Source organism: Pezoporus wallicus, unplaced genomic scaffold (genome assembly GCF_028554395.1).
Source record: "Pezoporus wallicus isolate ANWC-B61680 ecotype Strahan unplaced genomic scaffold, APGP_CSIRO_Pwel_v1 contig_1739, whole genome shotgun sequence".
In the NCBI taxonomy this organism is placed as follows: Eukaryota; Metazoa; Chordata; class Aves; order Psittaciformes; family Psittacidae; genus Pezoporus; species Pezoporus wallicus.
Window position 1 is genome coordinate 828,225 of NW_026637351.1, and position 144,179 is coordinate 972,403.

The 144,179-nt window shown below is 42.3% G+C and overlaps 3 protein-coding genes across 6 annotated transcripts in view; 2 read left to right on the plus strand and 1 right to left on the minus strand.

Annotated features, from left to right (window-relative positions):
- Positions 1 to 36,510: 36,510 nt before the first annotated feature.
- Positions 36,511 to 67,167, minus strand: HSF2BP (heat shock transcription factor 2 binding protein). 4 transcript variants are annotated; one of them, XM_057405031.1, is made up of 8 exons: positions 67,031 to 67,159; positions 64,374 to 64,524; positions 62,718 to 62,821; positions 58,268 to 58,417; positions 54,114 to 54,252; positions 52,622 to 52,739; positions 45,710 to 45,813; positions 36,511 to 37,204 (listed from the first exon to the last, which is right to left on the minus strand). In XM_057405031.1, the coding sequence occupies exons 1-8, from the start codon at positions 67,103 to 67,105 to the stop codon at positions 36,996 to 36,998; spliced, it is 1,050 nt and encodes a 349-aa protein (XP_057261014.1). In that variant the 5' UTR covers positions 67,106 to 67,159; the 3' UTR covers positions 36,511 to 36,995. The 4 variants fall into 4 exon arrangements, with proteins under 4 accessions (XP_057261014.1, XP_057261015.1, XP_057261016.1 ...); XM_057405032.1 differs by having other exon boundaries at positions 64,374 to 64,521; positions 67,031 to 67,138; XM_057405033.1 differs by lacking the exon at positions 58,268 to 58,417 and having other exon boundaries at positions 67,031 to 67,167.
- A 1,134-nt stretch (positions 67,168 to 68,301) lies between these two features.
- RRP1B (ribosomal RNA processing 1B) lies at positions 68,302 to 87,893 on the plus strand. Its single transcript, XM_057405036.1, has 16 exons — positions 68,302 to 68,468; positions 70,487 to 70,569; positions 71,503 to 71,560; positions 72,277 to 72,362; positions 73,849 to 73,910; positions 75,504 to 75,633; positions 77,075 to 77,139; positions 77,672 to 77,835; positions 78,406 to 78,500; positions 79,314 to 79,411; positions 79,912 to 79,931; positions 80,321 to 80,446; positions 81,258 to 82,000; positions 82,506 to 82,652; positions 83,368 to 83,434; positions 84,539 to 87,893. Exons 1-16 carry the CDS (start codon positions 68,336 to 68,338, stop codon positions 84,727 to 84,729), a joined length of 2,268 nt encoding a protein of 755 aa, XP_057261019.1. The 5' UTR covers positions 68,302 to 68,335; the 3' UTR covers positions 84,730 to 87,893.
- A 12,347-nt stretch (positions 87,894 to 100,240) lies between these two features.
- PDXK (pyridoxal kinase) overlaps positions 100,241 to 144,179 on the plus strand; it is a 55,373-nt gene continuing 11,434 nt past the window's right edge. Inside the window, exons 1-4 of the mRNA XM_057405037.1 lie at positions 100,241 to 100,424; positions 126,163 to 126,217; positions 139,670 to 139,774; positions 142,761 to 142,844. Of these exons, the coding sequence (XP_057261020.1) occupies positions 100,332 to 100,424; positions 126,163 to 126,217; positions 139,670 to 139,774; positions 142,761 to 142,844 (337 nt within the window). The 5' untranslated portion in view covers positions 100,241 to 100,331. The remainder of the gene's footprint in view (positions 100,425 to 126,162; positions 126,218 to 139,669; positions 139,775 to 142,760; positions 142,845 to 144,179) is intronic.

Below are 144,179 nucleotides of genomic sequence, written 5' to 3' on the forward strand. Positions count from 1 at the left end.
GACCAGGTTGCTCCAAGCCCCGTCCAACCTGGCCTTGGATACTGCCAGGGATGGGGCAGCCACAGCTTCTCTGGGTAACCTCTGCCAACACCTTACCACCCTCACAGGGAAGAACTTCTTAATTATGCTGGTGCTGTTGGTCCCGAGAGGTATGTAACCAGCATGACAGAAGCACTTGTTTCTCATGGGGGGTGTCTGCCTTCTTGCAACCATGCAGATGGTTTTGGCTGGGGACCACTTTGGGAGGGGTGGCTATAATGGTTCAGGGAGCATGGAAAGAATGTAACGAGCATAGCAAACAGGACAGCATTCTCATGCAGTCCCCGCATCTCCGGAGATCAACATCCCCCATGTGCTAGCAGCTCAGGATGGAGCCCTCACCCCAGGAGCTTCTCCTGGGGCAGTGGAAAGCTGAGCAGAGTTAGAACTGTCACAGTGGGAACACTCAAATGCCACTAAGGAGGTGTTATAAGAAGCCAGCAGCACCCGTCCCCTGGGGTAATGGCTGGACTTGATGATCTTAAAGGTCTTTTCCGACCTAGTTGATTCTATGATTCTATACACAGCTGGTGAAGGGGGAAGCCTTGGGGCAGCAAAGCTCCCCTCTCCTTGTAATTAATCCCCTTCTCATTCAGTGATGTAGTGTGCACATTCACCAAAATTCAGTAATAAGACATGGGATTTGAGCATGTGTTTAATACTAAACTCACGGTTAAACACTGTGCTGAATAGAAATGGAGCCAAAAATTGGTGTACGTGCTTTGCTGAATAGGAACAGCCTGCTGCAGTTCAGGATCGGTGGAGAAGGGAGATTACTCTGTGAGGATGATTCACTTCACTCAAGCCCAGACAACCCCAAGCTCCACAAGCCAGATCCCACCCTGCTTGTAAAGGAGACTTGAGAGCACAAGAGGCTGGAATGGAGCAGTGAGGCATATAATGACTGCCAGACACCCAGGATGTGAAAATAACAAATGTAAAAACGTTCGCTGCAGAGTGTCTCTCTCTCAGGGTCTAACATGAATCTGCAGAAACGCTGCATGAATAAAGCGGTGACCTTACCTAAGTGTTGCATGACAACTGAGTCAAACCACTGGCACTTCAGATAGCTTCACTTAGGAGCACTTGTCTACACTACAAAGCCTTTACCAGCAGCTAAACTGGCTGATTTATGTCAGCAGTATCTCCTAAAGCAGACTAAGCTTGTATTTGGAAGGGGGTGACTTGGAAGATTTATCTTAATGGCATTCCTGAATAAAATCTGTGCTCTGCTGCTTACTTGACAGGTTTTCCTAATCTACCTAACCTGGTTTGGGAAATAATCTCTTTTCTCCATAAAAACTTCAGAACACCAGCTTGACTGAGGAGACCGATGCAGCAGCAAACACACATAAAGAGGGCTGCCTAGGAGAAATGAAATGTAAAGATGACAAGAAGCAGGAAGTTTGGGATAAAAAACAGGCAAGGAAAGGTTTCCCAGTGGTAAACCATATTTTGTTACAGACAAAAAACAAAGGAAAAAGAGCTAAACAGCATATCGCAGAAAGAGTAATGCTGAAAGCCTGTCACAAAAAGAGTTTACATTAGCTGACAAACAAAACACATCAAGAAAGGCATAAAACGTTGCCCTGAAGGACACATCTTTGTAAGAAATGGCCAGGCTCTGGAGGGCAGAGGAATTGGAGAGGAGAAGGAAGCTGAGAGACCTAGATCATAGAATCACAGAATTGTTTAGGTTGGACTTGAGATCATCGAGTCCAACCTTTAATCTAGCACTGCCGAATCCACCACTAAACCACATCCTTAAGCGGCTCTCTACATGTCTTTTTAAATGCCTCTAGGGATGGTGACTCGACCACTTCCCTGGGCAGCCTGTTCCAATGCTTGACAACACTTCAACTGAAGAAATTCTTCCAAATATCCAATCTAAACCTCCCCTGGCACATCTTGAGGCCATTTCCTGTCATCCTATTCCTTGTTACATGGGAGAACAAACCAATGTCCATATCGCTAGAGCTTCCTTTTAGGTAGCTGTAGAGAGTGATAAGGTCACCCTGGGTCTCCTTTTCTTTAATAACCCCAGTCCTTTCAGCCGCTTCTCATAAGACTTGTGCTCTACACCCTGCATCAGCTTCGTTGCCCTTCTCTGGACCCGCTCTAGCAAGTCAATGTCTTTCTTGTAGTGAGGCGCTTCAACAAAGCCTCACCAGTGCTGAGTACAGGGGGCTGATCACTTCCCTTGTCCTGCTGGCCACATTATTTCTGTTACAAGCCAGGATGCTTTTGGCCACTGCTGGCTCATGTTCACCTCCCTGCTGACCAACACCCCCAGGTCCTTTTCTGCCAGGCAGCTTTCCAGCTGCTATTCCCCAAGCCCATAAGGTTGCATGGTGTTATTGTGATCCAAGTGCAGAACCTGGCACAGAGTCTTGGTGAACCTCATACAATTGGTTTCAGCCCATCGATCCAGCCTGTCCAGATCCCCCTGTAGAACCTAGGTCTTCTTCCCCACCAACTCAGCTCATTTTTCAGCACATGAGGACAGCCTGCTCCTGTGCCTTTAAGGTTTTCTACTTGAAGCATGTCCAGCCTTCCTGGACTCCTTTCAGTACTGGCTCCCAAGGGACTCCATCAACCAGGCTCCTAAACAGGCCAAAGACTGCCCTCCAAAAATCCAAGGCAGCAGTTCTGCTGACCCCATCCTTACTTCTCCAAGAATCAAAAACTCAGCCGTTTGTGATTTTGATTACAGGATCCTGCTAAAAATTGTTGAGGTATCTGTTTCAGTATTTAAAAGTCTGAGCTGGAACAGCCCCCCCAGAAGTGAGTAATAGCAATTCTTCAATTGAAAGGTTCTACCAGAAGCCCTGTGAAGATTTATAATGGGCACACGTGTACTCCAGGGCATGAGCTGGCTACAGCCCTCAATGGCAGGCATGAGTGGGCTCCAGCCAGCCTCTGTGCCAGCCACTTTGAGTTGTGGCAAGCAGAGATCCTCTGAGCAAAGGAGCTGGCACCAGTGAGGTGTCTCCAGGGCCAGACCAAGACCCTGGGGGAGGCAGGTTTTGCAATACCACTGACATTTTTGTGCATCTGTGCAGAGCTGGGGTCGGGAAAAGGGGCAAGGGGTCCAGCAGGGGATATACTGAGAATAAGATATCAGTGAGCAAGAACTGCATTTCACAGAAAAAGGGAAAAAACAAAACCAAACCAAAAAAAACCCGATTTCAACACTTGTTCCCTGCTCCATGCCAGAGAAGGAACTCAATTTTGGATGGTCCCAACACAGAGAGAGGAGGGAGAAGAAGGGACCAGGGTAAAGGGTGAGGGGAAAATGTGGGAAAGCCTGACGGGAGCGCCTCAGCAGCAGGCAGCTCGGACTGGGGTAATGCCAGCATGGCTGAGGTCAGACATGAGGAGCACTTAATCCTCAGCATGGCCATTCATTTCCTCACTGCTTTAAAAAATATATGTTTACAGGACCTCTCGGGGAAGGGAAGTTCTGTGAATCAGTGTCTGACTATTACTTGCTGACCCAGATGAAGGCATTAGCAACCTGGAGAGCACTTTTCATGTCAGATCCCCAGGCATCCTATTAGCTGTGTGACATTAGAGCTAACCTCACCTGACCTTTTATCACTATCATGTTGACATAGCACTAGTTATGTCTCTCATGGACCTAAGCTCACCTTCGGGGGCCTTCTCTCCCTGCCTTGAAACTCTTCTTTCAAGGTCCTTGGCTTGTTGAAGTGTAAAATGTTTCCACTTCATAATAGGAAGTTCTTCAAAAGGAGGTACTTTCTCTCCATGCTGCACTATCCTTGGAGATTCTTGTGGCAACCAAGTTCCTACTCTGAGGTGCTTTTGATCATACCATTGCTCTGCAGAGCACCCCAAATAACATACTGTCAGTTTCCAAGAACTATGGATTGCCAAAGGAAAACTTTAAGCTGCCATGTCCTGCTAGGTATTAAAGAGGCATTCCTTTACCCTTGTCAGCAGCCATCAGGCTCTGAAGTGCTTCTCTGGGGCTGAAGGGTCACATCTGATTTCAGCCTCTGTCAATGAGGCCCTTCCTGTACATCACAGCCCTGGCCCCAGGCCAGAGAGGCTGGTGCTCAGACTGTGTGGCTGCTGCAGCCTCCCTGGGTTCCTCATCTCTTCCACAAGGAAAACCCTCAGAGGAGAAGGGTCACTGGGAGCCCTTGTGAATTAGATAAGTCATAATTTTTCTTGATGGCATCTTCCAAACTGCTAGCCAAAGGCATCCCTGGGAGGTGAGGACCACAGGTCAGACCAGCCCAGGGAAGCATGGCCACAGGGTAGGGTGATGTTTGAGCCTACGGAAGTGACGGAGAACCTTAACAATGTGAATGGCTTCTGGTTGGAATTAGGCAGCTAGAGGCACCCCCCAGCATGGTTTTCAAAAGATCCCCATCTCCCAGTGAATTTATCTCAATGGAAGCTGGGGACCAAGGCCCTATTGCTCCCCGTGCCACACGGAGATCATTGCATGTCTGGCCTCCAAGGGCCATTGGTATCATTCACCCAGCAGGCTTTCGGTCCTGAAGGCTGCGGCTCTGCCACCACGGAAAGCATCAGCTTTCCGTACTAGCCGGTCCCTTGGCAGGACAAAGCAGAGCCTGAGCAGTCACACTCACAAGGTTTCACGTTTGTTGAATTAGCCACAAAACATGGCCCAAGGTCTGTGCAGCCTTACTCCGTCACCCTTGCCTCGTGCCAGGTTCAGTAGGACATGCAGCACCTGACCCAGCATGAAAGCTGCTGTAATAACATTAACCCTTCCAAAACCATGTTTTCTGGTGAATAAGAAGCATCAAGGAGATTCAAAATAGCAGCTCACTGTTTTGTGATATATGGTTGTGGTAGATTTGGGTCAGCACTAAGTGCCCTAAAAGTTGGTTTACTACCTCATTGAGCTACAGCCTCTACTAGATGGGAAATTTGAGTAACATTTCCAGAAGTACATAAGTACTCCTGATAATTTTTACTGCCAAATATTAATTTCCTACATTTCTTCTTTTTCCTCCCACTTTCTCCCCTTATTCCCATTATTGTTTCAGGAGCAAAGAATTGATGTCAGTGCCATGAATAGCTCTGAATTCATTTGGTTACAGCTTTGTGTATGGAGATTATTTATTTTTTCATCGGAAGGTCTTATTGCACTTATTCTCTCCTCCTCCTTTTCTTGCACTGGCCTCTTCTTCCCTGCACTATCATTTGAAGACTCCCCCTCAAGCTGCTCTCGTAATGGAGTCATCACTACTGAGTCATCCTGTTGCACTCATCTTCTTGCTAACCCACCTCTTGCTGTTTCCTTCACAAGGGTTATTCACTTCTTCATCCTCACATCCATCCCCAGTGGTCTCTGGTTTGGGCATTTCCACCTTCAGTCACTCCTGTTTCCTCCCCTCTGAATTTTCTCTTCTTTCTCTGGAGTCTGCATCATTGAAGGTGGTGCCTGCCCCTTTTGCCTCCCTGCTGTTCATTTGAATGCCTTTCTCAGATAGCCTCCCAAGCTTCCAGTCATCTTCTCTTCCCCCCCCTCCCGCTACAGAAGTATCTACCTCATCCTCATCTTTACAGTCACTGCGGAAGCAGCAAGGACGGGCTTGGCAACCTTTCGTTTTGATAATTTTCCATGGCAAATAGGTTCCCCTGGTTGTTTTTGCTTTTGTTTCTCTGCTTGAGCCACTGCAGTCCTGAGACCTCCTCCTAGTTCTTGCCCTCCTCCTTCAGAGGCAGCTCTGAGGAAGGAGGCCTGGCCGCTCTTGAAGGCTGGTGATGCAAAGTCAAAGCTTCTCCAAAAACCTCTCTGCTCCTTGTGCTGTTGAGCCTGATCCAGAAGGAAGCTGTAAGCTCCTGTTTGAGGTGCAGGAAGGGCAAAAGGAGAAGACCATTCCCTCCCTGGTGCTCCCAGACACACTGCTCAGGTCTGTGAGCAGCTGCTTCCCTTCTCTCCAACAAGGCACCTGGGGTAGGACAAAAACTGCTGCTCCCCACACCAGAGTGTAACCAAAAGAATCATTATTTGTAACACTACACACACTATTTAGCCACAAGTCTATGGGCAGGTTGCTTGTACTGAATCAAAAACCTCGGTTTTCCCACCCCTCCAAGAAAGGAAAGGACATGATCAGGGGACTGGAGCACTTCCCGTATGAAGACAGGCTGAGGAAGTTGGGGCTGTTCAGCCTGGAGAAGAGAAGGCTGCGTGGAGACCTCATAGCAGCCTTCCAGTATCTGAAGGGGGCCTATAGGGATGCTGGGGAGGGACTGTTCATTAGGGACTGTAGTGACAGGACAAGGGGTAATGGGTTAAAACTTAAACAGGGGAAGTTTAGATTGGATATAAGGAGGAAATTCTTTCCTGTTATGGTGGCGAGGCACTGGAATGGGTTGCCCAGGGAGGTTGTGAATGCTCCATCCCTGGCAGTGTTCAAGACCAGGCTGGACGAGGCCTTGGGTGATATGGTTTAGTGTGAGGTGTCCCTCCCCATGGCAGGGGGGTTGGAACTTGATGATCTTAAGGTCCTTTCCAACCCTAACTATTCTATGATTCTATGACATCACAGTCCTTCAGTTCTCCAGGTCCTTCCCCACCTGCTCCTCTTTCTCTTCTTGGGAGCCCATCTGTAGATCTGGGGACCCAGAGGGTTTCTTCCTCAGGCTGCCTCTGCTCAGGTGTCTGGGAGCTCAGAAATACCTGGGTGAGCATCGCAGGAGGAGGGAGTCATACCAAGTGTCTTTCAGAAAGGAGCTGAGGCTCCTTTGAAGAGTTTAAGTCCCCAGATCAGAAGCAGGTCATTATCACAGACGAAACGCACTTCAGAGGAGTGGGATGCAGCCAGGGACACTGACTGACAGCTGACAGCTACAACACAGCAGGCTGCACCAGGGTCAGGAGCTTCCAGACCACGTCCTCAGGGAAAGACTGAGATTATCTAGACCATACCCTTTCTCATCCAAGCAGCAGCTCTGCCCTCCAGTACAGGCAAAGCCTCTGGAGTGGGAGACTCCCTGTGCATTAGCACATCAAAACAGGCTGTCACACCACAAAGTGTGCCATACCAGCATCCTCGTGTTTGTCACTCAGGAAGTCCAATGTCCAAGATGGAGGTAGAAGACAGACAGGGAGCTCCCCTTCCAGCTCATCCAGAGACCTTTCTTTCAGAGGTATATGAATACAGTCTGCGTAGCCAGGACATCGGCTGGCAAAGCTCAGTCACCCAAGTAAAAGGGAAAGTTACAGGAGGTTTTGCCAACAAGAAAAATAAAAAGGAGGAAAAAATAGGTTCAAGTGGCAACAAATAATTCACCCAATAACAGCAACAACCTTTCAGCAACTTGTTGGCTATTCGGTAGCTTTTGGTTCACTTTTTATTAGCCATATGGAACAGAGATTATATGATCCTATCCAGGTAACACAGTTAAACCAGAAAAAGATACTACAGCAAAACAGCCTTTTCTGTGGCTTAATTATATGGCCTTGATCCAAACTCCACTGAAGTCAGTCAGAATCCTTGCCACTGACTTAAAAGACTTTATACAACTGAATACTCCCAGCAGGGCTTTAATAGGAAAAAAGACTGAAGTTTAAACCGCAAAATACAGAATATAATCCATACAGCAGGAAAGCTGTCAACATAATTCCACAGCACGGGCAACCGCCATTGATGGGAAAAGGGTGATTCTGACCTAATGGGAGAGCTTTAGGGTTTGCATCTTTGTTTTCTCTTTATGGACTTGAGGAATGCTTTGGGATTTACATCAATAAACTGGTGCCTAACTATAAAGCGTACACTGTCAGAGGGCCAAAATACACGTCTGGCCTGTGCATCCGGGAGAGGTAGAGTATGTTGACACCCAGAGTTTGTTTTCTTACTGTGCCAAATCTTGATTAGGTTGAAGTGAATGGAAACACTTCAGCAGGATGGTGATTTAGCTCATTCTCTGGAAAGGGCTGGCACTATTGCACACTCTGGACTGGCTATCATTTTGCGGAGTCCTTTTTACAGATGCTTTTTGTTTATAAGCAAAAGTACTTACATTAATATTGCAAAAACAAATAGTCTAATGTTACATTTTAAGGGCACATTAACTTGAAAGCACAGCCAAGTTTGTTGACTAAAATGATTTACACAACTCTAAGGGCACTAAATAAGTATTTCTCAATGCCTCAGCAGCAGCTCAAAGGAGCAGAAGCTAAAAATGTTACAGCTCAACAAACAGTTCTGTGTTCCTACTCTTGGTAAGTACAGCATGTTTCTTTGCAAAGGAAAGACTCAGGGATTGCTTCAAGGAAAAAAGAAAAATCAGAATAACAAACCAACAAACAAACCATAAATAAATAAATAACACAAATAATTTCAAAGTACATACTGTCCTCTTACCCTCCGTCCATTTCCTCATATAACTTCATTACAACAGCCCCAACAAATCATCTGCAATATGACCAGGATTCCCTGGTTACCTTCAAACAGGCTGCTGGCTGACTAAGAGGCAACCCCTGGTGCGGCTGTTCCAACAGCCCTTTGCTTGGCAGGGACAGGGAAGTCCAGGTGCCAGCAAACTCCATTTACACAAGGTGCCCTGGTTGCCTGAGAGCTGCCAAATATCCTCCACCAGCAAATAGTTTGATGTGAGGTGAGTGTGTTCAGCATCACACAGACATGGTAAGCACCTCAGAGGGGCAAGCACAAGCCTTACACATGGCCATGGGGCCTTATGTGTACTTCCAGCTTGCAGATGCACCCCTTGATCACGGATAGGTCCCTATCAAAGGTTATCATCAACTGAGAGCTCGGTTGGGATCTGTATGCAGTTCACCAAAGGGAAGTGCCTAGGTACCTTGCCAAGGAAGCAGTATAAAATGGAGATGGTTCCTTACAAAAGCAGGCAAGGGAGAGGTAAAATGAGCAGCTGGAAAATGAATTCAGGAAAACATTATGCTAGCAGACATCTAATACTAAGAGCAATCATTCAAAGGACTCATTTCCAAGGCACACTGCAAAATCCCTGTTACTTGATGCCTGGAGAAAGTTTCATTAAAGACTTTGCTCAACCAAAAGCTGTTGTGCTTGACTGTAGGAACTGAAGGATAAGATTCAAAGAAGTCCTCCATCATACAAAGGTCAAGCAGGGTGACCACAAAGGATTTAAAACCACTGAAGACTGTGAATGCAACCATTTAAAAGGCCTGAAAAGCTTTTGTTTCTGACAAAAATGGCAGAGAAGCAGAATGGGAGAGTATGCTCCGCAGCTGGACTGCAGGCAGGGAAAATACCAAGAAGCAGTCCCCTGCTCTGTTTGGTGATTTCTATGGCTATGGTTGCCAAACAACAGGGATCTTCACTGATGTGTTGACCACAGCAGGCCTAGAGAAGCATGAATGTGGCCAGCTTTCACAGCCACAGAAAGAGATGAGAACCAGTGTTTTCTGTCATCCAGTCACACAGCACATAACTATGTCCTAATAGAGGCATGCAAAGTACTTGCCTTACTTCCTCTGCTAAGTCAGCTGAGAATATATTTTGTTGTTGCAGTTAAAACAGTCCAACTGCTGAATGTGAAATTTGGGGCATACATCTTTCATGACATATTGTCTGTTTTTTCTGCTGGTTTTCCTTCTTTTCTCTGTGAGGTAGCAAGAAAGCTTCATTCTAAATAGGCAGACATCTTGCAGACTTGATACTCACTCAGGTCCTCTTAGCATGCACATTTATTAGATCTGCTTTGCCACAAGAAGATGGCTGGTCTTTTGCCTGTGATATAATCATTTGCCAGGGATGATTTTAAATAGAGCAGACAATGATCCTGTTATGTAGAAATGTTTTCTGCTAATTATGTTGTGTCACCCTGAGCTAAAATGATACAACTGCATACATACTGATCCATATGCAAACAGTTCCTACACTGATGCAGCCTGAGACCTGTTTTCTCTCTGAACTTTTGGTGAACAATGCAAGACAGAGCAGGTAAATATTGCTTTGAGTAACAATGGCAGTATCTCAACAATACAAGGAGAAGCCCATGAGCTGAACTCTCTTTGTATAAACACCAATAGGGGATAAGTCAGTACTCTTGAAATCAGCATGTCACCTTATTTCAACATCAAACTAAAGCTTGATGTGAAAGTTCAGTCAGGGCTGAAAATGGCCCCATGATTTATAGTGTTTATGAATTTAGGAGCCAGCACAATAGTAAAATATCTCAGACATCTCTTTAATCTAGATAGTTTATATCCAGAACTACATTTCACTATTGGAGGATGGGAAGTAGGGAGAGTCGCAGTTTGGACCAGGTTTTATTGGGTGAATTGGGAACTGCCTCTTGGACGCCTGCTCTGAGGAACAAGACCTGGAGAGCAGCTCCAGACTGGGGGTGAACTCTGGCCTTAGAGGACAGAGGAGAAGCAGAAGAGAAGTGGGGAGGGAAAAACATGTCCATACAGAAGGGCAAAGGCACTTTTTATTTCCCCCAAAAATGTATGCTACAGGGCAGGAGGCTGAAATGAGAAAGGCACACACCGAGCTTGGCACAGGAGACAGTCTGACTGCTGTGGCTGCCCCAGAACCATATGGGAATGGCTTCACAGGCTGCACTGCACTGCTCAGCGTCCTCTCCTGTTCCCTCACTCTGTAGCGAAGGACACTGCACATCTCCTCTGCAAAGGATACAGCCCAAAACCTGGGGCCAAGCTTTGAAACTGAGAACATGTCCCTTTCTGCAGGCTGTGAAATAGGGTCATGCCACTGCAGCTGGCAGGACTGACCCCTGCTTCCACAGAGGCTGCTGAGGGACCAGCTGGGAATGGAGGGCACTGGACACACATAAGGGTCCAGCATCTGTTTACTGAGCCACACACAGACCCTAATGTAAAAGTTGTTGTTATTTTGGATTCACTAATGACTGGACTGAAATCTGGTTCAGATCCAAATCACCTTCTGTTTGGGGGGTCATCAAACAAAATCTTAACAATTTGCAAACTTCCCCTCTGGCACACATAGGGGATTGCACTTGGATTTTCATATGCATATGCATTTAGATTTTTAAATATGAATTTTCATGTTATCTATAATATATATATATTTATATACATGTATGTATATAAAATTCAAGAGACTTTTAAAAAGACATTTAAATGCAGTAGAAAATTGTCCCACTTCCCTTCAGGCCAGCCTTGAAATGCCTCTCATGGCCAGATGGTATTCCCTGCCTTTCTCCACAGATGTCTCAAGGTGGTGGTGGAGGTTTGTGGTGGTGGAGGTTTGTGCTTCCTGGAGAGCCAGAGCCCCTCTGGAACTGCTGAGGGACCCGTGCTGCCCACCCCACACACACTCAGCAGGGAATGGACCTGCCACCAGTGAAACTGGGTGAGGCCAGGCCAGACATTCTGCACAGAAAAAGTGAGGCTGTTATCCATAGGGTGCTGCAGCTGAAGTACTTGCGTGCAATATCAGGGTCGGCACACTGCAGACCTGCCACAGGGCCCAGCACAGATCTGCTGCGGGTAGCACAGGCACAGCAGTATGCCTGGACCAAAACCACATCCATCCACAACTGCCATGTTGAATGGTTTGGTTTGTTGGGATGGTGACAAAGACTTAATGAGGCTTTGCTTTATCCATCTGCTTGGTCTTGGTTAGCCACTGCCAAGATCTCTTCCAGGACACCATGATAAACACCTTGTCTAATGGCTCCCCTTGAAAAGCCAGGATTTTCTGCATCCTGAAAACAGTCATCACTGAATGGTCTAGGAGGCAGACCTGAGTAATTCAAACAGCAAGAAAATGCCAGAAAGGGGATGATTTCACTGCATTTTTTAATACATATTTGACAGATAAGCGTAGCAACAGGGATCCTTGTCTGCAGGCTGACTCCCAACAATCAGATACTGCTGTAGCTCCCTGTCATTCAACTACACTGCTGCAAACGCATGAATAAATAATCTCCTATAGTGTTTGTGCAATAAGCAGAATATTAGCATGTGCCTCTCAAGACAACCTTTATCAAAAGAAGCAGCGTTTATACTGAGAAACTTACCTAAAAATAAATGCCTATCACTCATACATAGAAATACCAAGGGCAAGATATGACTTTCTATAATGTGAAATGACTCATTTTCCCCCTGAAGTTTTAGTGAGTGTCAAAGATATGTACTTCTAAGAGTGATTCACTCCAAATGGCCACTGGGTGACTGGCTGAGTTTGAACTAATCTTGGGGAAGAGAGCTGACATAAGGGCCAAGGGCCGTGGGACTTGGAATGCATTGGTTATTTGCAGGGCAAGGATGGCAGACGTTAGCACTCAGTTGTCACTAGTAAATCTTAAATTGCTTTGACAGGAGGCAGACTGCGAGATGTGAATGGCTACAGCTTCCAGGGGAACACTCCTCTTCATGGAAAGTGGGATAAGGCCAAGGGAACAGACCATATTTCTTCTTTTATACATATGTGCACATGCACGCACAGACACACATACATATATAGCTGTAAAAAAAAAAAAAGCAGTTCTTCTACGGATCTGTAAACTAACTTGAACCCTCACTCACACTTGGTAGCTCAATCCCAAAGCAAGAGCTCAAGCTTTCTGGAAGCATAGCTGGATTGCCAGCCCCAGAAAGTTCTGGTGAGTTATCTACAAACTTCGTAAGTGTAAGAGAATTCAACGGCTCTGCAGATATTCCTGGGGGAGTATGGAGCCTCCTCCCACTGGGTTCAAACCACTCCTGGGACAATCAGTGACCACAGCATAATGCCTGAAGTGGCTGGGGTTTATTTCAGTTATCCCAGTGAGGTTTGTCCTCCGTGTCATTCCCAGCTGTCCACGTCAGCACAGGCAGCGACCGGCACCCCAGGAGATGGCACGAGCCCTGAGGAGCGGTGGTATCCCCTGTCTTCTTGGATGCAGCCAATCTGGCCAGCGTATTAGTTGCGACAGCACCAGGGGAAAAGCTTTCTTCTCTCTTCCCAGTGGCACAGATGGAAATTGAGGGTGACAGGGCTGAGCAGGCATGGCTGCAGTGAGCTAATTGGGCGCACAACAAATTCCTGGCTCACTTAGGAGTGGCTCCCCCAGGGCACAGGCATTACGTATACATAAATATCAGCTTCTTACTGGAAACATGTCCCGAGGAGGGAAGTGAAAGAGAAGCAAGCCATGACTTTACAGATTATCTCACACCTTTTTACAGTCTCCCTTTAAACAGTGATTAGAGCAGCTGAAGTGGGAAAGATCTCCAGAAAGCTCAGAGGAACTTAGCAGCCTCCATAAGCAATGTCTGCATAACTGTATGTATAACTGTTGGTGATAAACACGTGCCAGCCATGCAACATGTCACACAGTCAAAGTGGGCTGAAACAGCAATGTACCAATGCCTCAGAAATGGCAGCACATGCAAACTCATACTCCACGATCTGCCACCTATAGTTCCAGGCATTGACAGAGCCCCACACCTGATGCGTGTGTGTTCTTTACACTCAGTGAACTCAGCTGTCACTAGTAAATCTTACAAGGCTTTACACCCTTCTATGGGACTGACTGTCCTTCATTTCCCACTCCCAGAGCGAGCAGTCAACACAGCTTGCCCTGCATTTTATAGGGAAGTTTGTGGAAACTGGTTACACAGGGGTACAAGTTTTGCTGTGGGCTGTAAGAAAAAATGTAAATCAAGCCAAATCACTTCAAGGCAAACTTGTTATGAAGAAATGCTTCCTCAGAGGACACAGCTGTCAAGCAAAAGGTCTGTCAGAGAACAGGAGAAACCTCTTTTGCCAGAAAAGATCAAATCCTTGAGGACTTTTGAAAATGAGAGGGAAATGGGGGTGTTTCCAGTACTGCCACAGAGATTTTGTGTGACCTTGGAACAGTGGTTTAACCCCTCCTTTGAACCATAACTTCTCCCTTCCTCCAAAGGCAGAGAGATGAAAGGAACACCTGCGGTTCCTCCCAGTCTATGGGGGTATCAGAAAGTCTAGCACACTGGACAGGTAGGGATTTTAAGCAGATGAATTATTTGCTATAAAAATACTTTTCCACTTTGCTAATTATCCACGTACCTACTTGGCCAGCTATAAATTTGGTCATGATTATTAAGCAAGAGAGGGATGCATCTGTGCTTCATCCTGTATTCCTGTATGCAAACTCTTCTCACAACAAGGATGGAACCAGCCCTTGTCCTGCTGCAAGAGCTCTGCAGCTGCACAGCCACAGGCAGCTGCTGCTTGGGGAGGAAAAAGGGTCAAGATCTCTTAGCCAGACTTACACAGGAGTAAAGCAGGAGTGCAAACCACAGATTCCTTTGCTGCCATGGAGTTATTCAGTTGAACTTCCCAGCCACAAAAAAAAAATGCCAAATTGATCCCACAAATCCTTCCAAATATCGATATATTTGCATGTTTCATTCTTGAGAACAGTCTCAAAAAAAACATACAAACTCCTTAAGTAAGCGGAGTCCTCAGTAGCTAGTAACTAATGTGGCTTCTAATGAAGTTAAGGTTTCTGGGTCCTTTTGGGAAGAATTTAAACTGCTCTGCTCTTACAGTGATGCAGCTTATCTAAAGGAAAAGACACCGAATAAAAACACAGATATGCTGGTTTCAAATCCCACTGCACCCTGACCCACCTCTTGTCATTTCAGAGAAACCGGGAAAGCATTAACTACAGTTTCCATTTTCCACCAGAGGACATTCAAAGGACTGTTCTGCCAATGGCTGAGACGAGCTCATGAACTACACAGAAGAGATCTGTAACTGTTTGCACAGGTGAGGCAGAAGACTTCAACATAACATGCTTATTTAACAGACAGCCAGGTTTCCACTCCTGTCACAGGCAATAGCTGATACCTGAAGAACAGATTCTTGCATGAAGAACTTTGCTAAGTATATCCCATTTTCAGTAGCTGAGATTCTCCTTCAGAGAATAATTAAGTATGCAATATATGGTCTAAAACAGTCAGGAAAGGGACTGGAAATATAGGAAATTGAAAGGAAATTATTTCAAACCGGAGTGCTCTGACTCTGGAAATTAAGTTATAAATGTTTTTGAGAACCTGCATTTATTACTTGCAATAAATAACTTTTCTTCCAAACGCCTTTGTGTGAGAGATTAGCAGTGCAAGTGGAGCACATTTCTGCTGTGCAGAAGTTGCTTATTTTAGAATAATGGACGTCACAAATTGGCCCTGCATAGCAACACTCGTTGGAAAAAGATCACAGCTCCACTTAACACAAAAGTGCAATCTTGAAGCCCATTGAAACTGAAGTCTCTTCACAGGGCAAACACTGAAGTAGCTCCTCATTTGCGTAAAGCCGGACAATTGCTCCACTTCTATACAAAAAAAATTGCTTAGATATCTGCTATGCATGGGGAAAGGCTCATTAAGCACATTACAGCCAGCGAACATCCCAAGGTTAAATCCTGCTGCTCTGGAGTACTTCAGTGTTTTATAAAGGCATCTAAATGGGACTTGTACCTGCAAATCTTCACGGTGTGGTGAAGATTCAGAGCTTACCTTTAAACTCCAGGCACTTCTTTGTCCCTGCAATAACAGCACAGTTCTGAAAAACAAATTTAGATACATAATGTCTGATTCTCCGCTACATTAAGCCTGTTCTACCCCTGTGTCAATGCAGTGAAAAGCAATGGAGTGGCACTGGTGAAAAAAAAATAATGCAATGATGACAAAAGCTAGCCCAGGCTCTTTAAAAGGGCTGTTTATGCAGCCATTCCCTCAGGTTTTCTTCAAGTCCATTTTGCTAGCTGCCGTGGGGCAGGAGGGTGTAGGAAAAAATGGCCATGAGATGGCAAACCTTCCCACCCTTGTTTGCTTGTTTTATGGCATTCGTGTCTTTCTGCCTTTGCAGCCTCACAACTCTGCTTTACTTCAAGAAAAAGAAAACAATGAGACCTAGATTTACCCTCACTATGCGAGCTGCCTTTCCTTGCAGTTTTATCTGAGAGAAGCAATTACACCTGCATTTGTTGCAGTGCCTCTTGCCACCTGGGAGCAGGGCTGGGAGCACGGGCTGTAAACCAGCACAGCTCTAAATGGGACCAAGGGAGCGGTGCTGATTTACACCCAGAGGGTATCTGCCTTGTGAGGTTTGCTATCAGGCGTGTTACTTCACTTGTGGAGTCTCCACTGTCAGACACGGAGTTTCCCCTCCAAAGCTGGCCAAAACTGCCCGGAATCTTGCAGACCACTTCAAAGTCACCTTGAAATTGCTTGTGAGCAAAAATGGGGCAGCTTCTCTGCTTGTTGCCAGTCACATGCATCCCTCCCACTGCTCACTGCCTCCCACCCAGCCCATACCAGCCCCAACCACACTCCTCTGGGACACCATGTGCGGGGCCAGATCCGGCCTCATCACCCAGTCCCAGCCAGACAGCTGATAAGGCACATGGGCTGGGGTTTTCTCCTCATTCAGCATACCAAAAGCTGCTCTAATGTGGCTGGGGCCCAGACACAGGAAGTCTTAAGTCAATGTTTGAATTTGCTACAGACTCCCTGCAAGGGATTAGGGAAGGCGGTTGAGTCCTGTGTTTCTCAGCTGGCCTGCCTCCGATGCTGACACCACAGCTTGTCAGCATCCCATCCCATTAGAAAGGGATGGGATAGGGACAGACGCCACTCTGTCTCGTGCATCAGCTTTTGGGGACAGAGGATTTTTATGTGCCCCCCTCGGTACATCCCGCCACATCCCACTTCACTATATGAAACTCCATTCAGAGCTTAAAAAGTAAAGGTGAGTTGCATATCTGCACCTGCATTCACTTCCTCAGACCAAGATGCTATCCCAGAGTTTGGGTACAATGAGGCCAAGTGGCAGGAGAGCAGGCTGGGTGCTGGGACTCCGCTCCGTTCTGACAAATCGAGTTGCTGGCTGTGGAGGAGGTTGGCACAAGACAGCTGGCAGCAAGGAATTATCTAAGTTGGGAGCATCTGAGTGAAGGAAGGTGTGTAAGAGCACGAACTTTCTTAAAGCCACACCTGGGGCTATGGCTCTGGAGAACTGCGAAGGGAAAGGAGATAGAACAACTGGGCAAAATCCTGGGGAGGAGTCAAGAGCCATGTAGGCACAGAGCAGCGCAGCACACTGGCTTGAAATTTTCACACCTCTCATGTAGCTAAGAAACATTCCTCATAAACACTTTGTGTCACATGGCTGCAAGCATTCTTTTGCCCAGGACAAAGCACTCTAAACCCAGATTTGCCACCTCCAGGATGCACGGCCCTGCAGCTGAAGCTGTGCCCATGCTGGAGTCAGCCCTGGAGAAGGGATCCCTGTGCAGCAGGGTGGCTCTCTGGTCACATCTCCCATAGGTGCTGCTGCAGCTGCGATGTATACATGTGACTGGCAGAGCTAAGTCACCCCTTGTTAGATTAACAACTGATTCAAAGGCCACGCAGCTGTCATATCACCCATCCCATTCCTGGGGTCACACTGCTTTAATTTTAGCAGCCCCACATACCTCTGGAGCTACTTACAAGGTTAGAAATGGGGGTTTCCAAGTGAAAGCCATGGGTAGCCAGACCCACCCAGAGCTGCTCCATTCTGAGCTGACGAACCCAACTGGCCATCAGAAGACAGACAGCTTCATGAGGTGGCTGCAAGTTGCTCCCTGGGGCTTCTGGTTTGTTTTCCCTTTGTCTGGAGGTAGAAGTGAAGTGCTGTGACTCCCAGTAAAATGACAAAGCGAAAGCACAATGACAAGATGAACTGCAGGGATTCAGCCAGTGACAAAGTAATGAATGAGATAGGGAGGAAATTGCTTGGAGGACTCTTCTGTTAATCCACAGCTGGATAAATTACTCCTCCTGATAACAGGCACACATTGTTCACTGACAACAGGGTGGGCTTGAGATTCTCTGCAATGTCCAAGAAAGTAAAAGATTCAGCTCTAGTTGGTGGGGAAATGGGTCCAAGTAAAGGAATGACGTGACAGTTAGCTTTAAAAGGTTAGCTTTGTCAGTGGTGTAGCCAGAAGGAAACACAGGTAAACTACAGTTTAACCATTTCTAATTCAGACACTTCCTTCCTTCACGTATGAGGAAGCAGCCAGACAAGTGAGTTTACCTACCTCCTTCCTTACCAACTCCCACCAAGCTACACTGTATTATATTTAGTTGAAAAGCCAGCTCCAGCACTGACCTTTAAAGCACTATACAATTCTTTCTAACCCTCCCTGTAAATAAAAGAGCCTTCTATCCTAAGGATAGGCAGCTGGAGACACCCAGGCTATGTCCGTAATGGGTATGTATCACACATATCCAAGCCTGTCCTCTGGCACTAGTGCCAGCCAGCATGAGATACTCCACTTCCAGACTATTGAACTTTCTTATCTGCCAAAACAAGGTAGTTTCATCTCAAATGTCGCCTGAGAATGGTCTCCAGGCCCTGCTGGCTTCCAGGCCATGCCTGGGAAACATCTGAAGTACCACAGATGTGCTCAAACATCCTATCAATTTAACAGCATAGATGACTCGGACTAAATGTGTGGGAATGTACCCTGGCACCATTTAATTAGGTAGCAGAGAAGTAGCTCGAGGTGCTGAAGTACTTCAACTCCAGCCAAAACGAGGGGACAGTTTCAGACAGCCAGTGGCAGCCACTCCTTCAGTAGTCTGCACTCAGCACCAGCTTCCGAGGCTTTCTAAAGCCTAAAGAACAAAGCAGCTTTCTAAAGCTTCTTTGTCGTGACTGCCTCACACAAGTAACAGATGTGTCAACATCACTGCCCCAGAGCATGTCTTGGGTGCCTCTTATCTCCTACTGGAGAATGATGTGGGAGTGAGACATCCCTTCTCTCATCCCCATTGTGCCCTAGCTCCCACACAAAGGGAACTTGAGTGCACCAGCTGAGCTAGACCCATGCCACAGCTTTGTATAAAGTGTAGATGCAGCTGCAGTGATCTAGAACTGGGAAATATCTCCCCAAGAGCTCTACCCCTCCGCTGCCTTTTGTCCCAACTTTCTGGACAGTCTTCTTCTGTGGCTAGGTCATGGAATCAACCCTGAGCTTAACTGCACAAATGACAGCATGCAACTCACTAATTAATGACAGACAGGTCAGTCTGCTTGCACGGAGCTGCGCACATACCATGCATTTTTAACATCACTTAATAAATAGTGGTGATGAAATGTGACAAAGAATGCCAAATGTTTAGCACTGATATGATGCCCAGACAGGTTCGAGTGCCTTTGGCAGACAAGGGAGAGGGTGAGCTCCTTTTCTTTGCCATCACAATAACCCAGCAGTCTCACTAGAATCCTATCTCAGAGATCTCGGAACTAGGCAGGATGTCCTGTTCATAAATCAAATCCCAGCAGACCTCTCCCTCAACAGGCTTTTCCCTTCCTGGACTGGACTTTCTGGAAACTTAACATTTAAGATTCTAATCCTGCAAACATTCGTACACATGTTTTCCTACCTAGAGGCCCCATTACTGAAGTCAGATCTATGCACGAATGCTGACAGGACAGGCCTGTGCTTAGGAAAAGGTTTTGTAGTATCTCTTTTCGGCAGGTTACCTATTTCTAAACAAGTATCTATATTTTTCCACATGACCTCATAACTCTGAAGCAAAAAAAGAACTGTATACACCCACCAAGTGACATTGTAATCAGTTGTCTTAGCAGCCTTGCCCTACACCAGATTTGGGATGTGCCCTATGAAGTACCTCAGAAATTGCTCAAGACTGCTGCACTTCCCTCCCTATTATTTAGGCAATAATAGCTGATGGGGAGGGTATTTCCTGAGAGTCATCTGGAGAAAATGAGGTCCCTGCCGTCGGCCCGTAATTCAGCAAGGAATGTACAGCCAGGAAGTAAGTTCCACCCTGTCCCTCAGTGCTGGGCCCATCCATGTTACAGCAAGCCAGCAAGTGGCAGCTTGGTTTGAGGTCTTCAGGTGTAAAAAATACGTCAGACCTACATTCATATTTTCTTCAGTGCAATACTTCTCAGGTGCCAGAGTGACCGGTGATTCTGGAGACATGGAAAGGGCTGCTCCATTTCCAAAGGGAAATTTTGCCCCCTAGGGTCAATGAACTGTGGGATGTCAGGCTGCAAAAGGGGACATCTACAACAGACAATATATGCAATATACAATAGACAAAATAGATAGATACACAATCAATGTATGATTGCAGTCGTGTGTCAGGTACTGATTGCTGTGCCCTCACAGGACAGAGGGGAAGGCTTCACAAGCAGCAAGGGCTGCACTCTGCATTTGAAAAATCTCTGCTTTACACAGGGACAAATTTACTGATCCAACTACAGACTTGGAGGCCCTGCTCTGAGCCACAAGCTGCCATCCGTAAACTGGGTTTATGGCTGTACTGAATTCTACACAGCAATCAGAGCACAGAGGAATCTGTGCCATTATTTTATGCCAATGTGTCTTTGACAGATGTGTTCCTCACTTCCCACGGAACCTTTCTTTGCTTAAAATTGTTACGATAGTGGGACTTATTATTCTTAGTAGTTATACATATATACACATATGCTTATATGCATATACATACATAAGTATGTATTTTCCTTCTTTCCTAACAGAGTAATATAAAAAAATTACAACCCTACAGGGATTTTAAAAACCTTGGATTCAAACCTGGAAGAATTCCAGCAGTGGGATACACTGGGGAGAATTTTGTTAACTTTATTAACATGAACTGTGAGAAAATATTTTCTCAGATCTGTACCTGTAAGGCTACAAAGACTGTAGCACAGCTCCAGCAGCCTGCAGAACTCATTGCCACAGGACAGCAACACGCTCACAGGCTGGGAGGATTGATGTGGAGTATTTGGAGCCACAGGATATTCCCTAAAATTACTAGCTGCTGCAAATTAGCACACTTCTCCTTACTTCAACAGAAAGCTATTGCCATCAGCTGAGGTTTCAGCTGCAAAGATTCCTGTGGACACAGGAACACCAGCTCTAACAGGCTATGGTTTCACAATACAAAGCCATCAGCAGCAACAGGGCTCAGGCAATTAACATTGTCCTCCCTTCTTGTCCCCCGTGTCATTCCCCCACACTACCTAGCACCGCTGTCTGTGGGCCATATTTTGAACTGGCTTAGGGAAAGGATCCAGAAGAAAAGCAATTTTAAAAACCCAACAAAACCCAGAACAAGGAATCCTGGAATCTTTGGGTTTTCACCCAACTCAGGTGTCCCACCTGCTTAGCAGCAAGGGCAAAAAGCAGGTGGGCAGCACAACAGAAGGCAGGCACTGTAAGGCAAGGCGAAGAGCCGAGGGCACCCACCACTGAAGACAGTAGTGCAGTCAAAGGTGCAGCAGTGCAAAAGCAGAGCCTGTCTGAGTCTCCTGACTTTCCATGAACAGGGTAACTGCACATGGTGCCTTTCCTGAATGCCTTTCCAGCCTATGACCCCTGTGATTTCCTGAGCCAGCTGCAGTGCCTATAACCCTTCTGGTGATGCTCAGTGGATTTTCCTCCACAAACTTCTCAAACTTCCTCCTGGATCCACACAAGCTTCCTTAGCATCTGTAATATCCCCATAAGGAAAAAAGCTGCTCCACCACCAAATCATGAGATGGGACCAGCCTGCCATGCAATGGAGGACAGTCCAGGCAGGGAGTGTGTGACTCCTAGCAGGACTCAGCAAAGCCCTGCTGAGGACAATGCAGCACAGACCATGGGTCAGGCTGACCCCTTGCACTGGGCACAGTGGTATGGGTTGCTATGGGGCAGGAGAGATACCGCAGTGCCTTCGCCTGCCAGAGCACAAGGTAGTTGCCAAGCAATGTTTGGTGAAGGCCAGGGCACCAGCTCATGCTTCAGAGTACAGATCAGAGCAAACAATGGGGCTCAGGACAGTGTCCTGTCCCCATCCTCCTCCGAAGAAATGCACCTATTCCCAGACTTCAAGCATTTTTTTTTGAGAGCACCTGGTGGTGTTCCCTGCTGGAGACAGGATACTGGCTTAGGGTTGTGATTTTGCCTGGTACAGTTGCTGCTGTCTTTGCACATTCCCCACCACAGTGGAAACAACCTGCCTGCGGAAGACACAGTTCTTGCTGTTTCTTTAGTGCTGATCAACTGCACGTTTTGGGTGGGAATGTCTGGATTACTGCTGATGTGACTTATGGCACAGTGTCAGGTCTTTAAGCATCCAGAAGGTTTCGACATCTTGCACCTGCCACTTGGACAGCAAATCCTGGCATTTCACAGTTCCACCAGACACAACTTTAAGCCCTTTACAGGAGCTGAATTTTCAAAGACACCAAATCCTCCAGCTTGACAACACTGACAGCATTTCTATATTCACTACAGTTTGTCTCTATTTGAAATGGCATCTACACCCTCGCGTGCCTGAAACTCTGGATGTACAAATCAATTGAAACTGAGTCACTAGGCTTGATAAAAGCAAACAGACGTCATTGTAATGGGAGTGAAGCCCCGCTTCAAGCCTCTACTGCCCTGCTGAGTTACAAGATTAATTAAAGGAATGTAGAAAACTGTAATGAATGAAGCAACTATTAAACATGCTGCTAGTATTTAAAGAATCCTGGCCAAAAATAAAAGCTAGCTAGCAGACTGCTGTTTACATTGTAAAATGTAAATTTGCCATTTTAACTTTCTCCAGAATGAACCAATAAATATTTTAAGCAAGCAAAAACCACATATACTTTCAGCAAATATTGACATCTTCTTACACTGGGGAAATTCTTGTCATGCTTATCCCAAGTGTGGCACAACACCTTGCAGCAATTATCCATTACTGAAGCTTATCTGGGCTTGCTGATAGCCTGGTGTTGCCGCAGCACATAAAGAAATGTGTATTTCACTTCATTTATCTTGGACACCAAGCGTATTTAATCCACCCACTGCCTTAGAAGGCCATACTGCCTGAATGCTCAGTGTAAACCAAGAAGCACTTGGGTGCTTGGAATGAGTCACTTGGGGCTACAGTCAGTCTTTGGAGATCTGACAAATATATAAACTCAGATGCCTAAGGTAGGGCAGGCTGAGTATTTACTAAATATCCATCTGAGGAGCTGAGGGCTTCGTCCCTCACTTACAGTTTCACCAATGGGAAAGCCACCCTCAGTGACTTTCCACTAATCTTCCCAAAATTACCCAGAAAGAAGTCAGGTTTTCTTCTAAATCTGTGAATCTGTGCTGCCCCACAGGCAGATGTTCCAGTACTGCTGGAAAGTGCATTCTGAGCGGAGGATGCGGGAGTGAAAGGGTAGATGATGACAGAGAGGACAAAGCCTCTTATTTGGGGAATTGTAACACAATACCACGCCCTGCTTTCATGCACCCAGGGAAAAGCAGAAGAGGTCTTGTCTTAAGACCACCTCCATGGACCATTAAAAGTGTGCCAGTGCCCCCAGCTGCTTTCATGGTAGGGAGACCCCACCTTGTTGGAATGGACTAATGCAGACACAGCCATAGGAGAATGTTTTACTTACAAAATCATGCTGTGCACTGAAGTTGTGGTGACACAATTACTCTGACCTTCAGAGATCCTCTTTAGGACAGCTGGACAGACACCTAAAGGGAAACCTTTTCCTAGACCAAATTAAAATGTACCAGTGACCACAAAATACCCAGGGCAAAGAGCCAGCCAGATGCTGATGTTCCAGCTGCACTTGGGCTGTGTGGACTCTCCCCATCATACTGCATGGCAAATGTATCTCAAGAGGCAGAGCTGCTGTGGTGACACAGGAGGGCAGGAGCCTTACAGTCCCCTTGCCCACACTTCTCTTGTTCCCCCAGTCTAATCCCTAGCAAAGTGAGTATCTATGCGCCTTTTTATTGATTTTCCCATCTTTATACCCTGTTTGTGGCAATGGATCCAGGCTTGCCCCCATGAACAAAACACTGTCAAACTTGGAAGTCAGTTCTCAGTGTAATTACTGATGGAACAGACTTGATTCAAGTGATAAAGGTTTCACCTTTTTCTGCCTTTCTTTGTTGAGAAAGCATTTACATCAGGTTACATTAGTGGCCCTGTGTCTTTTCTACTGATGTGAAGAAGGGATAACACTTTCCACTCACCCCAATTCCTTTTATTTGAAATAGGAGCTAAAAAATATTATTTATCCTTAGAGCAAAACCCACTTTTATCAGATCTCAGCAGCAGAACCTTAAGTTCTTTAGTTATGCCTTGAGTCCTAGTCTGTAATCCAAGAATTTAAGGATATTGGTGAGTTAAATAACAGATGCATGGGGAACAACGGGGAAATAGGGAACAGAGGAGAGAAGACAAACAACCATATTATACTCTTCTCACTTCCAACAGATCCGCATTTTCAAGCCACAGAATGTAATTTTCATGCTGTCTCTAGACACAAGGATAACTGCTCTTCAGGAGCTATTTTGTATGTTAAACAAATATGACATTTACAGATTGTTTTCTCTCACTATTTATTTGTTATGTCCTGAGCTAATGACCTTAAAAATTGCTGTCTCTGATGGCATTAGTGTGAGACGATTCCCAAATAGCATGAAATTGCAATAAACTGTCAAGTTTGCGCAGGTGCATTAAAGAGATCAGCCACAGAGCCATTAAGATCCATGGCAAAATGCCCAATGGGACTAAGATCAAACCTTCACAGTGTTTTTAAAAATGTCATCATTAGTAGAGAGATGCTTTGCCTGGCAGTCCCAAGGGTTCAATGTAATGCTGGATTTTAACCATACCCTTCTGCAATACTCCTTCGAGATAGCAGCTGCTGGAATTTCCTATTCATCTCAACACAGATGAAGCAAACATTAATTGTGATGGATCAAAGATCAGTAGAAGATCCCTACTGAGATGTTGACATATACTATGGAAGCCCTCAAATTCTTCCTTACCTGCAGGAAGAGGGCATCTGACAGGTGCAAGAAGCACATCTGCACTCATTGGACAGGAACCTATTTTTACCTACTATGAAAAACTCGAAGGAGCCAGCTTTTGTGAAATATTACATTGGCCATCAGCAGGTAGTTTTATGATAGGTAACTATTCTATGAAGTCACAGAAGTTTCTTTCTTACCCCACTACCTTTCCACATGGAAGGACTCTGGCCCAGGCAACTTTTGCTAGCTGATGTGGCCTAGGGCAAAGGGTATGTCCTCGGCTGCCTGTCTGCACAAAGAAGGTGTGGAAAGAAATCAGTGCGCAAAATCTCCCGCTGTTTCCCCTGATCTTTTCCTAGAAGGACAGACAAGCTTCATTCTGACTGCCTGGGAAGCAGCTCTAGAGCATCTCAGCCCAAAGAGCCATGAGATATGCTCAAGGCATACAGAGGCAAATGCAGAAACATTGGTACTGCAAGAATGGAGGCAGAGATTTGCCTGGCAGTGCTCACACATGGGGTTGACACTGCAGACATGGTAGGTAAAGAGCAGAACATTTGTAATGGCTTGGGAATGCCTTTCAGCGCTTCTCATCTGAAAAAACAACATCATCAATGCTGAGGTTACATTTTGCTTCAGTTCTCTACTGGCAAACTCATTTCTGGCCCTCTGTACTGTTGCTTTTGCTCTGTACAGTATGTCTTACCCCACACAGGAAAATAGAAAGAATAAAAACCAATCCTAGTTTGTTTTTTTGTTTAACTGTCCGTACTGCTTTTCCCAAGAGGAAGCCCAGGATGTTCATGGAAGCCCATGCCCTGTATCACACTGTTGAGCACATACTTTCAGTTAGTTCTTCAAATATTTTTGTAAGATAGAAAAGTCAAGCGGGAGGCGGGAAATGACTAGATGTGAGGGAACACATGCTTGGCAAGCTGAGTCACCCTGAATCCAGCCAGCTGCCTGCAGACAACTCCTCTGCTGTTCAACTGCAAATTAGTTCTGGCCTTGTGCAAGAAAATGTGTTAAACAACACATAATAAGTGCTGCTCATGTAACGCTCTGTTGTTGCTGATGTTGTCCTTGTCCCCTGCCACCGTGGTGCAGGCACCTGAAGCCCTGTGGTTGATAGTATTATTTGCGTGTTACTGAAGATGCTTCCTGCACGCCTGTTCACACAAGTCCAAACCAGACAAGCATCAGGTCTAGTACTGCTGACAAGAAACAGCTACACCCCACCTGCTACCGCAGTTTTCAGCCTTTTTCAATACACAGGCCCATATGCATTTCCTAGTGCTAAATGCCCAGGAGAAGAAAGAGGACAGAACAGAAGATCCCTGTCTTTGTGGAAAGGAGTGGAAAGGGCCAGAAATGGGAAAGAGATTCCTATCATCAGCCACAGACACCTAGGAGACCTTCTGCCCTATCCCTGTTGTTGCACCCTTGGCCTTGGCTGCTATTCTGAATTCAGGGACAGTGAGAGATTCAAAGTAAAAAAACAAAGCATCCCCTGCGGGGCAGAGGAAGGAAGGGAACCACAGCAAGCCCTTGGGAGAGGGTCAGGATAAACAGAAAGTCGCAGCACCTAACTGTCTGCCTCCCTTCCTCTCTCTGCAGGCTGTGGCCATGGAGCAGACAGAAGTAGGCAACCTGCTGCAGCAGAGCTGCTCCTGGTGCCCTGGCTTTGCTGCTCAAGACATGCCAGTTAACTTTACACAGCACTCTGGTCACTGCTGTTGCTCTTTTCCCTTTTGAGTTCCACTTTATCCCCTGCAGCAATCCCATGCTCATCACTGATGCAGAGAAGCTGAAATATCAGCCTGCTTGGTTAAGACAGGATCTGCAGCCCCTCAGGGACAGCATCACTGCAGCTACCCTGCTGTCAGCTTATTAGATACATCGTCCAAAGCTACCAGCAGGCTCAGCAGTAAGGGCAGGCTGTGAAATGAAGGAAAGAACTTTTTGAGACCTGACAGGGAAATGAAGGCTGCAGGGGCAGCACAGACACATGCTGCACTTGGCTGAAAGTCTGGGAAATGGGCTGATCCACAGTCAGAATGATGCTATAGACCCAAACACCTTCTCTAGACCACTGCTAGCAGCAGGAACAAAGCACACAGGACACACGCTTAAAGTCTTAGGTTGCCCACTCCGACCACATCTTTTACTTTCCAAGGAAGTTGAATTCTTCAGGAATGAAAGATTAGGTATTCCAAATCCTGCCCTGACCCCACCAGGGGAGGGAAGGCAGCCAAGTATGGCTGTGCTGCAGCACGAATGAGTGCTCACATGGGCCTCCTCAGAGCCTGGCCCATGAACAGCAGTGCACCAGTGCCAGACAGTGAAGCCACAGACGGTGGTTTCTGCTTCTGAGAGGCAAGCTCCCCAAGGAACAGACCTACCTCTCTGCCCTGTCCCAAAGGACAAGCTTTCATTGGTCAGCTGCTTCTTCCCCTGTCCCTTAATTTCCTTTCTCACTTCCTCTATAAACAGAATCTCCTTCTTTCTACGTCACCGTGCTTAAGCATTGAATCCTTGGAAGCAAGTTTCTTTTTTCTCTTCCTTTTGGTGCCAGAATGCCCTTTGTCCTTTTGTCTTCCCTCAAAGCATAAGAAAGGATTGCTTCATTCTCACTTATAGTCTTAGCATCTCATTTAAGATCTCAAGATCCTTATTTAGGATCTTACCAATCTCCCATCTGGAGGGGCAGAGGAGCACAGGGCTGGAGTACTTCTTCCTCCCATAACCTATGGTGAAAGCTAGAGCACCAGTTTTAGTCCTCCCTTCAATATATGAGCTGCTCCTCCTGGCACTCATGTCCTGCTTTCACAGCATGAGCCCAAGAGACCTCACACCACACAAATTCAGACTTGTGTGCCAGCTGCACTGCAGATAGGCAGGAAAAGCATGGCCAGGGCCTTCTTTTCCACTGAGTTCATAGAACTCATCATCACAGAACGATTTGGGTTGGAAGAGACCTTAAAGATCATCTAGTTCCAACCCCCTGCCATGGGCAGGGATACCTCCCCCTAGACCAGGTTGCTCAAAGCCCTGTCCAACCTGGCCTTGAGCACTGCCAGGGATGGGGCAGCCACAGCTTCTCTGGGAAACCTGTGCCAGTGCCTGAACACTTCCTTGTATCTGTTCTGTAACCTGGCAGCAGCAACATCTCCTGGGATGAAAAGGACTTGGCAGGAATTTGCAAAGATGGGTCCTCTTAGCAGCTTGCATGAGTCTCACTCATTACCTATGAATGGATTATCAGATCAGCAGAGAGGCCATGTCACAGCTACGCAACCAACTTAGCCAGGAGCCAGCCAGAGGCTGGAAGCAGTAGCCTGGGTATCCTCCACATCTCAGGCTTCCTCTTCTTCTTTCCTCTGCCACCCATTACTTGGACTGCAATACTAGCCAAACAAGATGACAGCCCCCTTCTGTCTGCCAGACACTTCAGTTACTTAACCCAAAGACTTTTGCAACCCAAATAAAAGTGGTCAGACTAAGGCAGAAAGGAGGGGAGCTATATGAAAAGAGAACCAATGCAGAAATCTTATTTGGAGGACTGAAACCTCCAGCATACTCCCTCTGAAATCAGGAATGCTCCAATAGGAGCTCAGCCCCTCAGCAAATTTCATCCACATGGCTTACTTGGGCATACAGGAGGTCTATGACTGCTCAGGGAACCAAATCCACATCCCCCAAGTCCCAGATAAGCCCAGCAGCTACACCCTACCTCATCCTGGAGCAGGAGCCATGGAGAAAGTATCTCCTGGGCAGCAGGAGCACAAGCTGTACAATCTTCTTGTGCCCAAAGAAACTCAAATGCAGATCTAAGAAACTATAATTTAGTAGCAGCAGAGAACTTCAGTGGAAATGCTCAGTTTGTGCAGTAAGGTTTCATTTTTTGTGTCATTATAGCAGTGCCTTAGAAACATTTCCTCTATGCTCCTCTTGTAAACAGCCTTACCAGGGGAAGGTTGCCAGTGGGCCACCCCCTGCTGTAGACAGCGTGTATAGCAGAAACTGGCTATCACTGCAGAATACTCCATTATCATTAAAAATTAATGGCAAATGCACTTTCTCCCTTTTTCCATCCTGAAAACTGTGTACCAACCTCGGGACAAAAGGCTTATGGGATACCAAGTGCTTTCTGTCACAGGTTCAGTACATTGCTCAAAAGCTGCTGCCTCTGTGGCAGCTTCCACATCAGTTTCATAGTGCTCTCATACTTTAATCTGCCCTTAAAGCCTCCTGTCTCCCTAGGCCACTTATAGCAGGACTATTGTTTTTAGCAGCTCAGCATTCCAGCTGACTTTCAGATCCCCAGAGGCAATCCTTTTTTTTCCAACTGTGTTCCAGGTTGCCATCTATGCTCACGAAACAACTCCAGCACCTTTTGGTCCCTTGCCACTTACAGCCAAGAGAGCACCTCCTTTCCCTTGGCTTCCTTACCCGAGATCTGTCTGCTGCTAGATTAGCTGCCTGGGCACTGGAGACACTGGCTGTGTCTGAAAAGCAATCTCTGAAGGTTTCCGGGGCAGTATTACACACTGTCAGCATTGTTAAAGCTGAATAGCTCTGCGGCAGATCCGGGCTGCGCAGGACATCATTGCTAGAGAGGCTTCCTGAAGGGGCTTCCTTACTGGAATGAGGGTGACTCACTCTTACTTAGCTACTCTTGTTCAAAGAGGTTAAGCTTCTGCTGCAACAGGGTAGTAATGATGTACACGAAAATCACTCTGAAGGAATAAACAGTTACTGCAATAAAAAGAAGAAAAAGGATATGTTTGGGAAGAACAGCAATTGCCATCATTAGCTTCTTGCTGCTGAACAATTTCTGAGTGCACGAGGAGCTCTACATCTCTTCATGCCAGTCACAGGATGAAGCACCCGCTGCATTTTCCGAAATGCAGCTGCACCCAGCCAAGCTGTGAAATCAAGAAAGCAGTCACAAGAGCACACACATTTCTGTATGTGCATGCTGGGGATCTTGCAAGCACTATGGCAAGCCCACGTGTGCAAAGCAGAGGTAACCACCTGCCCGTCTGCAGCACCAGTTGTGACTATGGGCCCATTATGCATTACAGACACCCCAGAGGTCCCGTTTCCCCTGCAAGCAGCTCTGCCTGCACACCTCCAGTGCCACCAAGGTCTGCCAGGGCAGGCAAGGAGATCCCTTTGCTCACCAGTGCTCAGGCCTACAGTGTCTGCCTGATCTTCAGGCTTGCCATCCTGTCCTTTGCCCCAGGCTTGTTACTAGGAAAAGGCATCCCACATAAAGCTAGTGCCATTTTCTGGCACAGGCAAGGCCCTGGTGCTTTCAGCTGTTCTCCCAGAGTAAGGCGGCTCAGGAAATTCATTCAGGATCACCGCTGCCCCCCACCTGGGCAGACATACCAGCTGAACCGACGGGTAAGAGCCTGGAGAACTGCTCAAATCCCAGTAATGTCTGCCCCATGCCACTTGGCCGCTCTGCCTTGCTGGTTGCCTCCTCAGAGACATCACTCCCTCCTACCATAGCATCACAAAATCATAGACTGGTTTGGGTTGGAAGGGACCATAAAGGCCATTCAATTCCAAAACCCCTGCCACAGGCAGGGACACCTTCCACCAGACTAAATTGCTCAAAGCCCTGTCCAACCTGGCCTTGAACTCTTCCAGGGATGGGAAGTGATCCACAACTTCTCTGGGCAACCTGTGCCAGTGCCTCACCACTCTCACAGTAAAGAATTTCTTCCTAACGTCTAATCTAAATCTACCTTTTTTCCATTTAAAGCCATTACCCCTTATCCTATCAGCCAATGCCCTTGTAAAAAGTCCCTCTCCAGTTTTCCTGCTGGCCCCCTTTAGGCACTGGAAGCTGCTCTAAGGTCTCCCTGGAGCCTTCTCTTCTCCGGGCTGAACAGCCCCGCTCACTCAGACTGGAGAGAGAAGTCCCGAAGACCTATCCTTGTGTTGCACCAAAGGACCCAACGAGCACTACAACAGCTGTAAAAATGTCAGGAACTGTAGCTCAAGTCCTGTGGTAAAACTGTATGTATGCTGGGAATAGCAAGGGGTGGGTTGCACTGATCAGCTTTCACACATGCCATGGCTAAACCAAGGTGCCCTTGAATCTGATTCTGGACACCACAGATCCTGCTCAGGAGACAGGGACACAGACCTAAGAACTGGGCTTTATTTTCCTGCATTCACCATTTTCTGCTTTATGCTAATACAGTGTGACTGCCGCACTTAAGTTTGACCCCAGCGGCATTTATCTCTCTATGGAGAGCTTCTAACAGCTCACTTGCCCAACCCATTCCTTACTCCAGTGCAAAGCAAGACCCCGGTGGTGTGAAAGCCACTTACGTAGCTCAGTCAGACCTGACCTTCCCCATCTACCTGGCAGAACCACCCTGGTCACCCAACATTCTGCTTCTCCAGCCCTTTCTGAGGCCCACACCACACCAGCCTTGCCCTCAGTGACTGCTGCCTTGCCCAACAGCAGCCCAACAGCACAGAAAATGAAAAGCACACGCATTCAAGAAGAATGAGCACCTGGCACCAGAAGTGCTTTAACTGCCGTCGCACCCACAGTAAAAGTTATAGTCCTATAAATTATATGCAGAACTGTAACTTGGTCAAAGTCTTTTAGAGGTGTCTGATGGAGCAAGTTACAGGTTGTAAAGGTCATCGTAAAGCACTGGGGAAGTAAAAAACTGCATGAGCTCAAGTTTTCTGATGACTTTTTATCAGCTGTAACTTGTAACTCACATATACAAGGAGCAACTAGCAGTTGCAAAGGCTCCTACATACAAATCAGAAAATCACCTACAGAACAACACAGACATGGCCACATGCAGCTGCAAATTAGACGCTAAGAAAGGGAGGCGCAGCCGTGCTTTGCTTATCCCTTAACTTCCTTGGCCATGCATTGGCAGGGATAACAGAGGAAAGAGAGGCTCCTTATTCCCCAATAAAACCCCTTTTCCTCATCTCCAGCACCCTTGCAGGACTGGAAGCAGCAGAGGAGGTGAATCATGAAACATTTGCAAGTCTTGTAAAGTCTTATCAATTCTGAAGTCCAATTTGTGCTAATCAGCGCATATCACAAGTGCAAATGTTAACCCAAGGGAGCACCTAAATGACTGGTGCAACCAGCTGAAATGGAGTCATCTGGAAGTTCACTCGTGGCTGTATGACCAAATCATCACCCTTTCCCATTCTTACTTACTTCCCTCTCTTAAATAACCATAATGGGATGATGTGTCTTGACCTTTAAGTTCGCCACCTTTGTCATGAGCTCCTGGGAGTGAGCCAGTATCAGCATGCAACCAACACCAGCTTCCCTCAGGAACTGGGCAGCTGGTTGCTCTTCTCATCCAAGATCTCACAGTCCACTCCAGAGACATCAGGCCACTCATGCTGCCATGCCTGCCACTCAGCATGCAGTACAAAGACACCATTCAGACTGGGCCTTACTTTCTTCTATTGAGGTTTTCCAGTTTCTTTGTGGCTAGGTCACAGTCCAGGCCAAAGATCAGCCTAAGATAACCACATGAAAAACTGGTGGGGGAGTCCATTACAAAGCTAAACTTAAGTTACTGGAAATACGTTTGGGGGGATCCTCCTTAATTTTCCCTTTGCTTCTAATTAATCATCAGCATCAAACATGAAAAGCTGGTTATTTCCCAGGAGCATCAGCAACTGACGTAATTTCGGTGGCTCTGTACACAGTACGTAAAACTGAAAGGAGTGAAGTTCAATTTTAATTGTGCAGCTGATACTGGGAAGTAAACAGGTACTTTCTTCAGAGGATCTTTAAAAGAGACTTCTAATCTTTTGAGACAGCTTGTCATAAGAACCAAATCTTGCTTTGAGTTACATGGGTATAAGTCTGCAGTAACTTTGATAACCTCAAAGCCAACACCAAACTCACATTTTCTTCTTCATTGAAACTTTGAGATTGTGCAACAGAGGAAATGGCAACAATGGACTAACTCCATACTTTGAACGCAGCTAGTGGAACTAGTGCTCTGGCTGTGTGAACTGCCTCTTCTCCTGCAACCCAGTAATGCAGTTAATCAACTATGACACAGAAGAATCCCACACTTTTCAACAGGATCCAGAAAAAGCAACATTCTAAAGCTGGTGTTTTCTGAAGCATAGTCTGCACACTTGATCTTAAATCAGTAAAACTTCCTAATGGCCACAGTTTCAGTCTGAAGCAAAACTTCACAGCAAAGTAAACCCAGAGATTCATAATGTCTACGTTAAGCAGTTTTCAACTGCAGGAGCACCTTACAGTAAAACATTGTGTTCTGTACATCACCCATTGCCCAACTTTGTAAGTGCAGCTTTGACAGGCTCTAAGTTTTTGGAGCACCACTTGCTATTTAAAGACTTCCTTCCATTCATAAACTGTCAAAACCCGCATGTGTTTCAAGGAAGAGGGAGACTCAAAGGGGATCCACAGTTACTTAGCCTCATTTCTGACACTAGCCACATGAAGGCAAATTAAGAGTTTAAATGCTCTTCTCCCCCAAACAGGGATTTCTCAAGCTTATCAACAAACAAGATTCTAAAACCCTGTCTGTGAACAGCAGGGCAACCTGAAAACTAGCTCTGTATCTATTACTGCAAAATAGACACCAAAAGGAAGGATCCATCTCACCCAACTTTAGCCATCTAAACTAAACAGTTGGCACCTTCTCTCAGCAAATAGCTGGACCTTTCTCTACAGCCAATGGCACAAGACTACTAATTTTAGGGTGGAGAAAGAAACAACAAAGAAGGCATTGATACCAATGATCGGAGAGTACAGACCATTAGTTTATGACAGATGCCAAGGTCTGGAAGAATTCCACCATGACATATCCAACCGTATGCATGGGATATAGCAGATCATAGAATCACAGAATGGTTTGTGTTGGAAAGGACCTTAAGACCACCCAGTTCCAACCCCCTGACATGGGCAAAGACACCTTCCACTAGACCATGTCACCCAAGGCCCCATCCAGCCTGGCCTTGAACACTGCCAGGGATGGAGCAGCCACAACTTCCTTGGGGTTGCCTGTATGGAAAGCTGCAGGCCTCATTCCCACAGCAAAAAGGTTCAGCCAGTTGTAACATAGCCCTAGACCTGCAGAGTCTGGTCAGCAGGGGGCTGGTCCCCGGCTCCATCAAATGGGTGAGTGGGGAATAAAGGAACCTGAAAAACAGCAAAAGGAAATAACAGCTCATAACGCAATCTGCAACTAGGAATGTCCAATCTATTTTACTATTTAAGTATGAGAAACCTTTATGAAATTTCAAACATGCTGTAATGTTAAGGGATCAGGCTTATCCCTGGCTTTTATCCATTTGCCTTCAGCACAGCTTGACTCAACTGGCCCTTTTTTTAGTTTTCCCCAACCCAAAAAGTATTACGAATTTGCTTCCTCTGACAACAAATTCTCCTCAAATGTTGCCTTTTTCTTTTCCATAACCCAAATAAAGAATTAAAGCTTTAGCATTAATTTCAGATACCTAGCCAAAGTAAATTTAGGGAAAACATACAGACTTTGCTAGAGACCTGTTTGTCACAGGTTCTTTCTGATGCTTCTGATATTTTTGAAGGTAACCCTGTGTTTCATAGATGGGGTGACTTCTTCTAATTTATCAGTCTTGCATAATGAAATGCTTAGTACATAAAAAAAAGACTTTCTCAAGGTCAGTGGATCATTGATGGCTTGATTCTGAATATGATTCTGAAGAAAAAGTCCTGCTGAGCTACACCTGAAAATAGTCATCTGGGAGACATTCAAAGGCTTACCAGATATAAGCAGCTTGCTCCAGAAAAACTGTACTATCTCAAATCGCCTATTTACCATGGCTTTTAAGTGCTGACCATGCCAGTGGACACACAATTAACATGAACAGTCCTGAGCATTTGTTTCCCAATTTCATATGGAAATGAGGTGCAATTGCATTGCCAATCCCTCTCATAACACTGAATCTATCAGTCAGCTGTCAGCAAAGTTGACAGAGGGAGAAGACTTCTCAAAGGTAATTAAGCTCCCTCAAGCTACCTGACCAGCTAGGGTAACAGCAGAAAAGACCTAAATTGAAACCTTCACAAGGGCAAAGGTGGCAGTGTAGCATACACCCTGCTTGGCGGCAGCTAACCGGCCCATCACCACCACTTACTAACCTGGCCAAGGGCATCCTTGTCACCCTCAGCCTGTGCACCTCCTGTTGCCCCTTGGGTGGGCTTGGTTTTAGGGGAAGGGCTAGGAGGGACAGGGAAATTTTCAAGAAATATCTCAAATTCACAGAACACAAGGCTTTATCAGCTCTTCTGCACACAGAATTACTTTCTTTTTCTGTTATTTACTGGCTTCCAAAAGTTTGATGAAAGACCTTCATGGGCAGATACCAAACAAATGGAAAGCGAATGCCCTTTAGTCTTTCTCAAAATTGAACGCTTTCACAAGTTGATATTCCAGGAAATTACCGATTATCATTTTGATCACTTTAGGATTAAACTCTAGGAGGTTTAACTAGGAGAGCAAGATAAGGAAACAAATCCAAAAAAAACCCCATGCTTTAAAGAACATTTAAATGCTTCAAAAAATCTGCACTTGGTAAGTTTGATGTATTCAACCAAACAAAAAGGAACCCCGTGCAACCCTTTCATGTATGCGAGATCTGTATCTTAGTGTTCATTTAGACAGTCCCAAATCAGACTGCTACCATCTGTAGCATTTGAGGCAATTATTATAAGTGATTTATTACATTTCTAACTCTGAACATTCATCATTCTGCAAACAGCACAATGGGAGGTGACCTATACCTTAACTTACACATTTTACAATGGTCTTCCTTTAAAACTGTCTGCCAATCATAACATTTAAATCCTACAATGTTTACTTCACATTTGAGAATCACAGAACGGTCTGGGTTGGAAGGAACCTTAAATATCATCCAGTTCCAACCCCCATACCATGGGCAGGGACACCTTCCTCTAGACCAGGCTGCTCAAAGCCCCATCCAGCCTGGTCTTGAACACTGCCAGGGATCGAGCAACCACAACTTCTCTGGGCAACTTGTGCCAGTGCCTCACTAGCAACATAGTAAAAAATTCCTTCTTAATATCTCATCCAAATCTATAGAAGAATGTTTTCTATATATTTGGGTTAGAAACCCAAATTGTATTTTGTTAATACAAAATTCACAGCTGAGAGTTCACAGCTAAAGTACAGGAACTTTAGTATGGAAAAAGCTGCTACCACAGCATTGCATTTCTCGTATGCCATTCCATTGAACAGCATCACCCAAACAGCTGGGTTTCTGTCATCACAGGAATGGATGTTATTTTTTCTAAAAAAAAAAAAAAAAAGTGTAAATTCTACCAGTACTAAACACACAAATGTTTACATTTGCCACCAAGGCAAACAAGCTGTACACAGAAGTTCTGACAAACACAACAGTTGTGAAGGAATGCAGTGCTCCTCTTGACAGAGCAGCAGTTCATATTAGCCTCTTCAGCACACAATGAGGTACCACAGACGAGTAATTCATTTCCTTTTTTTAGGGCTTTTGAAAAAACAATGGCTCAATTTCTGTTATGCCTGGCAGCCGCAGACTGGGTCAACTTGCAGTTCGAGTGAATCTGAATGTGAATTTTGAAAGCAGAATCCATTTCATGCTACAGAATTTAAGTTTTGTTTTATTAAATAGAGAAGGTGAGAAATAAGAACAATAAAACTGGAACTTGGCATGCATTCTGACACAGAAGAGTTGTGAAAAAGCAACAAAGTTGGACCAAAAGGATTACTTACCACTACAATAAACTATATATTATCAATAAAAGAAACTATTACTTTACTCCCTATATATAGCAAGTAGATAACATAACCTGGATCATTTCAGAAACTTGTTACCAGCAAAATCCTACTCAAAGAAATTAAGTCTGTCCCATCTCTAATAGATCACCTGAGATTATATTTGGGCAGGCAAAACCCACTTTTTCCCAAATATTATTTTAGTTGGGCTACCTAATTTCTGAACAGGATTTTGTCAGAGGAACTTAGGCAGAGGCTTTTTTTCAGTTAAGCCCACCTCCAACAACTCTTGCAGCATAAAAATATAGGAAAGACGTAATCAGTTGATGTCATAGAGCTCTTCTATGCTTCATACTCAAGTATTTTAAGATCTTCAAGTAGTTCTTTTGCAAGTGCTTGTAGATCTGCATTGCGGCTCTTTGACAGTGCAATGATACGCTGAAATGGCAAAGTATCACGCATCTCAGACGCTGACTTGGCCAATACTTCTGGCTCCAGAATCACAGACTGGAGGAGCCGCAGCACATGAAGACAAACTTCTGTATCTGGGTCTAAAAGCAGGGGGAGAAAAAAATCCAGTGCTTACTAGAAGCGAGTCCAGAGAAGTAGCATTAAAGCTCTACAATGCCATTCATCATGACCCACCAGACGGAATAACTGAAGTTTCATAATTCACAGCTGCCTTGTGGTGCTGGCTGGCTCTAGAAGGAAACTGAAAACGTCTCTGCCCTTCTCAGCAGCTTGTGCTCAGCAGTGCTTGGGAGGGAGAGATAACCAGGAACCTTTCTCTTGTTTCTCAAATGTTGGAAATGCTACAAATCAGGTAATTTATCAACTTGGATTTATCCAGTCAGTAGCCAAGAGGTACTGTTGGATGCAATCTGATTTAAGAGCAGAACAAGCTATGTTCCATGACTATTCAGAGTTAAAAAACAGATCAACTGATCAAATCTGCAGTCAATCACCAGGCTTTTCCTTAATTTCTTTCTTTTTCTACAAGCCTTCAGATTTCTTCAAAGCTCAATAAAATATTAATCTTTTTAAAACTTTCTGGTAACCATGTATAACCTTCTGAGTGTTTAACTCCATCTACACAAAATTGAAATGGGTACTGAAGCTAAGCACTGCTGCTTAGGAATGCATCAGAAAAATGTAGCAAAGACCTTTGACTGACTTAAGCTAGGAAGCCATAACTCTACTGTTAAGAACACAGGATGCATTTTTAATTACTGAAACATTAGGAGCATTATATTTTAATTGCTCACAACAGTCCATTTGCATTTAGTTGTTTATAGCTTAATCAAAAGCGTCTGGTAGAAAGCCCCAGTTTTGAACTTCTCTATTCTGTAAATTTCAAATGAAAATGTGTAATATTTTTATGGCTGAAGTAGTAATTTGCTCCACGTGCCATGCATTTTTAATGTGTTTGTCATTAGCATACCTAGTCTCCAGTAAGCTTTTGATAAAGCCTTGTGCAGAAATGTTGCAAAAAATTAATCTGGATCACTTTGTGCACAAAATCACCACAGAGACCAAAGTCTCACTGAAGGAACATAAATGCAGTGCAGCAATAAACCACACTGTACTGAGTCTGAAGGAAGCCTTCGGTGGGATGAGACATATTTAATACCTAACACACTGGTGACCTGAAAAAGGACTGAGCAGAATTATTCATTAAAGCATAAGGAGAAATGTTGAAAGCACCCAGGAGAGAAAGCAGAATATCATGGACAGTGAAGAAAACTATGGCTTTAGGCATAAAACTAACTGCTGAGATGGGAATTTTTAAGTAATTCCCACTAGCACATGGCTGAAGTACAATATTAAAGATTGTGATATCTGAGCTACAGCCACAAGCCAGGCATTCACTCTCTCTTCCTCCATTTTCCATAACAAGTGACAGATGTAGGTCTTTTCTATCATACCTTCTTTCCCGTTTGAAGTATAAACTTCTAAAGAAAGAATTCTACTTCCTCCTGGGAAACCAGCAGAGTGGGTTATAGCCTTAGGACACAGAAATTGTCCAAAACCAAACATGCATTTTCTGTGCAATGAGAATTGTAGCTATTTGGAATACTAGACAACTTTAGACATTCAAATCAGTATTTTAAAAACCAAATTATTAGTGCTGCACATGCTGCAGAAGCAGCCATATCCATAGAACAGCAACTGCTGCCACCTGGGCTGAAGGCTCTAAGGGGTCTCTTTCCGTCATCATCTCCAGCAGTACCCGCCCGCAGGTGCCATTTTCTGAGAAGTCATAATTCATGGAGAAATGCTGCAACTCAGCCTCACAGACAGCAAGGCTTTATGTCCAATGTCTTGGACAGCAACCCTTCAGTGAATCCTTCTGAAAAAAACTTGGGTGCAAGTTTTGGTTTTCAGATTTGTTCCAACCTAATCAAATTTGTCTAAAAGCCTTGAATTCATCCTCCCATTCCTTTCATTTTTGTCTTCATGCCTGCCAGAGGTTGCCCACTTTCTCTGTACTTAGTATTATTTTACATTTATTGACCTGAAATAGCAGCAACAAGCCATAGCCCAAATCGGTAAGAAGAAATAAGTTTTGGGGAGTGAAATCTATGTAGTTCATTACCACCTTTCTCTGTGTGACATTACTCCTCCATGAAACAAAGCCATTAATACTTTTAATGACTTGCAGTACAGCTGGGAAGCTTCACATATGCAGGATGTTTTAAATCCCTGGATAAAAAAACGCTTTGTTATTAATACTGTTATAGGCATTTCTGTTACTATTATCAGCAAGTGTTTAAAGGCTGTAGAAAGTAAAGAATTGATCAGAGAAGAAGCGTTAGCAGGGGAGCTAACAAAATTAGGATCTGTAGGAGATCAAGAAATGATTTCCAGCTTGACAAGCAGGAGCATTTTCCAGTAAGAGCAAAAAGGTTCGAGGAAGAATCTCCAGCAGCAGCCAGGGCAGCTCAAAGGCTTGAGTCACTCAAATGAAGAACAGATTAGGCACTCAGGCATATAGCAAAGGAAGGAAATGATCCAGCAGCAGCAGATGACTTAATATGCATTTAACCTCTGGTTGCCATTGTTCTGCATGTATTCTGATCTGCTTCAAGTTAAATAAATACATATGCCTTAAAATATACTCCCTTAGGATTACATGTGGTTTTGAGAATACTACTTATTATGGATAATCATGTTTCCTAAGAAGATTAAAAAAAAAACAACAACCCAACAACCTAGAAGTCTTTCTCTTGTCTCTCCAATCTCATTGGAGATTTTTGCTAAAACCTCTGTCTTAGGAACACTCAGAAGACACGTAAGGAATCTTCATTATTCAGCATTATATTTATTTCAGTAGCTTCCAGATTTAGTAATTTCTACACTAGCTGAGTAATATTTTGTTTGAGCAAGATCAAAAAAAAATCCTTTAGCTGTAATCAAATCACTGCATCATATCCGCCCAACAACTAGCACACACATCTCTTCAACTAAAATTTCAAAACCATAATCATTATTTCTGGAGAACAGTTGAAGAAATCAAGCTGCTTGCCTCAGTCAGTGATCACAAGCGTCGCATAAGCCTACCACCGCCATAAAACGCTGATGCAATTTTAACAAGGTGTTGAAACTACTGGAGCTTGCTGACGTTCTGCTAGCTGCCAGCACTACGGTTTGATGTCACTGACTTTCAGTCACTGACAAAAGCAAGTGATAGCATGGACAGATTTTAGTCACATCTGTCATTAGCACCATGCTCTCAGATGAACTGTTCCCTTCAGCAGGGTTTAAGTAATTGCCTTACATCAATACGCTTATCTACAATTGGCTCAGAGTTGTGTGAACTCAATTTACACGTGGCCATACCATTCATTGGCCACCTGAATGCAAGATTTATTACCACTAACCTGTTTACAGCTATTTTATGTACAGAAGCAGTATTCCAAAAGCTTACAACCATTGTCATAAAGGCAATTCAATTACTGTCAGACTCTAGTATGAAGGGGCAACCTTCCACTCTCCTTTTCCTTTTTATGAACTTGTCTGACTACCTATGTTCACAGCATGTTCAGCACAGATAGGGCCATGGCTTACCCCATGTAAGATCTCTCTGCATTGCCAAAGCTGGCAGAGCTGAGCCAGTATCTGCAGCAGCAGAGAGTTTTCCAGACATTTTTGTAATGCTGACAGGTCTGAGAAGACAGGAAGTGTTGCATTTAAGATGCTATGTGGGGAAGGAGCAGGGAGAACAACAAAGCAAAAGGATAACAGAGCTTTGCCACTGCAATTCCTATGGACACAAATACCCTTTCTCTTTCCATCACATTTGCCCCAGCTCCTGTGAAACAGCTGGGTTTGCTTCAGACTCCTCTCACCTGGCCAGGTGGCTGCTCTCACATGCAGTTCAGCTAACTAGAATTCCTCACTTTCCTACAGACCCAAGCTTGTTACACTTTCATTTGGGAAACCCTTGAGAGAGACTGCCAGGGTCAGGACTAAAGCAGCAGTTTGGTCCCAATCTGCCCAACTGCTACTTAGGGGCTGTGAGTGAAAAGGAGCTGGCGCAGACATTGCTTTGCACCAGGCAGGCTTGTGGGTGAGCTATTAGATATGTCATCCAGCTCCTACCAGTCCTAGCTTGGGCTTTTGAGGATTCCCACAGTAGCTACTGAATAGGTAAGAATGTAAGAAAAAACCCCAATGTTTTACAGCAACAGATGCTTTTACCAGAGTTAAGGTTTTCTTACACTCATTCACAAAAGGAGAAACACTCTACTTCACAGAAGAACACCAGTTTACATGGGTCTGCTGCTAAGTACGGCGAGGACCTAGTCAAGAAGCTCCAGCTCAGATGGCAAGAACAGCCACACTGTACACAGCCAGAGATCCATGTGGGCAAATACAAGCAGCTGCTTAGAAAGGAGTATGGAAAAGGGCAAGCATCCAGCGAGACTTCCCCCAGCCACTCTTCCAGCCTCTCAGCTAACTCTGCTTCAGGGATTTTGTGCGTCAGAGCTGACATCTTTGCATTTAAGAAAATGGATGTGGCCTTAAAGGGCAAGAAGGGCAATCCTCTTTTTAAGATTAGTTTCATAGTCTCCAGAGCATGAAACTGCTGAGCACTCGAAAGACTGGTTGAGGTTTTTATTTACGAACCAAAAGTATGTCTTAATACAGACATCAGTTTATAAATAGGGAGGTTCTGTTTGTACAGATGTCTTTTAAATAACACACTGCCATGCAAATAACCTGAATTTAAAAACCTCTCACTGCCATAAGCAAGTCAGAAAGAAAAGCAAGGCATTAGAAACCTTCAGGGTTAGTCACGAAAAGCAAATATTGAAGGTTGCAGGCAGCATTAACAAAATGAGAATGTGCTTCATACAGGCATTTATAATAGAGACCGTCATTTGCAAAGAATTTGGATAAACAAAGTTAGATTTCCGTATGGAACTGCGGTGGAGGAAACTGAAGGGCAAGATCTAAAATTAGTCATACTTCTCTTGTTGTCTTTTGGTTAATGAAGTACCTGGAGCAGTTTCCCAGCTATAGATGTGAAATGTCATTGGCATAGTCTCTCTGAATTCTACACTTCCTCATGTATCCATGGAAAGCAATCTTTTTTAACTTCACAGACTTTACTCATAGAAAAGTGGGGAAAACCAAAATAAAGATACAGAACAGTAAAAAACAGAAACAACCAAAACCAACACAAAAACCGGAAAAGAGCCTAGACCCTTTTTCTCGAGCACCCATTTGTTAGTAGATGTTCTGTATGATCAAAAATTAAAAACATAAAGTTAGTCTTTGTTATTACTACCTGAGCTGACTGTCTTCTTATTCTTTAAAAGGTCCTTGGCAGAAAAAAGTCCCAGTCTACTTCTTTTGGGAATTACAGAATGAAAGTCTTATTGCATCTGGAGATGTAAAGCATCCAAAAAAGTAACTGAGAAAACTCAGGTGAATTTCTAACCAAAATTTATAACTTTTTTCTATTGCTGAGAACAGGATTTTTTAAATCTGAAAGTCAGGTAAAACCCTTAGCCAAGACACCAACACAGGGACAGCAGCTGATGAAAAAACTAAAGCTGCCTATTTTCTGCAAGATGGGAACAGCTGCTCTGCAAACAAATGGTGCTTCACAAGATGAGAACTCTACTGATCCCACAAGCTGCTCCACGGACAGAAGTCTGAGTCATCATTCACGTGTTTTCTGCTGGCACCAGCCTGGGAAGATACAGGTAGGCATAGCTGATACCTACACAAAAATACAACAGCTACATAAGTTAGCTGAGAATATTAGTGTTGCTTATTAAAGTGCCTATCTTGCAGACAGTGTTTAAAAAAGCAGGAAAAAAAAAGAAAAGAAAATAGGCCACCTCATAAAGTGCTAGAACTACAGAGATCTGCATTACTTTCAAAAAATACGTCAAACATTTGTTTTTCTCCTATTATCAATATAGCCTACAGCAGAAAGGGCTATTAAGAATTCTTGTTAGCAAGTATGAAGTCATACCAGCTCATCCAAATTTTCCAAAGACAGTAGGACAGATGAACCCAGTTTACTGTTAACATTCTTACTCCACTAGAAATCTTCATTAGATTTTTTTTCCTCCTTTCTCTTCCAATCCATATATTCAACGTCAAGGCATATTCCTGTCTCTTCAAAAAGCCTGCTAGACAAGCTGAATCAAATACCTCTTTGCTTCAGATACTACAAAGGGGAATAAATAAAATAAAGGTAATTGTTTTCTCTTTTCACTTAATGTGAAGGACATTCTTTTTCAGGGGGCAAGACCGAGCAGAGACTGAAATTCAGAGAAGGCATTTGAGGGATTTATCAACTGCATACAGGCCAGTGGGAGGAAAATGGCCTTGATGTATAGACTGAGGTCACAGACACTTGTAGACTGACGATGGAAAAGCAAACAGGATGATTCTCTGAAAATAAAAGTCAGAGGATGATTTCTGGGGCCTTTCTTAGGGGGAATGCTGATAAAAGCTTACAGGACTGTGGAAAGCTGAATCATCTCATAAGCCTTAATCAAAACACTCTTTGAAGAAGCTTCCTGCAGGAAGGCAGCATGTACAGGATACCCTGCCAGCAGAGTATAGTGCTCTATTCTCTTGCATGGATAGAGCTGTTAAGACCTTATGCTGTAGCAGCTCCAGGTGTTTATAAGCTGAATCGCGGCTATCAGAAGCTGAAGATGGTGGCTACAGAAACAGAAAAGGAGCAGGAGTGGAAGGAAGCTACTAAGTTTTACAAATCAAAACATTTAGAAATAGATTATATGTAGAGAAAACTACAGAGATATCATACAAAATGATTGGAACAAGGTTGAGTCTTGGATCTGAGCTCTCACCTGATACACAAGCTAGTCAGCCCTCTCCCTTGACAGTAAGCAGACTCCCTCCAAAGTCAGAAATCTGAACTAACAGATGCAGTTTATCTGAGAATCTTCCTCATTTGCTGTAACTGGAGAACTTTATTATCAAAAAGTGAAGGAATTAGCCATGCCTGTCCTTCCTTCTACAACCCAGCCATGCACAATTAACACTTTCAAAGTGCACAGTAGCCTTCCCATTTATTTTCATTATCAGCTGCAAATTAATTATAACTTTGCCCCACCTGATCCTCTCAAGTAATCCAGGAGCCTTCTTGAAAGACCAGACTGGATCAAACAATTAGCTTCTTTGTTTTATTGCAATATTTAGAAGGGCATACTTGGGACTTATGGGTTTTTTAGGGTGTTTGGGTTTTTGTTTGGTTTATTTTGGGGTTTGGTGAGGGGGTTTTGCAGATTTTTGCTTTGTCTTTTTATATATACTAGCCAAACATAAAGGAGAATCCGGACTAGCATGTTAAATTTCTAAGCACAGCATAACAAAGGACCATTATTCAATGTTCTCTCAGAGTGCAACTTTTCTGAAACTATACCAAAAGACCAAAACTGGTGTTTCCCAGCAGCCTTACAAGGGTTACTTAATCCTCTGAGATCCCAGAAAAGAGAGCCTTTGGCACTGCAAAGCAAGAAATTACTTGGTGAAAAGCACAAGTACCTACATTTTCTGTAAAATAGTTGAGGGAACTGTGAGTAATGTCGGTAGCTTCCAGTTTACCAGCCCAAATCAAAGCTTTTCCAAAACTTCAATATCAGATGAATTCCTTGAAAAAGCAGACACAGCCTCTCTCACTTAAGCTGCTGTTTGTATTTACTGGTTGTATTTTAGAAAAGCTTTGCAGCAGCAGAGGGTGCTGGGATGACCAAGCTGCCCCAGTCCTATGAACTGCACACCAAAATCTTCTCTCAGACAAGCCACAAAACCTTAACAAAGCCAAGACAGACCAGCTGTAGGAGCCATCCATAGGCAGGACAATGTCATGGCTCTGTCTTTACTGCTGTCCTCACTGTCCCTTACGAGCTGTGCACACAGCTGCAAGCCAAGTCCAACGTACACCGGGAATGTCAATCTCTGCTGGCTCCTACACAGGGATTTGAAGCCTCCAAAAGAGCAGAGCCTTGATGTCACTCATGTACCCAAGAGTGGAAACAGAAGTCCCAGACATCCCTGAAGTTCTGCACTGGCCAAAGCCGGGAATAGCACTCAAGCCCTGCAAGCCCAAATCCTATTAGAGCACAAGGACTCTCTCCAGCTGTAGAAAGAGCCACTTTTGTCAGGAGTGAGCAGTTACAGAGATCAGTTTCTTTCCCCAAAATGTGTTAGAGCAGAGTTATACTTTCTTTTGCTAAATGGCAGTGAATTGATACACAGTTTCCCCTTAAAGTTTATTGTGAAAATACAGATGGCTTTCTTTAATCCACTTCAAGTTTCTCCATTCCATATTTCTACTACTCATAAATTTTGTATTAATGGAATATTACATACAGTGCCAAATATGTTGTGTGATATGCACATCAGCTCCCTCTAGCTATTTGCCCTTTTTGTTTACTTTTAATCTGACAAAAGCTATACATAATCAGGTTACAGATACAAACTTCTGTTTCGTCTTCTGCAACACCTACTGTCAGTCTACAATCCCAGAAGTCACAATTCACAAGGCTCTTTGAGCAACTTACCATTCAATAGCCACCAAAGCAAAGGAATAAAACCTGGACTTTCACTGATGTACTTCAGGCCTTTCAAGTTGATACTCACATTGTAAAGTGACATTAGCATTAGCCTAGAATTGAAAGAAAAAAAGATGTCATGTCCTTTAATTTATGTTTTAGCATCTTTTGCTATTTATGCCAAGCATGTACTGATGCAAAAGCCTATTCTAGTAATTTATGTTTTCATAAGAGAGACAAAAATTATATATAAGCAATGTTGTGCAAAATCTTGTTTCTACTGTTAAGCAACATATTTCAAACTCGTGGAAAAGTACCCCATGAGTGAGTAAGAAAGTCTTGTCAAACTCCTTAAGGTTCATTATGAGATGTGCAAAACCAGGAATTTGGCTTCACATGACCACACAACCTATACAATAGAGCTTTTGTGGTGATGATCCCCACTGAGCAGACATCATCTCAAATAAGCTGTTTGCCTTGAAAAATGAAGGGGCAACTAGGAAACACAGAAAGCAAGACTGTATACTGAGTACGAGAAACGTCAAAGGAAGTCTCTGCTCCATCGGTTGTGCAACTCTGGCCTTTCTGTACATTGACCCTCGAGTCAGCTGAAACACAGACACACAGCTTATGCCATCCTCTTTCATGTATCTTCCTGTTCCTCCTGCAAATGGGAGCAGATGCACTACATGGCCAGCATACAGCAACCACAAATGTAGTCTCTCTCCACTGACAGAAGTAGTTACTATGCCTACAGAAGCACTTGGAAGAAGGGAACAGGCCTGAAGGAGAAAGAAGGTAGACCCAGCTCAGCTTAGCAAACCCTCCTAAGCTAGACTCACCCCTTCTGCAATGGGTCACCAAGTGAGAACCTGCTGTGAAATAAACAACTGCTGGTCTTTTAAAATGTCATCATTGACTTTCCTATTTACTCTGCCTTCAGGAATCCAAACTGATTATGTTCAATGTACAACGGGATGGTTTTAATTTTTTTTTTTTAAGTCAGTAACACTGGAATTGAATTTGGCTGTAAACTGTTCTCTTGTCTTAGCACAGATCAACACAAGGATAACACAAGGCCAGATGGCATTCTCACCTACACCTCTTCAAAACTATTTTCCAAATAATATTGGGCCCAATCAGAGTCATATTTTTTTTTCCCCAGAAGGCGATTTCTTTTTGTCATTTATTGTGGTCACTGATGTTGAAGGACAGAACCTATACCCTGTCTTCCCAGTAACAGAGAAGATCTGTGGCTTGGCAGCTAGGAAACATTTCCATAATTGAACATTGAAAAAAAACCTAAGCTGACATGTCTGACGAAGCAAAACCAAGACTGTCCCTTGCACGTCAGTGCGTAAATGACAAAATAAAAATACACATAGTAGGTATATGTTCACTTTGGCCACATTTTCGAAAGCTTCTAAACCCAGGATTTCCTAATTTGTCAGCCTCCTAAAGTAAGAATTTTGTTAGTCATTTTGGGGCTGCACACATCACTAATTACAAATTAAACCAAACTCTCAACTTTTCTACAGAGAGAAAACAAGCTAGGCTAGAGAAGGCTCTGCATTTTACAAGGACTGCTCTAGCCTGCCTATCCCACTGGCTTCTCCCACAGCCACTCATACTTCCTGTCATAGAAAGGGGGCTTGGCTACTGGTAGCCCTCAGCCTTAGCCACAACAGAGCTGAGGAAACGTTGTAAGCTACAGAAAGTTGCATACAGAAATGGCAGCTTTGCCTCTTTATTCAGATAAAGCTCCTGGGTCAAAATTTACATTTACCTCATTTACCTGCTTTTGACTGTCAGACAAGTACAGTAACTTGGGGCTCAAAATGAGTCTCCCTTTCCAGAGCTACCCAGAACAATTGCTAATACTTGATGCAAAGCATTTTGTTAAATCTTCTGCAGTTTCTGCAGTAAATTCTGCTTTCAAACATTTCATCTTGATGCTGTTACACCATCTTCCACATGGTTTCTATTGTTTTCGTGGATAAAACCTTTTCCAGCTAAGCACAGTCTCAGTGGGCTTAATGCAAATTATTTCCCTCTACCTACCAGTAGGAATAGGACCCAATACTCAAAAGCAGAAAGCATCAAGACAAAAAATCCCCGCCAACATTAACAAGACAAACTAATGCTCAGCTTCTTTCCAAATCAGATCACTGCTATACTATGAACTTCAAGCCAAGAGGCCCCTGATGTTGCCAAAAAAAAGAGCCATGCTCTGGAGTCAGAAGTTGTCTTTGAAATTCTTCCACCTTTTTAGCCATGTCCTCCTGTCCTGCCTTTCACGCAGATCATCTTTACAGCTGTGCACTTTAGTTGGGGGGACAGTGCACTAATGCACTTTATGACGTATTATGATGGACACTATTACTTTTTATCATATCTCTTTTCAAAGATGATAACACACAAATCAATCTTCTGGACAATGAAAAGCACAGACAAATGAGCAAGGCTTCTACAACATTGATGTAATGTGTCATCATACCCACTCACAGCAGGGCACTGGGCTGCATACAAAACAGTAACACAGGAACAAGAATGGGCTAGAATGTTCTCTGTTCTGGGGCCAGCTTGGCTGTTGCTATCTCTCATGACTGTGATAAACCTGCATGTCACTACACTGTCACCATTTCCAAACAAAAGGGAAATAATGTTATTCTGAGTAGACTTCACACCTCACGCCCCATTCTCAAATCTGAATCTGAACTTCTCAAGCTTAAGCTACTATGCCACCAGCAGACTTTCAGACATTCTCCATGCACATACCTTCAGAAAGCAGGAAAGAAAGTAACCCACTGCAGGATAAGCTGAGTTGTAAGAGGCGTAACTTACACTGTGAGTTTGATCACCTAGGCTCTTAAGCAGTAAGACAAAAACCAGATTATTAAATCTACTGCATCAATGGCCTCAGACAAGAGGTGAGGGGTGCTGTGGAACTGAAACTGCAGCTTGTAAAGCCCATACTCTGCTTTTCATACAGCCCCTGTAGCTCTTACTTGGCTTCCAGAAGCCAAGCCCTGATGAAGGCGCATAGCCATTAATTACCTATAATCAGCCAGAACGAAAATGATCAGTAAAACGGTATCTCATAATGGAAAGCGTTGTTTCTTGACAGTGTCTTTCACCCTTAATCTGTTTGACATTGGCAGTTAGAAATAAAGTGACATAAAATGATACTGCTACATTTTTATTTCACTTCTTTGCTTTGTATAGGAAAAAGGGATGGGTGGCAGTGATCCAAGGAACTGGAGTGTCAAAGGAAGACATAATCCACCCCATAAGCCAATGTAGTAGCATATTGCTGCTAATTAAGCACTCTCACCTGAGCACAACACAGAAGTATTTCCAGGCCCTTTACACCACCTTCACCGCTAGTACTTGCACATTCTATTAAGTATTTTTTGCAAGACTTACTGCGAAAGTGCTTACTGAAGCAAGCATGACAGACATAATTATTGGATAAATGATACTTTCTGGGGTTTTTTGATGTGGAAGACTTTTTAATTATGTACTTCATAGTCTTCCTATTTAGACAACACAAATTTAATTAACTTTGTGTACTACTTTATCTGTCAATGCATTCTTTAAAATCTGAACTAAAAGCACAGCTAAAGCTAAAGCCCCTTCTCCTCTACTTAATACATGGGATTAGTACATAAAATGTACTAAGATGTACTAAATTACGTAATTTCACTGGCTACATTCAACTGCTACATAAGCCAAGTTGAATATTCTTAATAATTTAATTATAGCTTTGAACAACTGTGTAAATGTTTATTGACTGCCTAACAATTACAAATGCTGAACAAACCCTACATCAATGTGAAGAAAACCAAGTTTTTCAAACTACTGCTATTTCAGAATGGCAAAGACACCCTTGGAAGTTCAGTCCCAGCACTCACTAGATGTCTTGAATAAATTTATTACATACTCGTGGACTAGAATGGACACTGCAGCAGTGCTGGAATACATGATAGCTTTTCCCTGTAAATATTTTATTTATATACTGGTACAAGTAAAACACAGCACTGCTAAAACTAGAAAAGGAAAGAGAACTCCTCTTTGCCGGCTTACTTTGTTTGACAGCTGCTGTGTGTAGAATTAGAGTCAGTTTCCCTGGATTTGTCACACAGTAAAGAAAAATATTTTTGAAAATAAAAGCTAGAAGAGATTTGTAAACCTCAAAACTGGGCAAAGGACAAACGGATCTCTGAAAATAACAGGCTAATGTTTTTCTTTAACAGATTAAATTTAAAGTTGATAATGGCCTTCCATGTAATAACATGGTGATGTTTTGAGAAAAACACTGCATTTCCAATACAATGCACAGGCATTTTCATCCAAGAGGTACAGTTTTAAAAGTGCATCTGTCTGTGTGTATATGTATATAAACAGTGTGGGTGTAAACATCATTTATGATGACTCCAGAGTCCATCTATACACAACTTTGAAACTTCACTACAATTTATGTTACCTATCATACTCTTATCTCTTAATTGTCTTTCATTTTGTACTGCCTTATGTTCCTTACAGTAGGGAGAAAAGGGAGTTCTGATGCACTCGGCTCTGAAAGAGTTATTTAACAAGCAACTAAAAAGCCTTACATGAAGAGAATTTTAAAACAAACTAACCAATCCCAAAACCAACTCCCAGAACTCTTCTTTGCTGGACTGGGAGAGTGCAAAAGCTCCAGAAAGGACAGGAAAGAGATCTAGCATAAGTAATAGGTTTTAAGAACTGAACAGTTACAAGACACATAGGAAGCTCATAAACAAAAAGGAACCTGACCACAGATACAGAAGACAAACACTAAAACATCTGAGCAAATTAAGATCCCTTGTTCCATGACAAGACCATGAAGAAATCTGCTTTCTGGCATTTGCACTAATGTTGTAATACAGCAATTTTTTTTAACCAAATGGCAAGTTTAGAGCAAGGAGAAAAAAAAAAAAAAAAAAGAAGAAAGCTGGCTCTGTGGAACACCAGAAAACACTGAATTCAACCCATTATAACAAATGTTTAACACTTCTCACTTAGCAAATACTTTTTGCAACTTTTTTTTTTTTTTAAGTTTCACTGAATTTGCAAGCCTAAGAGGCTGGCCCCTGTTGAATCTCTAGCCACTTCATGGGATTCTTTTATGTATATTTTATCAGTATTGCCATACAGCAGTCAAGTTGATATCACTATGTGTAATTCTTCTGCCAAGCAGGCACATTTTGAACTGTAATTAAAAATACCAATAATTAAAACATCAATTCAATTCAAAAGGAAGGCCCTCAAATCCAAATGCTTTGTCCAATTGTACATGATTGTACAATAATGTATTACTTAATACATTAATACGAGTATACTGATTGTACATTAATACAATCTGCAATGCTAAAAAATAATTAATCTGCACCCACAGACGCATATTTGCTTGAAATCCAGAGTATGTGTGTGTTTAGGAACACTTTCACTTCTCTCAAAATAAATACCTCTGATTTTTTTTTTCAGTGCAGATTTTGAAACAGTACAGGTCCTCTTTTCATGTTTTCTTTTTGTTTTCTTTGTATCCATGAAGACATAAATTACCTTTTCTTTCTTAAGCTCATACAATTCTTCAGTTGGGGCTTTACAAAAAAAAACCACCACTGCTGCAAGAGTTAACTACCCTGTTCTGACTACTGACCTTCAAGGCCAGCACTTGGGAAAGAGTAAATGGCTGATATCAAAGTATCTACTCACTACCTACAGCACAGGCTATTCAGCTTCCCCCTCACTACCCAGTGTGAAAAAAAACAAGCGCCTTCAGAGGGCAACTCATTCTCCCTAACACAGGTTGAGCAAGCAATCATCTGACAGCACCATCTCCTTCTACTGATTGTGGGAAGGAGCCCAGACAGTTAGCAGATACGCGACATCTAGCTTTCTGATAGCTGAGACTAGGCAAGGTAAATTCCATCTAAAGTTAAGACCAAGCCTGAGTTCATGCCTATCACAAAACCTGCCTAAATGGGTGCACAGATGCAGCTGCTCTTTGTCAGATGAACTGTGACAGCTGGCTTAGGTATGAATTCTTAGTGGGTGTTTGTCCCATCCATTAAAAAAAAAAAAACAAACAGAAAAAAAAACCAGAAAAAAAACAAAAAAAAAAACAAAACCAAAAAACCACCAGGCTGGCTTAAGCCATCTTCATGAATAAACTAACCTGATGCATGGGGCAAGTGCCCACTGCTTACAGATGAGCAAGAACTGATTTATGCACGATTATCTGCTTGGTTCATGTATCGCCAGCTTGAACAGCTCTGAGAAAAAGGCAAAGACAATAGTTTATTTAATCTCTCCATCAGCTGGAAAGTACCAACTCTTCCAGCATCTGAACTGTGCAACACGGCCTTTTCTTTGCAATGCTGTATCACAAGGTTCCTTCATATGCATTGTTTTTTGCAAACCTAAGTACATGGTGCTGCCGGCTACTAAGTAGCATAAATTAATTTAATTGTTGCTCTTAGCAAATATATAAATCACTTTCTGCACTAAGCAGATGTAGCCTTTTATAACCTTCATATTGAAAGGGAATAAATTTCCAGCATCCTCTGTGTTTTATAACTTGACCTCACACCTTTCTTATCTGACCCTCAAATCATGAGCTTCTCCTAAGGTAGAACAGTACATCCCTGCTCATCTCTATAAATGATGGTGCTCAAGAGACTTCTGAAGAGACAAAAAGCCTGGCTGAAGCTAGCATTATAGCCAAGCCTGGTACAGCTGCAAGGAATGCTACTGTGAAAAGTTTCCAAAAATTATGTTTCCTCCCCAGGAAAGAAAATAATGGGAAAATGGGAAAACTACTGTCATCACTGTGCCTTACACTGCAAGACAATGCATTTCATTTGAAAGTGACAAAAAAAAAAGTCATCATACACTTTAAATTTGGTACAGAGTCCAGGCTTCATGTCTCCCAGGAGTTGCATCATTGTGTCCAGTAATTCACGACTTGAACTAACCAAGAACTCACGGCCACATGCCAGCGCAGCCACATCTGTGAGAGAACATAAAACATCACCATAAAAATCATGTTTCAAACAAAGGTTTATGCTAATTACAGGGCCACTAAAAGATCTGCCAGCTGTGATGAATGAACCATGGTTTCGATATAAAATTCAAACTATATTCGTCTTCATAGCAAACACTGAAGCAACAAATCATGCTGGTCAAATGCCTTCACATAATTCTACTTTGGTAATTAAATTTTTTTTTTCAGAATGGCCAGTACCCTAATAGTAACACTTTCCCAAATTACAGAGACAAAGAAACAAAGCTTGGTAATATCAAATTCACTGGCAAAATTTATAGCATAATTTATATACATTTCAAAGATATTAATTTATATACCATTTACATATATATAATTTTTATTGGTTCACCAAAGCAAGATTTCATTCCACCACCCCGCTTCCTCCTCAGGCAGGACCCAACACTCCCTTTTTCCTGTCCCCAGCATCTAAACATTGTATTTGTTCAGACTTAATTTCTGCTTCTTTGAGTTTTGGGCTGTTTTTTTTTTCAGTGAAGCAATTGGAGAAAACTGTATTCTGCCTTGGTGAAATGACATAATGCTCCACATACTGGGTTTCATTACAATCTTTAATGGCACCACAACACCTGAAAATCACACATTCAAATAAGCTGCTAATGCAAGAATGACTTATTTGTATCAATACCCACTGCTTCATCTATCTTGCATCATATCATTAGCGTCACTTTGACAGCTGCAGTTTCACAAAAATGCCATGACATATCAACCCCATTTCTCACAGTCTTTCAAGCCTGTGGCAGACATATTAAGATAGATCCGTGGGTTTCTACTTATTTCCTGACCCTGAAAAGAAACATTTAGTATGGAAGTCAAGTTTATTACCTTTTACTTCTCTTAGCACTACAGACTCAAGACAGTGAAGGCACAGTCCATCTGACAGCAACAAAATTCTTAAGCAGTTTCAGAATGCTGAGTACATACCTTAAGATGAGGTTTATCTACTCACATCATCTGCAATTCATACATCTTGAAGATGTTAGTGCTATTGAGGATTCAGAAAGTAAATTACTTGACATTTACAAAGTAAAGTGAGCATACAAGACTAGTAGAACAATCTTTGTTTTACTCCAGATTGAAAAGATGTGTTAGGGAATTTCAAAACTCAATGGCTCTTAGCCATCTAATCCTTAACTGTGTCACAGACAGTACAAGGCCCCACAGAAGTGTTAATGAGAATATCTGCTAGAACTTTTAGGAAGTCACCCAAAAGACCAACATGAACTAAATATCTGACTCTGACAACCTATATTTACAGCAGCACATACAAGGCAATACAGTACATGTGGAATGCTATTCTGAGAGATAACATTAACTTACTTGTTACAATCCCTGCCAAAGCTAACACAAACTGATTTTCATCAGAATCCAAATCCTGCTGCTTCATGTCTTCGCCTAATGACTTCACAAAGCTTTCCATGGTCTGGGCAGTGATTGTGAAAAACTTCACTGCTTTACTCTGCAAGCGCAGAACAGAAAAAGTGATTATACACACTACAGCAACTATGATTATAAGATGCTACAGTAGAACTGGACAATCTTCAAACTTACTAAAACATCCATACTTAAAAGAACACCAACATAAAATAGCAGTATGCACTAAGCGACATGTTTGATCCCATACTACTTGAAACCTTTACCTCAGAAGAAAATGGAAAATTATTCAAAGTTACATTTATTTATAAAACTAAACCATTGTGCATTTATCTCCTAAACCCACAATAACATATATGAACCATCAGAACTAAAGCTTATTTCAAAAGTCAGGATATTATCTCTTTGCTTTGCAATAGCTGCATCAGGTGTTTCACATGTACCTGAGCTACTACAGCAGCTTTTGTCAAAATCCTATCCAGCTGGAGAGCAGCCTCACATAGTGACTTGACACAAATTCCCCAAGAAACCTAGAAAGGAAAAAAAAGGGAAAGAAAAAAAAAGAAAAAGAAGGCAGAACTCCATTGGATCCTAACAATATCCCTAATCACTCTATACAAGATGGAGAACAACAGGCTAAGTAGAAGTTCTTTAGAAAAGGAAATGGAAGTCTCTCCTGGGTCACAGGTTGAACTAAAGTCAGCAATGTCATGTCAGAAAGATGATCATCATACCAGAGTTTACAAACAGGGATTCAGTCCACAATTATGTTATGCTTCTTTTCCCCCCAGCTGTAATACTGCTGTATTTTGGGGCATCGCAGTTGAGGAAGGAGACACCTGGTACAAAGCTCAGGAAAGCTCGAAAAGCCTGGTCAGAGAGCCAGGCAGAGCCCACAAAGAAGGATGGAGAGAACAGTTTGTTAATAATTCTGACCTGTAAAACATTGCTAGAACACTATTTAACACAGAGGATGCTGGGTTTCATAACAAAAACAGCATAGCAGAGAGCCTGTAATGGCAGGTTTCCCATTGTCTTTAATAACTGCCAGTCGTTCCACAAAGCAGCTGAAATTCTTAGTCATTCCCAGAAGCAACTCAGTAGGACAGCCCAAGAAATGCCTTAACCTTTATGCATTTTGCAAAATGACTGAAAAATTCCATACTTTATCTTCACAAATGATATTATGGTCCCAGAATAATGGGAATGAAAGGATCATGGGGAAAGAGAATGGAAAAAAGTGCACTTCTGCATGTGCTGATGTACTTTTTACAGTTACACAGACACTGCACCTCAAAGGTGGCAATCTTAACATAAGCAGTGACTATTGTTCAAGAGGGCATTTGAGAAAATGGAGAGTCTACTACAGCAGCCTAGCACAAGCTATTATTATGAAAACATGTATTCATGTGGGAACGTAACGGAGTACTAAGGACACCAAGCATGTTGCACAGAGAACAAGCAAAATCTTCTGTGTGCCAGTCTTTTGAAGTGTTGCTGATGTCCTTTCTGCTCAACCTTCTTTCTAAATAGCCATTAACTAGCACTCAGGTCTTGAGGAGCTGCAGCAGAGACCAATCAGGTTTATAAATAGCAAACATTACATACTCTGTAGTCTCTTATTAGCCTGATGGTACTTTCATGGGACTGAAGAATGTCTCACCCACAGACAGAGATAAGGACAATTCTGAGAGCAGCCATTAAAGTGCCTGAATTCTGATACTGCCAACAGCCCTTTGCTATCCAAGTAACTTGTGTTAAAACATCAACTAATGTGCAAAATTGCTTCCATAAAATATAAAGCCATTCACCACCACAGCAGACAACTGAAGTAGCAGACCACCTTGTAGGATCCAAAATTTCTCAAGTTGAAGCAAGCCTCCACGTTGTTCTGGAACAAACCTGGAGTTTCCATGCGAGAGCCCTGTCACATGGGTGTCTGGCTGAAGTTTTTTGAATGACACCTAAAACAATCTCATGGGAATTAATTTACTTCTTTTTGTGGTACAAGCAGATAGGCATCCTTGAAAACTCTCTCTCATGCTGCTTCTCTGGATATTTCTTAAAGTTCCCTCTATAAATGTTAAATGCTAGCAGAAACAGTAGGCATCTGTCCCCCACTGCCTTGACAACTATTTGTGTTACATTTCAAATTTGTTACTTGAGTTTCGATTTTTCTAACCTATATGGACACCAATAGTATACTGGTCCCAAACATTATTTCAGGATAAAACTGTCTGAAAACCCTATTCTGTGTGTGTGGAAAGACTGAAGAAAGCTTCAGCATTGATCCCCAAGGCATGAAATAATTTTGAATTGACGCCACCTTCCCCACATGCTTAAGATATGAGCAATTTTTGAAGCACTTTTGATGTTCTTATACATTTCGGCAGTTCATAGCACCTTCTCAGAGGAGGGGGGGAATGCTACAAGCTGTACAACTTGTCCAAAAATAACCCAAAGCAAAAAAACTTTGTATGACCAATCTCCATCTTCTAATAACCTGACTCACTGCCAGCTGTAATGTGTGCTTGATGAAACGCCATACAACCCATTTATGTTTTTTCTAATAGTCTTGTTGCAAACCCTGACACTTTTCTTACTGTATTATGCACGCCATCACAAGAAAATTATGGCCAAAAATGTTGCTATGACCTTCTCCAGAAGTCTAGCAGTTTAATGGACTCTAATGATTACTGGGAATTACTATAATAGAAGCATTTTGCATTTCAAACAAACCCAGAAACAAAAGTATTCCGTCTTCACAGTTGGGTTTTTACCCTTATACAAATCATGAGTTTTGGTTTCACCTAATTCTATTTAATTTACAAGTCTTGCTGAAAGCAAGTATCAACTAATTTTACTCTCATCTTTTATAAATACAGTAATTTTCATCACTGCTAGCATTTTGTTTGTACAAAACATACAATTTCGTACTGTTTCACAGTCAGATAAGGACTAGTCAGTAAATATTGTCAACTCTTACAGTTATAAACTGTTCGGAAAACACAGAATGTTATTTTACACTGGTTTTGTTGCTATGTGGGGGCTCTGTAATAGCCACCTGCCTTCCTTTCCCCCCTCACCCCTCTCTTTTTAACTGCTTTATACAGTGTTTTTACAGACTTTTTTTTCCTTAGTTACTGCTGCTGCTTGGATCTTTAATCATCAGAAGTTACCATCAAAGGCATCACTGTACAGCTTTCTGATATCCAACTATAAAGTTGCAATTTTATTTTGTAGCACCCAAACTGGAAAACCTTACAAACACACCAGTTTGCCGCTTACTATGATGAACTAATCCTATTCACTCATCTGTTCATCATGCTGCTGGAAAAAAAAAAAAAAACAAACAACAACAAGCCAGAAGAAACTATGGCATCAGTTCACTTGGATTAAATACAATTCCTTTTCATGTTGGCTGCAACACCACCGAACATCAGATTTTTATCAGGCCTGTTCCTCTGATCCCTTCTAATTCCATCACTTGGCAGTGAAACTGTGTTAACTGAAATATTACTATCATTAACTGTTGTTTTGTGGTTTGGTAGTGGTTGTTGTTTTTTAATAAGTTACCTGTCAACATTTAACACTGAAGTTTTAGTAAGATTCACTAACAGCTAGACTCTAAATTTCCAAGAGTCACACAAGTATTAAGGCAGCACAGAGATTTAAAGAAGTTGAGAACCAATGGATCTGCCTCTTTTCCATGGCAATAGCTCCTCCACACTCCCTGCAAGCATGAGAACTGCTGCATGTGCCCAAGAATTATTTTCTTCTTCTGTTAGCTTGCAAAAAATATTTATATTGTGCTAGCTGTGGACACAGCTTAGCTGTGTGTGGTGGAAAACAGATAATCCTTCTTTGGTAACACAAGAATTACTGCATTTATTTCCAGCCTGCTTCGTAACACTTTATAGTTCCAGCACTTCTTAAATGAGAATGGATGGTTCCCAAAGAGTATATAATTCAGAAAATATTTTTGCTGTCCAATTAGTTTCTGAAATATGTCCTTATATTAAAGTGTATTATAGAGCAAACTTCTTATTTTAAAGGCCTAACAGCATTACCACCAGTAAGTATTCACCTGCCATACTTACTCCTCCTAGAATGGTTTTAACAGCTTCCTCATTGCTAGATACACCCCACAAGAGCGTGCACACCGCTGCACCCATTTCTGTGCAATACTCTGCTTGCTGCAGGAGCTGCTGCTTGGCCTCATTCAGCTGCTGGCGGAGGTCTAGTTTCTCCTGAAATAGTGTAAGGAAATTTTGGTTGCACTTCGTATCAGCCAAAAGAAGTTTCTAGGCTAAGGGACAGAAGAAGAAACATCATCATGGCCATATATGAAATGGAGGAAAGGGAGGGTGTGGAGTGGCAAACTCACAGCAGCTGCAGATACATGCCTTCTCTCCTGAGCTATATCTAAGTAGTAACTACATCGTGGAGGCTGACAGTAACCAGAAGCCTGTCCACAAGGTCAGACCAAATGACCCACTGAGACTGAGTGGCACCTAGAGAAGTCTGATAGGAGAGTCTACTCCTCCTAAGAAAACAGCTACTTGTCTGAGAGAGAAGGGATTTCAGCATCAGAGGTCAACCTTTCCAGACACCTTACAAAAGATACTGGCAACAACTTAAAGGAGAGTCATTTCATTTTTCAAAACAGACTTCTGCTTTAGCCAACGTGGCAGAGTTGATGGATATCTAGCATAAATACTACCATCTCTTCAAACTTTTTATCATTGGGATATTCCTGATCAGCAGTGGCACAGTAAGACAGAAGCCCTGGAAAAACACAGCTATGGTTTGAAGTCTGGAGAGCACTTCATACCAAGAAAGCCCAGCACCATTATGCATCCATCACCTAAGTAAGCTGCTCAATGGTCCTTGCCAAAAGGCTGAAGACAGAATAGAGCAATCCAACATGACCAAGACACAATTTCAGTTTGGCAGTACTTCTTTCCAATCACATGGGAAGTTGGCCAGAAAAGTATCATGAGATTAGGCACGATCCTAGGTCTCACTGGCTCCCTACCAATTGCCACAGGGGTAGCAAAGCTCCTGCACTTCTCAGTTTAGAGCCAGTGTTTCTGTTAATCATTTTGCATGGTGTTTTTCATTAGGTTGCTGTTCTGCTATAGGCATCCTTGTGTGCAGTTTCTGAATTTTGTTTACCTTCTGAAGGAAAAGGGAACGATTTGCTCAGTGTGAATCAAGGCAGGGATACCACAGCCTGGTCTCTCAGGGTGGGCAGGGGCTCTCTGCTAACTCTGACTGGGGTTGTGCAAGACAGTGCTGCAGGGAAAGACAAAGGCCAGACAAGAAAAATAACGCTAAGTCAAGTATTAACAGAGAGAGAGAGAGAGGGGAGAGAGAGAGAGAGAGAGAGAGAGAGAGAGAGAGAGAGAGAGAAAGAAGAGAGAGAGAGAGAGAGAGAGAGAGAGAGAGAGAGCGAGCATGGGATTTTCAGATTCATCACAGAAAAGCACCCTCCTCAGCCCAGCCTCCCCCATGAGTTTAGCAATCAGGACAAAGGATGGGAAAACAGGAAGGAATCCTTTATATGTCAATTTTGAAAGCAAGTAAACAGAACAAACATTTCAGCCATGTATTGCCATCCAGGTTTTAAAATACATATATTGTCATTTTGTGGGTTCACCTGAATGCTTTGTGTTGAGGGTGTGGAAAGAACAGAAACATAAAATAATCTGAGAATCTACACAACATAGCATCAACCAGTACAAAGCTGCCTGTACTTCGTTTGTACATCAGTCACCCACCTAGCCTCCTGTGTGTCACACCTGACAGCCTGATTTGCATTGCTTTATCATGCTGCTAATGCGACACACAGGCTACAATTTGTAAACTTCAAATTACATTTATCAAGCAGATCTCTGTGCATATTTACTCCCTGGAGTCTCTTTTACATTATAGTCTAATAGATGCAAAACACTGACACTTGCTACTGATGCCCTAGGCACAGAAGTCCCAGGAAAAGTCTCTTTTTTCTTAATACTTTCATCATTTTTAAGCAAGTTAGCCAAATCTTACCTTTTACGTAACTCACTGCCAGACCTATCAGCTTTTCTGCCATGTATATCAAGAAAATGTCCAAAGGCATCTTCCTGGCTAATCCCTATATTGTCCCCGTCTTTCTTCCCTTGACTTACGAATATATATCTTTATCACATTTTATTTGCATTCTGCATTTAGATGCCAATACTGAACAGGAAGACCTAAAACTCTTAACACCAAAACTAGGTCCCCCAACAAGAACGCAAAGCCAGTACAAGAAATGCCAGAATTTTTAATAGATCAAAAGCAACATCAGAACAAAGATATGAAGCAAGGCAAATAAAATAGTAGATTCAAGAGCCAGGAAAATAAACAGCTCGCAAAAGCAAACAACCTAGCTGGGAGCAAAGCTCCTGAGAGTTCACATCATGAAGTAACCACTGTGCTATGCAACACCACCATCTTGAGGAACGGGTCAAGGCACAAGAATACAGCAGCGCTTGACACAGACAAAGAAGGCATTAGCCAAGAATAACATGTGCACTTCAAGTTTTGCTCAGGTTCAGAAAGCACAGCAATTCCCTAATCGGTGAGATAGCGCTGCACAGAAATTCTGGAATGCAAAATGTTGATTAATGATCCTCTAAGAAAAGGACTTCTCAACTAGGAAATGCACTTATTTTATGTTTGAGTGAATCGTTCCCTTTTCTTTCAGAAGATAAATATGTAGAAAATAATTCAGAAACTGCATACAAAGATGCCTATAGCAGAACAGCAACCTAATGAAAAACACCATGCAAAGTGATTAACAGGAACAAAAATCACACATATACATACACCATCTTCTACCGTCCTGAAGAGCTAAAGGCTTTCACAACACACATAAGCATGATCCACTCGGACAAATACACCTTTGTGACACATAAAGGAAGCCATTTAGACAACCAGTGTATACTGCACAAGAGCAAATATAGGAAAAGAAGAGCTTTCATCAGGAATATGAAGATAACTACGCTTAGTAAAACATCACAGACCTAAACCACCTGCCATTTATTTTGTAATATTAACAAGAGTAAAGGGTAGAGCTGCTTCATTAATACCTAAAGCAGCAACATTAAATCTTACTGGATGCTTATACAAATAAAGACCTGGGTGCACAGCAAAACTAATCATGTACACACAGCCAAACTGCAATAGCTATCCCAGAAGATATTTATTCTGAACTAAGAGACATCCAAATGGACAACTACTCCATCATGCTTTACATTCATACCAAACTTCAGGCCTGAATATCTTCCCTAAGCAGATATCCTCTAAAACCGCATGCCTGAACTCTTCATTAATTTCAAAAACTGCACAGAAGAGGCTCTTAGTGATATGGTTTAGTGGTGGACTTGGCAGTCCTGGGATAATGGTTGGACCTGATGATCTTAAAGGTCTTTTCTAACATAAATGATTATATGACTCTATGACCGCCTCTCAAAAATGAAATTGTTTCTGCAGATTCATCTTTGTGCAATGCCAAGGCAGGCAGATGCTAATTCTAGAGCCCAAAGTGAGCTTCTGCTGACTACTGAAGATACCATCAGCTCCAAGGAAATGAACTTTTGCAGCAAATAATAAAAATTGATTCTCACACCTCTTAGAAATTAAGCCGTCTGTGTAGTCCTACATGAACCCCAACGGCTTCACAGAAGACCCACAGTCTGAGATGTCACAGTCTCTACTATTCCTTCATTGTCCAGAATCTCCCCTCTCATAATCACTAAATACAATATTGACAGAGCAAAAGAAGACCTGTAATTGTTCTGAAAATCACAGCTATACGTGACAACTGGATCAACAGGTACATTGGGAAAGACTATTAAAACTAAACAAAGCTACACTACTTATAACAAGCCAAAAGAGAGACTGTTTTCATTTTGTATCTTGCATTGCTTACATTATCTTCTATTGTCTGCTTTGAAAATGTTATAGTTACATTTAATTCAAAATATGTGATTCTGCAAAGGACCTTCTGATGCCAGCTACACCATAATCTTCCTGAACACCCAATCTTTTACTCCAACATGCCAATATAAGCAAACCACTAGTGGATGATTTTTAACTTTACATACATCAAAATGAACCCTGCCAAGAATGACGTAATGCAACCCCATACAACTGCACCTCACACAGTACAGAAGTTATAACTGATCTCTGCAGTTATGCAAGAGTTATGTACCTAAGTGAGAGACGGACTGCCACTGCATACCTCTATTTGTACACATTGACTACTTTTTGGTACTTATCATACCATATTTTGTCTAGTTATAACATTGACCCCTTTGCTCTAGAAATATCAAGGGGAAAAAAACATCAGTTACGTACTGATAAGTAATTTACTCACCACCTGACTATTTGAATAGAAGGTCCAGATTGTTTTTCGGGCTGAGGATGTATTTTTTTACATTAAGATGAAAAAGCGATCATTAGTCCTTTTGCTATTAAAACTCAAGCATACAGATACCAATATTCTGATAACAAATCTACCTTCTTTTCTTTCATGCAATCTGCCTGGGCTGTTTCCAGACGGGCTCTGAAGTGTTCACAATCCATTTTCAGCTCCTGTATTTCCTCCTCCTTTTTCTCCATGTCTGTGATAAAACAAATTAGATACACGAAGTAGTAAGTTATGACCAATGGGCTTGCACTAAGGAACTAAGAATCCACAAACTGCAACTTTAACGAGGTGCCTTAACTATTTGCTTGTGTTAGATCACCTCCTCGTGGCTAAATTCATATATCGCAATTTGTAACATTTCAACAGTTCTGACAAGGAACTAAACGAACGGATGTTTCTGATTTAAAGCAAGGAAAGACTGAGAGAATCACATCTAGCTGTTAAACACTGTGTGCCGATAAGAAACCATTCTGGAACTGAGCTTCAGCTCCTCTGGGATTTTTAAAAATTAAATCAATTTTCTCCTTTTTTTTTTTTTTTGGTAGGTTTTCATGCTTGACATCGTTGAAATTCAGTGAGTTTCCTCACTCAGCAAGGATCTAACTAGCTGAGAATCTTGAACATTTAATACAACTGGAAACAATCCCTGATGCCTTGCAACAGCATAAAGGGAACACTTCCAGATCCTACACTACTTCTTTTGACGCAAATGACATCTTGACTGGCAGCAGGAAAAGCAGTACAGTCTTCATTTGTGTTAGGATATGATGGCATAGAAGAATCTTCCCAAAGAGCGGTCAGCTGAGGCAACTGGAACCTCTGCCTTAATTACTTGGTATCACAGAAAGGCCTTGAGGCTCTGTCTTGCTGGAACCTCTGTCAGCTGGAACCTCTGCCTTAATTACTTGGTATCACAGAAAGGCCTTGAGGCTCTGTCTTGCTCTTTTCTTAGCTAGCAGTTGCAAATTAATTTTCAACTAACTACTTCACATTCTAGAAGAGATGCACTCTGTAAAATCCTCAGTTATGTCTCAGTGCTTGTCCCATGTCTTTTCAGACAAAAAGCAGTTCCTAGAACAAGTCAATTGTACTGCTGCATGTAGGCTACAGGCTAGGGATGGAGCTCGACTCAGATTTGGTCCTGATGGCATACTGCAAGCAGAGAAGTTGTTGAAAAAATAACGTACAGAGAATCATAACACTGGAATACTGGGCTTTGGGGACAACACTAAAAAGACCTTTGTAACAGAGAATCTCCAACTTCTTTTATTATTAATATTTATAGCAACAGAAGCATACATAAAAAAAAAAACAAAACAAAACAAAACACCACCACACCCAACAGGATAAATACAATATTATTTCTTCCTTTAAACTTGACTTTTTTTTATCCACAGCTGTTTACCACATTTTTTTGCTAATGTGCATCTAAAAAACATTAGATTTCAAAGACATTTTGAAAACAGAATGCTTTCAGCTTTTCTCAAAGAGGAATCACTTTTTTTTTCATACAGCTCCCCTTCGTGCCTGAACTAAGTAATAATGCTTTTATCCACAGTTTAAAAGATTAATTTGACATTTCTAATGCGGTTTGTAGTTTTCCTCATTACAAATACTTAGTCATTGTACATAACACTTTAATCTGGAATACTTCTGCAAATTCTACAACTATTTGTGAGGCATGACAGTTTCTTGCAAACAGTTTTAGCAGAAACTGTAAGAGGTTGTAACATGGTACTACTCACTTGATTCAATAGCATCCAGTTTCTGGAATGTCCCCAGGATATCCCCGTTTATTATTTTGGGTAAGAAATCCCGCAATTGCATGACCTCAGTTGTCAGCCTTTCCAAATCCCTCCTTCTAATTTTAACAAATTCATCTTTGGTCTCAGCCTTCTGAAATAAAAACAAAACCCAGCAACAAAAAAAATACCACACATACACACAAACCCCACCACAACCACCAACCAAAGACACGACTCCAGTCTTGCGGTGTTTTTTCTCCTGGAATCTCTTCTCTTGGGCAAAAACACTGCTATTACATCATTCCAGAAATTTGTAACCTTTTAAGAGAAGACAGCTATCCAATAATAACTAAACCCAGAAGTCTCAGAGATGGACTCTTTATAAGCTAATTTTTTTCACACTCTGGCCTAAAGCACATCATACCACCTCTCTGTATTTGTTTCTTCAGCTAAAACGTGTACAATGTACCTCAGAATGCTGTAAAAATTAGCATCCACATTTTAAAATGTCAGCAGCTAATGCATACGCCAAGCTATTGTTTCGAGACTGTTGTAAAGGATACAATAACTCAGTTTTTTAATTAACTCAAATATTTGCAAGATCTTCAATCACCTTACTAAATTACAACAGCTCTTTGAGAGGAAATTGTATTTTTTCGATAGTCATCTTTTGTGAAGAACAAAAAATACCTGCAACTATTTGCAAGCAATTCCATGTAAAAGTAATTTAATCCCGAGTTAAAATAAAAAATATTTTACTAGCTTCCTCTTCTACCAAGCTATTGCTATAAAATAACTTTAATTCCATAGTCTAAGAGAATGTACATTAATTTTAAAATTATAAAGAAAAACCTTCTAAACTCCAATTTCTGATGTATATGCACATGCACACTGCTGTATCTTAATAAGGCTATCACATACACACAGACATAAGAAAGGTTTAACATCCTTTGCCTAAAAAACAACATCAATCATCTGATATGCTTTCACAAAGCAAAATTGTCATGTATCTTAGTACTGGTTTGCTCTGCACTGAGAAAAGTGCAGATAAAATTAGACCCTTTAGATTTCCCACCTTATTCCAAATGAAAAGGGTACTACATAACACAAGAAACTATCTGCTACAGCTAGAAAACATGCCATCCCCACAGCCTTCTGCTGCACATCCAGCTGCACAAGACAAACAGAGGTCATTATCACTGGTACAGACAACGCTACCCTTGTATTTCTGTCCTTTCCAACCATTTCCTGTGATTCTCCTCCCTTACTTCCTCACGTTAACCATTTCCTTCTGAGTTTTGCTTTCTACTCTGTTTTTCCCTAGCTGTCTTCCAAACCCAATTTCAGCTTTCCTGATTCAGAGGCATCAGAGCTGCAATAAAGGTACGGACAAAAGATCTTGCTTTTAACTTTGCTTGTTTGCACTTACCTGCATTTACGAAGTGCTTATGGCAAAGTTAGTACAGCCAAGTACCACCACATTACATGATTTAAGAAAAATAAAACTGATGTAGGTCTCATGGAAGTATGTAATAAGCACATGGCAAGAGGACTCCTACAGAGGAATACCATGTGCATGTCAGCAAACTGGAAGGAGAGAGACACAGTGCAGTATTGCTCAAACTCATGGAGCACAATTTGGTATGGGCATATAAATAGCTCTGTTCAGTAGCAGAAGCTAAATTCAAATAAAACACACTGCTGAAATACCGGGATTGAGAATAAAATATACAGTAAGGAGAAAATTATCATTTAAGGTTCCACTGTAAATGCAGATCTTTGCAATACTGCAGTTCCAGCAGCCAAGTTTCATTTTCCCTGCTTAAGCAGATACTCAACATCCCTCCCCACTATAATGGTATGTGAAAAGCAAATACAGACCATGGAGAACAATAGTTTTCTGTCTAGCCCCTTACAGTAACGGCATGTTGTAGGATCTCCTACATGTAGGAGATCTGACTTCAGTCCTTATAGACCTCTTGCACAATAGTCAGGTTATGTACCTTAGCTCACAACCTGCATCATCTGCATATCCCCCTGCCCTGCCTGGCAGGGGGCTGAACAGGGCAAAGACCCCAGCTGGCAATGAACGCAGAATGGTTTAGGTTGGAAGGGACCATAAACCTCATCTAGTTTCAACACCCCTGCCATGGGGGACACCTTCTGCTACACCAGGTTCCTCAACCCCCTGACCAGCCTGGCCTTGAACACTGCCAGTGATGGGGCATCCACAACTGCCTGAGACAACCTGTGCCAGGGTCTCACCACCTTCACAGTAAGGAATTTCTTCATTATATTTAATCTAAACCTCCTTTCCTTCAACTCGAATTTCTTACCTACTCTCCTGTCACTACATGCCCTTCTAAAAAGTCCTTCTCCAGGTTTCTTGTTGGCCCCTTTAGTATTGGAAAACTGCTCTAAGGTCTCCCCAACACCGTCTCTTCTCCAGGCTGAAGCCCAACTCTTTCAACACCCAGCAGAGAATCACAACCAGCCCAGGGTAACTGTCCTTCTTCTACACAGTACCATCACGTTCCCCCCTTACTGGAACGAGGGGAAGGTATTATAAGCCAACGCTGTGGGCAGGAGCCCATCCAAGCACCCACCGCAGCTCCCGACGGTGATTCCCAGAGACCGAACTACTGCCTGCCTCATACTACCAGCTCCACAGCACTGGCTCTGCCGGCCAGTGCACGTTCCCCTTCAGAGCTCCACCGCGCAGCTCCCGCCATCGTCCCTCACGGTCCACCAGGCCGGGCCGACCTCCGCGGCAGGGCCTCCCCCGGACCGGACCGGACCGGACCGGACGCGACCCTGGGGCGGCGCCAGGGAAGGGTCGGTGCGCGGACCGCGCGCTCTACCTGCGCGTCGCTCGCGAAGGCAGCGTGGCACCACATCGCGCCAACACCTGCCGCCAGCCTGGCGCGAAGAACGAAGGCGGGAAGGGCGCGGCCCTGACGTCACGCCACACTGCTGACCCCGCACCTCGCCTTAGCCCCGCCCTCCCTCTCCGGTGAGAGGGGGGACCTGGGGCTAGGGTCCATCCTAACCCCGGGCAGCGGGATCATTGGGGCAGTTTGTTGGAGATTGAGTGGAAAGCAGCTCAGGTGAGAAGGACCTGGCAGTATTGGTGGGTGACAAGTTGACTATGAGCCGGCAGTGTGCCCCTGCAGCCAGGAGGGACAATAGTATCCTTGGGTGCATCGGTAGGAGTGTTGCCAGCAGGGCGAGGGAGGTGATCCTCTCGCTTTACTTGACCCTGGTGAGGCCACATCTGGAGAGCTGTGTTCAGTGCTGGGCTCCTCAGTCCTACTGCTGGAGCTACTGGAGAGGGAGGGTCCAGCGGAGGCCACAAGGATGATCAGGGGTCTGGAGCATCTCTCTTGTGAGGAGAGACTGTGGGAGCCTGGCCTGTTTAGTCTAAAGAAGAACAGACTAAGAGGGGATCTTCTCTCAAAGGTGGGTGCCACGAGAATGGTGTCAGACTCGTTTCAGTGGTGCCCAGTGAGAGGACAAGGCGCAATGGCCATAAACTAAAACACAAGAAGTTTCACCTCAACACGAGGAAGAGCTTCTTTATGTTGAGGGTGGCAGAGCACTGGGACAGGTGCCCAGGGTGGTCGTGGAGTCTCTCTCTCTGGAGACATTGAGGGCCTGCCTGGACACGTTCCTGTGTCACCTGCTCTGGGTGGCCCTGCCTTGGCAGGGCTTGGACCAGATGATCTCCAGAGGTCCCTTACAACACTAGCGGTTCCGATTGGCTCCAGTGCGCCTGTCACGCCTCAGCCACGCGATGAAGCCGCCCTCGTCCGCCGCGTGATGACGGCGCAAACGGGCGACGGGGCTATGGGTGACGCTATCAGACGGCGCCCTGAGCGGTTGTGCGCGGCGCGGACGGGACGGGGACGGGGACGGGGACGGGGACGGGAGACAGGACGGGGGACAGGGGACAGGGATTGGCCATGGCTCCCGCCGCCGTGCAGCCGCCCGAGATCCAGTTCGCTCAGCGGCTGGCAGCAAACGAGAAGCGCATCCGGGACCGCGCCCTGAAGAAGCTGCGGGGCTACATCAGCGTCCGGACCCAGCGCGCAGCCGGTAGGGCCCGGCGGGGTCGGGCGGCGTGGTCCGGCATGGCCGGGCCTGGGGTCGGTGGGGCAGATGGGGACCGCAGTGGCGGGGCCCGGGCGGGGCTGTGCCGGTGCCGTCAGGGACGCGGCACGCGTGGAACGGCGGCCCTGCAGGTTGGCGGGGGGTGGGGAAGCACGTGGAGAGGAGAGCGGGTTCCCGCCGCCTGTGTCGCGGCCTGAGCCCTCATTGACGGGCCGCCACCTGTGGGGTCTTCAAAGGAGTTTTGGGGTTTCATTTTGGTTTGGGGGACGGTAATTTTTTACGCATTTTTCATTAGAGGAAGTATTTGTCTCGGTGACACGGCAAGCGCCGCACGCTGCCAGCAGCCCTTACGGCAGCCAAGGGCTTTAAGGATACATGCCCGTGAAGTTTCCTCTTGGTGGCCGCGGGCAGGCCGGGGCCCAACACCGGTTCAGGGGGCTGGAGGACTCGGGATGGGGTGGGTTTTGCTGGCATCATTAACGTTGCCGGGATCGATGCAGTGTAGCTCATGCACTCTCCTTCCCAGGAACAGAATCTAAATGCACTGAGCTGGTACAGACTGAACCCAGCCCAGTACATAGAGCATAGGGTTTTATTTTCTGCGATACTACTTGGTGAGGCGGTGACTGCCTGTTTCTGTGACTGATATTGAGGAGCATTGTAGGGAATTGAGAAAAGCCCAGGAGTGTTTCAGCATTTGTACAATTGCAGTCAGTTTACTGTTACCTGTTCAGATTATCTGAGTAACCCATTACTTCCACGTTCATGGTATGAAAAGGTTTTCTCTAAAGTTTATTATCCTACTTGGAGCTGTGTATTGTCACCTTAGAACCAAGAGTCCAGTGCATGGAGACTTCAGTGGTGTACCTGGAGACAGCTAGTGTCTAGGCCTCTCTGAAGCTGCCTGCACCAGAAGGTGCCTCCTGTGCACCCTCTCCTTATGGACACTGGTTGTAGGAGACTTATGAATCGTAGCAATGTGTGAATGCATGGATCTAGTTCAGTAAACCTTCCTGTTGGAGTGATAAGGAGCACAGTACAGAGATGTCCAAGCGATTCTGTGATGTTTCTGCACTGCTTTTTTGAGCATGCTATATTGCAAGCTGGACACAACATGGGAGGAGAAACTGGTCATGGGCATTTGCAGGGTACTGTGACTGACCCTAGTAAACATTCCTGCAACGTTTGAGAAATGTATGGAGGTTTATGCATACACACTCCTTTGGGTTTGAAGAAGCCAGTCTAAACTTGGCGCCCCAAGAGCTAAACTGAAACTGGAATGCTGGTCAAACCCGAGTTAATTCCTTGAAAAGATGCTGGGAAATAGATGTTGTCTCTTCTCTTTACCCTCTTCCCTTTCCAAATAGTATTTAATCCATTAGCAACATTTGACAGAAGGAAGAGCACATAAGAACAGGGTCAAGCCAGAGAGCCAAATACCCCATTATCCCATTTTTGACAGTCACTATAGATCTAGGGGTTGCTTGGGGACTAATAAGAGCAAGTGAGTGTGCATTGTATTCTTCCCAGAATTTTCTGAGCCTCCAGCTATTTTTAGCTCTGGGGGCTTCCTAAGCTGGACATGGCTTCTGTGTATTCAGCAGTGCTCTGTGCTTCTCTCATTGCAAAGTGCAGATTCCTTTAGGTTTGTGGAAGTAGCCTACCAGATGAACAGGAATGCTCTAACTGAGGGAAAGGGTTGCAGGTTAAGCTGATGCCTTGAGATAATAGAAAATAACCACAGGGAAATTGTCAGTTGGGATGTGAACCTTTTGCATATTGCAGTCAGCCCACCGTGAAGTGCAAGTGAGTAGGAAAAAAGGGTGACTAATTTCCAGAGCTCTTCGATTTACTTACCGTTACATACTATTCAAGCTAATAGTATCAAAACAAAGGTTGACTTCTCTGGACTTGGAGAAAAAGCTGCATAAAAATACTTTGGTGGAAATGTGGGTTTGGTTTTGGTTTTCTTTTTCGTTTTCATTCTGACTTCTTTACTGTAGGTGGCTTCAGTCAGGAAGAACTGCTAAAAATATGGAAGGGCCTGTTCTATTGTATGTGGATGCAGGATAAACCTCTGCTACAGGTATAGTAACTGGTTTTATATTTACTTGTGCGGGTCTTTTCTGAAATACACATTAGGCAAATACTAATTGAGAATAGTGAAAATTACCTTAGTGAGTTTTACTCATACTTCTTACCCTGCTGCCCTTAATTGGCATGTGCAGGAGAGGTGACTGTACCTGCGTGATCCTCACCACATGGACAGAATGAACGGCATCATGTTTGGAGTCACCCTCTGAATGGCAGGTGTAGCTGTTTACCTTCCAAAACCAGAACTGAAATATGTACCATTGTCAAGTACATTGATCTGATGGAAATAAAGCAGTGATGGCAGGTTGCCCTTATTTGCAACTACAGTGTATGTGCAACCTTTGGTTAGCCTAGTTTGAAAGTGTCATACTTCCTTTTCTTTGTTAGTTTGGTAGCACTTCTTCTCCACTACTCCAGCTTTGTCTCCAAGACTGACTTTAGTAAACTACCAGCAGTTTTTCTCTCTACTTTAAAAAAATACCAGTTTTGGAGTCCCAGATCTTGGTCACCTCACTTCACCAGTTTTCAAATCACTTGTCTGTTTGCATGAATGTGGTTTATCTTGCACACAGGACAAAGACCTCCACCTAGAATTACGCTATATGAAAAGAGTACCCCTGACGTTTTACATTATTTGCTAATTCAAGCACATGGGTTTTTTCTCCTAATTTAATTTAGTTTGCTGTCAAAAAGATGATTTATGCAGAGATGTGGCGAAATAAACAGGGTTTGGTACCCCTGAATCTTCACTTACAACTGACTTAATCTCTGTGGGATAACTGCAGTACTAAAGTAGCTGTTACGAGAATATTTTTCATTTTGAAGGATGTTTCATGATATTCATACTTCTTGCTGGTTTCTGGTTGCATGTTTAGTGAGACCAAGCTCTGAAATGTGCAATACTAAATGTGTTTATTTACTTTAGGAGGAACTTGCAAACAATATCTCACAGCTTATCCATGCAATTGAGAATACAGAGACTCGTAAGTACTATTTCATTATCTAATGCTTTTTAAAGAACTTTCATCTTGGATGATTTTGAGGCTGTTATCACAGTACCAGAGTAGAGACAGCCAGATACAGGTGCTGCTTTGGTCTTTTTTGTCTTTGCTTTTTGTCCAACTGGTATGTGTGATTGCATTAAGAGAAGCATGAGATGCAATTTGTTTGTGGTTGTTGCGGGAGAAGAGTTATATCTCCAGGGTGATAAAGATGAGACTTTGCAGGGTGCATAGCAAAGCAAACTTGTCCCCTTACTTTGCCATTCTGCATAGACTTATTTGTTGGGTGTATTGCCTACTCAAACCCAACCATGTTTTGTGAGCTATTATGCACCTAGTGCTCAAAATGCACTTGAAATAGAGCGTTCAGTCAATACGAAAACTTGCACAGGTAGAAGTGAGTGCAGAATGTATGTTTTTACTTGTGCATATATAGCACAAAATAGATACAAAGCTAGTCCTGTGATTACGTATCTTTAAAAGTAGCTGTGTGCCTTTCCTTATGTGCTGAAGTATAATTGACATGTCCTTGTACCTGTCTCAAGCATGTCTTTCCAGAGCAATATGCTTGTCACTAGTCAAATCCCTTGGGAAATGCATCCCTTTCTCACATTGAAGTAATTTCTTGAGATTCTTTTAGGTTAGCAAAATAAACCATTGTGCCAGACATGCAGGGATTTTTTCTTACTCTTTCACAGGACGCCTGTTCATTCAGACATTTTGGCAAACTATGAACCGTGAATGGAATGGGATAGACAGTCTGCGTCTTGATAAGTACTATATGGTAATTCTCCCTTGTAGCTCTTTTCGGCAAGAAAAGGTGTAGCCATGGTGGGCTGAAAGGCTGCTTTATGTACATGCATTTATGTACACTGGAAGAGAAGAAAAGTGATCATTTTCTTTATGCATTGCAAGAGATACTTGTTTTAAGGCTTTCACTCACCACTGCAAATCTAAAGCTGATAATGGTATATGTCATGCTGCAAGTGCTTTCATAGAATAACTTGTTTGCCTTTCTTTATAATACAGTGATGTTTCTCATTTATTTCTATACAGAATATCAATACAGTCTCAGAGGATGCTGCAGCCACACCAGTTATTTATCAGACTTTTTTATTACTGTTAATAAATTAGTTATCACTAGAACCCAAACTTTCTACCACCAAAGTATCCACTGTCGTACATTCAGCTATCAGAATTCTTTCTATAGGAAACACTGTATTAAGAAAAAAACACAGTAAAATCGGTGAGAGAAGAATCCTAAAGACCTACTTTTGTAAACTAAAAAATCACATTAATTTATTTGAAAAAAGTTAACTGCAGGCACATTCACTGCTGGTTTTTGTTTCTCAATGAATTATTTTTGGCCCGGTGGGCCCATGACACTTAAGGCCATCAGGGCAGAAATGCAACATACAGATGGGCTCATGATCAAGGGGTGGACTTAACAATGGACACTATTGCCCAGGTTATTCATGACTGTGAAACGTGCTGCAATTAAACAAGGCAAGCGGTTAAAGCCTCTTTGGTATGGAGGAGGATGGCTGAAGTACAAATATGGAGAGGCCTCACAGGTTGATTATATTACACTGCCACCAACCCACCAAGGCAAGCGCCATGTGCTTACCATGGTGGATGGCTGGAAACATATGCTGTGCCCCACACCACTGCCTGGAACTCTATCCTGGGGCTTGAGGAACAGATTTTGTGACGACATGGTACCCCAGAGAGAATTGAATGAGACAATGGGGCTCATTTCCAGAACAACCTTATAGACACTTGGGCCAAAGAGCATGGCATTGAGTGGCTAATCGCATCCCCTACCATGTGTGGAAATCAGGTCTTTCAGTAAGTGAAGTGTTTTGAGCCAGTTCAGTGTAGCTGTTCTACGTATGGCTGTCTCTTAGTGCAAGTTTCAAGTAAATAAAGTTATTCTTACCACCTGTCCCATATTGTTGTCTCTGGTTTAAGCTGTGGGTTTTTTTTTAGATTTGGCAGCACTTAATGAAGAAATCAGGGTGATGGTGCAAGACAAAGCTGTATAGTAGAAATGGTCATGATTTTTTCTGGACTTAGGGTATGAAAATAGTTTAATGTCTTTTGAGCTTCACAGCATCCTTCTGTTGCTTGACGTGATAGACGTGTCTCTCAAAATGTTCATATCAGGAAGTTTTCCACCTTGTGCTACAAAGAGGTTTACTAAGTAGTCTAGTCATGTTAGAGTAACTCCTTAATTTTCATGAACATATAACATATTTTGTACTTTGCAGCTAATGCGTAAGATTTTGAGGCAGTCCTTTGAAGTGCTGAAAAGAAATGAATGGGATGAAAGGTAAGCAGATTTCTGAATCTAGTTGCATCATAAAGAAGTTGCCCAATTTACCTTTATCAAATATATTTTCATTTAATAGATCCTTTTTCTCCATAGATGGCATTGTTGTGAAGTCTTAGACTAAAGGCTTATTTGTTCTCCAGATCACTTATGATAGGTAGTTTAGAAACAAAATTAGGTATTACTCTTCATTAAGTTAAATACACTCTGCGATCAATAACTGACATTCACCTAAGCCATTTAGTGCATGTTTCACAGAAACAGATTGGAGAAAGTAATTTGTGTATGCTTATGCAAAACCTAAACATAGGAGCTTGTCGTCTGGTATTCCAAGCAGTCATGAAATCTGAGGGCTCCAGATGTTTCATGGAGGTTGTTAGATCTGACTGATTTAGTGAGGATAGCTATCAGTGGAATATCACCTGGGCCTTTGGCCTCCCTTTTTCCAGCTTCACTGGAAAGATGGCCTGGAGGCCCTTCACCAGCAGAGACCATGATATGGAAAGAGAAGATCATGATTCCTTTCTTTGCAGAATGAGGCAGGTCAGGAGCTGCCTTTCCCTCCTAGGTGAACCTAGAAGCTGCCTAGCATGTCTTCCATTTCTCTTTTCTTTTAAAATGCTTTTGAAGAAAGGAGTTTTAAAGTAAAACTGAAATAATCTTTATGCTTTTGGAATGCTTTAAATTCTCTTTGGAACTGAAAGCATGTCTTCTGGGCAAAATTTCAGGAGGTCCCACAGAAGGGTGGGGAGAAGCATGGAATAGCCAAAGCTTCACTTTGCTGAAAGATAACAAGGATAGGCCTCAGGAGAAAAAAAAGAAAAAAGTCCCAACTGCTGCTTAAATGCAGCAATGACAGCACGTCTCTGATCCATGGACTCCGTCAGTATTTGTTAGTACTCCAGAAGTCAGTAACTGAACAGAGCCACAACTGAACTTGTAGGCAGCTCAGTCTTTTCTGGCTTGAGCTATGAAGATAATTTTTTTATGCCTAGCTTAGCCCTTGATCTGTTCTTCAGCAAGTGTAATTGTTTCGCTGTAGGAGACAGTGGATAACATGCATTAAAGGAGGCAAAGTCTGCACAGTTAAAATGAGTTTGAGAAGGATCGGTGTTAAATTTAATCCTTGGGTGAGCATCAAAATGAATATCGTCTTTCTTCAAAAATGGAAGGTTACGAGGTGTAGCCCATTAGGGATGGATGAACTTGACAGCTGTCTCTTCAGAACACTATGCTCAAATGGCAGAATTCCATCCTCCTACCCGTCAATCATACAGCATTTACACCTCAGTCCAAATTGGATATGAATTTTAAAACAGTGATTTTCACCAAACTGTGTCGAGTGGATTGTCTGATGCTACAAAATCATCTAGACTTTAAAGAACTTTATTATGGATGGATTGTTTTTAAAAGTTTGCTTTAAGATGTGGAAATTTGCCACTGGATCTCTTTTTTATGAGTGTTGGATAATCATCTTAGAACTGATAAAACTGACTGAAGTTTATTTTCAAAGCAAATAGGACGTGAGCAATTAAATATGACTATCATGTTCTTTTTCTCCTTTTTTTTTTTTTTGCCTTTTTTTTCCCCTAGTCTAATTGAACTATTCCTGCAGCTACAAATAAAAGAAGTTATGGATCCTGACAACAATGCTCCCACTGGGATAAAGTTACATTTCATCGATATCTATCTGGATGAATTGGCTAAAGTTGGTGCAAAGGAGGTTAGAAAATACGTTGTCATTTCCTTTCTGATGAATGTTGACTGTGGCATGCAACATTTTAGAAGAAATACAATTTTTAGATTCTGTAGGTTTTTAAGTTTTAAATGTATCAAAGCAACATTGACTAAGTGTGAAGAAGCGACTTATTACAATTTATGCATTTACTTTTATTCATAGTGTACAGTGTGAATATAGTTCCTGAGAACTCTCCTGAGTTCCTGTTATAGTGCTCCAAATTAAGGTCAGAAATAGCAGCAGAAAAGTCAGACCATTTTCATTTGTTTGTTTCAAGAGAAAGGATTTAACATTTTTTCCCTTGTGTGAACATGTTTGGCAGTCTTTGCTTTTGCAAAAACTGACATAAGGCCTGCTCTTGGCTGATTGTGTAACACCTAATTGTGGAAGAAAGTGTGCTTTCAAAGTTGTCTAGTAATTTGCATATTGTCAGCTTCAAATCTTGTTGGCTGTGCACTGAGCAATTTGCCCTCTGCATCCAGTTGTTCATTTTGCTAATGACGACTGTCTTTCTCTGCTGTGTACTGTGGTTTCAGTTGCCCTTAATTTTGGTTGATGTTACTGTGATGCAGGGTTTTGCAGCAACTGAAAGCCTGTTAACTGCAGCTGTCACTGCTGAGCTTCCTCCGGTTTCTTCTGTTACTCCGCTAGGGCGAGCTACCGCTGCCCCACACTTCATTCCAGGCTTCTGCTCATTTACCTCCTCTTGTTTCTGGCATCTGATGCATCTCCTTGCAATGGACGAAGCTGTTTGCAATTTTCCATATGTATCCCTTGCAGTCAGTATCGAAAGCAGTCCTGCCTGCAGCTTTTGTGGTTCTGGATTGTGGAATGTGAGGGAGAAGATGTCTGCACAAGAAAAGTGCTTGCACTTGGAGCCCTAATAATGTATGCAGCTCCACAGGCACAAAATTGGGGTTGAGTCAGTCACGGAATGCATGGGGAATTTAGTCTTGACTATTTGAAATCACAGCTGATACTTATGCATTGAGTTTAGGGAAGGACTTTTGTCTTTAGTGCTGCTGTAGCTGACAGTATTTTGGCGCACACAGTCCAGTTAAGAGAAACCCAGATCTTATTCATGTCTGCTACAGGCATTCTTTGTGATAGCTCACAAAATTACTTAAGTTTTCTCTGCCTCATATTTCCATATCTAAAATAAGAAGCTTTGTTGTATTTCTATGCTCAGTAGATTCTGCAAAGCAGTCAACATTTTTATAATGGTTCCAGGGAATATGTGGAAGTTAGTGGTAGCAGTGATAACAAGAACTTTCACTGGATACTTTTGTCAGTTGGAAGTAAATAGGATGCTGAAAGACTTTGACTTAACTTCTTGAAGAAGATCCCCCTACACCAAACATTCAAGGAATTTGACTGTACACATACAGTATTTACTATACTTTTTTTTTTCTTTTGAATCATACAGCTCACAGCAGACCAGAATCTGAAGTTCATTGAACCTTTCTGCAAAATTGCTGCCAAATCAAAGGAGTAAGTTTCATGAAAACATATATATTTTTCTTAAGAATTGAGAAATTCTGCGTGTCCACATGTTAATAAGTGCATCAAAGAAGAGTCATAGTATAACTTCAGAATGTGGAGAAAGAATGATATTTTACTAACGATGTGCTTAGACATTTGAGGATAACTTGCGTTTATCAAAGCTATAAATAATCTTCATGGATTTATAAGAACTGTATTGATCTCGGTTGGTTTTGTCTGGCTATTTTTTATTAAACATGCATAGATCAGCTGAGCTGTTTAGATTCTTCATTGTTGCAGTGTAATATAGCACAGCATGTAAACACAGTGAAATTTGAGGGGGAAGTGTTGGCAGGACACTGTTTGGATTAAAGGACTTTTAGGAAGTAACAGGTTCACTTTACTCATCTGGAGAGCTATGCTCTTCCACGTTTTTTACTCATTTTCCCTGTGTCCCTCAAATTTCCGTTTCTTCATGTGAGAGGGGAGGTTGTGTATGCTTTTGCCTTTCAACTCTCATTGCTGCTCTCTTGTAACGCAGTCGATGTGTGCTGCATGCCATAGCCACTGGTATCTTTGAGATCATTGTGGATCAGTCCCCCTATGCCATCGAGGACCTGATGAAAGAACTCGAGAACAACAGTGATGAGGAGGATGTGTCTGAAGAAGACAAACAGGAAAATGAAGAGATGCTTAAAACCAAAGGTGAGATGGAAGTGAAGAAGAACACTTGCTAGGATTTAAATATCTGTTTCTTAAAAACACATTTATGCTCTGAACCAGTCTGGAAAATACATTTATGCTCTGAACCAGGTGGAACATGTCACAAAAATCAGTGTTCTTTGTATTTCTGCAAGAGTGCTAGGTGGTAACCTAGTGTGACTGGCTCTTGGATATCCATAACATTTTTGAAGAAGACGAGATTTTGGTGTTCTGTGGAAGTTTTAAATAAAAAAAATAATAATAATAAAAGAAGCTGAGCAGGAAAATTTTCCATTCAGATACACTCTGGTGCAGAGGGAATTTTTTAAAAGGCGCTTAGATAATGCCACAGTTGTGTGTTGCATAATGGTGACATAAAATAGTTGAATCAGTCCAGACTTCATAAGATCACATGAAGAAAAATGCACCTGCTATTCTGTCTGTTAGAGAAGTGCATGCTGTCTTGGTTTGACAAAGTGATACCAAGTTCAACTGTTCTGTTAATGAAGCAGCCATCTCAAGCTATCTCAAACAAACCACTAATACTCAGTTTGTTGGTTTTTTTTATAATAGCAGACAGATGTTTGTCAAGAAAATCAGCACAGAGCTCTGAAAAAACAGAGGATTTTAATGAAAATACAGGTGGTGGTATTGGGACTGTTCTTCAGGTTTGTGGCTTGTTTGCTCTGTTATGGATACTCCCCCTCTGTTTTCTTTTTTCCCACCGCTTTCAAGAGGTACAGAAGTAAAGGGTGTTAATCAGATAAACATGTTACAAAATTTTAATCTTCTGCTTTAGTGTAAGGTGTTATTTATGTAACAGGTGTACTCTTGAATAGTTTATAAGAAAAAAAATCCATGTCTAAATTCTGAATTCTTCTTCCCTCTCTCCCACACCTTCTTCTTTCCAATCCTCCCTTTCTGTTTCAAGAGTTCAAAAATGTATGGTAAAATCCAAGTCACTGTGGGTGTTGAAGGAGTCTACATAAGTTTCATTGACTATAAGAGAGAGGGTAACATGGTGCAGTCAGGTTTTTTTAGACCCATTTCCAGTGCAGTGTAATGTTTTTGACAGACCCACCCATCAAATGCACATGCAGGTACCTTCAGATACCTTCATGCATCTGTGTCTTTCAAGCAAGAATTAGGACATGACACATTTTAATTCTGATATTTACCTAAATATTTGATGGAGTTCTGAAGTTGGTTGGCTTCTGTCATGTAAGAATGAAGGTTAGGAACATTTGAGAAAGTGATACACTGAGTTCAGCTGTTCTGTTAATGAAGCAACCATCTGTAAAAGTCAGTATACATGTGTGAAAGGGGTGTAAATATCAACAGAGAAAAAGTATTTGGGGTTTAAAGGAAGTGGCTGTGTAAAGGATGTGTAACACTACTTGAAGTGTTGATACCATGAGTTGCAGTGGGTTATCTTCCATGAGTAAGCTAAGAAAAGCTGTATCACACTTTCCTCCCAACAGTTTGATTACAGAGCTGTTGCTGACAAACTCTTTGAATTGGCGAGCAAGAAAAATACACCTTCCCTTAACAGAAAGCGTCTGTACAAGCTGGTCAAAAAGTGAGTTCTGTTGAAATACACCTTGTATGTGCCACCTTGTCTTAAACAACTTTTACTTTGCTTTCTCTCCACCCTCACTTGTCCCTGTGATAGTATCACTAGAGCAGCCTTGCCTCACAGCCCTGAGTAACATGCATAAGGTGCCTGAAGCCTGTGCTACTGTTACTCCATGGTACTAGACAGCTGCAGCTACCTGAGGTGTATTTACATTGGGTGGATTTGGACTGCAGGATTGCATGTAATGGGAGACATACTACAGAAAAGGGAAAGTTAAATTGCTGTTTTCTCAGTACTTTCAGTGATTTGGTTTAAATTTGTGGATTTCTGAGGCATATCTCTTCTGGAATAAGCTCTTTGTAACTTCCTGTGCAAAATAACGTTGTTCCTCTTCTGCCAAAACCATAATAAGTACAGTGACACTATGTTGCTTGTGTTGTTATTGGTACTAAACCAATAATGCTGATTTGTTTTTCCTTCTCACCTTTCCTCCCCACCTCCAGGTTCCAGGACTTAGCAGAAGGTAAGGGCCTGAGCAGCATACAGAGACAGTAGTCTCTTTCCATTAAAGGATACATAATGAATCCTTTTTTTTTTTTAAATTTGTATTTCAAGAATATTGATTTTGGAGGCTTTCTGGATTTTTGAAATCTCATTAAGACACATTGCATGGTTTTGCTGAGATGGCTAAATCCCCTTCACAATTTGAGCAATACTTTACTTTGTCCTTAAAACAAAGATTATTATTTTCACTTAAACGAATAGGTATCGCTCATTATTTTCTTTTGGGTTGAGGGGCAACAAGCAGTTTTGATTTTCTTTCATTGGAAGTTACGCTGTATATGAACAGCATAAGTGTTCACAGAAATAGAACTATTGGTTTTCAGATACCTTATCCTTCCTCCTCAACAGGAATCTTCCCTCAAGATTTTCCTGAAGATGTTTCTACAGATGAAGATGATGATGAATTCAGCAGGAGAAGGCGAAAGAAAAAAGCTGTCAAGCCTTGGAAGGAAAACAAGATGGAAAAAGTAAAAGGTAAGGCAGGATCAACCTTTGGAAGAGGCACAGCCTGCATTCACTCATGTAATTTGGCAAAGTATCAGATACAAGCTGTTCTGAAGAAGGCAAACCTGTTGTTCAGGCTGTGCTGATTTGTGTCTTGTTGTGCTGAAGGTTAAATGTGAAATGAAGGTCTCTTTGAAAGTAGTGGGCGTTTTGTTAACAGTTTTGAGGTAAGCATTACCTCAATTTTAATCAAAAGCAGAACTGGAAGCAGTTTGCGTTGCTCTGTTGAGCAATTCCATTTATTGCAGGAGAACAGAAACACATCCGTCTTCTTAAAATAGGATGATTGTTAGAGTGTAGGAATTTGGGGCCGTTTCTGGAAAGGTGAAGAGTTACTAAGAACCAAGTACAAGTATCTCTAGCATTATGGCTTGTATTGACGTGTCACAAGCCAAATCATACCCAAATATATCTTACTAAACTACTGAACCCCTGAGCTGCCCTTCTGATGGTCTTAACAGATGGGAGTAACAACTATTTTCTAGCGATATGGCTATACAAAATAGGGTTACCTCAGGAAATAGCTTAGATGTTAGCTGTGCTAAAGCAAGATGGGCAAAATATTAATTAAGCCAGATGTCAGAGGACTGCAGTGTCCTGAACAGCTGTAATAATAAAACACTGAAACACTTGTGCTGGCTGGTAGGAGGAAACTGGTACACACCTGTTTTAGAAGAAAAGAAATTTTTTTAAAAAGGGGAAAAGATAGAATAAAATTCAGTTGTTGTATCTTTGTGTTTCACATCTGTCTCATATGGCATTCTTTTTGGGATGGATTTAGAGGATGAACAAGAGATATCAAGTCTGAAGGAGGCACCACTACCCCAGAAGAAGAGGAAAAAAAGGAAGAAGAAGGACAGCCTAAGTGCTGATTCTGTAACAGCTGATGCAAATTATGAGGAGGGAACAGCTGAAACATCTGGAACTAATGTTTGTAGCCAGGGAAGAGTGCCAGAAAATAATAAGGAAAGAAAGAAAAAGAAATTGCTAGTAAATGAGGCAAATGAGACCACAAATGTAGCAACTGACACCAGAGAAAATCACAATATCTCTGTGCAAAACAGCTTAACTGACTCAGAACAGAGTAAAAAGAGTCAGTTGAAGAAAATGAATCCAAAAGTGCAAAATGTTCCTGTAAAACCAGCATGTCAGGACGGACCAGCTAATGCCAGTGAGGCAGAGGATGTCAGCCCATCTGTCACACTGTTAATTCCTAAGATTGCGAAAAAGAAACAGAAAGGTGAGGCTGTCTTGGTGAATAGGGATACGCTTTTGCAACAGAACAACATGAAATCCAACAAGGAGGGCTTGCTGGGGACCCCCACTGGAGATGCAGACTCTGAATTTGTACTGGCCAGAAAGGTCAAATTGAAGACGAAGACAAAGGTAGTTGGTTTGGAAGGGATGAAAGTTTCCAGCCAGAAAGCAGCAACCTTGAAAAAGAAGAGAAGAGTAAAAGAGGTCCTAAACTCTGTCGAAGCCAATGGAGTTCTGGAAACTGCATGCAAGAAAAGCAGGCAAGGGGTACGTATATCTCACGCTTTCCTCTGCTGTTCTTTTGTTCATGAACTGTCAGGCTCATTTTTAGCTTTTTGAGTGTGGGGCTTCATGGGCAGGCTGCATGTTGATGTCACCATGCATTGTCACCAAAAGAACTCAATTCTCCAGAAATCCTCCTCCACTGCCTTGTTCTTATGCCCTCCAGTGCAATGACACTAAAGCGTATGCCAGCTACACAGCTGAAATAACTTGTCTGCACTCTGATGAGCCAGGGAAATGTATTGCAAATTCTTCCTTCTTTGCTTTGCAGTGACTTTTCTATTTCTGTGTAGAGCTTGCCTTAAACTTCTGTTTTCAGTCATGCTAACTGCAAAATTAACTTCTGAGAGTACCAATTAGGTCTCTCTCAGTTGTGGCAATATTTACTGAAGCCACATATGATAAGCTCTGAGCACTGATCGCTGTACTGGGTATAGTTAACTGCAGTACTTTTGTACTGACAGCATTTTTTCCTTTCCCTCCTTTACAGGAAAGCAGTGTTGCTCTCTCATCATTAAAGAAAAAGAAAGCAAAACCAGGAAGTGATTTTGTAAAATTTGAAAAAACAACATTGCCAAAGGCAGTATTCCTCAGGAAAGCAAGAATCGCCATCTCTTCCACCAGGGCACCCATACAGGTAATGTGATCACACAGGTGGCAGCTGAGTCTGGCACAGGTCTCTTCCCAAGCCACCAGTCCCAGCAAACGGCATGACCTCCTTTTTACTGTCTTTGCCACTCTGAGTTAGTTTCCTAACACGGGCAGATAAAACTGGAAATGCTGTTGCATTCCCTTGTAGACAGAGTCACACATAGCTCCAGAGTTTCAGAAAATGAGGGGAAGGCATTTTTAAATCTCTTACTTCCTTCCCCTGTTTTCAAAAATGCCTTCTTGCTGAAAGGACCCCGTTCTGAACCTGCTCATTTCACAGGAAGCAAATCAAAAACTGACTTTCAGTCTTGCTAAGGGACTTTGAGCCACAAGGGACTTTCTTCCCATATTTGGAGGCTGGCAACAGTATAGGGCTTCAAAATACTGCCCTCTTTTCTAAACCTTTTAAACACATAATATCTTTTCAGTCCCTCTTTGCACTTGTGCAGCGGGGCCAGTGTATTTAATACACATGTATCTTCATGTTGTTGAATCATGTAATGACATTAAGGAGAGTATGTGATTTCTGTATAAATGGAATATGTTTGCTTTTGGCTAGAAAAGCAGTACTGTCTTAGCAGGGTCAGTGCTAGATGACTGGGGGAGTTTTAAATAAAATGAAGGAATTGTAGGCTGCTTTGCATTGGTTTTGTTAGGGTGCAGGTAATCATCTTCTTTCATGTCTGTATTTTGCTTTACAGCTGAACAAGCTGCAGTCGTCCAGCTCCAAAAGAGTCACATTTGGCTTGAATAAGAATATGACTGCTGGTGAGTCTAGCACATCTGTGTGTCTCCACAATCTCTCTTGTAGCTGATGAAGGGGGAAGCTGTATACACAGCTATATTCCTCACCTCTCTAGAACAGGATGATGCTGATCCTTTTTTTGCCTCAATATTTGTATACAGCTTATAAATCATCCTTCAGTTCCTGTCCAGAGGAGATAGTAAAGTGAGGACGTTTGGACCAACAACTAGACTGGGCATGATTCCAGGGTGCTGCATTACAGACTTGTAGAAAACAGGGATAGAAAACAGTGCAGCAGAGTAATAGACCCATCTACTTGAGCTGCCTGTTCTGCAGGGTTCCTCCTAGGGAAACACATGCACTTCACAGTCTTAATTGCTTACTTCTGTTTCCCAAGACAAAGGTTCTGATACGCTGGTAAGCTCAGGATGTGTAATAGTAAAGTTTAAGTTTTGTCTTGGCTGCCTGTGGGTTTATTAAAGGCAACGAGTAGATAAAGTCACTTCTTGTCTAGATCCCACATGTAAGCGGAAGTGTCTTCCCTGTTAAATAAATGTCTTGCTCAATAGCATAGAAGTTTATGCCATGTATTCATTTAGCTATTTTTCTTTTAACTTTCTAAGGTGTGCTATAGGCCAAGTTCAAATGGAGAGCAGCGTGTTTAGATATATGACTTAATATAACATAGCTGCACGAATTAAAAACTGCCTGTCTGCCAGCAGAAAGGGGATAACCAAGAATCTGTAGAGCAGTGCTGTTTAGCAGTCAGAGAAGAGATACTTCTTAATCCATTGTCATCTTTTAAACTCAGGCGCAGTGTTCTTCACGATAGCTGTAAAACTTGTTTCTGAAGAGTAGTCCCAGACTCTCCAGTGGTCTGAAACCAAGGGGAGTGGTTCACAGCCTCTTTGTGGATTGCAACAGGCCCCGTTCTCCAAGGCAGTCTGCTAAGAGGTGTACTTCACCACCATTTCTCCATTTTTTTTGGCTGTCTTAGGCTTCTGATCCTTATTGATGGACTTAAAGATCTCAGGCAGACTTCCAGGGTTGGGCAGTTCCACTTGATTGATGGGCCCAGTTATTCCAGGAGTTGCATTTCTTTTAACTTGTTGCTTGTTTTTCAACAGAATTTAAAAAGACTGACAAAAGCATATTAGTGAGCCCAGAAGGACCCTCCCGTGTGGCTTTCAATCCTGAACAGAAACCCCGTCATGGGGTGCTGAAGTCACCCGCAGGCACTCCAGCAGGAGAGCCTCAAGTGAAGAAACCATTTACTGTATCAGCTAAGAAAAGACCAACTGCTATGGACATATTTTAGACCAACAGATGTGGCCTACTTTTGTACAGGGCATTTTGCTAACCTAGAATGCTAGTATGGAAGTATTTTGAACTTCTTTATTTTTTTAAGTTAATACAAATTGTATATACAAAATTCTGATTGTGACCTGGGTCATTGCTATTTTGAAATCACTTCAGCTGTATCTTGGAATACTTGTTTTGTCTATTACAGAAAAGAAACAAAACCCAGTCTCTGGTCAGGATTGGTCTACAGAAAATGTGGTCTCTGCCCATGTAATTTCCAAGAGACTTGTTCATTTAATTAAGGAATGTTCAGGGTTTTATTGTTCCAGTGACGGGGGTTTTTTTCAGCCAGTTTAAGAAAACTTGCACTTCATGCTATTAAATTGTCTTTCATTGGATGGGGTTGAAGAGGGAAAAAGACAATGTAATTTTACTCCTACTCATGTATTTTAAAATTTTGCCCCACCGTTTTCCATGCGTTGCCCTTGGCATCCTGTTAATTCTTCTGGAAGTAATGATTACCTCAAGTCTCTGTTTAATAACAGTTGGATTTGGGAGCTTTACAGATAGTAAGCAAGCTCTCCCTTCCCTAGGATAAGAAATGTCTCGCTGCTCCAAGCGGTCACTGTTGTAAATAAACCTTCACAGCTGGTTGCCTGCTGCATAGGGAACAGTCACCACATTATTTTCAGTAACATAAGTGCCAAAGCTGGCTTACACTTGACATATCGTAAGCTGGCTCCTTTTTACTGTAACCGAAGTAAAACTCTCACACAGGAGAAATTTTTTTGTTTCCAGGTCTTCCCACACCCCCACTGCTGTCTTTCCTGAAGGTCTGACAAGACTCCTAATTTTCTACTTTAGCAGCTGTTGTTACCACATGTTACCAAAACTCAGATCTCATTCAGTGAATGAACCTCTGATTGTACTGAAGTCAACTAGATTGGTATAGTGTGTCTTTTGTTCAGACAAAAAAGCTTCGGTGTCTCTCAGTACAGGGTAAAACTTTACAGCCTGGGCAGCTTGGTTTTGGTTTTGATGTACAACCAGAGTAATTCTTTCTGCAGCATTTCCTTGTGGTAGTTTTTTATTTGGATATTTTATTACTACAGTGCATGTTTTGTTTTTTCTTTGCTTCTCTGGTAAAGAATGAGGTATGTTTCTGTGAGAGACCATTAGTGTATTCTGAGGGGGAACTGTGAGGATGGAGAGAGCAAATGCAACTAAAATCATTTTTGATACCCCTGGAAAATTTGAAATCTTTATTTGGAAGTTTTGCTTATGTGGATGAGGCAGAGGCTTTGCAGCAGATCTCGGCGTTACAGCTCAGCTTCAAAGCACAACCTGGTGCCAGAGCAAAGCTATTAATGAAGCTTCCCACCAGATATTTCTGTGACCCTGTAAGAGACAGGCTTGCTTTGTTATCGTATCTTCCAATAACTGGTTAACATATAGCTGCTTCAGCCAGCAAAAGTAAATTTTGTGACATAATATATTTGCATACTTTAGCACTACTTTTTACCAGTCTTTGACGCTAACTATCCTCTGCCAGATTACTCCTCATAAACAACTGGATTAAAACTGCTCTTTTGTAGCTCATCTAGAATTTCTTAAAAACACCCATGTACTTGCAGATTGCAGGTTGGTCTCAGTTGCTCAATTGTAATCTGTGCCAGTTCTTGCACTACTTTTGCAATGGTCCATGGTTTCTGATACCACCAGAAAGTCATTTTGCTCGTCTTTTCTCATTTAAAGTGAAGGACTCAGTTTCATTTGGTTTTGTTTTAGTTTGCATTGGTTTGATTGATCAGTAAAGAGCTCTGGAGAATACATCTGATAAAATTAATAATACTTGCCTTTTGAACAATTATTGTTCATTTATGTTTTTAAAATATCTCATTGTATGTTAGCATAACGGATTTCTTTGACAAGGCGATGGTAAGTAGGATTTAACAGACTGTTCAATATGTTGTAATGTTTATCTTGTACTGTGGGTGAGAAGTCTCTTGTGGAATATGCGTAAAAGCATTTGTATGTGCATGGTTGTTAATGCCATAGGTTGAAGATGCCACGTTATTCCAAGGGTACAGTTGCAATCAGAAGGTGGATCTGGGGTGCGCATTAAAATCCAGGATCAGGATGCACTGGGGTTTGGTTTTGGTTTTAATACATATAACTTACTATGAAAATGTATTTAAATAGTTGTCTGGATCTTTTTCTATTGGTTGTGGATCCATTGAACCTGTTGCTTGTCCAATTATTTTGTTGTCCACAGTGCTAAATGGAGAGGGCAGAAACGGCAGTCAGGTTTTTATCTCAAATTTTTGTGATGTGATTGCTTCTTGGGATTCATTCATAATCCATCTGTGCCATGAAACTGGTGGGATGTTTTGTAATTATACATATGTAGTACATAGTGTCTTCAGTGGTGTCAGGAATTTCATTCAGGGCAACTTTACCAACGAAACCCAAGCAGCGTCAATGCATTTAAATAGTTGTTGGGTTAATCAGTTATTGGGTTAAATATAATACATTACCCAAAATATTTGGTAGTGACAATTCCAATAAACATTGAAGACAAAAAGTCAAAAAAAGGAGAAAGGAATGTAACATCCAGGATATCCACTGCACAGACACAATGGTACTGTAAGGAGAGAATGTATCTATAGGAAAGGAGAAAAGAAAAACTGATCTGACCTGTTTGATGTCGCTTCATAGGTTTTTTCATAGTGTTATTCCAACTCTAGAGCTGCCAATTATGGTCTGAGTCAAAGTCAGTGTGGCATACCTTTTAAAAAACAGTATTTTGTAATGATTGTCTCTACATTTTTGTTACGAATCTGATCAACTTTGTACTTACCAATCTCTAATAGTTTATACTCCTTTATAGCTTCAAGAGAGTGCAAAAGCACAAAAGGAATACAGCAAGGCAAAAAGTTGACATTATATTTAAATTATTGGGTATGCAGGATCTTTATATAGTCAAAGTTGTGTCACTTGGAAAGCAACAAATACCCTTTTTGTCATTTATTTCCTGTACTTAGACTTACAGGCAGAAAAAAAAAATTCCATGTGTCATTTTATGTACCTCTGCAATGGCGTTGTTAGTACAAACACAGTATAATGCTGTGAAGCATTACACCATTTAGTCTAGTCCAATAAACCATCTTTTTTTGTGGACATTGTATTTTTGGTAAATCCATAAATTCTCGTAAATTTAGGGGGTGGGAGATGGGAGGGTACCATTGTGGAGGGACACCTGAAAGTACAAAGGAAGTTGGTTTTACATGCATGCATGTGCTCTCTCTTTTTTATTTTATTTTTGCTGTATAAATAACTGAAACTGATGGAGACTCAGACACATCAGAAGTGGGTAAGGCTGAGGCAGGGTATACCTGTTCATACACCTTGAGCTTCTGACTTCTGTAATTAGGCCATAGATAGAAAGAGTGCTCAGGAGAAACAAGTAGATCACACGCTGTCATTCCTTGACAATTAAAATTGGTAATTGAAGTGATAATGTGTCAGGATACCTACTTCAAAGGTATAATTGTGCACATGCCAAAGTAGGTAAGAGGTAGACACTCTGAAAGCTGTTTGCTCATTTGTTAGCAGCAGCATGCCATACGGGGTTACATATGTACAGGAACCCTGCATGGAGTGCTACGTCTCCATCTCGGGTACTGACCGGCCCTGAAACTACACAGGATCAATTAAAAAAAAATAATCATGTTTTCTTGACAGGCACAGAATTTTCAGAAATACAAAAAAAAAAAAAAACTTTATTCAGACAAAGAAAAGTGACCTGTCCACAACAGTGGCACTAGTAAAATTGAACTTAAATCCTCAGGTAAAATGAAAACAGATTTCCTTCAGAACAAAATTCTGTAAAAGTGACATTCTTGTTACATCTTTAGAATAATTCACACATCTAAGTCCCTGCCCATGGCAGGGGGGGTGAAACTAAATGGTCTTTAAGGTTCCTTCCAAACCAAACCATTCTGAGACTTACTCTGTTTCTAGGTGGTAGTATACGTTGACAGCATTGAAGGACATAATGAAAGCATACTAAATTAAACTAAGTGCTGCATGTGCTTTTATTATACATGGTGTCAGGTGGAAATAATTTGTAGTTCAGCCAGGGGAGCAAGATACTGCTTCCTGCCATACTTTAAGCCACCTTTATGCCACCTGAGGACCTTACTCTGCTGGAATACTGCACAGAAAAACCTGTAGTGCCTGCCCTCAACTCCAGGGGATCGCTAAGATTTGGTGCCCCTTGAGCTGCTTCATGGGCTCCAGGCAAGCAGGTTGGACCTGGATGGCCTTTTCAGTGATCCATACTGGCTGGTGTTTCCAAGAAAGCAGAAAATATCTGTCTACACAACAGTCTGCAAGGTAACACAAGCACATTTTACATTTTATTTTCACCTTACATATCAAGGAGAAATGTAGTGCCTCTTTCATGATTAATTTAGATCTGTTGCAGAACCGAAAGTTGAACCATAGAAACCCTTTCTGGGAAAAAAAAAACTAAAAGTATGTGGATTCTGTTACTTTAAAAAATATATTTTTGACAGAGAAAATTATTAACATGACCATTCTGTGATCTCTAAAGTAACTTCAGCATATTGGACCAGTCTGCTGTAATCAGGCATCTTTAATGACTGCATACAAGATTATATAAATTCCCACTCAGGTAAGAGAAGGGTTTCTGTAGTCATGCCAGCCAGAAAATGAGCTTTAAATCCTTCCTAGAGTTAGCTGTGTATTGGCTCCTTTTTGAGAGTTAAATAAGAACACTTACTAATAACATTCCTTTAGGATTTGTATGCCATTCTTATCAAATACTACATTGTTTTGGATGCAACAGCAGCAGACACTTGTCAAGTTCAGAGCTGTTTCAAAACAACTCCAATGGCTTCAGCACAAGGCTCCACATAGAATGTGTAACCCAGTGCTGTTGCACAGTTCCTAGGCTAAACTGGTCCTTATTTACATTTCTCTTTCAGATATTTGTCTTGCATAATCAAAGTAAAGCCCTGGGAGGTTTGAATTCTGCTCACTGTGTGATGTTGACCGTGGGTACAAGTTCTGCAGTCTTGGAAACTGTCTACTGTTTGCATGCCTGCAATGTTTGTTGCTGAAAAGCTGCCGTCACTGTTTCTATGGTCCACCTTCCCTGAAGACTAACAAGACTAACATGATGGTGAATGTAATACTCAGCACAAAAATATGCATACAAGGTCAGAAAGACAAAAAATTAAAACGAGGGAAAAAGACTGAAACTGGAGTTCAAGATCTTAATGGCCAAAAGGCCAGACTCTTCCCTGAAATCCAGTGAAATTTCTGGGTGTATGATTTCTTAGAATCTCCATCTGCTGTTGAAAGCTTTAGTTTCATGAAGGCTTGGTCAGGCTTCAGCCTGGACCCTTCTCTGTGATCTTGCTCAGAGGAGGATACCATACTAAAATATCTGAGAGGAAATTTTGCTCTTTACGAGCTAGGGGGGAATGTGGAGAGAAACCTTGATTAAATCCTACTTCTCTGAGACATATTTGTGAAATACGTGGAAGTGCCAGAGTTAGGATCTCCAGGGAAGTGAATTCCGCAGTCAGTTGAGGGAGCATATCTTATTCCAGTTTTGACCCGTGTTTTTGTAGGCTTTGTAGTATGGTAAACATCTGGGAGACATCTGCTATAAAATGAAGGCTGAAACTGTAAACACTTGCATAATCCAATAACGTGTACTTGCCACAGCAGAGTATTGCCACGGCATAATTTTGTTTCTGAAAAGAAATTTAAGTCTTTCCCTGTCATTAATCCCTTTGAAAGGAAGAACAGGAATCATTCGTTAGGTCGGCACTGCCTTCAAATAGAATGACAGCAGAAAATGCCCACTGTTTTTTCCTTAGAAATCCACTCAGAAGCCGTTTTTGGCCAGAGGGGAAGAAATTACTGTTTGATGTTCACAAGCTGCAAAATCGGCCATTTGAGGGCCTGAACTCCCAACACAGTTGCTTATCAAGAGTAGGAAGTATTGTATTGCATTGTAACATCAGGCACAGGAGTTTGCAGTTGACACTGTTCAGGACTTGCATATGATGCTGACATTTTTACTGATTATTTCTAACCAGCTGTGGACAATGATGTTAACTGGCTAAGGAACTTACTATTCCTGCTGATAATAACAGGCAGCTCACTTATCTGCCAGGACCAGATGGCAACTTCTAGGTTTTTCCTATTTATCTCATGCAATCTTAATACCCTTTCTGTATCAGTTTAGCTTATTTAAAGGTTGTTGGTTGTCCTGGAGAAAAATTTTTGCTATAAAACCTACCAATATCCTGCTGGATGTTTTTCACTATGTTGAGATGGTAAGTTCTATGTAAAAAGTTCTCTCTTCTCTCCTTCAATCTCAAAATACCAATTTTAGGAATATGAAAGATCCTCATAAGAAATAATCTTGTATGAAGCATCTTGTTTTCACTTAGGTGAGAGACTGAAATGAGTCCAAAACAACATTCTTGTTTTCTGGCTCTCACTTTTCAGAAGCCCAAATCCAGATTCTGTGGCTTGCACACAATTGCATTACTCATGTTATGCTAACAGTCTGTAGCCATAGGCTCTCATTTTATGCCTTTTACATCTGGTAGAGTTTTGGGGGACTGCCTATTAACTGCTTGTATTTGCTGAGAGGAGCTTGAGCTGGGTTCCAGAAAAGAATTGTTCATCATTCATGTTCCAAGATTGGAAGCTAATGATTAATGTTCCACTGAATTTTTGTAACTTTGGCTATTTGTGTGAATTGCAGTTCTGGAGAGGGGAGTGGGGCAGTGTTCAGGCTTCTCTTTTTTCTCTTTTTTTTTTTAATTTCTTTTTTAGGTACTTATGGGTGCTGAACCAATAAAGTACTAGAAACTGCTAAATCTAGCAAACTTTGGATCACTCTGAAATTCCTGATGAAAATTTGGTATGAAATCCTGGTCCCACTAATGTCTGCTAATTTTAGCCTGTATTTTTGTAATAAGAAGGAAAGACCAGAAGACCTTCAGAACCACATAGGTTAGCTGTTGCTACTAGTCCCAGTGATCAAAGCTACAAACAGTGGAAAGAATTGTCCCTTAATAACACAGACAAAAGCAAGAACAAATCAGAAAGGAATTTCCAGCCTTGAACCCAACTAACATCTTTCAGACTCCTGAAATCTGTCCTCCATTATCACTATTTTGCTAACTAGTGAAATCATGCTAACTGGAAAAATTAAGTAGTTTGTTCCTAACTTACTGTATTTCATGCAGATGTTTAAAGGTTAATTTAAAGTAGAAATTTTTTTGTAACCACTGAAGGAAAAGCACAACACGAAATTACCATTACCCAGGTAACAGGACTAGAAATAGATGTGGTATTAGTCAACTTAGCATGTACACCCTGCAGCTTGAACTCAAATGCAAATCTGTTCTGTTCTGAGCACAGCAGTGGCCTGACTTCCCACTGCTTTGTGTGCACATTTCCTCAGGGAATAAGCTGTGTAGGTTTGCCAAGCTATATCCCTCAGCAGTGGGAGCTGAAGCAAGTGACTCATGACTGCAAGATGACAGCATGTGATGCAAGACATGCACAGGACAAATTGCTGAGAGATGCAGTTCATGACTGAGGGGTTTATTCCCACTGCCAGGAAAGTCCTTGTTCTTTTCCAGCTGTTACCATGTTTTATAAAACAAATACACATCATGTGGCATTTCTGATCCAAAATCTCTATCAAGCAATTTTCAAGGTTAAATATTAAAAACCAGGCACAGAAATGTCTATGAAGTCAGAATACTAAAAGCAACAAAGTCACACAGATTTCTTCACTCTTTCCCCCAAGTGCCGTAAAAATGAAGCACAAGCAAAATGAAAATATTTGTATGCCTTTCTCTAAAGCTGTTATCATGATCACATGCCACGTCATACTATATTGCACTGTAACTGCTTGCATCTCCTGTCTCTTTGTTTGCCAGAGGTTCGGTCTGCTGCTCAAAACGCATTGGTTGGTAAAGGCTCTGCTGCCTCTTTAATGCTGGTGAATGGTTATTCAAGGATAAAAAAGGGTAACTGAGATTAAACTCCTGATAATAAAGAGGTTCTCCAATATTAGGCAGTAGCCACTAAGTGCAATAGGACTGGATGCTGAGGGTGCAAGCATTAGCATTCAGCACAAAACTGCAAGCTGATCCTAAGCACTGCAGCTCCCTTAGCCTACCAAAGGAGGCCTTCTGCTTCCTTTTCATCAACTTCAACCATTTTGTTAAATGGACGCTGGAACCAAAATGGGCAGGCATTGGCACCAGCCAAAATATTCGTGTACAATTACTAGTACCAGTGTAAGGGGTGTTTTAGCTTAGAATTTCACAGTAGAGTGGTCTTACATTTTTTTAGACAGGTGCGTTTTTAGGTTCCTGAAGGAGATGAGGATCAAGACTGCCATGCAATGCAATGCTGTTCAACTGTGACAACTTGTGACAGTGGTGCAGCATTGTAAAAAGAACTTTGTTGTCACTGGCATGTATCTTAGCTTGACACCTGGCCCCTTGGTAACAGCAGTTCCATTTGCTTTAATAAAACAACTGACAGGAGGATTGCAAGACCAGCCCTGATATTTGAAGGCTGATATGCTGCATGATCTCCTCCCTGAGGCCCTGTTTTGCAAAAATGCTCAGAATACAGCGTTTCAGCAAGTTGGTGATAGAGAACAGGTTCAAGTTAGAGGTGAAGGGAATGGATAGCCCACTGTTACTCTTCTGATTGTATCATCTCTTAATATAATGTCCTGGGTTCAGCAGTAGCAGTCATTTTTCTCCTTCTTGGTAGCTGGTGCAGTGCAGTGTTTTGACTTTCAGCTCGGGAACAGAGCTGATAACAATGATGTTTTGGTTTGGCCAAGGACTCTGTGAGCCTCATGCTCTGCCAGGGAGGAGGAAAAGCCAGGAGGAAGCAGAGACAGGACACCTGACCCAAACTGACCAAAGAGGTATTCCATACCACAGCACGTCATGCCCATGATGTAACTGGGAGTGAGCCGGAAGGGCTGGGAGACTGCGGGGTTGGAGGAGGTATGGGTCGGTGCTTGGTCGGGCTTGGCGGGGGGGGCGAGTTATCGGTTGGCTGGTGCTCAGATGATGTATTCTCTTCCCTTGTTATTTCCTTTATCATTGTTATTATTGGTGGTAGCAGCAGTGATTTGTGTTATACCTTAGTTACTAAACTGTTCTTATCTCAACCCGTGGGAGTTGCATTCTTTTTGATTCTTCTCTCTGTTCCTCTGGGAGTAGGGGGAGGGAAAGAAGGGGGGGAGTGAGTGAATGAGTTACCTGACTGGGTTTAAACCACGACATAATAAATATATAGGTCCTTATTCCTCAAGTTTCAGCACACAGCAGTTTGCATAACTGGGCCTGGAGCAAAGAATTACATGTACCATTGTGTCCTGGGTTCAGCAGTAGCAGTCATGTTTCTCCTTTGTGGTAGTCAGTTGCCTGACTGGGTTTAAACCACGACACACTGTCATTATTTACTGCCCGTTATGGGGACTGTTTCTCTCCATTCTGTTTAAAGAAGCTGGGGCACCTACGAGTACTGGCTCTGCATGGATAATCGTTAGTGGACTCAGTATGGATTTAAGTCCAACAATTTCTCTGCAGGCTGTTTTTTCACTCAAGCTGAGAGCATGTCAGCCTTGCTGGTTTGCAGTTCTGTTCTATGCTAGGTTTTGGAGAAATGGCACTGATGAGTGCGCTTTTTGTACTAGAGACAGCAGCCCACCTGTCTGTCAAAGGGTTTAGAACGGCCTGTCTAGTCCTTCCATGTATAACAGCTTTGACGGCAAGATCAGTTTTCAATGATCTGCTTTCTTTTGCTGAGAAAATGGCCCCGTCTCTGTCATTTTTGACAATTCCTGACAATATTAATCATTTTAATACACCCCAAGTGAAAATCTGGTGTGAAACAAGAATAACAGCCCCTCCTACATCAAATGCTGCTGATGCTTTATTATTACTATTACAAACATAAATTGGTACTTTACAATGTCTTAGCAATCATTCAACTGACCAGTAAAAAAAGACAGATGGTCTTCTGGTTGGGGAATTCACAATTATTACTCTCTGCTGGTCCAATTCTGCTGCCTTGAAGGGCTGTTGAGAAAAGAAGAGGCTACTAATATGACCTTTATGTGACCTTGACCTTTTATTTTCTGTCAATGCCTATGATGATTTAGAGAATCCATATATAATTTACAAAATCTCATTTAAGACAGTCTCTCTATGCATCTTTTATCAAGTTGAGTGCGCCATATTCTTGGCAGCCCCATACCTTTTTTGTTGTGCTTATATAGAAAATCTGAACTTCAGGAGATATTGGTAGTTAATGCAGTCTGTCCCCTGTTCCAAGACAAACTTAAATATAGATATTAATATTTATAAAAAATATTTCTTCCACTAGTTATGAAAAACAAAGAAACTGAAGATAACTCATCAATCTTCCAAAGCAGCCTCTTCCTGTGTTTCCATAATCCTTTGCATAATGGAGGTAAACTCTTCATTATGGACACTAGTTTATTCCCTTCTGCTCCTTCATAGCTCTGTGTTATATGTATTTGTAGGCTCTTCTTAGAGTAGAGCTTTCATTAAGCTAAAGAAACCATTTCCTCCTTAGTTGTGTGTCCTGAGCTTTGAATCCTCCTTACAGCCTCTCACACTGTTCCATTGTTTCATTTCAAATAAAATGCCATTCCAAAAAATTGGCAGTACTGCCAAAGACCCTACCAGTGATGAATACGCTGCAAGGATTACTTCATATGCCTTGCAGACTATATTGTTGCCTATGAAGTCCAAAGGGAGATTACCTTTATTGCAATATTGTGACATTGTTGACCCATGTTAAGCTTGTTATTCACTGTAATCTCATGATTTCTTCATGCATAGTGAGCTGAAATTCCAAAGGGTAACAACATAGACCTTGGAAGGCAGGCAGTCCAGGCAACAAATGGACCATAAAGATGTTTACCCTGTCTGCTCAGGAGCAAGAAGGTATCCCCTGAATTGCTGGCTGGCTAACTGTCATGTGTATTAATGCCTCCGGTCTGCCACGACATGTATTGCTTTTGGGTGCAATGACAGGCTGAGCAAAGAAGTGGGGGAGATGTGAGAAGGATTTAGGGAGATGTAGAAGGAGAGCATATGAGGAACGAGTTGCATTTGTGGAAGAAACATTTTTCTTTTTTCCTCATGAAGCCCTCTGTCACACACTGAATGGTTATTTGCTCTTTGAATAGTCCTAGTAACCTAGTAAAGTTTTTGTTCTGTGTTTTTTTTTTTCCAAACAGAATAGGCTTGAGAAGGATAGCATAACAGAATGCATGATGACTGGAGCTGAAGTCTAGTTTCACTTCTTTATGAGACACAAACTGTTTTTTATGAGGCAGGGGCCTGACTTCTTAAAGAATAAATTGGGCAAAGTCTGTAAAAAAACACCACTCAGAAACTGATGTTCACATTTAGATGAGCTGTTTTCTGGAAGGGAAGGAGAACTGTTTTCTAGTGTTTGTTTTCCTTGTGGCAACTTTTTAATGTATAGACATGTATGCTTCCCCATATTCTGAGAAATGTTGGAGCTCAATACTGTTGAGTCACCCCCTTGTTTACATTTGGCTGTGTATGCAGGTTCTACTCCTTAATCCGTGAAAAAGACTGCAGTTTTTACAGCTTGGAGTATAAAGGGAGGTTTCAGGTGTTCCTCTTGGGTAAGCATTAAGATTGCTAGCAGTACTTGCCTTTGTTGGACCTTTCAGAATATTAGGTAGAAGGCAGCAATCCTGCATAGAATGGGTTTCTCCATTTGCTTGGAGAAGCAGCATGTGTTCTGTAACACTCTTTCAGTTCCAGCACCTGCAGGGACAGGCAGAGCGATGCATTTGCACCCTCCCTGCCTTCCTGCAAATGGCCTCAGCACTGTCGCTCTCACAGACCTCTGCAACTACAACTACCTGAAAGGAGGTTGTACTGAGGTGGGTGCTGGTCTCTTCTCACAGGTAACAAGCAATAGGACAAGAGGAACCAGTTTCAAGTTGTACCAGAAGAGGTTTAAGACTGGATATTAGGAAACATATATTTACCAGAAGGGTTGTCAAACATTGGAACAGGCTACCCAGGGAAGTGCTTGAGTCATCATCCCTGGAGTTATTTAAAAGACTTGTGGTCCTTACGAGACTTGGTTTAGTGGCGGACTTGGCAGTGCTAGATAAACAGCTGGACTCAAGATCATTGAGTTCAACCTAAATGGTTCTATGATTCTATGATTCCTACCTAAGCTGTAGTTCCCTCAGTCAGGTATAGGAACAGTCTGGTATCAGCTGTGCTCTGCAATGTGAAACCTCCTTGAGCCTATCCTTGCTTTGCCGATGTGGTCTACTAGGTGCAGGAGTAGTGGTTGTAGAAAACCAAAGGGCAGGCATTACTAAATGTATGAGGTGTGCTTTCCTTCTTGGGGGAAGAACTTGCTCCATTGAGATTGTCAGACATGCTTGGGCAGTTTTGAGGTCTAACAGCTGTAAATCATAGAATCAGCTAGGTTGAAAAAGACCTTTAAGATCATTGAGTCCAACTGTTATCACAGGACAGCCAAGCCCACCACTAAACCATGTCACTAAGGGCAAACTGATCTCCCATCAAGATCTCCCCTTATGCCTGACCCTGATGACCTCTACTCACAGCCACCCCTCATCTGCCCCCCATAGTGGCCCACATTGTATAACTGCCACCTCTACCCTCCACAGCTGCCCCTCACACCCCATGGCTGCCCCTGCTCTCCCCTCATGATCTCCCCTCATGATCTTCCCTCATGAATGTCCCCCCATGGCCACCCTTCACATCCCATGGATGCCCATGCTCTCCCCTCATGATCTCTCCTTATGACTGCCCCTCTTTTCTGTCACCATTTTCCCTCATGGCCAAACATCTCCCCTCATGATCTGCCCTCACGATGGCCCCTCACCCCTGATGGCCGTCCTTCCTCTCCCCTTATGGTCTCCCCTCATGGCTGCCCTTTCTTTCCCAACACCATCTCCCCTCATGATCTCCCTTCATGGCGATCCCTCCTCTCCCCTCAGAATCTCCTCTCATGGCCTCCCCTCCCCTGCCCTCATGATCTCCCCTCATGGCTGCCCCTCCTCTCCTCTCATGATCTTCCCTTGTGGCTGCCCCTCATTTCCCCTCATGATCTTCCCTTATGGCTGCCCTTCCTCTCCCCTCATGATCTCCTTCATGGCCACCTCTTTTCTCCCCTCATGATCGCTCCTCATGGCCAGCCCTCCTCTCCCCTCATGACCTTTCCTCTTGGCTGCCCCTCATTTCCCCTTATGATCTTCCCTCACAGCTGCCCTTCCTCTCCACTCATGATCTTCCCTCATCACTGTCCTTCCTCTCCCCTCATGATTTCCCCTCACAATCACCCTTCACCTCTCATGGCCACCCCTCATCTCCCCTCATGTTCAACAGTGTTTAAATTAATATTGTCCATTTTTTTGTGCAACACCCATATGTATGCACTTCAGAGCCTTTTCCAAGCTCTCCACCCATAACAAGGATAACCACAGCTATCTACTTTATTGCATACACTCCCTTCCCCACTCCATGTACTTCTACAGGCTCTTCTGCTTCTTTTTGCTTGTCCAGCTACACAAACTTCACTAACTTAGCTACAAGGCCTGATTACCAGCAGAGCAGCCCCCTTTCTACAATTCAGCACACTGTGGACCAGGATCTGATCCTCTCCGATGCTGCATTTCTCTCTTTAAAGTGGGGTAGGAAATGCTCCTTCCAAGAGACTCTGGAAGACTTTGTCTATAATTGCCTGTAAACCACCTAAGTAGTAAGTGATACAGGCTTACCCTGCCATCCAGACCTGTGTCCCCTTGAGATAAACCCCTTGTGTGAAGGAGGTTATCCTTCATACAAGGAGAACTCCAGCAGCTTTCTCAGACGCTGGAGCTGTAGCATACATGGTGCGGATCATTCATTGTTGTGGCTCTATACTCCACGGAGATGCGCCAGTTTCTACAGTTCAAGAAAATACCTGAATTTATAGGTGATGAAACTCACAGTAGTAAGGCCAGCCTAGAACAAGCCCTGTTTCTTGCAGCTGGAGTGACAACAGAAAACAGGACAGTATACTTCCTCATTTTCCAAAAGATTACTTATGATGAGGAAATTGATCTTTCATGTCGCTAAGAAATAATGACAATATTCAAGAGTCAGTTTAAAGCTATCTATGAAGAAGAACAATAGGCATCAGGCATTATTTCTTGTTGTGATCTTTGACTGGACCTGTGACGTTCAGTAATGACAAATGGCCAGAGGAAGATGAAATTCCCAAACACATTATGAAGTCCTATCTCAGCAGAGTCTTGATGTATTGTAGCACTTGCCAAATAACACATACATCTTCTTTCACTTTGGCAGCCCTCTGAAGGCGGTGTTTTGTGTCAATAACACACAATTGTGCTCACTTCAAAACCCAGCTGCAAGGGTGGTGCTCTACCAGGGCACCCGCTGCCTGGGTTGCTGTGCCACTGCAAGGCACTGTGTGGGGCTGCTTGGGGCATCCATGGCTCCACAGGACTTTCTAAACACTTGAGAAGGGGAAGTACAGATGGGATGTATGTGCTGCACTTTGCTGTTCCTGTGGGGAAGGTGTAGGTGGCTACTGCCACAGTGAAGTGTGGACAGCAAATGATGGTTAATGCACAGGATGGGTGGCAGAGGGCTGGATGGTCAATGTGATGCGCACTGACCAGCATGTACCTATGGGCACTGGAAACGTGCTCAGGGTACCTGGTGCCGTGGTCTGCGCAGCGAGGGCAGGAGAGAGCCCAGCACAACATGCAGGACTGGAAGAAGGGTGTCCACATGTGTGGGCCACGGGTGTCCTGCATGGTGCTTGGGTGGAGACACGGAGCCTCTAGAAAGTGTCTGTGGTACCCATAGCCCCGGGGACTCTGTGCTGGGGAGGTCTGGGTGACATTGCAGCAGTGCCTCTGTGGGGTTGGCGAGCGCCTCACTGCAGTGCCGGATGGGTGCACCGGAGATACCGGGAAACTCCGCGCATCACCGGCACCGAGGTGAGGGGCACAGCCCTACCGCTGCCGACGGTGGGCGAGGGGGAGGCGGCACCCTGCTCGCCTCAGAGGGACGGGCAGCATGAGGCGTTAGCCATGCGTGCGGGATGGCGCCTGTCACCGCCGAGGGCGGGGGGGGCGGCCGTTGAGGTGCGTGACGAACTGTGTGCGCGTGTGTGGCAGCCGCGGCGGGACCTGCAGCGAGAGCGCCGCTGGGGCTCCGTGCCTCGCCCCCCTGCGGCACCGCGGCGGCTGCCTCCCCCTGAGCAGCGAGACTCGGAGGCGGCCATTAGGTGTCCGCGCCCATCGCCGGACGTTCTCTGAGCCCGCGGTGGGGAGTGTTCTGTGTGTGTGACAGGCGGGGAGGGGAGGGGAGGGCAGGGCGTGCGCGTGACGCCCTCCGCGCTCCGCCTCCTGCTCCTTGCTCCCGGCGCCGCCGAGCTCGGCCCGCTGCGGGTGCAGTCATGGAGCTGGAGCGTGAGTGCCGGGTGCTCTCCATCCAAAGCCACGTCGTCCGCGGCTACGTGGGCAACAAGGCGGCCACCTTCCCCCTGCAGGTGAGCGGGCGCGGACGGGCCGACCGCCGTGCGCCCCTTCCTCCCTCTGCTGTTTCCCCTCCGCGGGGCGGCGAGGGGAGTCGGGCAGGTGTGACGGCAGGGCTGCCCGGCGCAGGGGGTGGGCGCCCCTTGCCTTGTGGGGTAAGGTCAGGGCACGGCCGGGAGCAGCCCGCACGGGTGCGCTTCCGAGCACCGGAGCGCGGGGCTGGGGCGGGAGGAGCCGGGGTCAAGTGACCGACACGGTCTCCGCGCACTCGGGCGAGACGGGGCCCTGGCGGCCGAGCCTCGTACCGGCTGCGCGCCGCACGGCCCTGGCCGGCGGCTCCCGCTAACGTCATGTCTTATTCCTGCTGGCTTGTGGCGGTGTTACGGCGAGCCGGTTTAAAGAGAGGGGGACTGGGGGCGCTGCCGGTGCGGGAGCCTGTGTGTGCCGCCGGGCATGTGCTCCGGTGTCGAGCGGGCGCTGCGGCTTGAGGGCGACAGCGGGCCACCTTCTGGTAACAGGTTGGGTTTGGGTGCCCTGCGCTGGGGACAGGGAGCTCGGCTTGCTGGAATGAGGTCCTTGTGATGCTGGGATGAGAGTTAAGAAGAGTCTTTGGCGGTGGAGCTGGGTAAGTTCCCACCCCTCAATTTCTAAGGATCTGGGGAAGCTGGAGTAGAGTGTAAGTACCACTTAATGGCTGTATAAGGCTAGAGCAGAGAAACTAACTGACATGCTCAGGGGCTTGAGTGTATAATTGGATCTTGGCCTTCAGGGCTGGCATGTGCTGAATTCAGAGTTGCTTGCCAAGGTCTAGCTGATGGTGAGAAAACATTGGTGTGCTTTGGGGTGAACCTTTACACATGCCACTGTTCTCTTTTCTGAAGTGTCTCTATCCTAAGGGGACCTTACCGTCAAGAAGTCTTTGTTCCTTGACCTGCAGAGCTTGCTGTCCAGGAATTTCATTGCCAGAACACAGTGTGTTGGTACATTGGTTATCTTGGTACGTGCTTAACAAGCAATAGCGTGATTTCACTTGATTATATATGAGAGATGGTACAGTCTGATAAATCACGCACTTGAGACCAGGCCAGCGACAACATAAACATCACATTCCCTTATTGCCATCCAATTATAATGTAACCAAGTCTCTTGAAAATTAGTATGTGGTGAAGGGTAATGTACATATGAAATCCATGCATTATAGGAAATCTGTGTATGTGAAGACCCATGCCTGAAGGTTGTCATGATCTCTGGCCCAGCTGTCCCTCCTATTCTACCAGAATGATCTCTAAATTGAGCTCCCCCTTTCACGCTCTTCTGCCCCCTCCAGCTATTTTTGTGGTATGACAGGGGCACCCAGTAGTATTTATTCCTGAAATCTCTAGTCTCTTAACTTTAATTTTGCGTCAAAGGTTCTCTTTACTCTTCTGTAACTCAACCTTTCTGTGGCATATTAGCCTGTGTATGGGTGTCTTGTATGACTCGGCAAGTCAGTTCCTGTGAAGTGTCTTTAGTTCCTTGACTATGACACTAAAATACTGCCATAGTTAAAAAGGCCTATTGATGTTGTAGCTGGGTTCTGTTTAGGAGGCTATCACACTCACAGTGTGTAATGTTCCTCAGTGTATAGCATAACGAGAAGATGCTGGGGTGAAAAAAGGTAATTGGGGAACAACTGAATTCCTGTCACTACAAACTGCACTTGAAAAGCCTGTGTAGGCAACCCTCAATGAAGATGTCCTTGCTAGAAAGTTATTTAAACCCTGATTTTACTAGAGCATCAGATGTAGCAAATTGTCACCAAGTGAAACCTTCCTTTTTAAACAAGGAAATGAATTGCAACGCTAAGCCTCTTCGATTTGGTTTGGTTTTATGTAGATAAAAATAAAATGTAATTTTAGGCTTGAGGATCTGGCATGCTTATGTTATTTCCCATTCTCTTTTTTACTTTGGTCTTCTGAATCAGTAATGGTTAAATGAGGCTTCCTTCTAAACTCATCAGTGTTGACATTGCAAGACTCAATATGCAGATGTGTGTGTGCATGTCCCTGTGAGGTCTGATGGGCTGAAATCCTGACAGAACAGTTCAGGAATCTGCATTTGGACAGCAGCATCCAAATAGAAAACCAGACATAGTTTCACCTCTTGTTTGCAGACTTCTGAAAAAACATCAGGCATGTTTAAATGACTTATCTTTAGTGGAAGTCTATGGCATTATTATTTATTAGCAGTAGCTGGTGTAACAATGTGCACAACAGAGAACTCTCATATCTTTTTTATTTTATCTTTTTTAATCAATTGGCTTGTTTTGTTAGGCTTCCAGTACACTAAAAGCTAAACTTTTTAACAAGTAGGTTTGTGGGAAGACTTTCTCTTGTAAGTATATAGCAAACACTTTCTGTATAGCAAACACAACAAAAGATAATTAGATCATATATTAAAGCAGTTATAATAATGGAAGTAATCCAGCAGAGTGAGAAGTGTTAGAACCCTTTACACTATTTCAGGTTAAAATACATTTGTTCAAGTAGTTTGGGATTTTAGATTAACTAGTAGGTCTTGGAGGAAACACACTTTTGCATTTCCCAGGTAAAACACCGGGAAGGGAACTGTCCTCAGCTGTGCTTTGAATTCTGTCTTGTCAAGAGGTGAAACAGTTTTTACTTGCATGGCTTTACTGTCTCTTTAAAAGGTGGTTCAGTATTATTTTTAAAATAGTCTTAATTTGCAGTTGTGTAACCTGAGCAGGTTTTGGTATCAGGAAACGGTTTAGGATTGTCCAGCATCTAAGAGAGGAAGAGCAGCCTCTCTGAGTTTTCCAGAAAGAGGTTAGAGAGTACAAGGAAGGGAAAGGAGAAAGTTACAGCCAGTTTCCCCTGAGTACTTGCATGAGAATTTGGTTTCCACTGGACTACATTCTGCTCCTGTCTGCAAGCCAGAGGCTGTTGATCTTTGCTTATGTGTAGGTAACACTGAGATCCACAGAGTTCTGTACATTATGTTCTTATGTTGTTTGATAATGCTAATGGACATTATTATCTTTTTGGTTTTGGTTTTGTCTGCCTCAGAATTGTTGTCTGTCTCAGAATTTGAGAACATCTTGTCATGTTTTGGCATTTAATTCTTGACTTTCTTTTATATCTGTTTATCTTGAAGATAGAGCTACAAGCATGGCCAAATACCATTAATTGTTTGGGTCTGGAGAATGAAATTGTCTGTTCTGATTTGTGGGACACCACCGTAAACAGCATCTGCAGTTTACAGGATAAGATGGCCTTTTGCAATCTGTTCAATTATTATTTTTTATTATTATCCTTCCCTGTTCACTATCTCCACCCCCCACTCCCCTGCTGAATGGAAATAGTTTTCAGGTATTAGTAAGGGCAGATGATTCTCATTCTTAGATTACTCCTCTGTGATTCTTTTCTGCAAAAGAAACAGTAAGTCTACATTTTTAGCTCCCTCTTAATTGTAAAAAAGATGGGAAAGCAACTTTGGTCACTACAGATGGTAATTTCTTTGATATTTAAGGATAGTCTTTGCACTGCACAGTTCAGCCAAGGGTATAATTTGCTTTCATATGCTGAGACCAAAATCAGTATCAGCCTATCTTTAATGATATCTGCTGCTCTAGCAGAAAAGTCTAAGGCGCTTTTTTTCTTTTTTTCTTTCTTTCTTTTGTTGAACAACATAGCCAAACAGATTAAGGATTGTACAGAAAGAGACAGAAAAAAAGAGCATCTCATATTTAAGATTGTTCTGTTTTTCAGAACCTACTTCTATTGTGTTAATTATATGAGTCAGAAGAAGGATGAATCAATCAAATGTTTACAGAATAACTAAGAAATGTTCCTGCCGGCTAGCCCTTATTTTTGTTACAGATCAAAGGCTGAAAAACCCTTACTTAATTTTTTTTTCATTGCTTCTGTTTTTGTTCTTGTAAGAAAGGTAAACAAGGGACAGAAAGGACAGATGAATTAAAAAAAAAACAACAAAACAACCGAAATAAAACCACCCCAACAAGAAAAAGAATCACACAAAAGAACCACCCCCCACCCCCCACCCCGCCCCCCCAAGAAAAAAAAAAAAGCAAAACTCATCCAGATTAACCCACCTATGAAGAAAGGATGGGTCTGGCTCTCTGGGAGCTCAGCGGTACCATGAGAACTTTGAACTTCTGAGGAGATTGTAGGAGGTGGACTTTTGATCTGTATGGTAAACTGGAAGGGGAGAGGGACAGGACTGGGAGAGGACAAGAAAGTGGAATATTCCTTGAAAGACTGAAACAGTAGAAAACCCCAGTTTGTGTGTCAGTCTTTTAGCACTTTAACATTACTTGAAGGTGACCAGACTGAGGCAAAGAATGGGGAAAAATATGGGGGTGTCACTTTTACTTCACAGTAGTCATAAACTATTTTATGTTTGTGTAGAACTGTGAACTAAGAGATCCCAAATTTCTTCACAAACTTTTTACAGAAAACTTTTCAATTACTAATGCAAAATAATTGATTTGAAAAACTAATTTAAGCCTGCCTAAAAGGAGTGCTAATGTGATGCAGACTCTAGGTGACAGAGCCAAACACAGTCTCTATGAAGCTGAGAGCACAGCTGACTGAACCTTCATCATTTGAGGTCAAGTCTAAGGATGTGATAGCGGTATTCGTAACTGTTCCTACCAGTCATGAAAATAGAGTCATACAATATAGGTTGATTATATATTACAGTTGAAAAGCTGACAAAAAGCATTCTAGGATGCATTAACATTTATTTTGCATTTTGGAGTGTGTATGGGGCCAGTTGATCAGTTGGCATTTTAAACTTTTAAAAAAGATCATGATAAATATTTACAATAATTTATCATTATTAAGATTTGCTAACTTTTCCCGTGTACTTTGTGAAAATTGGAACTATGCAGATGCATAGGCTGATATTTGATATCGTCGTTACGCTGGACTGTGTGCTGAAGTGAAGAAATAGTAGATTATGGGTTTATTTGTTGGTTGTTTTGTTTTTTTTTTTTACATAAATGTAATTTTTCATCTAACATGACGCAGCAAAGTGGAAAGATTAAGAAAGGGATACTATTTAGTGACCACGAGTATGTGCAGATATCTGACTTCAGAGCAAGCAAAACTGCCTTACCGTCATTCTCCCACTTTCTTTGGAAAAAAAAATAAAAATGAGTTGTCAAGAAATTGCAAATCTTATTAAAGGACTGGAAAACCATGCCTAAAGGCTGAGCTGCACTGTGTGTGGAGCAGTTTGTGTACTCAGAGACTCAGTAGCGTTTACTTGCTTAAGGCATTTTTTTATTAGCAAATGTCCTTGTGTTCTATCTTTAAGGCTTTGATTTTTATTCTAATTTTTTTTTTGTTTGAATTCTTGCAGTTATTATGTCTTGTTTCTGCTCCAAGTGAAATAGCTGAGAGAATATTTTTTCCCTGTGTAAACAAAGGATAGGTAAGCCAATAATGATCAGATTTCAGGGCAGGGGCTTCAAGTTAAACTTAATTGCATATATAGATTAAAATTTATTGAAATTATTAAAAAGAAAAATATACTTTGAAATAAAAAATGAATTTTTAGTTGTATGTATGAGTATGGTACAAAGGTAAACCTGAGAAAAATAGATGACATACAAGCTAATGAAACCTTTAAAATCTCCCTTCTGTATTGTTACTTACTTTTCATTGTTTCTATTTATATCAAAAAATGCTGGTCACCTTTCCTTGAAGAGTATATTTAGTCATTTTAGATAAGGGATGCAATATTATCCATGGCTGACTGAACATGTGCCAGGCAGGTATTTTTAGCTTCTTTAGGCTGAAAAGATGCAAGTGGAAGTTCCACTTCAGTTGCTTGTGTTGTGTGGAAAACAGGCTTGAGTTGGTGAAGCAAGGTTAATGTGAGGAGTTGAACGTTAGTCCCGGTACATAAAACGTCCATTCTTCTGAAATTACTGTGTGTGATAAAGTGTGCATCTGAATATAGGGGGAAAAACCAAATGAGCATAGTGTTTGAAACAGGCCAAGAAGGTCCATGTTGATAATAATATGTGCCCCAACAGAAGCCAGACCACTTCATCTTCTTGTGGCTTGGCAACAGTGCTGTAACTTGTCACAGAAAAAAAAATACTACTATGCTGAACTCTCCGAATTTTTCCAAATGTTTGTTCAGGGCTCATATTTGTTGGTGCTAATTCATCCATGGCACCAAGTTCCCTTAACATCTGGAACAATTACCCATAGAGCAAGGGAGAGAACTGTGATACCAAAACTTCTTGTGTGGTTCATTAAAAAGCGAAAAACCCACCACCACCACCAAAAAAAAAAAAACCCAAACCAACACTAAACCCCAGCAACAACCCCAAAACCAAACACAAGCAAAAAAACCAAACTGCACTTCACCTTCTGTCATCCTGTGTAAATTTTAAGCAAATGGACTAGTTTGAGATGAGTAGAAATCCTTCCATTGTGATTTAACTTGGCTCCCTTGGAAGTACAATGCACCTTTTGTCAGAGGGATGTGTAGGCTTGAGGAGGTGCTAGAGACATACTGGAAAATGGTCTCTTTCCCCATGTCAGAGCAAAAGCTAGAGACCCACTTTCTGATCTGTAGATGCAGTGTTTTCCAAAAGCAGAAGTAAATGGATTTCCTGACCAGCAGATCCTTTCCAGTCTGATCACAACTCTTCCCCTTTTCCCCTCTGCAGGTTCCAGTCATATTTTACTTCTCAGAAGATGATCTGTGTATAAATCTCAAACAAGGATGACACAGCTATCAATGACATTGATAAGGTCAAGGAAGGGAATCCATGGTGATCTTCAAAAATAGCATTCATTAGGTCCTTCTACTTGCAACTGCCAAAGTAGTAAAGTGCTGGTCTGTCCCACAATATCAGAATACGGCAACATTTTTTGTTACTTAAATTGGCAGATTGCTAGCCAATAAAGCCAAGAATATTTTCTTTAACATTCCATTTAGTAAAGTCTGGCCTAAATCTAAGCAATTAAAATATATATGTATTTTTTATAGTTCTCTGCATCTTCGTGTATTTTACAGCATTTGTTTTGGATGACGAATACTGCCGAAGGAAAATTCTTTTACCCTCCCTGCCTCCCTCCCTCCCTGCCTGTATCATGGAATAGAGGTCCTGTTTCATATGGGTGGGCACCATGTTACCTTTGGAAACCCTCATACACAGAGCAGCTAACAAAAATAGGAAAAAAGTTTTAGAAAAATGGATAAAACCGAGACCTGCAGGGATAGTATTTCCTGCAGCACATTAATTGTTGTTGCTGTTTGTGGATCAGCACAAGCTGTAGTCTGTGTCACACCTCATTCCTTTTGTGCTCAAATATTGCCAGTGGCTTTATGGTTGGGATAGTTTTTTCTGTGCTCACTGTAGCTAGAAGTAACGTTGTGCATCTGTTCATTCATGCAACAACCAAACAAATACATGGCAACTCTTTTAAGAGGTTATATTGTCATCTGTCCTCTGGGGTATAGTTTCACAATCTGCTGGCTTCAGTAGCAAAGCCAGCTTCAGGAACTTGTTCTTCTCTTACCAGCACCAGCTGGTTCTTCCACCTGCACTAAATGCTGTCTATGTCAACTCTTCAAGGAAAGTAACTTTTTGAGGCTGGGCGGTAGACTGCTCAAAGAAGCCACCCAGGTTATAAATAACTTTACAGAGAGGAAAATTCAGAAAATGTTTGTTTTCCTTGTGAGTCAATTTCCTGATCCAGTTCCCTGCACAGCCCCACAGAAGTTTCTTTTGGCTTAACAGGTGCCAGAGCAGGAGCAAGCCCCAGGTTCCTCTACCTGGCATCAACTGAAGGAAGCATTCTTCAAAATATGCTCTTATCTAAGACAATTTGCTTGCTCTGAAGAAATTAGTGACACATTTAACTGTTCTCCAGAGGCTTCATTCTTTCATTCTTTCCCTGTGGTAGTCTTGGTGTGATCTTCACAGAACGTGGCACCTCCTTCAGGGAGTTGTTTCCTGTTCTGTTTTTACAAGCATCTGTTATCTTGCAGTTTAACATCTAAAGCTTTGGTAGGAGGGTGGGATCCATTCATTAGCTACCTAAGAAGGCCAAATAAAGCATATGTGCTGGATAAACGAAATCTCTTGATGGATAACTCCACCTTAGATGTACATAATGTTCTTGTCATGCCTTGCTAATGGACTGGTGATACAGCGCTAGCTATCTAAAAGACAAACAGCAGGAATAAAAAGCAAATAAAAATCAGAGGAAACTAATGTGTTGTGGGATCCCCCTTGCCATTTCATTTACTGAAATAAATGAAATTCAGTCCATGCCTGTTGGACCTGTTGCTGCTCTGTATGTCTGCTTCTCCTAACCAGTGTTTGTAAACTTGTGTAGGAAGAACTGCATGATTCCAGTTGGCAGAGTTTGCAGTGACAAGTATGGTGTTTTTGTCAAATTACATCCAAGTGTAGAAGGAAGCAGCATAGGGATGATGAATCTGAAATTTGCAGTGAACCTGCAGATTTTATAACTCTTCAAAGGTTTATGCAAACTAGCTTCCCCATCTGAAACCAGTATCTAAAGTCACTGTTACCTAACAATAACAATGAAAGTCTCAGGATGGAGGGGGAGGAATGTATTTTGTTGGTGGAAGGCATTCAGTCACCCACAGCATCACCTCATTCTCCCTTTTTTGTGTTTGCCCTTTAGTGGGAAGAATTAAGGGGGAAACAGAAGCTATTATTTCCTTGTCTTTCATTTACCTTAGCATTTATAAATCAGTGTCGTGCAGATTCATCACTTGATCCCACCCCAGATGGCAGGAATGACCACCTGCCCATAGGAAGGTTAATAAAGCAGCTGTACTACAAATCTTTTGACTCTGCAGTTGGGTCGATCCTGAACTGGTGTAATGCCTGGAGTAAAGGTGATGAGCATGTGTCTCACAGGCACTACAGGCTGTTTGTTTAAGTAGCCTGTGAAAAAATGCTGATGATATAGAACAAGGAATTTCTTAATGCTGAACAAAACGGCCTAGAGGGAATTTTGGTAAGGGCATGTATATTATGTCATCTTAGTGTATTGCACTGAATAGTTAGCAATGCGCACCAATCAGGGTGGAAAGTAAAAATGGGTGACCTGGTGGTATTTGCTCTGAAGCATTCCTATGTCTCTAAGGCTTATTTGGATGAGAATGTTTAAGGCACTATTGGATAACCTTGAATTTGGCCTGATTATGTTTCAGATACAGACATATTTGTGAGCCTTTTCAGAAAAATAAAGAAATAAAATAGTTGAGAACAAGTTCACTGCAGTCTCAGGATGTTAAAGTCTTTTCTGTACAGATGATCAGGATGTTACAGCTAGATCAGCCCATGTGCAAATTCTAAGTACCAGTTTTGACAGAGCACTTTGACAAAAACTGCAGTCTGCTCTTGCAGAAGAGAGAGGCATTTGTTTTCTGCTCCTGTCTTCAGTACATCCTCTGTGGTGTCCAGTGCTGAAGTCAGCTTGTAGATCCTCAAAACTGGTATGCAGTTGGTCAGAGCTGAAAAAGGAGCAGCACTCCAGAAACAGGCATTAGGCAGCCTGAGGTCATTCTCTTGTTTTTGCTGGTGTGGCACTAGTTGTGATTTGCCTGGACCTGAGAACTTGGAGCCACAGAGCAAGAATGAAACATCAAATAAATATGGCTGTATCATATATAACACATATCCCAGACCCCTCCACACATATTCTTTTCATGTGTGTTCTTTTGTAACTGGAAAGCAAAGTTGGGAAGGAAAGAAAACAGTGAAATGTGGAGTTTGACTTGAGAGTACAAGAAGTTGAGGTAAAAAGCAGGTTCAGGTAGGGAAAGGCCTGGTGGTTTGTGGTTTGGTGGTTTTTTTTGTGGTTGTTTTTTTTTTTGGTGTGTGTGCATGTGTGTCTGAGGGTGAACAGTTCTAACTAGGTAGTTTGTATGTTCTTGATTTTGTGTCTATTATTTGCATAGTCTTCACATAGTGTTTTGTAGGTTTTTGTAAAGAGTAGAAAGTTCTCTTGTTTTTAACAAGTATCAGATACTATCCCAATGCTATTTTTTTATTTCTGTTACAGTGTTTCCTGTGTTGTCACTGGTGAAATAACTTCCTCTCCCTCCAATTTTTTCTGCAGTTGTGTTTTGTGGGGTTTTCTGTTTTGTTTTTTTTTTTTGGTGTTTTTTGTTCTTTTGGGGGGGGGGGGCTGTTGTCTGTTTTGTAATTGTCTGTTTCAAACCTTAGAATTTAAAGTGGCCTATTTGGTACCTGTCTGTAGATTAATGAAGCACCAACAATACCTCCAGAATCCCTGCTCCTAAGCTAGTTTATTTGCTCCTCTCTTCTGATCTTGGCACAGTATCTCCAATATATTAATGATTTTTATTTGCAGTGCCTTGTCAAATGCTGCCCTAAAATACAGCCCTATTGTATGTTCAGAGTTCTCATTATTTACTTGATATGCTTTATTAAAAGCTCAGAACGAGAGAAGAGATTGGGTTAGTCAATAGCAATTTCAGTTCGGTTTATCAGCCCACACCAGCGATTATGCCTACTTCACTAATTGCTAGGACATGCCTTTTCTTTTTCCCAAGTTTCTTTTCTCAAACTGAATTTGTGCTCTAATTTTCTACACCCAGTACAATGTATATTTTTTTCATTCGGTATGAAATGGAAAGAGATGCATTTAAGTGAAAGAGCTGGCAGATAATGAGAGGTGCAAGCTGCAACTGGGCAATCCTTTCTCCCTCTCCAAATTAATTTGATTATAGAAATTCAGCCATTTTGAATGCACTCCTGTTCCATGTCCAGAGGAGCAATGAGGTTCACTGGAACTGCAGTGATGGCTGTGTAAGGTAAAGTTCCAAACTGCAGTACTTAAACATCAGGATGTGTATGCAAATAACTTGTAATACAGTGGGTACATTGAGCGTTTCATGGCCCGAGACAGAGACTTTTTACTGGAAAATGTAACTGCCGTTACTTTGCAAAAATCCCCCCAAACTGAACTACCTTGTTTGACAGGGTAATTTTAACTGTGGTATTAAAGTTAATTCTGTTAATGGCTTTCAATTAAGCTGGGTTTTATGTAAAATAAAATTGGAAGGGTTGGAATGATTTTGGTTTATGTGGCACAGTGATTTTTTTTTTTTTTTTTTAGACAAATACAGGTATGACTGGCTAATTCTGTTAGTGGATTATACACATGCTCTGTTAAAAGTCAGCAGCTGGGGAGTTATGACGAATTTTCTTGAAAATTCCTCAGAAATTGTGTCTGTTTAAGCCTCTCTAACCCCATTTACATATGTCTTTATGCTCTAAAGCTTTGTCCTTTAGCTGATGCATCTGTCTGTTACACTGCTAGAAGAGTCACTTTCCTGTTGGTGTAGGGCCTGTTAATAGCAATAAAGCCAGCTGTGATCTAAATGTGGATGAGGAGGGAGGTCCTCTGGAAGAAAATACGATCATATAGCAGGGCTCTTCAAGCCTTTGACTGGTTTTGTATTGCTGTCATATGCTCAGCTAAAGGGCCTCTGAGGTTAACCAAATGTGCCTTGTGCAGTCCTGAGCAGGCCAACTATTTCTCTTTCAGTACGAACATTGCTGTCTGGTGGGCTACTGGTTGACAACTTTGAGATACTTTCCGCTTGTATGGAGCACTGGACATGCTCTGTTTGTATACCTGTCTACTGTTACCTTCCTTTTTTTGGCCCAGATCCATTTATTCACGTTCCTTGCACCAGCTCACCTTGTTGACTTTTCGGATGTTAACTGCATTTGTGGAGGCAGAGGAGTAAGACTGTAATCAGGCAATTAATTATTTGTTAATTAAAATACATAATCATAGTTCAGATGTTTGTTGGGATGAACTTCACATATTCTTAAGCTTAATAAACTGTGTATTTGTATTTTATGTGTATTTATACACATGTGAGGTGTAGGATTTTCTCGTAATTATTCATTTATATATTTTTTTTTAAATGCTGCTGTGTGTTTTAGATGATACAAGTCAAAGCACTTCCCCATTGCTTGGAAAGCTTGACTCTTTCTTTAAACTGAGGACTTATTTTTCCTTTCTGTAGAGCCACATGGCTAGTCATGTGTCTCTATCAATTTTTACAAATTAAACACCAGCTTTTTTTAAAGTATATGAGAAGGCTTCCAAAAAAAAGCATTAATTTTAGAATAGAGGGGGTTTGCGGTTGCTGCAGCAGGTGATATGGTCTGTGTTCTGAAAAACCAAGGTGACCACATGTATAATACAGTATTGTAGACATGATGGCAGCACACAGGTAGAGTACATATAATGCAGTATAATCGATTCTGTGCAACATAAATTCCCTAAGCTCTTCTTTGGCAGCACGGAAGGGCTTGTATCTTGTTCCCAGCTGTATTCTTACTGCGTGGATGAGGAACAGGACATTGTTTTTTTACATTCTGAGTTCAAGTGATACTGGTTTAAGCACAGTGCTTTGCAGAGTAATGTTCTCCTTTCTTTGTCACTGTTCACTGATAACACTTGTCCAGTTCACAGGGCTCTGTGACTGCTTTTATTTTCAAGGCTTTGAGGAGGTGAATATGAAATATTTAAAATAGCATTTATTTTTTACAGGTTCTGTCACTGAAATCTGTAATAGTGCTGTGTTTAAGGTAGCAGGATGATAGACCACATTTTCTAGCCTCTTTCCTTCTACTTCTTTAAATGACAGTGCGATGGTTAGAAAGGGTTTGGAAATACAGAATGATCTGGAGGTCAGATTACGATGATTTTCTTGTGCTTTAGAATACCCACATCTTGATCAAGAGTGCTGTTAGCTGAGATATCCTTCAGTAGCATAACTGTTTTTACCAGGAGGAGAGTACATACACTGGAAGGTTTGAGGGTAATAGACTCTTTTAGAACTGGTTTAAAACAACATCCTAGTATCTGTCATGGCTCTTTGCTTTTCAGGCATGTTTTCTCTGCTGAGACAATCACTCTGAACTCAAGCAGATTTTAGTGGAGCATAGGTCAGTCTGAGCCAGCTTGCAATAGGGACAATCCTGACCATTGCTTCTCAGGGAAAGCAGTGGGGTCTGCCTGAATTCGTGACTTCCTGAATCATTCCTAGGCATCATCAAGTCGGAAAGTCATCAAGTAGGAAAGCAGCTGAAATTAGCAGTTATTTCTGAAAATACATCTGCATGTTGATCTTGCCTAGTAAAGGAAAACAAAATCAGTAGCACAGTTGAGTTTACACACCTGAAACCTTGATTTGGAATTCTGCATAATTCACAATGCTGCCTTTCTAGGCTCTATCTGGATGATTTTGATTCACTTGTCTAGTATGTGCTAACCTTCTTCTCACTGTTCTTAATATTTACTGCTGTTTTGCTCTGTCAGTCTGTTAGCATCTGGTGGCACAAAGGACAGGACATACCTGGCTTAGATGGTTCATCATTTGAATAATAATTGAAACAGAGGCATCATTTTTCCATAAACTTTATATACAAAGTGGGTATCTTGATACAAAATAGAAGAGTTGAAATGCGAGAAAAATAAGTGTTGTAATACATCTAGATCTCCCCAAAATAAATGTGGCATTGTATGAATCCTCCTTTCGAAGTACAGTCTCAGATATTCTCTTCTGTTTAGCAGACTCTTGTTCCTTCTTCCTAGTCAGTGCCCTTTTCTTGTCAAAATGTTTTCTCCTTGGAGATAAATTTGCCTCTTAGAGATGTGAACAAACAAATTATATAGTGAGATTTTCACCTGTGGCACGTTTGTAGCGCAGATCTGGTTGTGAAACTAATTAGGCATACAAGAAATCTGGTACCTTGTGTCAGCAATAAAAGAATTTGTATGAATGATTGGCTGAGCTTGATTTGCAACTTCAACCTCTGATACTTTTCCTGGACTTGTGGTTTACAAACCTTTTGGTTTGTGCTGTCACTTGGGAAAATGGGTTTTGGTGTGTTCTGATATGGTAAAGGTAATATTTTCCAAATTGAAGAGCTTTGAAGGAGCTGAGGATTTTGGATGGAGATCTCAGCTTTGTTTCATGAAATATAGATAGCAACCTGTGAACATTATCAGAGGACTTAAATACTATGGAAGAAACATGTATGCAGTTTACAAACTGGTTTTACACAATTTTTTCTTCTTTTCTTTGTTACTCATACTGCTTTCCCCTCCCATCCCCTACCTCTACTCATTGTTCCAGATTTTTCCTCTGACTTGAGCTGTAGCACTACTACTTTGTAGTTTCAGTTTCAAACCTGAAAATGAAATACCACCAGAGGCATAAGCCCAGTTCCCAAAGAGGGAAATATGTAGTGGTCTTGTTGCAGCAGAGAGAGGTGTTTTTGACTGAATTTCATTCTTGCAGAAGTAGGTAATTGTTCTCTAAGGTTGTCTAAATGAAGTACAAACTAAAATGTTCTAATTAAATTGGTCCACTGATCATTTAACAGCAAAGGACATAATATGTTTACTGACAAAGTTGGCATAGTTAATACTGTAAACGTGGCATACCTCTGGTTTTTATACTTATAACCAGAACTTTAGGATGGGTAATGATATTTTGTGTGCTTGTACACATGGAGTGCTACTGTGAGTAAAACTGATCTTTTTCTGTGTGGTGGTGTCATCGAATGATGGAGTGACCCATGCTGGAAGGGAGTTCAGGAAGATCCGCAGTCCAGCCTCCTGCTCAGAGCTGGGTAGGCACTATGTTCAGACCAGGTTGCTCAGGGCTTTGTTCTCTTGTGTCACAAAAACCTCCAAGCACAACAATTCCACAGCATGTCTCTCAGCATTAAATGTCTGTAAACTTCTCTCTCAAAACTTCTCTTTCTCTAAATATGTACATGTAATGCATTGGAAATTGTTTATTTGTTTTGAATGTTTAGTGCCCAGGACAGCAATAAAATGTCTTATCAGTTCAGAACTTCGTGTAATTCAAGTGACAGTTTTTCTCACACACTTAGGAGGTTTAAGATATTTCTCTTTTTTTCTTTTAAAAAAAAAAAACAACCAACCGACTTTTTCCTTCCAAACTGAATACAAGCATGAAAAAAGGAGCACTTCTTGAGTTCTGTGAAGTGTGTGATACTTTGGAAAATTTACTTTTTTCTCTGCAGAAGCATAGTAAAGCTGCAATGCGAATTTTAAGCAGAAGCAGTTCACATTTCTCTAAGCATTTGTCAGAGTAAATAAAATTATTAAATGAGAATTTAAATTAATATTTACTCTGAGGCAGAGCAAGGCTTTGTAGTTAACAGTTTTCTGTCTCAAGTGGTATTAACAATCACAGACCAAATAGGATTAGGAGGTAAGAATGCCTACTTTTATTTGTCTCCAGACCATGTGGATATGCACAAATTTAAACATAAAGCTTAGCAATCACTAACACTGAATATGAGGTGTTGCATTTGCTTCAAAATCTTTCTGTTAATTTCTTTGTTGCTGCACTCATGATTTCTCTTAATGTGGAACAATTTTCTTTCTCTTTTTTCAATCTCCTCCTTTACATAACAGACGCAACTTAAGCTGCCCTCTTGAAGGAAATACGTGTTTGTAGTCCTTCATTTCTAAAAATCTTAAGCACTAATTCTCTGTGTTGAAGAAATGTATGTTTTAGTGTATGTGTGACTGAAATGTTTTCTGGAAGGGAGAGGAAGAGACACTCTAAATGTAACAAAACTCTTAATTCAGGCATTAACACAGTGGCAGGGTCTAAAAGACTGCATTTTTAGAGGTGAACCAGAACTGTCATCTAGTTATATATATAACCTAAGACATTTTTTGTCTAAGTCTTTAGGTTGTTCTAGTAGTAAAATAATTGCTATCACATGTAATTTGAATCCTGAAGGAGATCCATTTTTTGCTTTTTTATTGTGGCACAGTGGCTGGATATAGGTTTAAGTTACTTCTGTGCTTTTAGGTAAACTAGGCTGTTGGTCCAGTTTTCCAAAAAGAGCCAAGACCTTTAGATGTTGTCCATGTATTTTCAAAGTCTCTTCCTTTCTTGTGTGTTGATATTTCCCTTGAGCACTTGCTAGTTTGAAGATGTGCATTCTGATAGTTCTGTAGACTAGGTGCCTGCACAGGTGATGCACTTTCTCTTTGTAAGGCTGGAATTGCGCTTTCTGCACTGTGGGAAGGACTATGATGTTCGTTCCTGTCCTTCAGTTATTTGTGAGGAAGAACTAAGCACAATTTGATCTTGTGCATAACGTGTTCCATACTAGCTGTTTCAGTGTCAAATGCATTTTGCTCCAGTGTGTGTATTTGGATTTAATTTTCTGAATATACTTCTGAAGCGTATCATTCAGATCTGCCAGCCATGCCTTCCAAATACAAACCGTCTGCAGTTTTGATGCTCAGTGATTTATTTTTAGAAATGTAACAGTTCTGTCTCCTTTGCTTGAAGATACTTAAAAAATATATTGGATTTGCCATTTTCCTTTCAGATTTCAATTACAATAAATGTCACTACATGATGTGTTGTAGGCAACCTTAGTTTGGGTCTTGTGAAGAATGTTGTTTGACACGTGCTGACTCTGGAGGCTGAGAAATTTAGGATGAACTCAGTTACTGTTTTCCTTTGAAGAGTGCTTATCATTCTCCCCCAGACTGGCTACGGGTTTAGATTTGCCCAGGATTTTCAGTTCTGTGGGCTAATGATACTTACACAGAATGACAGCAGAGGGAGAGCACGGAAACCAGGAATTGTTCTTTACTAGAGGGCCTGTAAGAGACCAGATCATCCAAAACGGGGGATAATGATTATGTAGGTGATGTGCATCCTTGGCAACTGGAGCTCTGGACATTTGCAAAATATCTGCCTTAATCTACATTTCTAAAATGACAGGCATAAGTATCACTGCAGGATCCTTTTTTTTTTTTTTAGCGAGGAGGGGAAGTAACACAGGTTTATTTACAAGCTGTTCTAGAGCATTATGTCCATTTCATAGTAAGCTCAGTTCTCACACTAATCAAATAGGATTTGAAGGCATTAGTGCTGCCATTGGTAAAATCCAAGTGAAGTGAGTGCCTTCAGTTTATTTACTCAGAGGTGCAAGGAACACACACGCCCACACACACGCAAAAAAAGACAGTTTTAACGCCCAAACTTCAGTCATTTTGCAAATGTGGTAGACTGATATGCAGAGGAGTTCAGGAAGCAGAGGGAAAGTAGTGCATCAAGGAGTATGAGGTGAAACTATTGGTATCGATAAAGGCATCTGTCACACAGGTAGACCTGGCAAAGTGCTACTTGTGGCTTCTGTATTATTTTAACCAGACTGTAGAGACAATTGAGTATTCCAGTGGACCTTGATAAACCATTACCAGTTTGAATTTGTCCTTTGTTGACTGAAAGCCACAAAACTACTGTATAGATCTGACTTCGTATTTATTTACTGTTTCGCTTGCGGTCTTTGCTGAATTACAGCATTTTTATTGCTCGTAAGATATGGAAAGGTGGTGAGGTGACAATTTAACTGGCATGTATGTATTTATTTCAGAAACATGCAGAGGGTTTTTTGTGTATGTAGGAAAAAAAAACATCAGTACCTAGAGCGGGTTGATTTTAATGAATTAAAATAAGTAATTTAAATGTTTTTCACATCAACAAACAATAATTTTGATATAAATAATTGAGTTTAGTCATGTTTTCAGGTGATATTTGGTACTTTAGTGTGCAGATATGAGAGACTTTTTTTTATCATGATTTATCTGATTCAGTACACTTGCTCTGATCTCAGTTTTCTAGGTCTGTACATATGAAAAGAATGTATTTTTAATTAAGTAGTTAAAATTCGCCTAAGATTTCTTTAACCTCTGGTTTGGGTAGAAATTCAGAATCGATGCTTTTAGTTATCTCTGCCCAAGAAATTAAAAATACAAGTATATATTAAAAAGATCTAACAAGACATCTTCTGAATACAGTGCCTTTTGGAAGTGAGGAAAGTATTTATTATTCCATGAATCAAACTGTTTCAGATACGTATGGTCATTTAGATATGCAAGGATGATAGTTACTACTATTGTTATTTAATCAGTTTAAGGAGAAAAATAACTTTTCCATATTCACTTGAAATGACAAGCTTGTTAAAATGAACTAAGCAAACCAAAATTAAGACACAGTTTTCTCTGTAGTGGTAGAAGAGGTGATTGCTGTCAAAAGTTGCTTTTAGCACTCAAATATACCTTGTTTTCAGGCCATCTGATGACTAAATTCCATGACTTTTCAATGCAGTTTTCCTTAGTAGCAAACATGTGCTGGCTTGCCATGACTTAAACATTCTTTCTGATTATTTTAATACTCTTTACTAAGCCTAGACCTTAACATCTGTTGCTCTTATTTCAAAGGTAGTACTAATTAGAGGTTATAATTCTACTTTGTTTTTAAATGACATTTTATATGTCTTTTAATTACTCTGGTTTGATAAGAATCCTCATTAATGCAATTCCTTGGACTAACGGAGCTTATTTTGGGGGTTGAATCAGAACTAGAGGGTTTTGTAATTAGGTGTGTTAGATGAGTCATCTACGTTTATTCTAAACAAAACTTTAGAGCAAATGACAAACTGTGACAGAGTAGTCTAATACTAGTAAGTGATTATCTGGAAACCTTTAAAGGCTGCTTAGCCAGTTTTGCACTGATGAGAAAATTGAGAATATCAAGCTCCCTCGCAGAATTTGAGCCATTTGTGACTTTTCCTCAACTATTCAAAAGCACTTGCTTTTGAAGCTTTCTTTTACCAAGTGTACAGCTCAGCTAGGCTGGCACCTGCCGTCTCTGGAAGAGGTGGTCTTCCTTGAATTTTCCCTTCTGCTGATCTAAGCAGACTAACTGGCCAAAACAAACCAAAAATCCCTGATCCTACAGAACAGCTTGATTTTTCAATCAAATGATAGCTGATGCTGGTAGAGACAGTAAAGAAAGACTGCTCTTTTGGTGACCATCAGCTGCTACAGTGCTTATCTGTGTTGTAGTAACAGCCTTCCTTACAAAGCACTTATGCATGTTCTTCTTCCCTAAAGCACTAAGTGTAAACCTCATTCGTTAGTAAATCATAGTAAGTATGTTCTGTAGTGTCGGGTGTTAAATAATTGGAGAGACATGATCTGAATATTGGAGAGAAATGGATTAATTCACAATTGTTGCTAAGACGTTTGAAGGAAATAAGAACTACTTAAGTTTGTTCATTGCAGGGAGGTGAAATGAATATGGGATGACAGTCTGGTTAGAGGCAGTGTTCTCATTTATTTATTTGAAAAGCATGTGCAAAGTTCATAACAATGTAGTGGTTATGATAATAATAACCAAGGTATTGCCATGTTCTCACCCCTTTAATTCCTGTGCCTTTAAAATAAAGGCGAAACAAAAACCTGGAGTGAGAGTAGTAGCTGAAATTAATTTTAACTTGTTGAGGCTGAGACAACCCACCATTATGTCTATCATTAATGTAAAATTACTTCTTTTTTTGTTTTGGTTAGGCATTAACAGAAACCTCTATTGTATATTAAAGAGGAGACTTACTCTGTGAAGACCTGTGTTGACTCTGAGCTGCAGAAATGACAGAAATGCAGTGCTGTGGACAAAAGGGACTACCTGCTGCAGCACGTACCTCCATCTTGTAATGGCCCAGGGTTTGAAATAAGGGCTTATCACTTAATGGCTTTCATGTGCAAAAGAAAGTACATGCACAGCAAAAACCTAATGCCTGGCACCATAAACCCAGAGATTTTTAATACATGTAAAGGGGTTGCCTTCATGATTAAAAGGGAGAGGCGTGCATCTCGGTGAAAAACGTGACTGGCAAAAGCTTCGTTTATTCACTCCCCCATCAGCAAATTGCCTGAAAGTGGATCATAAACAGTGATGCATCATTACTATTATCTCCTGGTATGACTCACTGAGCCATACATAGCAGCTCTTCTTTTGAGGAGAATTCTTACTCAGAGCAAGTAGGATGCGGAAACAAATACTAAATGTCAGACTGTTATATCACTGTTACATTAGAATTTCTTTCATGGCAGATAAAAATGTCTGAAAATGGCTTGAGCAGCAGTACCTGTCTGTATTAAGCGCATACTGCTAGATTAAAAATCCTCAGTAGTTTTCTTCTTATTTGATGCTCTTATTTTCATTATATTTAGCTCTCTTTGGGCAACAAGAATGAGTTTCTTGATTGTAGTAGCAAATTCGTGGATGTTTCAATATTTGAATTGCTGGTAATGCAAGGTAGCAGGTGGTTTTTGAAGCATGCTTTGGGCCTTTTTTACTTTGTGTTTTTAAGAGCTCTCTCCCTATCATTGCCTAATCATGTCTCAAATTAATTCTCTGTGATTTCTTTCTGTTCTCTTTTAGTTGTAAAGAAACTGCTTGTGACATCCAAGTATGGCTCATAACACTGATCCCTTTTAAGATTCTTCTGTCACCCTTTTAGAACGATTTGCTTTCTGAAATGTTAACAGCATCTTCATAGAATCATAGAATCGTTAGGGTTGGAAAGGACCTTAAGATCATCTAGTTCCAACCCCCCTGCCATGGGCAGGGACACCTCACACTAAATCATATCACCCAAGGCCTCGTCCAACCTGGCCTTGAACACTGCCAGGGATGGAGCATTCACAACCTCCCTGGGCAACCTATTCCAGTGCCTCACCACCCTAACAGGAAAGAATTTCCTTCCTATATCCAACCTAAACTTCCCCTGTTTAAGTTTTAACTCATTACCACTTGTCCTGTCACTACAGTCTCTAATGAAGAGTCCCTCTCCAGCATCCCTATAGGCCCCCTTCAGATACTGGAAGGCTGCTATGAGGTCTCCATGCAGCCTTCTCTTCTCCAGGCTGAACAGCCCCAACTTCCTCAGCCTGTCTTCATACGGGAGGTGCTTCAGTCCCCTGATCATCCTCGTAGCCCTTCTCTGGACTTGTTCCAACAGTTCCATGTCCTTTTTATCCTGAGGACACCAGAACTGCACGCAATACTGCAGGTGAGGTCTCACAAGAGCAGAGGAGAGGGGCAGGATCACCTCCTTCGACCTGCTGGTCACGCTCCTTTTAATGCAGCCCAGGATACGGTTGGCTTTCTGGGCTGCAAGCGCACACTGCCGGCTCATGTTCATTTTCTCATCTTCCCTCCATATTTTGCATTCTTTTAGAACCTTGAAATTTAGACTGCTTTTCTTGCTAAGAAAGATTAGCCAAGGCTTTCTTCAGGTCTTTGGTGCCTGCTGCTGGACCAGTCTCTCCATCCTTATCTCCAGATGGACTCTAGCCAGCGGATCCAGAGCCCTGTTTTTCTGATGCTGTTTCCAATGTCGCTTTTGTTCCGTGTTCACTGCTGTAGGAAAGTACTGCATTTTTTGTTTATGCTGAATGTACCACAGAATCACAGAATCCCAAGGGTTGGAAGGGACCTCAAAAGATCATCTAGTCCAACCCTCCTGCAAGAGCAGGGTAACCTAGAGTACATCACACAGGAACTTGTCCAGGCAGGCCTTGAATATCTCCAATGTAGGAGACTCCACAACCCCCCTGGGCACCCTGTTCCAGTGCTCTGTCACTCTCACAGTAAAGAAATTTTTCCTGATGTTCACATGGAACCTCCTATGCTCCAGTTTACACCCATTGCCCCTTGTCCTATCACTGGACATCACTGAAAAAAACCTAGCTCCATCATCCTGACACTCACCCTTTACATATTTGTAAACACTGATGAGGTCACCCCTCAGTCTCCTCCTCTCCAAGCTAAAGAGACCCAGCTCCCTCAGCCTCTCCTCATAAGAGAGATGTTCCACTCCCTTAATCATCTTTGTGGCTCTGCACTGGACTCTTTCAAGCAATTCCCTGTCCTTCTTGAACTGAGGGGCCCAGAACTGGACACAATATTCCAGATGCGGCCTCACGAAGGCAGAGTAGAGGGGGAGGAGGACCTCTCTTGACCTACTAACCACACCCTTTCTAATGCACCCTAGGATGCCATCGGCCTTCTTGGCCACAAGGGCACATTGCTGGCTCATGGTCATCCTATCCACCGGGACCCCCAGGTCCCTTTCCCCTTCACTACTGTCTAGCAGGTCAACCCCCAACCTATACTGGTACATGGGGTTGTTCTTCCCCAGATGCAAGAATCTACACTTGCCCTTGTTGAATTTCATCAAGTTCCTCTCCGCCCAACTCTCCAACCTGTCCAGGTCTCGCTGAATGGCAACACAGCCCTCTGGTGTGTCAGCCACTCCTCCCAGTTTAGTATCATCAGCGAGCTTGCTGAGGGTACATTCAGTTCCCTTATCCAGGTCATTGATGAAAATATTAAACAGCACTGGTCCCAGCACCGACCCCTGAGGCACTCCACTAGTCACAGACCTCCAGCTAGATTCTGCCCCATTAACCACAACTCTCTGCCTTCTTCCTTTCAACCAGTTCTTGATCCACCTCACTACCTGATCATCAAGCCCACACTTCCTTAGCTTATCTATGAGGATGCTGTGGGAGACAGTATCAAATGCCTTACTGAAATCAAGAAAAACCACATCTACCACTCTACCGTCATCCATCCACCTAGTTACTTCCTCATAAGAGGCTATAAGGTTGGTCAAACATGACTTCCCCTTGGTAAAACCATGTTGGCTGCTCTTAATGACCCCCTCATCCTTGATACGTCTAGAGATGGTGTCAAGAATAAGTTGTTCCATCACTTTTCCAGGGATGGAGGTAAGGCTGACTGGTCTATAATTAACCGGGTCCTCCTTACCCTTATAGACTGGAGTGACATTTGCCATCCTCCAATCCTCAGGCACCTCTCCTGTTTCCCACGACTTACCAAAGATGATGAAGAGTGGCCCAGCAATGACCTCCACCAGCTCCCTCAGCACCCGTGGGTGTATTCCATCCAGACCCATCGATTTATAGATGTCCAGATTGCTTAACTGATCCCTGACCCAATCCTCATCCACCAAAGCAAACTCCTCCTTTATCCTGACTCCTTCCGGGGCTATAGGAATCTGGGTTCCCTGGGGAGGGTCTGCAGGAGTAAAGACAGAGGCAAAGAAGGCATTCAGCACCTCTGCCTTCTTTATATCCTCTGTCTCCAGGGCACCCACCTCGTTCAGCAGTGGGCCTATATTGCTTCTTGTGTTAGTTTTATTTGCTATGTGTTTGAAGAAGCCCTTTCTATTGTCCTTAACCCGACTTGTAAGATTAAGTTCCAAGGAGGCCTTAGCTGTCCTAATTGCCTCTCTACATCCTCTGACAACTGTCCTATATTCCTCCCAAGTGGCCAGCCCCTCCTTCCATAATCCACAGATTCTCTTTTTCCGCACGAGTTTGCCCAGCAGTTCCTTGTTTAACCATGCTGGTCTCCTGGCTCCCCTACTTGACTTCCTACCCATTGGGATACTCTGATCCTGACCTTGGAAGAAGTGGTTCTTGAATGCTGACCAACTATCTTGAGCCCCTTTACCACCTAGTACCCTTTCCCATGAGACTTCCCTTAGCAATTGATTGAAGAGGCCAAAGTTTGCCCTTCGGAAATCCAGAATTGTGGCCTTGCTAGGTATTCTATTCCACCCACACAGGATCCTAAACTCCACCATCTCATGGTCACTGCAGCCAAGGCTGCCATTGACCATCACCGCTTCAACCAGACCCTCCTTGTTGGTGAGTACTAGATCCAGCAGCGCTCCTCTCCTAGTTGGTTCGTCCACCATTTGCATTAAGAAGTTATCATCAATGCACTGGAACCTCCTAGACTGTGAGTGATTGGCTGTGTAAGTCTTCCAGCAAATATCGGGGTAGTTAAAATCCCCCATGAGAACCAAGGCATGTAGTTGTGAGGCTGCTTTCAGTTGCCTGTAGAAAGCCTCATGAACTCCTTCATCCTGATCAGGAGGTCTATAATAGACCCCCACAGCTGTATCACCCGTACCAGCCTGTCCCTTAATTCGTACCCACAGACTTTCCACTTGCTCCCCATCTGCCCCTGGACAGAACTCAATACATTGTAGTCGCTCTTTCACATAAAGATCAACTCCACCACCTCGCTTTGCTGACCTATCTTTCCTAAAAAGGACATAGCCATCCATGGCCACATTCCAGTCATGTGAACTGTCCCACCATGTCTCTGTAACTGCCACCAGGTCATAACCTTTAGACCGCACACAGACTTCTAACTCCTCCTGTTTATTCCCCATGCTGCGTGCATTGGTGTACAGGCATTTCAGGGAGCAAGCAGAGCACGCTAGTGGCACCCCTGGGAGGTGGGAGGCCTTCTGGTCTTCATTAATACTAGAACAATGCCCCACTAGTTCAAACCCAGCTACAACCCCCTCACACTTTGAATCTAACCTAAAGCTCTGTGAGTGAGCTCTGCTAACTCTTGCCCTGGTACCTTTTTCCCCTTCAGGACAGGGTCTAAACAACTATCCTTTCCCTCAAATGAAGCAATAGATTGAGAGTCCTCCCTAGTCAGCCATCCTTCAAGCCCTAGCATGTTTCTCTTGGGCTTGTCCCTAACAGGCCCACTTATCTCCCCTTTCCCCTTCATATCTAGTTTAAAGCCCTGTCAATGAGCCCTGCTAACTCCTGCCCCAAAAACCTTTTCCCTCTGGGACTGGTGTATCCCACCTGCTACCAGCAAACCAGGTGTCTCATATAGCAGCCCATGATTGAAAAACCCAAAACCCTGCCTTTGGCACCAGTCACGTAGCCATACATTAATCTGCAGACTCTTCCTATTTATCTCTTCACCCTTGCTTGTAACAGGTATGGAGGCAGACACCACTTGCGCTTCAGACCCTCTAACCAGCTGTCCCAGGGCCCTGAAGTCTCTCTTCATTACCCTTGCCCTCCTTGTAATAATTTCATCACTGCCACCTGAAAAACCAGCAGCAGATAGTAGTCAGAGGGCTGCACCAGATCAGAGAGTTTCCTTTTAACATCTCTAATCTGAGCCGCAGGTAGGCAGCAGACTTCCCTGTGGGATGGATCTGGTCGACAAATGGGCCATTCTGTTCCCTTCAGAAGGGAGTCACCCACCACAATTACTCTTCTTTTCTTCTTCGTTGTGGAAGTTCTAAGGCATGGTGGTGAGTGACAAGCCCTAGGTGACTCACTAGATAGATTTACCCCTCCATCTCCATTTACCTGGCCCTGTAGTTCCAAGACCTCATACCTGTTACTCAAGGGCAACTGGGAGGGAGAAAGGGAATGCGAGGGTTTTTGCTTACCTCTCCGAGGAGGGACCTCCCTCCATACCTCCTTGTCCCTTAAGTTCATTCCTTCTATCTGATGGTAGGAGGGAAGGGAATCCATCACTTGTTCAACCACTTCCCTTGCCTTAGGGTGTGGCTCCACCGATGTATTTCACTTTCACATTCTCTGATGGCTCTCAGCCTTTCTACGTCCTCCCTCAGTTCAGCCGCCTGCCTGAGCAGATCATTTATTCACTCACACCACACACAAGCAGTGCCACTGGCTCCCTCCAGTACAAGTGCCGGGCTGAGGCATTTACTGCAGCCAGAGACCTGCACGGCTGCATGTCTGCAGGAAGGCTCAGTCTGGGTACCTACATTATTCCTCACTACGGCTTTTGTATGTTGACTCAGCTTTCATTTTAAACCAACACTTAAGATTTCTAAATCTGCACTGTGAAATAAGAATCCTTTCTTGTGTTTTTGTGATTTTGATGATGTATTAACAAACGTGTTATTAAAAAAAATATTCCTGTGTTCTGTTACAGGTTTTGGGATTTGAAGTTGATACGGTGAACTCTGTTCAGTTTTCAAATCATACAGGTAAAATTTTATATGCATCTTCAAATACCATCCCACAGTGTCTCAGCTCTACTTAACATGTAGCTCACCTCATCACAGGACAGTGGAAAGGAGATCAGATTTATGTTTTCAGTCACACTTTCACGATATAGGACAGAAATGTAATTTTCATGTTTTCAAGCCTCACGGAAGTCTGGATTTGGGATTAGGTGGTAATGTCCTCTTCTGCTACTTCTTTTGTTAGGCAGTAATCTAATTAAAGTCAGACAATGAAAGAACACAAGTACTGACATCTATGCAGGTATGTGCAGGCATGTTCACTCTGCAGGCATGTTCACTCCATGAACAAGGGAGTCTTCAGTACTGTTTTCTGCACCTTATGGCCCCATGACACTCATAATCATATTACCAACCCAAACATCAGAAGACTACTGAGCTAGACATAATGTTTTCTCTCTTTTTCTGCCCAACCAGATTGGCTAGCAAGTATCCTAAATTACATTCTGAAGGGAGGAAGGGAATGGGGTGTTAATGCATTTGGGTGTATTTTCACTTGGGTTCTTAGCCTGAACATGATGCACTCACATAATACTTTCAGACTCACAGTGCTAGAAGACTTAATTTTTAAATAGAAAGCTGAAATCTATGTTTATTTTAGCAACACCTTTCACCCATAAAGGAGTTCCAAGTGACTTTACACTTCTGGATCGAGGCAGATCTACTGTCCTGGTTTTGGCAGGCTGGTTGTGGGGAGATCTATTCTAGATAAAGGAATTCTAGAAGTAATCCAGGAATAAACTCTGACCTTAACATCTTGGAAAAGAGCAAAAAAACCAGCAACAAACCAACCAAAAACACCCTGCCCAAAAAATCCCCAACCAACCAACAAAACAAAACCCCATAAAACAACTGACCAAAAACCAAATAAAAAACCCCTCAAATGCCCCTCCCACTCAATAGCCCTCCCCTCAATAGCAATCAAACAAAACCAAATGTTGTGGTTTAAGTACAGCCAATAACCCATGCAGCTCACTCACTCTCCCCTTTCTCCCCCCACCTCCTCCCTCCCACTCCCGGAGGGGGGGGGGGGGGGGAATCAAAAGAATGTAACTCCCATGGGCTGAGATAAGAACAGCCCAGTAACTAAGGTATAACACAAACCACTGCTCCTACCACCAGTAATAATAATGATAAGGGAAATAACAAGGGAAAAGAGTACAGTACCACCCGGCAATACCCAGCTCGACCGAGCAGTGAACTAGCCCTTCCGGGTAACTCTCAATTACACCCTGGCCATGACGTGCTGTGGTATGGAATACCTCTTTGGTTAGTTTGGGTCAGGTGTCCTGTCTCTGCTTCCTCCTGGCTTCTCCTCCTCCCTGGCAAAGCATGAGACTCAGAAAGTCCTTGGTCAGGCTAAACATTTGAGCAGTAACTAGAAATCAGTGCTGTTCCCAGGCCGAAAGTCAAAAACACAGCACTGAAGCAGCAACTAAGAAGAAAAAAGTGACTGCTACTGCTGAACTCAGGACAGTATCCACCCCTTATTCCATACCATTCACGTCATGCTCAGATCCCACGTTTTCAGTATACCATCGCTCTTTATATGTATATACACGTACACACACACACAGATCATTTCTTAATGCATGGACCAATCCCTATGAAGCTGCTGAGTCCATTGGGTCCGTGATGTTGGATTCCATCTCATGTAACAGTCTTTTGGGGCAGGAGAGCTGTGTGCAGTGTTGGATCATTGCCTGCTGATGCTGATCGTTCCTTTACCACAGAACTCATCTGGTTCTATCGAAGTTCATTCTCTGTTGGGTTAATGGTCGGAGGGAAGTCAGGGCCAGTCACTGGTGATCTGAAGACATCTAGTTGGTGGGCTATAAAAGTATTACATAGCAGGCAACAGCATACAATTGAGTTCACTGGCTGTTTTCCCCTAAAATCAAATCCCCTTGAGGTATACATCGGACTTTCCTATCTTCCCACATTACCCACCAAGTATATCCAGTTCCCTGAGCAAAAGCAATCCCACGAGTGGGTTTGCCTTTACCTGAAGCAGGAATAACCCAGACTGTCTTCCCCAGCAAATTCTTCATATGCACCATGGGAACTTTGTCCCCCTCTACAATATGTAAAAGTTCTGACTGGGCTGGACCAGCCCTGTTGGCAGATCCTCTGGTGTTGACCAACCAGGTGGCCTTTGGGAAGTGTGTCCCCCAGTGCTTGAAAGTTCCACCACCCATTGCTCTCGGTGTAGTTTTAACAGCCCATTGTACCGTTCAGTTTTCCCAGGAGTTGGTGCATGGTAGGTGTTGTGATGTACCCACTCAATACCATGCTTTTTGGCCCAAATGTCTATAAGGTTATTTCGGAAATGAGTCCCATTGTCTGAGTCAGTCCTCTCTGGGGTGCCATGTTGCCACAAAATCTGTTTCTCAAGGCCCAGGATGGTGTTCCGGGCAGTGGCATGGGGCACAGCGTATGTTTCCAGCCACCCGGTGGTTGCTTCCACCATGGTAAGCACATGGCGCTTGCCTTGGCGGGTTGGTGGCAGTGTGATATAGTCAATCTGCCAGGCCTCCCCATATTTATACTTCAACCATCGTCCTCCATACCAAAGAGGCTTTAACCGTTTGGCTTGCTTAATTGCAGGATGTTTCACAGTCATGAATAACCTGGGCAATAGTGTCCATTGTTAAGTACCCCCCTCGATCATGAGCCCATCTGTATGTTTATTTCTGCCCTGATGGCCTTAAGTGTCATGGGCCCTCCGGGCCAAAAATAATTCACCCTTATGTTGTCAATCTAAGTCCCTCTGAGCCACTTCAATCTTAGGAGCTTTATCCATTTGTTGTTTGTTTTGGTGTTCCTCAGTGGCCCAACTCCTGGGTACATGGGCATCTACATGGCATACCTTCACCACCAAGTTTGCACCCAGGCAGCGATGTCTTGCCACATTGCAGCAGCCCAGATGGGTTTACCTCTGCGTTGCCAGTTGCTCTGCTTCTCTTGCTGCAGCCACCCCCACAGGGCATTTGCCACCATCCATGAGTCAGTATAGAGATAAAGTACTGGCCACTTTTCTTGTTCAGCAATATACACGGCCAGCTGGATGGCTTTCACCTCGGCAAACCGACTCGATTCACCCTCTCCTTCAGCAATTGCTGCAACTTGTTGTTGAGGACTCCATACAGCAGCCTTCCATCTCCGATGCTTTCCCACAATAGGACAGGACCCATCAGTAAACAAGGCATACTGTTTTTCACTTTCTGACAGTTTATTATATGGTGGGGCCTCTTCAGCGCGCATCACCTCCTCCTCTGGTGACATTCCGAAATCTTTGCCCTCTGGCCAGTCCATGATGACTTCTAGAATGCCTGGACAACTGGGAATTCCTACTCAAGCTCATTGTGTAATTAGTGCAGCCCATTTACTCCATGTAGCATCAGTTGCATGATGTGTGGAGGAGACCCTGCCTTTGAACATCCAACCCTAGCACGGGCAGCCGGGGTGCCAGGAGGAGCTGTGCTTCAGTGCCAATCACGTCTGAAGCAGCTCGAACCCCTTCATAGGCTGCCAGTATCTCTTTCTCAGTTGGGGTATAGCTGGCCTCAGATCCTTTGTATCCCCGACTCCAAAAGCCGAGGGGTCGACCTCGAGTCTCCCCTGGAGCTTTCTGCCAGAGGCTCCAGGTAGGACCATTCTCCCCAGCCGCAGTGTATAGTACATTTTTTTACATCTGGCCAGGTCCGGACTGGTCCAAGAGCTACTGCGTGAACTATCTCGCGTTTAATTTGCTCAAAGGCTTGTTGTTGTTCAGCGCCCCATTTAAAATCATTTTTCTTCTGGGTCACATGATAGAGAGGGCTTACAATCGAACTGTAATTTAGGATGTTCATTCTCCAGAACCCCACAGCACCCAAGAAAGCTTGCATTTCTTCCTTATTAGTTGGTGGAGAGATTGCTGTTACCTTATTGATCATATCTGTGGAGATCTGGTGACGTCCGTCTTGCCATTTTATTCCCAAAAATTGAATCTCCTGTGCAGGTCCCTTGACCTTACTCCATTTTATGGCAAAACCAGCTTTCAGCAGGATTTGGATTATTTTCCTCCCTTTCTCAAAGACTTCTTCCGCTGTATCGCCCCGCACAATAATGTCATCAATGTATTGCAGGTGTTTTGGAGCTTGTCCCTGTTCCAGTGCAGTCTGGATCAGTCCATAGCAGATGGTAGGGCTGTGTTTCCACCCCTGGGGCAGTTGGTTCCACGTGTACTGGATGCCCCTCCAAGTAAAAGCAAACTGTGGCCTGCACTCTGCTGCCAAAGGAATGGAGAAAAATGCATTGGCAATATCAATCGTGGCATACCACTTGGCTGCCTTTGACTCTAGTTCATACTGAAGTTCTAGCATGTCTGGTACGGCAGCACTCAATGGTGGTGTGACTTCATTCAGGCCACGATAGTCTACTGTTAGTCTCCACTATCCATTAGGCTTTCGCACTGGCCATATGGGGCTATTAAAGGGCGAGCGGGTCCTGCTGATCACTCCCTGACTCTCCAGTCTACGGATCAGCTGATGGATGGGAATCAGGGAGTCCCGGTTGGTGAGATATTGCCGCTGGTGCACTGTTGTGGTCGTGATTGGCGTTTGTTGTTCTTTGACCTTCAGCAACTCCACAACAGAAGGATCCTCTGAGAGACCAGGCAAGGTGGACAGCTGCTCAATTTCCTCAGTCTCCAAAGCAGCAATACCAAAAGCCCATCAGTACCGTTTTGGGTCTTTGAAGTACCCTCTCCTGAGGTAGTCTATGGTGAGGATGCATGGAGCCTCTGGACCAGTCGCAATGGGGTGCTTTTGCCATTCCCTCCCAGTCAGGCTGATTTCAGCCTCCAGCACAGTCAACTCTTGGGATCCTCCTGTCACTCCAGAAATATAGATGGGTTCCACCCCTTGACAGCTTGATGGCATCAGGGTACACTGTGCACCGGTATCTACTAGAGCCTTATACTTCTGTGGGACTGATGTGCCAGGCCACCTGATCCATGCAGTCCAGTAAATCCGATTGTTCCCTACCTCCACCTGGCTGGAGGCAGGGCCCCTCTAATAGTCATCACAACGTTGGACACTTAGGTCTTGTAGAAAGGGATTGTTCTTCTTTATCACAGGAGCTGGAGTAAAATCAGCTCTTCCACTCCATCTGGGAACCTGCTCACCAGAGACTGAAGCTGCAGCTTTTGTGGGATGAACATCCTTGACCTTTGTTCTCCTCTTCAATTCACGTACCCATTCCTCCAAAGCTGAAGTAGGTTTTCCATCACACTTCGTCATGCCTTCTCCATGATCCCTCAGGTAAAACCATAGAGTGGCCCATGATGTATACCTTCTGTATCTTCTCTCTTGAACAGTAGGATGCCTTTTGTTAACAGCTGAGACGTGTGTTGGTACACGTGAGGAGCTGGATAGATCAGATAGATCGTCCCTCAATTGTCTGAGGTCCTGGGACAGTTTTTCCACAACTGAGATGATGGAGGGGGTGAGATTGTCTTCGAACTCTCGGAGTTTATGAACCATTTCATCCGCTGTTAGTGGTACTATGTCATTCCAGGTTACTGTTGCCAATGAATGGGCATATGATGACGGTGCATTCCGTGTAAGTTTTCGCCACATGGGTCGTGTACATTCGACTTCATCTGGGTCTATGGGTGTATCCCCGTTATTCAGCTTGATGTGATAGATCATTTCTACAATGTCTGAGTCCCTCAGAGACTGGATGCCTTTCTCTAAAGTAGTCCACTTGGCCAAACGAATCATGACATCATCCTCATATGGAAACCTTTCTTTCACAGCCGCCAAGAGCTGCTCCAGAGGCTGAGGGACTTTTTCTCTCTTGCAATTGCTTTGTCAATTCCCCCTTCTCTAGCAAGTGATCCCAGCTGCTTGGCTTCTGTACCTTCTAGTTTGTGACCGTCAGCCCCATTGTCCCAGCATCGGCGTAACCAGGTGATGATGTGCTCCCCTGGTTGACGGGTAAAATCTTTTTGCATATTCTGTAGCTTGGTTGAGGTCCGAGGTCAAGAAGTTACCTCTGCTTCTTCTTCGTCATGTGATGATGACTCCTGATCAGACGCTGTAAACGGTCTGGGAGGGGTAGGGTGGGGAGAGTAACAGAACGTCTCCTTCACAGGTTGACCACCCGAGAAGGAGAAAAAAGATGTGTAATTGCTAAGCACTTCTATTATATACCTCCCAAAGTATAAAGGTGGTGACTACACTCTGATCATAAGCCAGATCAGTTTCATAATCAATGATTCTATTGTATTACAAGTCATTACTATGAAGTACAATGAGACAAGAACCTTAGCCCAAGCCCCCCACCTGATAAACACACAGCAAATACCAGATGGAAGTAAGGTATGACATACTGAAACTGTGAGATCAGGAATAACAACTTTGAGAGCCAATAAATCAGCATTGTGACAAGTGACTATTAATATGAAACAATGAATGCTTATCACAAATATGATTAGACACACTCCAGTCAGATCTGTCGTTATCTCAACCTTTCCAGCCCCACCTTGGGTGCTAAAAAGAACTGTCGTGGTTTAAGTGCAGTCAGTAACCCACACAGCCTGCTCCCTCACTCCCCCCCTTTCTCCCCCCCCTCCCCGCTCCCGGAGAGACAGGGAGGAGAATCGAAAGAATGTAACTCCCACGGGCTGAGATCAGAACAGCCCAGTAACTAAGGTATAACACAAACCACTGCTCCTACCACCAGTAATAATAATGATAAGGGAAATAACAAGGGAAGAGAATACAATACCACTCGTTGATACCCAGCCCGACCAAGCAGTGGACTAGCTCTTCCGGGTAACTCTCAATTACACCTTGGCCATGACATGCTGTGGTATGGGATACCTCTTTGGCTAGTTTGGGTCAGGTGTCCTGTCTCTGCTTCCTCCTGGCTTCCCCTCCTCCCTGGCAAAGCATGAGACTCAGAATGTTCTTGGCCAGACTAAACATTTGAGCAGTAACTAAAAACATAGGTGTTATCAGTGCTGTTCCCAGGCCGAAAGTCAAAAACACAGCGCTGAAGCAGCAACTAAAAAGGAGAAAAAATGACTGCTACTGCTGAACCCAGGACACCAAACAAACAAATAATCGCCAAACAACGAAAGTTGCAATACTTTACTAGTATCTCACACATACAGCTGTATTAATAAACTGATTCAGAATAGAGAGTAGACCAGGAAGCTTCTATTCTCTTTTACTATGTTGAGCTCCATGCAGCTTTCAGAATGCTGTAAGATGTTCCTATCTTGGGAGGAATTCAGTTCCCCCTGGGAATACGAAATGAATGTTTCAAAGGTAGCTAGAAAGCCATATCTGCTTGTTGAGGAAAGGCATGAAAGAGGTAATAATTAAACAAGGCGTGGGGGTCTTGCCGTGCTTAGGCAAAAAGCTGTTTATTTTGCTTGTCCCCTTTGGCACAATACAAAGGTTCTCTCATGTTTTTAAGACCTACTTAGACGTGACTTATGTCTTCTTTATGTTTCCTTAATGTATTTAGTTTTGCAGCTTTGGGGGTTTTGTTGTTACGTGTTTGATAGCTGGGTAAAACTATGGTAATCTTCCAGAAATTAAGCAATTTTTTTCACGTGAAATAACTTGGCACTCAAAATGGATGAGCACCTGTCATTTGTTGGCTTTCAGCTACAAGATTAAATTAGCTTTACAGGGTGTTAAATGAGCTTAGAAGATGTTTTATTGGACCATAAACTGAATGCGTCTGAAGGTAGGGAAATTATGTTGCCAATAGGATGACCAGGTTCTTAGAAAAGAAGGAAGATTTTTTTTTAATAGTCTCACATCTGGAGAAAGGTTACCAGTGCTTCATTCAAGGTTTGGCAGACAATGAAGATAGTAGAAGGAACCAATCAGTGATCATCTCCCCACCCTTCACCTCCAGAAGGCCTGTAGGAACATCCCAACACCAAAACTGTCTCAAAAATCACAAGTCTTTAATATATTGAGAACTTTTTTGTCTCCTGGTGTTTAGGAGTCACTTCTGTTTTATTCCCTCTTCCTCCTCCCCTTGTAGTCTTGATTGTCTTAGTAAATGCATTAAAAGAAACCCAAAGATTGCTGCAGAACCTCATGACTTTGGGAAGCAGAGTTTTCAGAAAAAAATCACAATATGGTGAGTGTTTAGCACTTGCCATGTGTGAAGAAAAGATTATATTTAGTAACATTGGTCATTTGGCTGGAAGAGGAAGGAACAGAAAAGAAAGGAAGGGCACATATTCCTTTATATGACAGGTCTGGTTTTATAACACTGCAGTTTTTCCATGAAACCCTTTATACCCTTTCTTAAATTGAAGGATAGATTCTAGGCCCAGTGATGTTGCACCTCCTGTTTGACAGAGGCACGTAGGAACATGTGGTGGCCTCATAGGAAGGCTTTTCCAAGCTTGAAGATTTAAACACGCCAGCACACCAACTTGCACTAATAACTGAAGTCAGTGTACAGCTTCAGGGATTAATGAATAGAAACTGCTGTGCTGGACTGTGGCTTGTGTGGGGAGCAGTCCCCCAGTACACAGGAATCATGCTGGATGAATGGGTGAAGATAACTTGAGTTTTCTGTCTTATTTTCTGTCTTATTTTTCTATGACAGCCCTTTCTGTGGTCATCCTTAAAGCTGAAGGTCAAATTTCTGCTCCAAAATCTAGCTGTGACCTTTCGTTTCTGAAAGAATGCCACATACCAGAGGGTCACAGGGAGCAAAGTGTGTAAGATTTTGGACATGGTGTTTTTGGTTTCCTCATACTCATCTTTAAACCTGGCCATGTCAGCAAAAGGCAAAATGCAGAGAGAATTTATGACTAACAGGCTTTCTTTGGTGAATCATTACTGGTGTTTTTTTGCCCTGTCTTTAAATTAGTATGATACCCATGGCCTATTTCTGCTGACTCCTGCTCAGAAAATCCAGGTTTCTTTAGTCTCTGATAATCCTGAAATTTGGAAAATGCGCTTTAAATCAGTCCCCCTGGGAGAACAGTTTGTCATGTTGCTTAGTGAGGAACTAATCATAAGAGTGACTCACCCTTGAATGGCATCATGCTTCACATACAAATAAAAGAAGCTGTCATGCAACTACAAAGATTCTGTGCTATTTTACTGTATTGTTTGCAGGAGTATCTCATCATCTGATGTGCAGAAATAAAAATCTAGATTTGATATATTTTTTGTTGTTGATTTTTGGGGGTGCATTTTTAGTTCTTCACTGATTTGCAATTTAGTTTTTAATTGGTTAGTTAATGGTAAGCATATAATGTGCTTACTTTGCCATCCAAATTGTACCTTTGAAACTGCTCCAGAACAAATAGTGTGTTGTTGATTTTTGGGAGTGCATTTTTAGTTCTTCAGTGATTTGCAATTTAGTTTTTAATTGGTTAGTTAATGGTAAGCATATAACGTGCTTACTTTGCCATCCAAATCATACATTTGAAACTGCTCCAGAACAAATAGTGTGTTGTTTGTTTTTGTTGTTGGTTTTTTTTTTCCCCAGTGCTTTATTTTCAAGCAGAACACTTTTCCACTTAGTGGGTGTGTAGTGGGTGGTTAGGTTGGCTGGAAGGTCTAATACATAAAAAATTATGTCTTGCTGCTGTGGTTCTTCACAGTCTACCACCCATATAGAGTCATTCACACCTGTGGAATGTGGGACGAAAAGATCTCCACTCATGCATAACACTGGTAGTATTTTACTCCCACACTGACCATCTGTAAAAAATCCAGTGGAGAATTTGGTACTGTATTTCTAGTTTTGTTGAAGGCCCCGTGGTAGCTGAAGATTAATTCATGTTTAGGCCGGGTTGTTTGCCAGAGTTTGCATGTGGATTTTATAACACAGCTGGGACCAGATAGCCTGCCCATCATGTGCCTTAAATGACAGATCTTCCTTCCTTTTTTCCCATGTAAAATACGTGGTTATTGAAACCACTTGGAATAGTTTTGCTGGGAGAGCTACAGGAGGAACTCAAATGTCAGAACAGAATGTTCTGGGTTGGAAAACAAATCTTACATGCCTTACTATTCTTAAGTGGTAGCTTGTTTGTTTTTTTGAGGCAGGGGGTGTTTGGTTTGGGTTGTTTTTTTTTTCTTTTTTTGTTTTTTTTCCTGGTATGCCTGGGTTTTATATTCTTTTCTCCTTGTTTTTGAAAGTAATTAAGAGGCTTATAAATACATTCCAAAGCAAAAATACCCAAATGTATCAGTGGAAGAAGGCAAGAAATAAAAGTACGTAGATTCATATTTGGTGCAGTATTAGCTGCTCTCTTGGTTGTGATTCTGGGTTTCTTTATTTTTTATACACATGAACCAAGATATTTCCTTGAAGTCTAATGAATACATTCATCATTTTAGAGGGATAAGTGACAAGAGTGATAATATCTTCTCTGTTCTTCATTCCCTTATCTGCTAAATGCAAATATATAACATCTAATTGAAATAAAAGGCTGTAGCACAGATAAGCATAGGGGTATAAAGATGTTTATGTGTTTACCTGTGTGTTTAAAATTATTACTAACTGGGGAGACTAATGCAGTTAGACTGAGCCAAGTGCAGTTTTAGACAGCTGTATCATGATTTTCAGTGTTCTCTCTGCTACCTCAGTCCAGCACTGATGGGAGTTACTTTGTGGTTTTGTAACCAAACAAGGAAGACTCAGCTTTCTTCTTTTTTGCCTTTCCCCTCTCAAGACGGTCCCTTTCCCTGGGACCCCAGATTATCCATCTTTCAGCTAGTGAAGCCCTTTTTTTTGAATGTAAGTAACTGACTTTTTATTCTGTCTCTCTAGAGAAGCTGTTATTTGGTTCCACTAGGAGAGTGGGATAAAAGCAGGGTCATAGGATTTGCCGCTTGTTCATAATGGTACATGAAGTTACCCTGAGGAAAGGCTTTAGGGTTGTTCCCATCTTGCTGCCAGTTTTGATTTTGTTTCTTTCTTTTTACTCAAACATGATTCCACTCCTACTGAAATCACAGTTCTCTGCAGATCCAGTGAAGGCATTACCATTTTTCATCTGTGTGAATTGCTCGGAGTTCCCGTAAGACTTTTTTTTTTTACTCCAGCTATTGTGTGATTAGGTTGTATTAAATGTGTTACCAGGTGGTAAAAAGGTTCCTCTAAGTACCCTTGGAAGTCATTGCTGCAGAGTTCATGCCCTGTGTAGGTAATTTTCCAATTCCTGAGTTAAACTGGGCCACTACCTAACATTTTGTTTAAGTATTTATTTCCCTCTTTCAGTGGAGGATCAGTGTGACATGGACCCTGCGCTGTTTAAGACAGCTTGACATAGGGAGATTAACTTAGTTAAATATTGAATGTACAGAGTCTCTCTGTAGGAATGGCTCCTGAGAACAGATTGTCTTGACAGTCTATCACAGTTATTTTTATGGCCATGTGTAAAATGAATGACTGCTCTTCTGCCAGCTGACATTGATTCTGGGTGATAACTGTACTTGGTTTTATTGATAGGCACAAGGGAATAAAAACCAAAAGGGGACAGATTTAGATTAGATATTAGGAGTAAGTTCTTCAATATGAGGGTAGTGTTCAACGCCAGGTTGGACAGGACTTTGAGCAACCTGGTCTAGTGGAAGATGTCCCTGTCCATGGCAGGGGGTTTGGAACTATTATGATCTTTAAGGTCCCTTCCAACCCAAACCATTCTGTGATGCTGTGAAAATATTCTGTTGTGTCCTTGTGTGGATGGCTTTGCAGTGCTAATAGAAGTAGAGATTTGGAGAAGAGGAGAAGGCAGATTATTTCTGTCTGAAGCTGCAGATGTGACAGAACAAACATCTGCATGTGTGTTAAATAAGCTGAATAACTGAGTTTGTAGTCGAGGGTTCCTCATATACTTGTGGCTAGATATATGCCTAGGTGTTGGGCATTGCCATTCTGAGTATCACTGTGTTCTGCAATGGAACTACATTCCTAACATACAGGAATCCTGCACTTCGTTTCTTCACAGAGGCTTTTGAAAAAACATTTGCTAGGGAAGGAATTGTAGTGGCTGATGTGATTCAGTCTCACAGCCAGCTGGCAGCGAGTTGTGTTTTAGAGGCTAGGCCCTTATGAGCTGAGAAGAACAAAATGATCCATCTGCTCACCCTGCTGTGGGTGTATTTGCATTCATAAGAAAGAAAACCAAAAAATGTGCTTATCCTAGGCTCTAGGCACCTTTTGGCAGTTATTCTAATAACACAGTTTAGAGTGATCATCAAAGCCAACAGTTTTTATCACAGAATTTTCTAACACGAAGAGCAGAAGTTAAACAAAATACCACTGTCTTCACAGGGTAGTGGTCTGGAAGAAGATACCTCATTTAACATTTTACGTTTCCAAATTCCAGTTAATAAAAAGATAAGCTTTTTAACAAACTCTGGATTCATGAAGGTTGGAAGAATTAAATTGTGGATGCTTCATTTAATATCCTGGAGGAAGCATCATTCTTATATAGAGAGATTGGTGGCTGCCATCTGGATGGGTGGTCTTTGATGATAAGGTACAAGATGCATTTACATTTTTCAACAAATATTTAACGTCTGTCAAGGAATATTTGTCTTTGGTTGTTGTTGTTGTTGTTTTTGTTTTTTTCTTTGAAATTGGCTGCCATGGAGCTTTGTCTATTATTTGCTAAAATCAGTTCAGTTTCTCCCACGTAACTTCATCTGCTTCTCAGCCAGGAATAATTGGCTTGTAGTTCATAAAGATCATTCAAGGATAAGAGTGTATGGATGTTATCTCTCTGTTTATGGTGTCTTTTTGATACTCATTTGCCTCCTCTAGGATCCTTAGCATTAAAACAGTGCTATTTTAGGAAGAAAATCTGTCAGATGCCATATTATGTTTAAAGAGCATCCATGGCAATGTTCTCTGGTCGCTCTTATTTCCTATATGGAGCTCTCAGCAAATGCCGTATCTGATGGGTGCAGCAGTGCTGCATGCCTGTGTCCAGACAGATCCACAAGCCCATTTAAGCTTGTCATCTAGCTGTTAATCTTGTTTTTATTTTATAGTATAAAATAACAAAAATAGATTATACTGACACCCTCCTCCAGTGAAATCTAAACCATACGTTTGTCTGCCTCCACACAGGAAAGGGATGATTTTATAGGCTCCATGAGAAAACTTGCAGGAGCTTTCGTGTGCTCTGCTCGATTTGCTGCTAAATGGACAATCTCGGACTCCAGTGTAGTCACTGTAGTTCCTTTGGGAAACAGAGACGCTAAGAAGCAGTTGAGCACATCATTAACTGTTCTGCTGACAGCAGCTTTCATTTGGCAACACTGTTTTGTGGGAGAAGAGGTGGAAATGCTTTTTAGTGCTAATATCTGTGATCCTAAATAGAAAATCTAGCTCTTGAAAAATTATCTGGCATTTACTTTGCAGGTTATGCCCACTGGAAGGGTCAGGTGTTAAATTCAGAAGAGCTTCATGAACTGTATGAAGGACTTAAGCTGAACAAGGTCAACCGGTACGATTATGTACTCACAGGTAAGAAGAGCTTGTTCCTTGGAGTTCCTATGATATGTGAATAAAAGTAAAAGAATATGAATCGCATCGCTCCTTATTCGAAACCAAGCAATTGCATTTTTCCCTCCTTTGATTCCTCCTGCAGTTTTGTCTGTGTATGAGTCTCAACTGCTCATGCTGTTTAGCTGGAAACAGCCAGTGTTTTCCAGCGTTTTAGGTAAATTGATCGCCTTGTATAGTTCACAGACTTGTACAGGCCAGTCATGTACAGACTTAATTAATGTTTTGGGAGTGTCTACTGAAAAAAAGGGTGAGGAATGTCAGAGTATTATTTTAAAACTTATTATGAAGACATGAGTTTAACCATTTCTCCTAAATGTGCAGGACTGGCACTCTCTAGTGCTATAGCATGATTTTATACACAAGTTGTCTGTCTTCCTTTTTTGTACTTGATCATTCTAGGGCAGTGCCTTGGATACAGACTAAACTGTAAGCACGGTTGGATTTTGGTTTTGACTTTTGTCATATCTCTTGATGTACTTCTTTTTCTTTTTTTTTCCTTTTGTTACTGTGTAGGCCCTTTGAATGGATACAGTTCTGAAGGACATAATGACCATGCAGCGTTTTTCATTTGCTCGCCATTAGGCAAACAAATGTAGAAGTATTTCTGTATTTGCTTATAAATTCAGACAAAAATACTTATAAATATAGACAAAGAAAATTTCTTGTAGAATGTTTTATAGAAAGGAGAAATCCTATGTGCAGTTTTTATAAAAAATTACTTCTCATCTAATACCTGTTTCTCAAATGTAGATTACTGATTGGGTTTCACCTCAGTAAGCGCTGGCACCTAGTTTAGATTACAGTGTCACTATTTTATAGCTGTGAACAGGCACTTTTTAAAGGTAAACAGAAATATATTGCCAGACTTTATTGATTTATTGATTTAATTTCATCTCTACACATACAGGAAAGTGCTTCATTCACAGGGAAAACTTTTAAGTGTCTGGGTCATAACCCTAATAAAGCAGTCATTCTGTCTTGAAGGTTGTGGCATATCTGAAGAGTTATTATCAGTTCTTCAGGAAATAGCTCCAAAGTAAAGGAAACTAAACAGAAAACAGCCTGGATTAAGGTTAAGAAATCAGTTTCAGCATAAATACATTCTTTGTGATTGAAAAATAGATGAACACCCTTTCTTTCCTCACAGGAACTCAGAGGGCATATTCAGGAAAAGCACGCTTTTGTATTGTAGGAGTTTCAGGAGATGTTAGTGTGTATAATTTGTAAACTTTTAAGTTGATATAGTCTTTTTTTATTTTACTTTGAACTCTTTGAAGAGACTCACAACTCCTTTGCTGTCACAGTCTTACACTGGCAAAACAGAGGTAAGAAATTAAAAATGGTAGAAGGAAACCCAGTAATCTTCAGCAGAAAAAGTTTGGAGAAAAATAAAAGAAATATTTATTAATGTGCCTTTTCAAATAGGATTTGTGGGTAGATGGGTCAGTGTGTTCATGCTCATTTAAAAATATCTCATTTAAAAAAATAGCCATTTTCAGTATGGAAAAAAAGAAGGCATGGGTAGAAATGGCACTAGTTTCTTAAGATCTAATGAAAGTCAGTGGTTTAGTGTTCATTTGTGCTGTGGTCAAACTTATAATTCAGATTTTTTTTTCATTCAGAGCCAAAAGACAGATTTTTTATTTTTTTTTTCTATCACTATAGTGCACAACTGCACTTTGTACTTCTAACAGCCTGGATTTGATTGTTCAAACATGGAAAAAATATTGTCAGCAGGTGGGATTTGACTGTAATTGTATGTCTGATGGCTGTCAATATCTTGGCTGAAATTGAAATTATTATTTTTAGGCTGATTATACAAAATAACACTTTGTTAACTTCTGTAGCTGTTAATTAGTTGTAGATCTCCATGTATTTGTTTCACTTAGAGTAAAATACGCAAGGTGAGAAACTCCAAATCAGTGTAATTTTTTTCAAACACCTCTGTCAATAACATTAATCATTAATAAACATAATCTGGTTTGTTTTTTTTTCAGCCAGTCTACCATCACAGGTTATTGTAAAGAAAAATCTCTGCTTGGCTGTTTTGACTGATTAACAGTATTTCATAGACATTAGACAAAGCATTTTGTCAAAAACTTTTTGCATTTCTCTGCAATATCTAAGAATTGATCAAATTTGTGAGTTAAAAAAAAACATCTCCAAAATGTATTTAAAAATGTTAGTGGAGTCGACATTTCCAAGCTGAACATTTGAAGAAACTACCTTGCTAAAATTACTACTATTAAATGAACTAAAATCAATGAAAATCAAATTATTATTTAATAGATGTTGTAAATAAAACTAATGCATAAAATATAAAAAGAAGCATCTATAAAATAAAGAAACTAATGATGAAATAAGAGTATTGTGGTTCTAGCATTGTGATTAGGGCCTTGAGATACAATAAAACTTATTTCCAGCTTATTTCATTGCTAAGCTTAAAAATAGGAATTTTATTGGGATATCAGCCATTGCTCTAAAATATTAAAGATTAATTCTCCATGGCATTAATGTGTTGGACCAACATTAATAATCAAAAAAACCTGTTTCAAACTACAGTACGTGAAAAGTATATGGAATTAAGAATATTTCTTATTTACTAGATAATAAACAGCACTGATTCAGACTGCTGTTTTGAAGAAAAGGCATGTTTTTTTCCTTCAAGTCTGACCTGTTTGTGTATATAGTCAAGCATTTTGAAGTTGTATGAGCCCTTCTTATATAACATACTTGGTAAATGGATTTTTAAGGTTATATTTGTAGTTGTGCAAACACTGTCTCAATTTGTCTTCTACTTATTATTCCTGAATGAAATACTAAAATTTCTTTGTTCTAAAAATGCATCATTCAAGAATGGGAAGTATGCAACATTCCCATCCAGAGAAAAGAAAAAAAGTGTTTGTGAAAACGTAACTTCAGAAGTGTCTTTTTTTCCCCAAAGGGTATACAAGAGACACATCGTTTCTTGCAATGGTGGTGGACATTGTCCAGGAGTTGAAGCAACAGAATTCTAACCTAGTATATGGTAAGGATGTATATTATAATCCTTTCTGCTTCATCAGTGTACATGCCCATCATTTTAATGTTTTAGGATGAAAACCCTGGTCTGACATTACCAAGCATTTCACAACCATCTTGTACTCTGGTCTGGCTGAAGATGCGTTTCAGCATTGCTTAAGTGTTGAGGGAGTCAGGTTTTTATCTTTATGGTTTTATGCCTTTCAGAAATTTTCTTGCGTTGTGCTGTCCAAAGGAGAATGCACCTTGAGGACTGATTGGCTGTTATCAAAGAAAGACTTGTAAAATCCCAGCCAGTTGCTGCTGTTTGTAGTTCAGAGGCATAGCCTGTAACTGCTGATAGATCAAGCCTCTCCTTGTTTCCCAAGTCAGTCAACAGCAGGATAGGCTCTCTCATGTTATCCTGCTATGGTTTCATGTTGCATCCCGTAAGTGTCTTACTATGCCTTATAAGCTTCATAATTTAGCTTAAACTCTGAGGTTTATTTAACTCAACTCTGGAGCCCTCTGCTAAGATTGCCTAGGAGCACTCAAAGAGCAACAGACTCTAGCAACTGTTGTTGACGTGTCAAAGCAAACTTAAACCTGTGATAAAAGATTTTCCTCTTTCTTTCCTGAATCTTTGAGTGTTTCAGGACTTTTGAACATACCCAGCGTAGGCTTGAATTGAGCAAAACGTTTAGAGTGACAGGGCAAAGTCAGTGAGAATTTAGTGGGATATGAAGCTGTGAATGAAGGTTTGAGCCTGTCACCTTCAGGTTCTGTAAACTGCGGTCAGGAAATATCTAGAATGGTTTGCAGGATTTGCAAGGTGTCATACTGCACAGTGTGATATCTGACTTAACAAAGCAGAGTTCTCATTTAGAAAAATGTAGCAGAGAGATCTTCATGAACTCAGGGTTTGCTGCTTTTTAGCCCTTATTAACACTGTTGTATTGCCAGCTTTTCCGGAGCCTTGTACTAGTAAGTGAAAGCTAAAAACTGTTGGGAGTATGAGCAGAAAGAAACGTTTAGCTCTGTAGAACAGGAAGGAAGTGGTCAGAGGATGGGAACACAGCCAGGCTTCTAAGATCCTTTATATTTAAGAAATAGATTATAATGTAAGGAAATGTAATTCAAGGCCAGGTTGGACAGAGCCTTGGGTGACTTGGTTTAGTGTGAGGTGACCCTGCCTATGGCAGGGGGGTTGGAACTAGATGATCTTAAAGTCCTTTCCAACCATAACTATTCTATGATTATATGAAAATACTTTTAAAACGTAAAATAAATTACCCTCTTTTTACCCATAGAAACTTCATTAAATACTGATCGAACCTTGATTTGATACTTTCCCATTTGTATT

Excerpts from the sequence above, each read along its gene's own strand:
- HSF2BP (XM_057405031.1), bottom strand. The coding sequence starts at position 67,105 with ATGGCGGGAGCTGCGCGGTGGAGCTCTGAAGGGGAACGTGCACTGGCC. Across the intron at positions 54,253-58,267 it reads TTAAAACCATTCTAGGAGGA|AGTAAAGCAGTGAAGTTTTT; the intron begins GTAAGTATGGCA and ends CTGCGCTTGCAG. Across the intron at positions 52,740-54,113 it reads TTTGGCAGGGATTGTAACAA|ATGTGGCTGCGCTGGCATGT; the intron begins GTAAGTTAATGT and ends GTTCTCTCACAG.
- RRP1B (XM_057405036.1), top strand. The coding sequence starts at position 68,336 with ATGGCTCCCGCCGCCGTGCAGCCGCCCGAGATCCAGTTCGCTCAGCGG. Across the intron at positions 71,561-72,276 it reads AATTGAGAATACAGAGACTC|GACGCCTGTTCATTCAGACA; the intron begins GTAAGTACTATT and ends ACTCTTTCACAG. Across the intron at positions 82,653-83,367 it reads CCACCAGGGCACCCATACAG|CTGAACAAGCTGCAGTCGTC; the intron begins GTAATGTGATCA and ends TTTGCTTTACAG.